This window comes from Callospermophilus lateralis, chromosome 14 (genome assembly GCF_048772815.1).
Source record: "Callospermophilus lateralis isolate mCalLat2 chromosome 14, mCalLat2.hap1, whole genome shotgun sequence".
NCBI lineage: Eukaryota > Metazoa > Chordata > Mammalia > Rodentia > Sciuridae > Callospermophilus > Callospermophilus lateralis.
Window position 1 is genome coordinate 72,032,425 of NC_135318.1, and position 142,662 is coordinate 72,175,086.

The 142,662-nt window shown below is 54.5% G+C and overlaps 1 pseudogene; it reads right to left on the reverse strand.

Moving 5' to 3' along the window:
* Nucleotides 1-39,750: 39,750 nt before the first annotated feature.
* On the reverse strand, nt 39,751-121,403 carry LOC143380024 (cell division cycle 5-like protein pseudogene; annotated as a pseudogene).
* Nucleotides 121,404-142,662: the final 21,259 nt, after the last annotated feature.

The window sequence follows — 142,662 nt, forward strand, 5'->3', positions numbered from 1 at the left end:
GGTGGGACACAGGTGGGCTTAATTGTCACCTTTTGGGATGGGCTATCTCCAAATCTGTTGGGGCTGTTTCCTGGGCTCCATTAACATTTATTTGAGGTGGACTTTGGCCTAGGGCCTTTTCAGGACTTCATTAACATTCCATGAGTTGTCCTGCATTTTCCCTGAGTCATTCCCAGCATGGCCTCCATTTTAGATTTCACTCAATCTTAGACCCAATTTACCTAACTACACTGACTACCTAATTTTAAATCTGGCTTCACTCCTATGACACCCACGTTCAAGGGTTCTTGCCCCTGGAGGGGAGACAACCCTTGATCCTGGGGACTTAGGTATACGAGCTCCCCTGACATCTAGGTTTGAGGGGTCTCCTCCCTGGAGGGAGGACACCACTCGACCCTTGGGGTGATGGTATAGGAGCTCCCCCGACACCCAGGTTCAAGGGATCTCACCCCTGGATAGGGTAGTTCCATGAACCCTGGGAGTGGTGGGAGCTCCTTCCAACACCCAGGTTCAGGGAGTCTCCACCCTCGACGGGGGGGATTTCCCTTTACAAAACGGGCGGTGGGAGCTCCCGCGGAGACTTAGGTTTGAGGGGTCTCCCCTCTGGACAGGGGAGTCTCCTCGCCCCTGGGGCCAGTGGGAGCTCCCTTGACACCCAGGTTCGAGGTGTCTCTCTTCTGGAGAGGGGAGTTTTTTTCAACCCTGGGGGAAGTGGAGGCTTCCCCAACACACATGTTCGAAGGGTCTCCCTCCTAGAAGGGGAAGTCCGCCCGACCCTGGGGGCGGTGGGAGCTCCCCTTGACACCCAGGTTTGAGGGGTCTCTTCCCTGGAGGGGGGAGTCCCCTCGACCCTAAGGGTGGTGGGAGCTCCCACCAACACCCAGGTACAAGGGGTCTGCCCCCTGGATGAGGAAATCATCTCGACCCTGGGTGTTGGTGGAGCTCCAGCCTACACCCAGGTTTGAGGGATCTTGCTCCTGGAGGGGGACTCCCTTCAACCCTGGGGGTGATGATATGAGCTCCCCCCAACACCCAAGTTCAAGGAGTCCACTCAACACTGGGAATGATGATATAGGAGCTCCCTCAGACACCCAGATTTGAGGGGTCTCCCCTCTGGAGGCGGGAGTCCCCTTGACCCTGGGGGCAGTGGCGCTCCCCCAACACCCAGGTTCGAGGGGTCTCCCCCTGGAGGGGGAAATCCCCTCGATGTGGGGGCATTTGGAATTCCTCCCGATACTTAGGTTCAAGGGGTCTCGCCCCTGGAGAAGGGAGTCCCCTTGACCCTGGGTGCGATGGGAGGTCCCCCAACATCCAGGTTCGAGTGGTCTCCCCCTGAAGGAGATCCTTGGGGTGGTTGGAGCTCCCTGGGACACCCAGGTTTGAGGGATCTCCTAGCCTGGAGGGAGGACCCCCCTTGACCCTGGGGCAAAAGTATACAACTTCCAATTGACATGAATTTCAGGGTTCTCCACGCTGAAGGGGGAGTCCCCTCGATCCTGTGGACAGAGGGAGCTCCCTCTGAAACACAGATTTGAGGGGAATTTCCACTGGAGGGGCGACTCCCCTCGACACTGGGGGTGATGGAATACAAGCTCCACCCAACAACCAGGTTCCAGGGGTCTCTCCCCTGAAGGGGGGAGTCCCCTTGACCCCGGGGGCAGTGGGAACTCCCTGCAACACCCATGTCTGAGGGATCATTGCCCTGGAAGGGGGACTCTCCTCGACCCTTGGGGCCATGGTATACATCTCTCCCTGACACCCAGCTTTGAGGTGTCTCCCCTGGATAGGGGAATCCCCTCGACACTGGGGGTGGTGGAAGCTCCCCGCAACACCCAGGTTCTAATGAGAGTCTCCTCGACCCTGGGGGTGGCGAAAGCTCCCACGGACATCCAGGTTGAAGGGGTCTCCCCCCTGGAGGGGGCAGTTTCCTTGATCCTGGGGGCAGTGGGAGCTCCCCACAACACCCAGGTATGAGAGATCTCTCCCGTGGACTGGGGAGTCCTCCTGATCCTGGGGGTGGAGGAACCTGACACGCAGGTTCAAGGGTAGTCTCACCCCTGGAGGAGAGACTACCCTCAAACCTGGGGCTATGGTATACGAGCTCTCCAGACAACCAAGTTCGAGGGTTCTCCACTGTTAAGATCTGTAAACAAGTCAGGATGGCGCCTGGCAAAATGCCAGAGGGAGTGGTTTGTGATGTAACAAAAGCTAGCCATAAAGTGTGGAGATTCCTTATTGGTTGACTGCTGTATCTAGTTTATGCTAATTAAGATAAGCTGTGTGAAATGTATAAATATCTCTCCGGTCCTACAATAAGTGGCTTCCTCTCCTGCTGTATCAACATACACAAGTTGTTTGTCACCCCCCCACCCCGTTATTTTGCTGCAGCCGAACTGCAGAACTGCGGCACTCCGCCTTGGTGGGGGGGACTCACCTTGACCCTGGGGGCGATGGTATACAGCTCCCTTTGACACCCAGGTTTGAGGAGTCTCCCCCTGGAGGGGGGACTCCTCTCGACCGTGGGGACAGTTGGAACTTCTCCTGAAACCCAGCTTCGAGGGGTCTCGCCCCTGGAGAAGGGAGTCCCTTTGACCCTGGGTGGGGTAGTGGGGTGGAAGTTTCCTCCAACACACCATTTGAGGGTTCTCCCGGCTGGAGAGGGGACTCCTCTTGACCCTGGGGGAGGTGGTATACCTGCTCCACCCGACACCCAGGTTCAAGGAGTCTCCCCACTGGAGGGGGAACTCCAATGGACACTGGGTGTAATGGTATAGGAGCTCCCTCTGACACCCAGATTCGAGGGGTTGTCCCCTCGATCCTGGGGGCAGTAGGAGCTTCCCCTGACACCCAGATTCGAGGGGTCTCCCCCTGGATGGGGAACTCCACTCGACCCTGGGGGCGATGGGAGCTCCCCCTGACATCCAGATTCTAGGGATCTCCCCCCTGAAGGGGGGACTCCCCTTGACACTTGGGCTGATGATATACAAGCTCCTCCTGACACTCAGGTTGGAGGAGTCTCACCCCTGGATGAGATAGTCCCATGGAACCTGGGGGTTGTGGGAGCTCCCCCGAAACCCAGGTATGAGGATTCTCCCTTCAGGAGGTGGTGTCCCCTCGACCCTGGGGCTGATGGTATGAGCTCCCTCTGACACCCAGGTTCAAGGGGGTCTCCCCTCTGGACTGGGGAGTCCCCTTGACCTTGGGGGCAGTGGGAGCTCCCCTTGACACCTAGTTTTGAGGTATCTCATCCTGGAGAGGGGACTCCCCTTGACCCGGGGGGCAATGGGAGCTCCCCCCTTCACCCAGGATTGAGGGGTCACCCCCCTGGAGGGGGGACTCCCCTCAACCCTGGTGGCAATGGTATACAAGCTACCCCTGACACCCCGGTTCAAGGATTCTCCCCCCGGAGAGGGAAGTCTCCTGGACCCGGGGGGCAGTGGGAGCTCCCACTGCCCCCAGAGTTGAGGGTATTCCTCCTTCCAGGGAGGAGACCTCTTAAACCTGGTTGTCAGGGGGAGCTCCCTCCGACATCAAGTTTCATAGGGTCTCCCACATAGAGGAGAGAATCTGCTCGACCCTGGAGGCAGTTGGAGATCCCCGAGATACCCAGGTTCGAGGGATCTTCCCCTGAACAGGGGACTCCCATTGACCCTAGAGCGATGGTATACGAACTACCACCCCCTCCCCCGACTCCCAGGTTTGAGGGATCTACTCTGGTGGGAGGAGTCCTCTTGACCCTATGGGCAGTAGGAGCTCCCTCTGACATCCAGGTGCGAGAGGTCTTCCTCTGAGGGGTGAGTTTCTTTGACCCGGGGTGTCAGTGGGAGTTCCCCCTGACACCCAGGTTTGAGGGGTCTCACATCTGGAGGGAGGACTCCCCTCAACTCTGGGGCTGACACCCAGGTTCAAGGGGTCTTTCCCCTGTAGAGAAGTCGCCTTGACTCTGGGGTCAGTGGGAGCTCCCTCTGACACCAAGGTTAGAGGGGTTCCCCCCTGGTATACCTGCTCCCCCTGAGACCCAGGTTCTAGTGGTCTCTCCCCTGGAGGGGGGCATCCCCTCCATCCTGGAGGTGGGGGGATTTCCCTCTGACATCCAGTTTCAAGGGATCATTACTCTCCTGGAGGGGAGAGTAATGATGACTCTAGGGACAGTGGAAGCTCCCCCCGACACCCACGTTGGAGGGGTTTTCCCCCTTGAAGGGGGAGTCCCCACGACTCTAGGAGCAGAAGGATCTAACCCGACACCCAGGTTTGAGTAGTCTCCCCTTTGTAGGTTGGAGTCTCCTGGACCCTGAGAGTGGTGAGGCTCCCCCCAGGTTCGAGGGGTCTCCCCACTGGAGAGGGAGTCCCCCTGACCCCGGATGCAGTGGGAGCTCCTCCGGACACCCTGTTTCGAGGGGTCTGCCCCCTGGAGAGTGGAGTTCCCTCAACCCCAGGTGTGGTGAGAGTTCCCCCTGACACCCAGGTTTAAGGGGTCTCCCCACAGAAGGAGGGATTCCACTCAACCCGGGTGTGATGTGAGCTCCCCCACACACATAGGTTAGAGATGTCTTCCCCCTTGTGAAAGCTCCTCATAACACCCAGGTTTGAAGGGTCGCACCATGGAGAGGGGAGTCCTCTTGACCCCGGTTGTAGTGGGAGCTCCCCTTGACACCTAGGTTCAAGAGGTCTTCCTCCTGGAGGGCAGAGTCCTCTCTACCACAGGTGCCGAGAGAGCTCCCCTCAATACCCAGGTTCAAGAGGTCTCACCTTTGGAGGGAGGAGTCCCCTCGAATCAGGTTTCGGTAGGGGCTCCCCCGACACCCCAGTTCGAGGGATCTCCCTCCTTGGGGGGGAGTCCCCTCAACCCCAGATGTGGTGGGAGCTCCCTCCCAACACAGGTTTGAGGGGTCTACACCCTGGAGGGGTTTTCCCGTCGACCCCAGGTGCGATGGAGCTCCCTCTGACACCCAGGTTAGAGGGGTCTCTCCCCTGGAGTGGTGAGTCCCTTTGACCTGGGGTGTCAGTGGGAGTTCCCCCCGACACTCAAGTTCGAGGGGTCTCGCTCCTGGAGAAGGGACTCCCCTCAAACCTGAGTATAGGTCAGAGCTGTCCCTCGAAACCCAGGTTTGAACGGTCTTGCCTCTGGAGTGGGGAGTCCTCTAGACCCTGGGGGTGGTGGGAGCTCCCTGTAACACCCAGATTCTAGGGGTCTCTTCCCTGTAGGCTGGAGTCCCCTCGACCCTGGGAGCAGTGGGAGTGCTCCTGACAACCACTTTTGAAGGGTCTTGTTCCTAGAGTGGGGTGTCTCTTCAACTCTGGATGAAGTGGGAGCTCCACGGACAACCAGGTTTGAGGGGGTCCCCTCCCTGGAGGGGGGAGTCCCCTCAACCCTGGGGGCAGTGGGAGCTTCCCTGACACCCAGTTTTGATGGTTTTCCTCCTCGAGTGGGGCGTCCCCTTGACCCTGGGAGCTGTTGGAGCTTCCCTGACACCCAGGTTTGAGGGGTCTCCCCCCTGGAGGGTGGAGTCCCCTCGACCCTGGGGGCGGAGGGATCTCCTCCCAACACCCAGGTTCGAGGAGTCCTTCCCCCTGGAGGGGGGATTCTCCTTGATCCTGGGGGCAGTAGTTGCTCCCCCACACGTACCCAGGTTTGTGGGGACTCTCCACTGGAGGAGAGACTCCTCTCGACCCTCGGGACAATGGTATATGAGCTCCCACTGACACCCAGGTTCACGTGGTCTTCCCCCTGGAGAGGGGAGTCCCCTCGACCCTGGAGGTGGGGAAAATTCCCCCACATCCAGGTTCAAGGGGCTCCCCCTGCAGGGGAGAGTAACATCACCCTAGAGCTGGTGGAAGCTCTCCCCAACACCCACGTTTGAGGGGTGTTGGAGCTCCCTGTGACATCCAGGTTCATGTGGTTTCCCCACTGGAGGGGGGAGTTCTCTCGAAATGGGAGTCCCCAGGACTCTGGGGGTGGTGGGATATCATCACGACACCCAGGTTCGAGTGGTCTCCTCCCTGGAGGGTGGAGTCTCCTCGACCCTGGGGACGGTGGGAGCTCCCCCTGACACCCAGGTTTGAGGATCCCCCCTAAAGGGGTGAGTCCACTCGACTCAAGAGGCGGTGGGAGCTCCCCTCCAAACCCTGATTCTAGTGGTCTCCCCCATGGAGCGTGGAGTCCTCTTGACCTTGGGTGCTGTGGGAGCTCACTCTGACACCAGGTTCGAGGGGTCTCCCCCTAGAAGGAGGGATTCCACTCAACCCCGGGTGCGATTTGAGCTCCCCCGACACACAAGTTCGAGATGTCTCCCCCCCTTGTGAAAGCCCCCCATGACACCTAGGTTCTAGGGATGTCTGCACTCCAGGTGCGGTTTAGCTACCTCCAACACCCAGGTTCGAAGTGTTTCCCCTCTGGATGGGGGAGTCCTCTCATTCCCGTTTGTGGTGGAAACTCCCCTTGACACTCAGTTTCCATAGGTCTCCACCCTGGAGGGCGGAGTTCCCTCTCCCCGAGTGCAGAGGTTAGAGGGTTCTCCCCACTGGAAGGGGGACTTTCCTTGATCCTTGGGGCGATGGTATACAAGCTCCACCCAACCCGGGGGTGGGTGGAGCTCCCCCTGACACCCAGGTTCATGTGGTCTCCCCCCTGGAGGGGGGGTCCTCTCGAATCAGATTGCCGTGGGAGCTCCCCCGAACCCCAGTTTGGGGAATCTCCCTCCTTGAGGGGAGAGTCCCCTCGACCTGGGTGCAGTGGGAGCTCCCTCCGACACCCAGGTTCGAGGGGTCTACCCCTGAAAGGGGTTTCCCCTCAACTCTGGTAGCGGTGGAAGCTCCCCGTGACACCCAGGTTGGAGGAGTCTTCCCCCCTGGAGAGGGGTGTCCTCTGACACCAGGTGTGATGGGAGCTCCCCCAGACACCCAGGTTAGAGGGGTCTCCCCACTGGAGGGGGACTTTCCTTGACCCTTGGGGCTATGGTTTACGAGCTCCACCCAACACCCAGGGGCGTGGGTTGGAGCTCCCCCTGACACCCAGGTTCATGTGGTCTCCCCCCTGGATGGGGGAGTCCCCTCGAACATGGGGGCAGTGGGAGCTCCCCCTGACAACTAGGTTCCATGGGTCTCCCTCTGGAGGGGGAAGTTCCCTCGAACCCAGTTTCCAGGGATCTCCCACCTGGAGGGAGGAGTCCCCTCAACCCTGGGGCTTATGTCATATGAGCTCTTCCTGACACTCAGGTTCAAGATGTCTCCCTCCTGGAAGGGGGAGTCCTCTCGACCCCGGTGAGGTGGAAGCTCCCCTGACACCCAGAATCAAGGGGTTTCCCCCCTGGAGGGGAGATTCCCCTCGAATCTGGTTGTGTGGGAGCTTCCCCTGACACCCAGGTTCAAGGAGTCTCCCCCTAGAAGGGTTGTCCCCTTGACATTGGTGCAGTGATAGTTCCCCCTGACACCCAGGTTCAAGAGGTCTCCCCGCTGAAAGGGCAAGTACCCTCCACCCTGGGTGTCAACTGGAGCTCCCGCTGACACCAAGGTTGCGGGATCTTGCCCCTAGATTAGGGACTCCCCTCAACCCTGGGTGTTTGTGGGAGCTCCCCCGACGTCCAGGTTTGAAGGGTCTGGCGTCTGGAATGGGGACTCTCCTCGACCCTGGGGCTGATGGTATATGAGCTCCCATCTACACCCAGGTTCGAGGGGTATCCCTTCTGGAGGGTGAGTCCCCTCGACCTGGGGGCAGTGGGAACTCCCCCAGACTCCCAGTTTCAAGGATTCTCCCCACTGGAGGGAGGACTCTCCTCAACACTTGGGGCGATGGTATACAAGATTCCCCCAACATCCAGGTCAGAGGGGTCTCACACCTGGATTGGGAAGTCCCCTGGACCCTGGAGGCGGTGTGAGTTTCCCCCAGTACCCAGGTTCAAGGAGTCTCCCCCCTGGATAGGAGAGTCCCTTCGACCCTGGGGCCAATGATATATGAGCTCCCCACCACACCCAGGTTTGAGAGGTCTACCCCCTGGAGGTGGGAGTCCCATCGACCCTGGAGGCAGTGGGAGCTTCCCCTTAACCCAGGTTCAAGGGCTCTCCCCCTTGGAGGGTTAGTCCCCTCGACCCTAGGGGTGGTGGGAACTCCCTTCGACATCTAGGTTCAATAGGTCTCCCCCCTGGAGGGGGTAGCCCCATCAACCCAAAGGGTGGTGGGAGCTCCCCCTGACACCCAGGTTCGAGAGGTCTTCCCCCATAGGAGGGAGTCCTACTGACCCTGGGGGCAGTGGAAGCTCTACCCAACATCCAGGTTTGAGGCGTCTTCCCCCTGGAGGAGGGAGTCCTGTTAACCCTGGGGGTGGGGGAGCTCCCCCAGACGTGCATGTTTGAGGGGTCTCCCCCTGGAGAGGGAGTACCATTAACCAGGGGGAGGTGGGAGCTCCCCCGGACACCCAGGTTTGAGAGATCTGTCCCATGGAGGGAGGAGTCCCCTCGACCATGGGGGTGGTGGGAGCTCCCCCCAACACTTAGGTTCGAGGGGTCTCTTCCTAGTGGGGGTAGTCCCCTTGACCCTTGGTCTGGTGGGAGCTCCCCTAGACTACCGGGTTCGAGGGGACTCCCCCCTTGGAGAGGGCAGTCCCCTCGAACCTGGGGTTGGTGGGAGTTCTGCCCTGCACCAAGGTTTGAGGCATCTCCCCCTGGAGGGGGTAGTCAACTTGACCCTGGGGGCAGTGGGAGCTCCCCCAACACCCAGGTTCAAGGGGTCTCCCCCTTGGAGGGGGGGAGTTCCCTCAACCATGTGGGCGTGGAAGCTCCCCCAGACACACTGGTTCGAGGGGTCTCTCACCAGGAAGGGGGAGTCCCCTTGATCTTGGGGGCGGTGGAAGCTCTACCTGACACCCAGGTTCGAGGTGTCTCACCTCTGGAGGAGGGAGTCCTGTTGACCCTGGAGGTGGAAGAGCTCCCCCAGACACTCAGGTTTGAGGGGTCTCCCCCTGTAGAGGGAGTACCGTTGACCAGGGGGAGGTAGGAGCTCCCCTGGACACCCAGGTTCAAGAGGTCTGCCCTATGGAGGGAGGAGTCCCCTCGACCATGGGAGTGGTGGGAACTCCCCCCCACACCTAGGTTCGAGGGGTCTCTTCCTGGTGGAGGTAGTCCCCTTGAGCCTTGGTCTGGTGGGATCTCCCCCAGACTACCAGGCTCAAGGGGTTCCCCCTTGGAGGGGGGAGTTCCCTCAAACCTGGGGTTGGTGGGAGTTCTGCCCGACGCCAAGGTTCGAGGCTTCTGACCCTGGAGGGGAAGTCCACTAAACCCTGGGGGCAGTGGGAGCTCCCCTGATACCCAGGTTCAAGGGGTCTCCCTCCTGCAGGGAGACCATGTGGGCAGTGGAAGCTCCCCCAGACACAGGTTCAAGGGGTCTCTCACCAGGAGGGGGGAGTCCCCTGGACCCTGGGGGCAGTGGGAGTTCCCCCCAACACCCAGGGATGAGGGGTCTACCCGCTGGAGGGCCGATTCCCCTCAACCCTGGGGCGGTGGGAGCTCCCCCTGACACTCAGGGTCAAGGAGTCCCCCCTGAAGGGGGGAATCCCCTGGACCCTGGGGGCAGTGGGAGCTCCCCCCAACACACAGGGTCATGGTGTCTCCCCACTCCAGGGGGAACTCCTCTGGACACTTGGGGCATAAGTATACGAGCTCCCCTGATACCTAGGTTCGAGGGGTTTCCCCCTAGTGGAGGAACTCCCCCCTACACTGGGGGCAATGTTATATGAGTTCTCCCTGAATCCCAGGTTCGAGGGGTCTCCTCTCTGGAGGGGAGTGTCTTCTGGACCATGGGGTTGTTTGTTAAGGTCTATAAACAAGTCAGATTGGCACCTGTTATTTTGCCAGAGAAATGTTAAAGTCTGTAAACAAGTCTGGATGGCACCTGGCCAAATGCCAGAGGGAATGGTTTGTGAAGTAACAAAAGCGAGCCATTAAGTGTGGAGATTCCTTATTGGTTGACTGCTGTATCTATTTTATGCTAATTAGATAAGCTGTGTAAAATGTATAAATATCGCTCAGATCCTACAATAAATGGCTCTCATTCCTGCTGTATCAATGAACACAAGTTATTCGTCACCCCCCGGTTATTTTGCCCAGCCAGCCGGGCTGCGGCAGATGGTGGCCCATACGGGGAGCCCTGGGACACTCGGGGGTAAGTGACGAAAAAAGCTGCCCGTCCATAGATAGGACGGGAGCAATCTGCTCGTCCCTAGGCAGAGAAGGCGAGAGGAAAAATGGCCATTTTGAGAAAATGGAGAAGATTGATGCAGTATGTTTGTGTTTTGTTTTGTCTTGAAATGTTGTATTGTCTTTGTGATGAAAATATGGAAGGGGTGAGAAGTAAATTGATAAGGGAAAAAGGCACCCCAGTGGAACCAAGAATAGTTAGGGCATGTGTTGATAAAAGCCCAGAAACTCTAGTCAGAAAGAAAAAGAAAGTTCAGAAGAAGAAGGATTATCAGAAAAAAAGTTGCAACAAAAGGCTATTACTGAATACTTTTCGATACTGGAGGGTGCGTGAAACGACAAGGCGGCTGCCACCTGCCCAAGCCGATCATGGCACAGCAAGAATTTTCCAAGGAGCAGTTGTGGGCTCTTCCCCGCCCCCCTGCCCCGGGGATCGGATCGCCACTGTGAGCCCAAATCTAGACCTGACCTGGAGGCACAGTCTCGAAGGCTTTTGCTCCCTGTGCCCGGAAGCAGTTTGAGTCTGGGACTCTCCCCAGGGCCATCTGGGGCTGCCCGGGATGCTACAGCTGGCGGAAGACGCTACTGGCATCCCTGAAGTTTGATCATTTCCAAGGCCAGTAACTACATTGGTTCTCCCACACCTGGAAGCTGATGAATAATGAACACTATTAAGGCTTGTTTCAAATGTAAAAAACCTTGAAATAATGTACTAAATTGTTCAGAAGGTTGTTTTCTTAGTGAAATGCTACAGAATTTTCTTTAGCCATCCGGAGTTCCTGCCTTCGTCCCAATGCCAGTGAAAACAAAGGTGAAAGAATTTACAGTGTTGCTGAGAACCAGAGGAAACTTCGGCTGAGAAACGGACGAGACTTCGGAGCTGTTGCTGTTTCTGCTGCTACAACTTAAGCTAGCTGCCTGCAGAACTTACCTGGACTGTGATTTACCTGGACTGTGAGTTAATCTATTGAGACACTGCTTTACCTGGACTGAGACAACAAACTGTAATCTATAACAAATTGTAACTCAATATTTTTGCTAACGGTGTCATTGCTGGTATAATTTTTCCAAGGGCTTCTTTCATGGAGCCATCAATTGGCTTGGTATTGTAACATTTTGTATTATCCCTTTCTGTTTCTAGCAGGTTATTTATGGCATTTCTGTAAAAAACACTATGGTCCTTATTTAAATTAAACAAAAGGGGGAAATGTTAAGGTCTATAAACAAGTCAGATTGGCACCTGTTATTTTGCCAGAGAAATGTTAAAGTCTGTAAACAAGTCTGGATGGCACCTGGCCAAATGCCAGAGGGAGTGGTTTGTGAAGTAACAAAAGCGAGCCATTAAGTGTGGAGATTCCTTATTGGTTGACTGCTGTATCTATTTTATGCTAATTCGATAAGCTGTGTAAAATGTATAAATATTGCTCAGATCCTACAATAAATGGCTCTCATTCCTGCTGTATCAACGAACACAAGTTATTCGTCACCCCCAGGTTATTTTGCTGCAGCCAGCTGGGCTGCGGCAGTTGTTGAGAGCTCCTCTTCAAACTCAGGTTTGAGGGGTCTCCCCGCAAGAGGTGGGAGTCCCCTCAACCCTGGGGCCTATGGTATATGAGCTCCCACCGACACCTCAGTCGAGGGGTCTTTCTCCTGGAGGGGGAAGTCCCCTTGACCCTGGGAGAGGTGGGATCTCCCCCCCTGACACTCAGGTTCGAGGGGTCTCCCCCCTGGAGTGGAGAGTCCCCTCGACCCTGGGATGGTGGAAGTTCCCTTTGACACCCAGATTTGAGGGTTCTCAGTCCTGGAGGGGGGACTCCCCTCCACCCTGTGGGCAGTGGGAACTCTCAGGGACACCCAGACTTGAGGGGTCTGCCCCTGGAGGGGAGACTAGCTTCGATCATAGGGGCGGTGGGAGCTCCTTTTGACACCCAGGTTTGAGGGGTCTCCCCCCTGGAGTGGGGAGTTTCCTCGAAGCTGGGGTTAGAGGCAGCTTCCCCGTAACCCAGTTTTGAGGGGTCTTCATTCTGGAGGGGGGTGTCCCCTCGACTCTAGGGTGGTGGGAACTCTCGACACCCAGGTTTGAGGGGTCTTCCCACTGAAGGGGGGAGTCCCCTCAATCCTGCAATGAATGGCATAGGAGCTCCCCCTGACACCTTGGTTTGAGGGGTCTTTCCCCTGGAGGAGGGAGACTCCTCGACCCCGGGTGCAGTTGGAGCTCCCCCTGACACCCAGGTTCGAGGTGTCATTCCCCTGAAAGGGGGACTCCCCTCGAATTTGGGGCTGATTGAATAGAGCTCCCCCAACACCCAGGTTCAAGATGTTTCCCCCATAAAGGGGGGAGTCCCATCGACGCTGGGTGTGGTGTGTGCTCCCCCAGACACCCAGGTTCAAGGAGTCTTGGCCCTGGAAGGGGAATCCCCTCGACGCTGAGGCAGTGAGAGCTCCCTCCCCAAACCCAGGTTCGAGGGGTCTCCCCGCTGGAGGGGGGAGTCACTATGACTCTTAAAAGTGGGAATCCCTTCACCGCTGGTTGCAGTGTGTGATCCCCTCTGACATCCAAGTTCCAGGAGTCTTGCCCCTGGAGGGGGAGTCCCCCGAAACCTGGGGGCATTGGGAGCTCCACCCAACACCAAAATTTGAGTGGTCTCCCCCTTGGAAGGGGGATTCACCACGGTCCTGGGGGTGGTGGGAACTCACCCTGGCACCCAGGTTCATGGGGTCTCCCCCTAAGGTGGTAGTTTTCTTGACCGTGGGGGCATTGGGAGCTCCCCCGACACCCATGTTCGGGGGTCTCACCCCTGGAGAGGGTAGTCCCCTCTACCCTGGGGGTGGTGGGAGCTCCCCCAACATCCAAGTTCGAGAGTTCTCTCCACTGGAGGGGAGACTCCCCTTGACCCTGGGGACATTGGTATATAAGCTCCCCCCCCCCCCCCCCCCGACACCCAGGTTCCCCTCTAATGGGGAGAGACACCTCAAACCTGGGTGTCTGGGGAAGCTCCCACTGCTCCCAGGGACAAGGGAACTCCCCCCTATAGGGGTGAGATCCCTCGAGCCTGGATGTGGGGGAGGAGCTCCCACCACCTCCATGGATGAGAGGACACCCCACTCCAGGTGGGACACCCCACGAACCTGGGTGTTGTGTGGAGCTCGTATATCATCGCTCCAAGGGTCAAGGAAAGTCCACCCTCTAGGGGGGATATCTCTCGAACCTGGGTATCGGGGGGAGCTCCCACTTCCCCAGGGTCGAAGGGATTCCTCCCTCCAGGGGCGAGACCCCTCGAACTGGGTGTCAGGGGGAGTTTGTATACCATTGGCCCAAGGTTTGAGGGGACTCCCCCCTCCATGGGGAATACCCCTCGAACCTGGGTTTTGGGGAGCTCCCACCGACCCCAGGGTCTAGGGGATCCTCTCCTCCATGGAGGTTCAGGGGATTCCCTCCTCTAACCTGGGTTTTGGGGAGAGACCCCTAAACCCTGGGTGTCAGGGGAAGATCCCACCACCCCCAGGGTCGAGGGGACTTCTCCCTCCAGGAGGAGGCCCCTCGAACCTGGGTGTTGGTAGGAGCTCACACTGCACTCAGGGTCGTCAGTACTCTCTCCTCCAAGGGGGAGTCCCTTCAAACCTGGGTGTCTGGGGAACTCACACCACCCCCAGGGTCACGGGAACTCCCACCTGGAGGGAGGAGACTCCTTGAACTTGTGAGTTGGGGGAGCTTCCACTGCCCCCAGGGTCGAGGGGACTCCCCCATCGAGGGGGATACCCTTGAAACTGGGTGTCAGGGGAGCTCCCTCTATCCCCTGGGTCGAGGGGACTCCACCCTTCAGGGTGGTCCCTGCTAACCCGGATGTGGGGTCTCTCAGGACAACGCGGCACCCTGGGTGGAGGGGACTCTGCTCTCCAGGGGGGAGGTATCCTCTGACCTGGATGTTGGGGGCTCCCGGACATCACCACACCTAGGGGGGAGGGTACTCGGCCCACCAGGGTAGAGATCCACTCTAACTGGGTTGTCGGAGGCGCTCCAGACACCAGCGTACCATGGGGGGAGGGGACTCCCCTCTCCTTGGGAGATGTCCACTGTGACCCGTGTGTCGGGGGGCATCCTGGGAGGAGGTCCCCTCTAACCTGGGTGTAGAGGGGCGCCCTGGACACAGCGGAATCAGGGTGGAGGGGACCCCTCCCTCCAGGGGGGAGGTCCCCTCTAACCTGGGTGTCAGTGGGGCTCTGGATCCCACTGCACTCGGTGTAGGGGGGACTTTCCAGCACCAGGGAGTGGTCCCCTTGACCCGTGGGTCAGGAGGCGCTCTGGACCCCACCGCACAGGGGGGAGGGGACTCTGCCCTCCAGGGTGGAGGTCCTCTAACCAGGTTGTCAGGGGTGCCCCAGACACTGCTGCACCAGGGGTAGAGGGGACTCCACCATCCAGGGGGAGATCCCTCAAAACTGGGTGCCGGGGGGAGCTCCCACCACCCCCAGAGTCCAGGGGACTCCCGCTCCAAGAGGGAGATCCCTAGAAACTGGGTGTTGGAGGAAGTTCATATACCATCACCCCCAGTGTTGAGTGAAGTCCCCCATCCAGGGGGGAGACCCCTCGAATCTCAGCATCAGGGGCAACTCCCAGTGCCCCAGGTTCGAGGGGAATCCCCCTTCCACGACCCCTCGAACCTGGGTGTGGGGGGGAGCTCGTATACCATTGCCCCCGGTGTCGAGGGGAGTTCCCCTTCCAGGGGAAAGATCCTTCAAACCTGGGTGTACTGGGGAGCTGCAATTGCCCCCATGGTCGAGGGGACTCCTCCCTCCAGGGGGGATACCCCTTGAACCTGGGTGTCAGGGGCAGCTCCCACCACCCCCAGGGTGGAGGGGACTTCCCCATCCAGTGGGGAGACCTTCGAATCTGGGTTGGGGGGAGCTCCCAGCGTCCGCAGCATTGAGGGGACTCCACCCACCAGGGGAGAGACCCCTCCAACTGGGTGTCGGTGGAAGTTCGTATACCATCGGTCCCAGGGTGAAGGTGATTCCCCCTTTCAAACGGGAGACCCCTTGAACCTGGTGTCAGGGATAGCCTCCAAGGCCCCCAGGGCCCAGGAGACCCCCCTCAAAGGGGAAGACCCCTCAAACCTGGGTGTTTAGTAGAGCTCCTATATCATCAGCCCAAGTGTCAAGGAGACTTCCCCCTCCTGGGGGAGACCCCTCAAATCTGGGTGTTGGGGGAGCTCCCACCACCACCAGAGTCAAGGGGTGTCCCCTTTTAATGGGGAGACCCCTGAAACCTGAGTTTCAGGGTAAGCTCTCACCGCCTCCTGGCTAAGGGGAGTCCCCCCTCCAGGGGGAGACTCTGCAAACCTGGTTGTCGGGGGAGCTCCTATACCATCACAGCCAGGGTTGAGGGGAATTCCCTCTCCAAGGAGGAGACCCCTGAACCTGGGTGTCAGAAGCAGCTCCCACACCCCCCCAGGGTGGAGGAGAATCCTCCATCCAAGGGAACGGCACCTCGAACCTGGGTGTCAGGAGCGTCCCCAGGTTTGAGGGGTGTCCCCCCTCCAGGGGCGAGAACCTCAAACCTGGGTGTCAGGGGGAGCTTCCATAGCACACAGGGTAGAGGGGACTCTACTATCCAGTGGGGAGACCCCTCAAACCTAGGTTTCGGGGGGAACTCCCACTATTCCCAGAGTCTAGGGGACTCCCCCATTCAGAGATGAGATTCCTGGAACCTGGGTGTCAGGGGAGCTCCCACCACACCCAATGTTGAGGGGACACCCCACCTCCAGGGAGGACCCTTCGAACCTGGGTGTTAGAGGGAGCTCCCTCTGCCCCCAGGGTCTAGGGGACTCCCTTCTTTGGTGGAAGACCCCTCCAACCTGAGTGTCTGGGATATCTCCCACCGCCCTTAGGGTCGAGGGGACTCCCCCTCCAGTGGGGAGATTCTCCAACCTGGGTGTTGAGGGGAGTTCGTATACCATCACTCCCAGGCTAGAGGGGAGTCCCCCCTCAGGGGTGAGACCCCTGAAACCTGGGTGTCGAGGGAGCTTGTATATAATCGAAGCCAGTGTTGAGTGGAGTTTCCCCTCCAGGGGGAGACCCCTCAAACCTGGGTGTCAGGGGCTGCGCCCACCCTCCCAGAGTGAAGGGGACTCCCCCATTCTGGGGAAGGACCCCTCAAACCTGGGTGTCAGGGGCTGCGCCCACCCCCCCAGAGTGAAGGGGACTCCCCCATCCTGGGGAAAGACCCCTCGAACCTGGGTGTGGGGAGGTTATAGTATCGCCTCTAGAGTAAGGGGAGACCCCCTCCAGGGAAGAGAGCCCTCGAACCTTGGGCCCCTCGAACTTGGGTGACTTGGGTGTTGGGGGGAGCTCCCACCACATTCATTGTGGAGGGGACTGCCCTCTCCAGGGGGGAGACCCATGGAACCTGGGTGTCAGGGCGAGCTCCCACTGCCCTAGCGTAGAGGGTATAACCCTCCAATGGGGAGATCCTCAAAGCTGGGTATCTGGGAGACCTCCCACCACCCCCATGGTGGAGGGGACTCCACCCTTCAGAAGAGAGACCTCTCGAACCTGGGTGTTGGGTAGGGGAGCTCCTATACCATGGGCTCCAGTGTTGATGGGAGTCCCCCTTCAGGGGCAAGACCACTTGAACCTGAGTGTTGGGGAAATATCCTACTGGCACCCAGAGTCGAGAGGCCTCCCAGATCCAGGGGGGAGACCCATCAAACTTGGATGTCCGGGTGAACTCATATACCATCACACCCATTGTTGGGGGGAGTTTTCCTCCAAGGGGGAGACCCCTCGAACCTGGATGTCAGGGGGATCACCCACCACTCCCAGGGTGGACTGGACTCCCAGCTCAAGGCGGGAGACCTCTCGAACCTGGGTGTCTGGGGGATCTCCCACCACCCCAAAGGTTGAGGGTTCTCCCACTCCATGCGGGAGACCTCTTGATCTTGGGTGTCAAGGGCAGTGACCGCCCTCCTGGGTCGAGGTGACTTCCTCCTTCAAGGGGGAGACCCCTCGAACCTGAGTGTTGGGGGGAGCTCCAACTGCACCTGAGATTTAGTGACTCCCCCTCAGGGGGGAGACCCCTCAAACAAGGCTGTCGGAGGGAGCTCCCACCACCCCTGGGATTGAGGGGAATCCCCCCTTCAGGGTGGAGACCCCTTGTGTTAGAGTCTGTAAATAAGTCTGGATGGCACCTGGCAAAATGCCAGAGGGAGTGGTTTGTGAAGTAACGCCAACAAGCCATTAAGTGTGGAGATTTCTTATTGGTTGACTGCTGTATCTAGTTTATGTTAATTAGATAAGCTGTGTGGAATGTATAAATACTGCTCCTGTCCTACAATAAAGGACTCCCATTCCTGCTGTGTCAATCTATACAAGTTGCTAGTCACCCCCTGGTTAGTTTGCTGCAGCCGGACTGCGGCAGATGGTGACCCGTTTCGGGGAGCCCCGGGACACTTGGGGGTAAGTAACGAAAAAAAGCTGCCCATCCATAGATAGGACGGGAGCAAATCTGCTCTTCCCTAGGCAGATAGGGCGAGAGGAAAAATGGCCATTTGGAGAAAATGGAGAAGATTGATACAGTATGTTTGTGTTTTGTTTTGTCTCAGTGTATTGTATTGTCTTTGTGATGAAAATATGGAAGGGGTGAGAAGTAAATTATTAAGGGAAGGAGGCACCCCAGTGGAACCAAGAGCAGTTAGGGCATGTGTTGATAAGAGCCCAGGAACTCTAGTCAGAAAGAAAAAGAAAGTTCAGAGGAGGAAGGATTATCAGGAAAAAAGTTGTAGCAAAAGGCTATTACTGAATATTTTTCATTACCGGAGGGTGCCGTGAATAGGAGGTGGCTACCATGTGTGCGAGCTGGTCATGGCGCAGCAAGGATTTTCCAAGTGGCAGTTGCCAGCTCTTCCCCGCCCCCCTGCCTGGGGGAGCGGGATGCCACTGCGAGAGCCCAAATCTAGACCTGACCTGGAGGCACAGTCTTGCAGGCTCTTGCTCCCTGTGCCTGGTGGCAGTTTGAGTCCGGGGCGCTCCCCGTCTGGGGCTGCCCGAGGACGCTGCAGCCTGGTGGAGGATGGAGGACGCACATGGCGCCCCTAAAGTTTGGTCATTTCCAATGTCAATAACTACAATGATTCTCCCACACCTGGGAGCTAATGAGTAATGAGCACTATTAATGCTTATTTCAAATGTAAAAAACCTTGAGATAATGTACTAAATTGTTCAGAAGGTTGTTTTCTTAGTGCCTGCTGGAATACTACAGGATTTTTCTTTAGCCATCTGGAGTTCCTGCCTTCATGCCAGTGCTGGTGAGGACGAGGATGGAAGAATTTCCAGTGTTGCTGAGAACCAGACGAAACTTTGGCTGAGAAACAGACGAGACTTCAGAGCTGTTGCTGTTTCTGCTGCTCCAGCTCAAGCTAGTTGCCTGCAGAACTTACCTGGACTGTGATTTAAGCTAGCTGCCTGCAGAACTTACCTGTACTGTGATCTACCTAGACTGTGAGTTAATCTATTGAGACACTGCTTTACCTGGACTGAAACAACAAACTGTAATCTACAACAAATTGTAACTCAGTATCTTTGCTAACGGTGTCATTGCTGGTATAATTTTTCCAAGGGCTTCTTCATGGACCCATCAAGTGGCTTGGTATTGTGGCATTTTGTATCCTCCCCTTCTACTTGTAGCAGATTGTTTGTGGTGTTTGTGTAAAAACCACTATGGTCATTATTTAAATTAAACAAAAGGGGGAAATGTTAAGGTCTGTAAACAAGTCAGGATGGCGCCTGGCATTTTGCCAGAGAAATGTTAGAGTCTGTAAACAAGTCTGGATGGCGCCTGGAAAAATGCCAGAGGGAGTGGTTTATGAAGTAAGGCCAGTGATCCATTAAGTGTGGAGATTCCTTATTGGTTGACTGCTGTATCTAGTTTATGTTAATTAAGATAAGCTGTGTGGAATGTATAAATACCTCTCCTGTCCTACAATAAACAGCTCCCACTCCTGCTGTATCAATGTACACAAGTTGCTCATCACCCCTGGGTTATTTTGCTGCAGCTGGACTACCGCACCAGGGGGAAGATCCCCTCTGACCCAGGTTTGGGGGTCACTCTGGACATAACCGTACCTGGGGTGGGGGAACTCCCCAATCCAGAAAGGAGGTACCCACAGGTGACCCGGGTATAATATGGGGGCACTCGGGACACCACTGCACCCGTAGTGGAGGGGACTCTGCCCTCAAGGAGGGAGGTCCCCTCTTACCCGGGTGGCAGGGGGAGCTCGCAACACCTCTAGGGTCGAGGGGAATCCCCCTTCGGGGAAAGACCCCTCGAATTTGGCAGTCAGAGGGAGCTCATATACCATCGCCCCCAGTGTCGAGTGGAGTCCCCCCTAGAGATTAGATCCCCTCAAATCCAGTGTCTGGGGGAGCTCAAACGTCCCCAGTGTGAAGGGGACTCCTCACTCCAGGGCGGAGACCCCTCAAATCTGGGTGTTGGGGGGAGCTCCCTCCATCTTCAGGATGGAGGGCATTCCCTTCTCCTGGGAGGAGACCCCTCAAAGCTGGGTGTTGGATAAAGTTCCCACAGCCCCAGGGTGTAGGGGACTCCCTCCTCCAGGGGTGAAACCCCTCAAACCTGGGTGTTGAGGGGAGCTCCCACCACTCTAGAGTTTAGGGGACCCCCCTCCATAAAGGACATCTCTTGAACCTGGGTGTAGGGAGGAGCTCTTATACCATCACCCCCAGGGTTGAGGGGAGTCTCCCCACCAGTAGGGAGACTCCTTAAACTTGGGTGTTGGGGTGAGCTCTCACCACCCCCAGGGTCAAGGGTATTCCCCCCTCCAGGGAGGAGACCCCTCGAACCTTGATGTTGGGGGAGCTTGTAAACCATTGGCCCCAGGGTCGAGGGGAGTCCTCCCTCCAGGGGTGAGACCCCTCGAACCAGGGTTTCCTGGGGAGCTCCCACAACACCCAGGGTCATGGGGATTCCCACCTCCAGATGTGAGACCCCTCAAACTTGGGAGTCGCGGGGAGCTTCCAATGCACCCATAGTCGAGGGGACTCTTCCCTCCAAGGGTGAGAACCCTCGAACCTGGGTATCTGGGGAGCTCCCACTGAACCCAGGGTCATGGGGATCCCCCCTCCAGGGACAAGACCCCTCGAACCTGGGTGTTTGGAAGGTCAAGAGGACTCCCCGTTACAGTGGGGAGACCCCTCAAATCTGACTGTTGGAGGGAGCTCATATACCATGGCCGCCAATGTTGAGTCCCTCTACAGGGGGGAGACCCTACAAAGCTGGGTGTCAGGGAGAGCTCTCACCACTCCCAGGGTTGAGGGGAATCCCCCTCCAGGTGGCAGACCCCTCGAGCCTGGGTGTTGCTTGTATACCATTGCCCCCAAATTCGAGGGGATTGCCCCTCCAGGGGAATGACTCCCATCCCCCACAGGGTCGATGGGAGTCCTGGGTGTTGAGGGGAGCTCCCACCAGCTCCAATGTTGAGGGGACTCCCCACTCCAGGAGGAGAACCATCGAACCTGGGTGTCGAGGGGGGATCCCACCACCCCCTGTGTCAAGGGGGCTCCCCCCTATGGGAGGAGACCCCTCGAACCTGGGTGTGTGTGTGGGAACTCCCACCGCCCCCAGGGTCAAGGGACTCACCCTAATAGGGCAAGACCCCTGGAACCTGGGTGTATGGGGGAGATCCCACCAATTTCAGGGTTGAGGGGACTCCCCCCTACAGGGAGGAGACCCCTCTAACCTGCGTGTCTGAGAGAGCTCCCACTGTTCCCAGAGACAAGGGGACTCACCCCTAAATGGGGAAGACCCCTTGAACCTGGGTGTCAGGGGGAACTCATATACCATTACCCCTAAGGCCCAGGGGACTCCCCCCTACAGGGGGGAGAGCTCTCGAACCAGGGTGTCGGGGGGAGCTCCCACTGGCCCCAGGGTCAAGGGGAGTCCTCTTCTAGGGGAGAGACATCTCCAACTTGGATGTCAGGAAGCTCTCACCACCTCCAGGGTTGAAGGAGATTTCCCCACTCCAGAGGGGAGACCCATCGAAAATAGGTGTCAGTGGGAGATCCCACTGCCCCCAGAGTTGATGCGACTCCCCATTAGAAGGGGGAAACCCCTCAAACCTGGGTGTCGGGGGGGAGCTTCCACTGCCCTCAGGGTTGATGTTACTCACAGCTCCAGGGAGAGACCCCCAAAACATGGGTATGTGTGGGAGCTCCCACCATTCCCAGGTTCGAAGGGACTCCCCCAGGGAGGAAACACCTTGAACCTGGGCATTGGGGGAGCTTGTATACCATTGCCCCTAAATTCAAGGGGAGTCCCGCCTCCAGGGAAATGACCCCTAGAAACTGGGTGTCCTGGAGAGCTCCCATTGCCCCCAGAGTCGAGGGGACTCCCCCCTCCAGGGGCAAGACCCCTCTAACCTGGGTGTTGCAGCGAGCTCCCACCTCACTCAGGGTGGAGGGGACTCCCCCATCCAGAGGCAAGATAACTCGAACCTGGGTGTTGGCAGGAATTCCCACCACATCTAAGGTCCAGGGGACTCCCCCTTCCAGGGGCGAGAACCCTCAGACCTGGGTGTGGGAGTCCAACCTTACACGTGACTGAGTCACACTCCCCTACTGGGTGCTGAGGCGCTCAGTTGCAGAAATGTAACAGAGTTTTCCCCACCCTTCTTGGGTTCGAGAGTCGGTGTCTCCTGCGTGGGTGTGTCTTGCTACAGCCCCGTGGGTGAAGCTATGCTCACCTGTTCCTTTGTAATATAACCCCTTGCCCTGTTTAGGATAGAATCTTCCAAGAAAATGCCTTGTATGTGTCCCCTTCTCTGGGTAGGTGTGGGCTACCCAGGTGCCAGTCAACCTGCTGACAGTGGACAACATGAAGATAGACTCAGCCCCCTGAAACCTGACCTCTTGACTCTTTTGAATAGCTCTCACTCCTTCTCTTCCTGTGGACCCTTAAGGTCAGAGGAGCCATCACAGCGACCCCAAACAAAAAGGTATTTGTGTCTCTTGTGTGGTTATTTCCTGCATCCCAGTTAGCCCAGTTTACCTGGAGTGACCCTGAGCCTTTTAGTCGCTAACCGAAACCTGGCACCTGGGTGTTGGCGGGAGCTTCCACCTCACCCAGAATGAGGGAACTCCCACATCCAGGGGTTAGAACCCTTAAATCTGGGTATGAGGGGGGAGCTCCCACCACCACCAGGGTGGAGGGGACTCCCCCTTTGAGGGGGGAAACCCCTTGAACCTGGGTGTTAGAGGGAGCTTCCACCACCCTGTGTCCTCGTTACTCTCACCTACAGGGTGAGACTCCTCAAACCTGGGTGTTGGGGGAAGATCATATATTATTGCCCCCAGGGTAGAGGGGAGTCCACACTCCAGGGGAAGACCCCACAACCTGGGTGTCAGGGAGAGCTCCCACTGCCCCCAAGGTTGAGGGGACTTCCTCTCCAGTGGGGAGACCCCTCTAACCTGGGTGTTGGGTGAAGCTTGTATTCCATAGCCCCCAAATTCGAGGAGATTGCCCCTCCAAGGGAATGATTCCCATTGCCAAAGGGTGGATGGAAGTCCCCCCTCCAGGAGTGAGAACCCTGGAACCTGGGTGTCAAGGGGAGCTCCCACCTCCTCCAATGTCGAGGAAACTCCCCACTCCAGGTGGGAGAACCTCTGGAACCTGGGTGTCGGGGGGAGATCCCACCACCCCTAGTGTCGAGGTGACTCCCCTCTACTGGGGGGAGACCCCTTGAACCTGGGTGTCCAGGGGAGCTCCCACTGCCTTAAGGATAGAGGGAATTCCCCATTACAGGGAGGAGACCCCTGTAACCTGGGTGTCTGTGAGAGTTCCCACCACTCCCAGGGTTGAGGGGACAACCCCCCTACAGGGGAACCAGGATGTCAGGGGGAGCTCCCACTGACCCCAGAGTCGAAAGGACCCCAGGGTCCTGTGCCAGTGGTATGTGAACTCCCCCGACACTCAGGTTCAAGATGTTTCCCCCTAAAGCGGGGAGTCCCAAGGACGCTGGGTGTGGTGTGTGCTCCCCCTGACACCCAGGTTTGAGGGGTCTCCTTCCTGGAGTGGGGAGTCCACCCTCAACCTGGGGGTGGTGAGAGTTCTCCTGTCACCCATGTTTTAGGAGTCCCCCCTGGAGGGGGGTGTCCCCTCGACCCTGGGGCAGTGGGGAGCTCCCCCTGACCACCATGTTCATGGGGTCTCCCCCCTGAAGGGGGGAATCCCCTCGACCCTGGGTGCTTGGGAGCTCTCACTGACACCCAGGTTCGAGGGGTCTCATCCCTGGAGAGGGGAGTCTCCTTCACCCTGAGTGTCGGTGGGATCTCTCCCACCAGGTTAGAGGCGTCTTGCCCCTGGAGGGGGGATTCCCCTCGACCCTGCATGTCGGTGATAGCTCCCTCAGACACCCAGGTTCGAGGTGTCTCTCCCCTGGAAGGGGGAGTTCCCTTGACCCTGGGTGTTAGTGGGAGCTTCCCCCGACAGCCAGGTTCGCGGGGTCCCTCCCTCTTGACCCTAGGGCCAATGATGTACAAGCCTCCCCCAACACCCATGTTTCAGGAGTCTCCCCCCTGAGGGGGGAGTCCCCTAGGCATCGGAGGCCATGGGAGCTCTCCCCTGACACCCAGGTTAAAGGTGTCTCCCCCCTGGAGGGGGGAGTCGCCTCAGCCCCAGTGATGGTGGGAGCTCCACCCAACACCCAGGTAGGAGCTCCCCCTGACACCCAGATTCAAGAGGTCTCTCCCCTGGAGTGGGAGTTCTTTGACTCAAGTTGCCATGTGAGCTCCCCCTGACATCCAAGTTCGAGGGGTCTCCCCCTGAAGGGAGGAGTCCTTTCGATCCCAGGTGCGGTGGGAGGTCCCCTGACACCCAGATTCAAGGGGTCGCCCCCCGGTACGGGCGAGTACCCTCAACTCTGGGTGTCAGCGGGAGCTCCCCCCAACACCCAAGTTCGAGATGTCTCAACCCTGGAGAAGGGACTGCCCTCAAACCTGGGTGTCGGTGGGATCTCCCCCCGACTCCCAGGTTGGAGGGGAGTCGCCTATGGAGGGCGGACTCCCCTTGACCCTAGGGCCGATGGTATGTAAGCTCCCACCAACACCTAGGTTTGAGGGTCTTTCCCCTGGAGGGGGCAGTCCCCTTGACCCTGGGGTTGGTGGGATCTCTCCCCGACATCCAGGTTAGAGGTGTATCCTTCCTAGAGGGGGGACTTTCTTCAACCATTGGGGTGATGGTGTATGATCTCCACTCAACACCAACACCTAGGTTAGAGGGGTGTCCCCCCTGGAGGGTGGAGTCCCCTCGACCCTGGGGGTGATGGGAGTTCCTCCTGACATCCAGGTTCAAGGAGTCTCTCACCTGAAAGGGGAACTGCCCTCAACCCTGGGGGTGATGGTATATGAGCTCCTCCCAAGGTTTGAGGAGTTTCCCCCCCTGTAGGGGGGATCCTCCTGGATTCTGGGGGCAGTGGAAGCCCTCACTGACATCCAGGTTCCAGAGCTCTTGCTTCTGTAAGGGGGAGTACCCTCAATGCTGGGGGCAGTAAGGGCGCCCCCCAACACCCAGGCTCAAAAGATTTTGCCCCATTAGGGGCAGTCCCCTTTACCCTGGCGTGGTGGGAGCTCCCATCAACACCCAATAGGGGGATTCCCCTCGATGCTGGGGTCAGTGGGATCTTCCCCTGGACACCCAGGTTCCAGGGGTCTCTGCCCTGGAGTTGGAAGTCCCAACGACCTTGAGGGTGGTGGGAGTTCCCCTCAAAACCCAGGTTTGAGGGTTCTTGCTCTTGAAGGGGGGATTCCTCTTGACCCTATGGGTGTTGGGAGCCACCCCCACACCCAGGTTCAAGGGTTAATTCTTCTGGAGCGGGGACTTTCGTTGAATTTGGGGACGATGGTGTACGAGCTTCCCCTAACACCCAGATCGAGGGATCTCCCCCCTGGAGGGGGGAGTCCCCTCCACCGTAGGGGCAGGAGGTCCCCCCATACCCAAGTTTGAGGAGTCTCTACTCTGGATGGGGGAGTCCCCTCCACCTTGGGCGGTGGGAGCTCCCCCCCTACACCATTTTTGAGGGGTTTCCCCTATGAAGGGGGGAGTCCCCTCAACTCTGAGGCTGTAGGAGGTCCCCCTGAAAACCAGGTTCAAGGGGTCTCCCCACTGGAGTGGGGAGTCCCCTCGATCCTGGTGGTGGTGGGCACTCCTCCGACAAATCAGGTTCAAGGGGTCTCCCCTTGGAGGGGGGAGTTCCCATGACCCTGGGTGCAGTTGGAGCTCCCCCGAGGTCTAGGATCAAGGGGTCTCCCCCCTGGATGGGGCCATCCCCTCGACCCTGGGGGCTGTGGGATCTTCCCCTGACACAGGTTTGAGGGGTCTCTCCCCTTTAGGGGAGGGTGTGGTGGGAGCTCCCCCCACACACCCAGGTTCAAGGGGTCTCTCCCATAGAGGGGGGAGTCCCCTCCATGCTTGGTGTGGTGGGAGCTCTTGCTGACACCCATGTTCGAGAGTTCTCGCACCTGAACGGGGAGTCCCCCTACCCTGGGTACAATGGTGAATGGGGCAACCCCCGACACCCGCGGAGGGCGGAGTCACCTCCACCCGGGATGAGGCGGTGTCCGGGGAGCCACGACAACCGGGTTAGAGGGAACCTTCCCCCTGGAGGGCAGAGTCCCCTCCACTCTTGGTGCGAAGGAGTCCAGGGTACCCCTGACACCCCAGTTATAGGGCACCTCCTTCTGGAGGGCAGGGTCAGTGGGGACCTCTGCCCTGGAGGGAGGAGACCCCCCACCGGGGTGCAGTGGTATGCTGTGGTGTACATGGCGCCCCACGAAACCCGGGTCAGAAGGGATCTCCAGGCCGGAGAGCCGAGTCCCCTTGCCCCATGGTGCAGCGGTGTCCAGAGTGCCCACAACACCTGAGTTAGAGGGGACCTCTCCCCTGGTGGGTGGATCCCCTTGTCTTGGGGTGAGGCTGTGTCTAGAGTGACCCTCTGACACCCGGGTCAGAGGGTCCTCCCCCCTGGAGGGCGGAGTCCCCTCCACCCTGGGTGTGGCAGTGTCCAGGGCGCTCCCGACACTCGGGTTAGAGAGGATCTCCCCCCTGGAGGGCAGAGTCCCCTCCACCCCTGTGAGATGTTTTCCAGGGAGGCCTCTGAAACTCCGGTTATAGGGAACCTCCTTCTGGAGTTTGGAGTCCACTCCACGTGGGGTGCAGAGGTGTCCTGTGAGCCCCCAACACCCCAGTTAGAGGGGACCTTCCCCCTTGAGAGCGGAGTCCCCTCTCCTCCTGTTGTGGTGGTGTTTGTGGCGCCACCCAACACCTGGGTCAGAGTGGACATCCCCAATGGAGAGGGGAGTCCACTCCCGCCATGGTGTGGCAGTGCCCAGAGCGCCCCCGACACCCCAGTTAGAGCGGACCTCTCCCCTGGTGGGCGGAGTACCCCCCGCCGCACTGTGTGAGGTTTCCAGAATGTCCCCTGACACCTGGGTTAGAGGGGACCTCCCCCTAGGGAGGAGTCCCCCCTACCTTGGGTGCAGTGGTGAACCGGACAAGCCCCACACCCACGTCAGAGAAGACTTCCACCGGAATGGGGGAGTCCCCCCTACCCTGGGTGTGATGTTGAACGGGGCACCCGCCACACCTGGGAGAGCAGGGACCTCCCCCCTGGAGGGAAGAGTTCCCTCTCCTCAGTGTGTGGCGGTGTCCGGAGCGTTCACCAACACCTGGGTTACAGGGGACTTCCCCACTGGAGGGTGCAGTCCCCTACCCCCTGGCTGTGGCAGAGTCCAGAGCGCTCCTGACACCCTGGTCAGAGGGGCCCTTCCCCCTGGAGGGTGGAGTCACCTCCACCCAGGTGGCGGTGGTGTCTGGAGCGCCTCCAGACACCCGGGACAGAGGGGACCTCCAACCTGGAGGGGAGAGTCCCCTCCACCATGGGTGTGGCGGTATCCAGAGCGCCCACGGACATCCAGTTTAGAGGGGACTCCCGCCTGGAGGGTGGAGTCCCCTCTAACTCGGGTGTGACGGTGTCCAGGGTGCCCCCCAACATCCTGCTTAGAGGGAATATCTTCTTTTTTTTAATATTTATTTTTTAGTTATCGGCGGGCACAACATCTTTGTTTTGTATGTGGCGCTGAGGATCGAACCCGGGCCGCACGCATTCCAGGCGAGCGCGCTACCGCTTGAGCCACATCACCAGCCCCGAGGGAATATCTTCTTGGAAGGCGGAGTAGCCTCCACCCCGGATGCGGCTGTATCTGGGGCGACTCCGACACTGGGGTCACAGGGGACCTCTCCCCTAGAGGGCGGAGTCCCCTTCACCCTTGGTGCTGCAGTGCATGGTGACCCTCAACACCAGGGTTAGAGGGGACCTCCCCTCTGGAGGGGGAGTCTCCCCTACCCTGCATGCAGTAGTGACAGGAGCGCCCCCCGACACCCGGGTTAGAGGAGACCTTTCCCATGGAGACCAGAGTCCCCTCCAACCCGGGTGCAGAGGTATCCAGAGAGCCCCTACATCCGGGTTAGCGGGGACCTCCCTGTAGGGTAGAGTCCGCTGGACCTTGGGGGCAGAGGGAGCTCCCACCAACACCCAGGTTCGAGGTGACCCTCCCTTGTAGGCTTGAGTTCCCTCAACCCTGGTGGTAGTGGGAGCTCCTCTTGACACCCAGGTTTGAGGGGTCTCACCCCTCGAAGGGGGAGTCTTCTCGACCCTGGGGGTGATGGAAGCTCCTTGAAACACAGATTTGAGGGGTCTCCCCCTTCGAAGTGGGAGTTCCCTCAATCCTGGAGGTGGTGTGAGCTCCCCCCGACACTCAGGTTTGAGGGTTCTCCCCACTGGAGGGAGGGAGTCCGGACAACCCCTGAGTGTGGTGGGAGCCCTCTCCCCTGGAGGGAGAAGTCCCCTCGAACCTGGGAGCGGTGGAAGCTCTCCCTGACAACCAGGGTCAAGGGGTCTCTCCCTGACAACCAGGTTTGAGGGGTTTTCCCCCTGGAGGAGGAATCCCTTGGACCCTGGGGGCGGGGGGAGCTCCCCCTACTCCCAGGTTCAAGGGGTTCAACCCCTGGAGGGGAGAGTCCCCTCGACCCTTGGCCAATGGTATACAAGTGCCCCCTGACACCTAGGTAGGAGGGGTCTCGCCCCGGAGGTGTGTCCCCTTGACCTTATGGGCAGTGGGAGCCCCCCCCCCGCCTTCCCCCCCGCCAGACACTCAGGATGGAGGGGTCTTGCTCATGGAGGTGAGTCCCCTTGAACGTAGGGGCGATGAGAGCTGCCCCCTATATCCAAGTTAGAGGAGTCTCTCCCCTAGAGTGGGGAGTCCTCTCCACCTGGGGCCGATGGTATATGAGTCCCCACCAATATTCAGATTCTAGGTCTTTACCCTGGTGGGGGGAGTCCCCTCGACTCTGGGTTCGGCAGGAGCTCCTCCGGACACCCAGTTTAGAGGAGTCTCACCCCTGGAGGGCAGACTTTCCTCGAGCCTTGGGCAATGGTATACAAACTTCACCCAACACCCAGGTTGAAGGGATGTCACCCCCTAAAGTGGGGAGTCCCCTTGAACCTGGAGGCAGTGGGAGCTCCCCTAAATTTCATTCCTAGATTCGAGGGTTTCTACCCTGGAGAGGGGGACTCCTCTCAACTCTGGGGGCAATGGTATATGAACTTCCCCCAACACCCAGGTTCGAGGGGTTTCACCCATGTAAGGGGGAGTTTCCTTGACCCCGGGGGCAGTGGGAGCTCCCCCCCACACACTCAAGTTCGAGGGGTCTCCTCCTTGTAGGGGGGAGACCCCTCAACACCAGGAGTGGAGGGATCTCCCTCTGACACCCAGGTTTGAAGGTCTCCCCCATGGATTGGGGAGTCCCCTCGACCCTGGGGGCAATAGGAACTCCCCTTGACACCCAAGTTCAATGGTTCTCACTCCCTAAGGGGGACTTCCCTCAACCCTGTGGCGGTGGGAGCTATCCCCCAACACCCAGATTCAAGGAGTCTCCATCCTGGAGTGGGGACTCCCCTTGACCCTGGGGGCAGTGGGAGTTCACCCTGAACCCAGGTTTGAGGGGTCTCCCCCCTGGAGTGGGGAGTCCCCTGGACCCTGGGGTAAGTGGGGGCTCCCTATGACACCCAGGTTTGAGGGCTCTTCCCCCTGGAGGAGGGACTCCCCTTGACCCTGGGGGTGGTGGGTACTCCCCCAGACACCAAGGTTTGAGGGGGTCTCTCCCCTGATGGGGAGTTATCTCAACCCTGGGGGCAGTGGGGGCTCCCCTGTCACCCAGGTTTGAGGGGTCTCCCTTTTGGAGGGGTATGGCCCCTGGACAATGGGGCGGTGGGAGCCCCCCAGACACCCTGGTTCGAGGACTCTTCCCTGGAGGAGGGAATCCCCTTGATCCTGTGGACGAGGGTATAGGAACTCCCCTCAACACCCAGGTTAGAGATGTTTCCCCCCTAAAGAGGGGAGTCAATTCTGGGTGTGGTGTGTGCTCCCCCCAACACTTAGGTTCCAGGAATCTCGCCCCTGCAGGGGGGAGTCCCCACGACCAGGGATGTCGGCGGGAGCTACCCCCAACATCTAAGTTCCAGGGGTCTCAACCCTGGAGGGGGTCTCTGCTTGTCCCTGGGTGTGGTGGGAACCAGGGTTCCAGGGATCTCGCTCTTGAATGGGGAGTCCCTTCGACCATGCGAGGTTGAAGGGGTCTCTTCTCTGGAGGGGGGAACTCGACCCAGGGGGCAGTGAGAGCTCCCCACCACCACAATTTAGAGGTGTCTCTCCCCTGAAGGTGGAGTCCTCTCGACCCTGGGGGTGGTGGGAGATACACCCGACACCCAGGCTCTAGGGGTCTCTCTCCTGAAAGTGGGACTCCTCTTTGACCCTGGGGCATTGGTATACGAGCTCCCCCCCGACATCCAACTTCTGGGAGTCTCCCCACTGGAGGGGAAAGTTCCCTTGACCTTGGGGGCTGTGGGAGCTCCCACCGACACCCAGATTGGAGGGGTCTATTCCTTGGAGGGGGGAGTAACATAAACCCTGCGGGTGGTGAGAGCTCCCCCCGACACCCAGGTTCAAGGAGTCTCCCACCTGGCGGGGAGACTCCTCTTTACCCAGGGTGCAATGGAAGCTCCCGCTGACACCCAGGTTAAAGGAGTCTCGCCCTTGAAGAGGGGAGTCCCCTCGACCCTGGGACTGATGTTATACAAGCTCCCCCCCACATCCAGGTTAGAAGGGTCTCCCCATTGGAGTGGGGAACCCCCTCAATCCTGGATGCGGTGGGAACACCCCCCAACACTCAGATTCGAGGGGTCTCGCACCTGGAGGTGGGAGGCTTCTTGACCCTGGGTGTTGGTGGGAGCTCCGTCCCCATCCCCAGGTTAGAGGAGTCTCACTCCTGGAGGTGGGAGTCCCCAAGATCCTGGGTGTCGGTGGGAGCTCAACTCCACACCTACATTCGAGGAGTCTCTCCCCTGGAGGGGGAACTCCCCTGTACCCTGAGTGTCGATTGGAGCTCAAACCAACACCCAGGTTAGAGGGGTCTCGCCCCTGGAGCGGTGACTCCCCTTACCCTGGGAACTATGGTATATGAGCTCTCCCTGACACCCAGTTTCAAGGTGTCTCCCCAATGGAGGCGGGACTCCTCTCGACCCTGGGGGGGCGGTGGGAGCTCCTGCAGACACTGAGGTTGGAGGGTCTCTTCCCTGGAGGGGCGAATGTTGACCCAGGGGTCGGTGAGAGCTCCCCCGCCGAACACCCAGTTTCGCGGGGTCTTCCCCCTGGAGGGAAAAGTCCCAACGACCCTGGGGGCGTTATAAGCTCCTACTCACACCAGATTTGAGGGGTCTCCACCCGGTATGGGGGAGTCCTTTCAACCCTGGGGGCAGTAGAAATTCCCCCAACACCCATGATTGAGGGGACTCCCCCCCTGTAAGGGTGGAGTCCCCTCGACTCTGGGGGCAGTGGGAGCTCCCCTCGACATTCAGGTTCTAGGGGTTTTGCCCCTGGAGGAGGGAGTCCCCTCGACTCTGTGTTGGTGGGAGCTCCCCCCCCCCCCCCCCCCCCCGCCCAGGTTAGAGGCATCTTGCTCCTGGAGTGGGGAATCCACTTGATCCTGGGTGTTGGGGGGAGCTATAACCGATACCCAGGTTCAAGGAGTCTTCCCCCATGAGGGGGACTCCCCTTGACCCTGGGGCAGTGGGAGTTCCCTCCAACACCCAGGTTCGAGGGGTCATTCCCCTGGAGAGGGGACTCCCCTCGAATTTGTGGGCAATGGCATAGAGCTCTCCCAAACACCCAGGTTCTAGGGGTCTCCCCCATGAAGGGGGGAGTCCCTTCACCTCTGGGGGCTGTGGGAGCTTCCCCTGACATGCAGGTTTGTGGGGTCTGTCCCCTGGAGCGGGGTCTCACCTCGACACTGGGGGCAATGATAAACAAACTGCCCCGACACCCAGGTTCAAGGGGTCTCCTCCCTGGAAGTGGGAGTTCCCTCGACTCTGGAGGTGGGGGAGTTCCTCCTGACACCCAGGTGCAGGGGTCTCCCCGTGGAAGGGAGAGTAACATCAACCCTGGGGGCAGTGGAATCTCCCCCTGACACCCAGGCTTGAGGGGTTTTCCTCCTCGAAGGGGCAGTCGCCTCGACCCTGGTAGTGGTGGGAGCTTCACCCTACACCCAGGTTTGAGAGGTCATCCCCCTAAAGTGGGGAGTCCACTTGACCACAGGGGCGGTGGAGCTCCCCCCAATACCCAGGAGGGGGGAGTCCCCCTGACCCCGGGTGTGGTGGGAGCTCCCCCTGACACCCAGGTTCAAGATGGCTCCCCCCATAAGGAGGGAGTCCACTCGACCTTGTGTTTGGTGTGAACTCTCCCCAGCTCACAGGTTCGAGATGTCTCCCCCCTGGTGGGAGCACCCCACGACACACAGGTTCGAGGGGTCTCCCCCCTGTAGAGTGGAGTCCCCTCGACCCTGGAGGCAGTGGGAGTTCTTTCCGACATCCAAGATCGAGGAGTCTCCCCCCTGTAGGGTGTAGTCCCCTAGACCCTTGGGGCAGTGTGAGCTGCCCCAAACATCCAGTCGAGTGGTCTCCCCTTGGCAGGGAGAGTCCCACAGACCCTGGGTAGGGTAGGAGCTCCCACTGACACCCAGGTTAGAGGAGTCTTGCCCCTGAAGCGGGGAGTCCCCTCGACCTTGGGGCCGATGGTATAGCAGCTCCTCCCGACTCCCAGGTTAGAAGGGTCTCCCCCCTGGATGGTGGAGTTCCCTCGACCCTGGCTGTGTTGGGAGCTCCCCCTTACATCTAGGTTTGATGGGTCTCACCACTGGAGGTGGGAGTCCCCAGGACTGTAGGTGTCGGTGGGAGCTCACTCCCACACCTAATTTGAAGGGATCCCACCTCTGGAGGGGGGACTCCCCTCTTCCCTGGGTGTTGGTGGGAGCTTCCCCTGACACGAGGGTAGAAGGGTCTTGCCCCTGGAGAGGGGAATCCCCTTACCCTGGGACCGACGGTATAGGAGCTCCCCCAGACACCCAGGTTTGAGAGGTCTCCCCCCTGGGTGGGGGAGTCCCCTCGAACCTGGGTGCTGTGGGAGCTCCTGATGACACTGAGGTTAGAGGGGTCTCTCTTCTGGAAGGGGAGTCCCCTTGACCATGGGTGTCGGTGGGAGCATCCCCCCGCCCTCAGGTTAGAGGCATCTCATCCCTGGAGGGGAGAGACCCCACGACCCAGGGTGTTGGTGGGAGCTCCCCACGACACATAGGTTCGAGGGGACTCACCTCTGGAGGGGGGGACTCCCCTCGACCCTGGGTGCGGTGGGAAGATCCCACCTACACCCAGGTTCGAGGGGTCTTGCCCCTGAGGCGGGAGTTCCCTGGACCATGAGTGTAGGTGGGAGCTCCCCCCTACCTCCAGGTTAAAGGGGTCTTCCCACTGGAGGGGGGGAGTCCCATCGACCCTGAGGGCAGTGGGAGCTGACCCACCAACCAGGTTCAAGGGGTCTCCCCGCTGGAGGAAAGACTCTCCTCAACCTTGGGGTGATTTATATAAGCTACACTCCACCCCGAAGAGGGGAGTCCCCTCGACCCTGGGGGCAGTGGGAGCTCCCCCCAACACCCAGCTTTGAGGGGTCATTCCCTTGGAGTGGGGACTCCCTTCCAGTTTGGGGGTGATGCTATACAAGCTCCCCCAACACCCAGGTTGGAGGGGTATTTCCCTGGAAGGGGAACTTTCCTCGACCATTGGGGCGATGGTATATGAGCTCCACACAATGCCCAGGTTCTAGGGGTATCCCTCTTGGAACAGGAAGTCCGATCAATCCTGGGGGGTAGTGGGAGCTCCCCTCAACACTCAGGTTCGAGGGGTCTCCTCCCTGGAGGGGGGAGTCCCCTCGACCCTAAGGATGGTGGGAGCTCCCACTGACACCCAGGTATGAGGGGTCTGCCCCTCGGAGGGGGAAGTCACCTTGACTCTGGGGGTGGTGGGAGCTCTGACTGACATGCAGGTTTGAGGGATCTCACACCTGGATGAAGGATTCCCCTTGATCCTGGGAGCTGTGGGAGCTCAAGCCGACTACCAGGTTTGAGGGTATTGCTCTGGAGAAGGGAGTCCCCTTGGCCCTGGGTGTTGGCAGGAGCTCCCTTCAACACTGAGGTTTGAGAGATCTTGCCCCTGGAGGGGGAGTCCACTTGAACCTGGGTGTCGGTGGAAGTTCCCCCCAATACCCAGGTTTGATGGGTCTTGCCCTTGGAGGGGGGATCCCCTCGACCCTGGTTGTCTTGAGATCTCCCCCCAACACCCATGTTCGAGGGGTCTTGCACCTGGAGGGGGGACTCGCTTGACCTTGGGGGCGATGGTATATGAGCTCCCCCCAACACCCAGGTTTGAGGAGTCTCCCCCCTGGAACAGAGACTTCACTTGACACTGGGGGCGATGGTATAGGAGCTCCCTCTGACACCAAGATTTAAGGGGTCTCTCCCCTGGAGGGGGCATCCCCTTGACCCTGGGGGCATTGGAAGCTCCTCCCGACACCAAGGTTCAAGGAGTCTCCACCTGGAGGCGGGAATCACCTAGACGCTGGGGGAAGTTGGAGTTCCCCCTGACACCCAGGTTCGAGGGGTTTCCCCCCTGGAAGGGGTAGTCTCCTCGACCCTTGGGATGGTTGGAACTCCCTGGGACACCCAGGTTTGAGGGATCTCCCTCCCTGGAGGGGGGACTCCTCTTGACTCTGGGGCTATGGTATACAAGCTCCAACCCACACGAATTTCGAGGGTTCACCCCACTGAAGGGGGAGTTCCCTCGACCCCGTGGGCAGTGGGAGCTCCCTCCCACACCCAGATTTGAGGGGAATTCCCACTGGAGAGGAGACTCCCCTTGACTCTGGGGGCGATGGAATACAAGCCCCACCTGACACCCAGGTTCGAGGGGTCTCTCTCCTGGAGGGGGGCATCCCCTCAACCCTGGGGGCAGTGGGAGCTCCCCTCAACACCCAGGTTTGAGGGGAATTCCCACTGAAGGGGGGACACACTTCAACCCTGAGGGCAATGGAATGAGCTCCACCTGACACCCAGGTTCAAGGGGTATCTCCCCTGGAGGGGGGAGTCCCCTCGACCCTGGGGATGGTGGAGGTCATACCCATGCCCAGGTTCAAGAGGAATTCCCACTGGAGTGGGGACACCCCTGACCTGGGGGCGGTGGAATACTAGCTCCACCCGACATCCATGTTTGATGGGTCTCCCATGGAGGGGGGAGTCCCCTTGACCCTGGGGGCAGTTGGAGCTCTTCGTGACATGCATGTTCGAGGGGTCATCTCCCTGGAGGGGGGACTCCCCTCGACCCTGGGGGTGATGGTATACCAGATCCCCCTGACATCAAGGTTCGAGGTGTCTCCCCTGGATGGGGGAGTTCCCTTACCCCTGCGGGTGGTGGGAGAGCCCCCCGACACCCAGGTTTGAGTGGCCTCTCCCCTGGAGGGGGGACTCCCCTGGACCCTGGGGGCAATGATATACAATCTCTCCCCAACTTCCAGGTAAGGGGTCTTTCCCCTGGAGGTGGTTGGAGATACTCGGAAACGCCAGATTTGAGGGGACTTCGGACTACCCTCTACCCTGAGGGCAATGGTATACGAGCGCCCCCCGATATCCAGTTTTGAGGGGTCTCTCCCCTGGACAGGGGAGTCCTTTTGACCTTAGGGGAGGTCGGAGGTTGCCCTGACATCCAGGTTCAAGGGGTCTCCCACTAGGAGGGGGGAGTCTCCTTGACTCTGGGGATGGTTGGAGCTTCCAGGGACACCCAGATTCGTGGGATCTTCCCCCTGGAAGGGGGACTCCCCTCGACCTTGGGTGCGATAGTATACGAGCTCCTCCCGACACCAGGTTCTAGCTGTCTCACCACTGGAGAAGGGAGTCCCCTCGACCCTGGCTGCGGTGGGAGGTCGCCCCAACACCCAGGTTCTAGGGGTCTTCCCCCTGGAAGCGGTAGTCTCCTCGATCCTGGGGGTGGTTGGAGTTCCTGGGACAGCCAGGTTTAGGGATCTCCCCCCTGGACGGGGACTTCCCTCGACCTTGGGGGTGATAGTATACAAGCTCCCCCCACACGCATTTTGAGTGTTCTCCCCCCTGAATATGGGAGTCCCCTTGACCTGTAAGCAGTGGGAGCTACCTTGAACACCCAGGTATAAGGGGTGTCCCCCCTGGAGGAGGTACTCCCCTCAACACTGGGGGCAATGGTATGGGAGCTCTCCCCGATACTCAGGTTCTAATGAGAGTCTCATCCACCCTGGGAGTAGTGAGAGCTCCCACCAGCATCCAGGTTTGAGTGGTCACCCCCTGGGAGGGGGGAGTTTCCTCGACCCTAGGGGTGGTGGGAGCTCCCCCCAACACCCAGGTTCGAGAAATATTCCCCCCCTTGGAGCGGGGAGTCCCCTCGATCCTGGGAGTGAGGGAGCTCCCCCTGACATGCAGGTTTGGGGGTTCTCATCCCTGGAGGGGAGACTACCATCAAACCTGGGGACAATGGTATACCTTCTCCTCCGGACAACTATGTTCGAAGGTTCTCCCCCCCAGCGGGGGGAGTCCCCTTGACCCTGGGGGTGGTGGGAGCTCCCTATGACACCAAGGTTCGAGGGGAATCCCTGCTGGAGGGGTGACTCCCCTCAACCCTGGATGCAATGGAATAGGAGCTTCACCAGACATCCAGGTTCAAGGGGTCTCCCCCCTGGATGGGGGAGTCCCCTCAAACCTGGGGGTGGTGGGATCTTCCCCTGACACCCAGGTTTGAGGGGACACCCCCCTGGAGGGTGGACTTCCCTTGACTCTGGGGACATTGGTATAGGAGATAGCCTTGACACCCAGGTACGAGGGGTCTCCCCACTGAAGGGGGCAGTCCCCTCAACCCAGGGGGTGGTTGGAGCTCCCCCTGACATCCAGGTCTGCCGCAGTCTGGCTGCAGCAAAATAACCAGGGGGTTTCTAGCAACTTGTGTACATTGATACAGCAGGAGTGGGAGCGTTTATTGTAGAACAGGAGGGGTATATATACATTCTACACAGCTTATCTTGATTAACATAAACTAGATACAGCAGTCAACCAATAAGGAATCTCCACACTTAATGGCTCCCTGGCGTTACTTCACAAACCACTCCCTCTGCAAAAAGCCAGGCGCCATCTTGACTTGTTTACAGACTCTAACACAGGTCCAGGGGTCTCTCCGCTGGAGGAGGGACTCCCCTTGACCGTGGTGGTGATGTATATGAGCTTCCCCTGCCACCCATGTTCGAGGGTCTTCCCCCTGGAGAAGGGAGTCCTCTTGACCCTGGGGGCCGTGGGAGCTCCCTCTGACACCGATGTTCGAGAGGTCACCCACCTGGAGCGGGTACTTCCCTTGACCCTGGGATTGATGGTATACGAGTTTCTTCCGACACCCAAGTTCGAGGTGTCTCCCCCCTGGATGGGGGAGTCCCCTCGATCCTGGGGGAGGTGGGAGCTCCCCCGATACTCAGGTTCGAATGTTCTCTCCCCTGGAGAGGGGACTCCCCTGGACCCTGGGGGCGATGATATATGAGCTCCCCCTGACACCCAGGTTCAAGGGGTCTTTCCTCTGGAGGAAGGATTCTCCTCGACCTTGGGGACGTTGGAGCTACCCAGAAAACCCAGAATTGAAGGCTCTTCCCCCTCAAGGGGGGACTACCTTTGACCCTGATGGCGATGGTATATGAGCGCCCGCCGACACCCAGGTTCGATGTGTCTTCCCCCTGGATGGGGGAGTCCTTTCTACCCTAGGGGTGGTAGGACCTTCCCCAGACTTCCAGGTTCGATGGGTCTCCCCCCTGGAGCAGGAACTCCCCTCGTCACTGGGGGCATGGTATACGAGCTCTTCCCAACACCCAGGTTCGAGGGGTCACCCCCATGAAGTGGGGATTCCTCTCAACCCTGGGTGCAGGGGGAGCTCCCCCTGATACTCAGGTTTGAGGGATCCCCCTGGATGGGGAACTCCCCTCGATCCTGGGGGTGATGGGAACTCCCGCTGACACTTGGGTAAGAGGGGACCTCCATCCTGGAGGTGGGAGTCCCCCCTATTCTGGGTGTGGTGGTGAATGGGGCACCCACTGACACCCGGGTCAGAGGGAACCTCCTCCCTGGGGGGGGGGGAGTTCAGAACGCCCTCTGATTGCCGTGTAAGAGGGTCCTCCCCCCTGGAGCACGGAGTCCCACCATCCGGGTGCGGTGGTTTCCAGAGAACCCCCCCCCCCCCACACCTGGGTAAAGGGGACCTTCCCCCTGGATGGTGGATTCCCCTCCACCCCAGGTGTGGTGTTGTCTTGAGTGCCCCCCAACACCGTGGTTAGAGGGGACCTCCCTGCTGGAGGACAGAGTCCGCTCCACTGCGAGCGTGGCAGTGTCTGGAGCGCCCCCTAACACCTATGTAAGAGGGGACCTATGCCCTGGTGTACAGAGTCTCCTCCACCCCGGGCACCCCCTGACACCCGGGTTAGAGGGCTCCTACTCCCTTGAGGGTGGATTCTCCTCTACCCGGGTGTGGAGGTGTTCGGTGCAAACCTGACACTCGGGTTATAGAGGACCTCCCCCTTGGAGGGCGGAGTCACCTCCCTCTTGGGTGCGGTGGTTTCTGGGGCAACCCCCAACACTGGATTACAGGTGACCTCGCCCCTGGAGGGTGGAGTCCCCTTTCCCCCGTGTGCCGCAGTGTCAGGAGTGCTCTCTGACACCCGGTTAGAGGGGACCTCCCCCGGGAGGGCTGAGTTTTCTTTACCCTGGGTGCGGCTGTGTCCGGGGTGCCTCCTGACAGAGGTTTAGAGGGGACCTCCCCCTGGAGGGCAGAGTCCCTCCACCCTGGGTGCAGCGGTGTCAGGGGCACACCTGACACAGGGGCTAGAGGGCACCTCCCCCCTGGAGGTTGGAGTCTCCTCTACACCGGGTGCAGTGGTGTCCCGGGTGCCCCTGACACCCTGGTTAAAGGGGACCTTGACCTTTGACGGTGAATTCCCTTCACCCTTGGTGCGGTGGCGTCCATCTGGGGCACCCCCTGACACCCGGGTTAGAGGGGATCTCCCACCTGGAGGGTGGAGTCCCCTTCCCCTAGTGCAGCAGTGACCAGGGTGCCCCCAGATATCCGGCTCAGAAGGGACCTCCTCCCTGGAGGGGGGAGTCCCACCTACACTGGATGTGGTGGTGACGAGGCACCCCCAACTCCCGAGTCAGAGGGGACCTTCTCTGGAGGGGGGAGTCCCCCCTATCTGGGTGTGATGGTGTTCAGAGCGCCCCCCATACCCGGGTTAGAGGCGACCTCCCCACTGGAAGGCAGAGTTCCCTGCACCCCGGGGGTGCTGGTTTCTGGAGTGCCTCCCAGCAAGCATTTCGTTTTCAAGCATGCTGCAGTCACATCTGATTCTCTACATCTTTATCAAAAACCAAGAACAGTATTCACCAAGAGTCTTTAAAAATTGTAATAACTGGGTCCTTCTGACCTGCTTTCCCTTATGATTAATTATTTTCTCTAAAATGGTCAAATACATGTCTTTATTGGTAGAAGTTGAATTTCCCATTATTAATTTTCTTAATGTCTCTTAGCTCCAAAAACTGCCTGGTACCTCCGTGACCCTACAAATTGTCATAATTTTCTAAATTTCTACAGTGTGGTTCCCCAATCGACCTAGAGAATTTAACTCACTTGCCCCACGTTGGGCGCAAAATTTAGCCTGCAGCCAGCACAGATTTCTTTATTTTTTTCTTTTTAAAAAATATTTTATTTTTATTCAAGGGTTTACTCACAGGCAGCAATTTAGAGTCAGGCTTTTTAAATTAAAAGGCCAAAACTAAAAATTCTTGGGAACATGACACTGCTAAAAGAATCATCATCTTAATAATTTAAACCCTTATTCATCCTGGTGCATTAAAAGTCCTTAACATAGAATGTAAGATCGATATTATTTAAAATAAACAACCAAAAAACCACAGATGGTGGGTAAATTTGTCAATGAAGATAAACATCAGTTTCAGCTTTGCAGAGTATGAAAACCAGCAATTAATTTGTCCTATGACAGAATATAAACTATGCTTCAGAATTTTGACTGTAAAGTCTCCTTCTTCAGCAGTAAATCAGCACATATATGCTGCAGCTCTTTCTCTCTGTCCTGTTGTCATGCACATCTTCTTTTAGGCACTCTAGCCTCTGGGGAATAGCAGAATCTTCATGTTTTTTGAGTTGTTCAAAAGTGCTTAACTCTAAGTGAGCCTGCCCAATTTGATACCACAAGTCATTTAACTATTTCATGAGCCCCATAGCATGAGATTGGTAACCTCAAAGCAAAATTTTCATCTTCTTTTCAATTTTTGCAGCTCTCTTAGCTTTGTTGTCATGTGACCCCTATTTATCTCAAGCCTCTTTTCAAGTGATTCAATTCTATTCTTTTTGTTAGCTAGATTAGCCCATGTATAGCGGCTCTGCCCAGGAAGATACAAAACTTGACTGTAGCATTTTTCCCATACCTGGTTATAAGCTTCACTGGAGAGTTCTCCATGGCTCATTCCTTGTTTTACCACTTCCATCTCCTGCACCAGACCATCTTGGGCCTTTTTCAGCTCTTTTTTGGAGAACTTTTCATAAGGGTTATGTTACAGATAAGCAATGTACACAGAATTGTTAGTACCAAATACAACAGTTTTTCCTTTTTTATTTCCAGATGGCTCATAGGGATGATGTAGAAGGTTATAATGAAGCATTGTAATCATTTCTTTTTTGATTATTTCTTCACTTTTCTTAAATCTGTTAGAGGTGGTTCTACATTTAAGGGTTTTAGAATAGTTTCATTTACTTCAGATGGTCTTGGCAAATCTTTCTGGACAGCTTTGTGTATTCGTTTCATTTCCTTTACCTGCTCTGCATTTCTTATGGCCTGCTTTCGAGCATCCACGTCAGCAGCATCTTCAATGTAAGTATCATCCACTTTCCAGTCTTTGAGCTCCTTCTCAGCATTTTCAGGTAAAACAATTTCAAAATCATTCTTAGGGGCGGGAAGTCCCAACAACCCTAATCAGAGATGTTCACGAGATTCTCTTTCCATCTGTTTCACATAAGAGGGATCACTATAGTCTGCCATTCCATCTTCTGGATTAATGTTTAATTTGTCTCTGAGTTCTACCTGGGGTAGAATTAGTAACTGGTTTAGGGGTTGTTACACTCCCGGGAGTCAGTCCTTCAGTTCCATTAGAAGGAGTCCTGAATGGAGTAGAAAGAACTGTGTTTGGAGTCTGTACAACTTGCCACTGTGGAGTCATGCCTGAGAAGTCACTCTCATGCAATGGGGTATTAAGTCAACCTTTTAATAGGGTGTCCACATTGGTCAAGGCCATGAGGTTCTGGGCTTCCTGCAGAATTCTGTCCTGGGAAGCTTGTGCTCGGGGTGTTCTAAGAGCAATGCTATTGTTGGTGACATTGTACTCAGACAAAAGAGTACTGGAAACAGAGTTTGTTATGCCAGATTCCTCAGCAGTCTGAAGTGCAATTTTACTTGCTTGGCCTACTTTTACAACTTCCTGAAGTTCTGCATCTGAAATCTGAGGAGCAGGAAGAACTAGTTTGCTTCTCTTTTTAGTAAATTCAGAAACACCACTAGTTTGAAGAATAGCTGATGGCAAATCAGATTCTTTTTTCCTTTTCAAATGCTGTTTTTTTTTTCCTATCTCTTCCTTCTTTTTCAGATCTTAGCTCCCCATCAAAATCCTGTTTTCTTAATTTCCTAAAATCTGCATCAAGGGACTGGTAGTTTTCCTCAGAAGTATCATAAAGACCAAGAGCAGGTTTTTTTTTTTTTCAAATGGGAATTCAGCATTATAATCAACTCCTCTCTTCTTTTTTCTTTTCTTCTGAATTTCTATGCCAGTTGCTTGAAGTTCTCTTCTTTTTTGAAGGGCGCTTCAATCAAGACGTCTTGATTCTTCCAATCGTTTCCCTCTTGCTTTCCTCTTGGCCTTCTTTCCCTGAGTATTAGCCAGCCAGGTGGGTTCTATCTTCAGAAAGCATCTCAAGTTCATCCTCATTCATATCAATTGGATCAGGCCGTGCTGTTTTTTTTTTTTTTCTAGATTTGGATCTATTTCTCCAGGTTTATGTTTTCATGGATCATCTGTTGTTTCCTCTTCATTGTCTCTTCGGGCAGTTTTGTCCAAGAGAAATTCATAGTGTTCCAAGCACTGGGCTGCTGTTCTTCCAATTATTGGAGCAATAATCCTCCACTGAGTTGGCATCAACTTAGCCAAGTGCAAGAGTTTTTCCTCTTCTTCTCTGGACCATTCTGTTTTTTTAATGCTTGGATCCAGCCATTCATACCTCGGAGTTCCTCCACAAGCCCCCTTTGATCATAATTCGTGGCATCTTGGCAGCAGAGTGTCCCAGCAAGCGGCCGAGGGGAGCTTCTGAAAAGTAGTAAAGGCGACTGGGTCACCAGACCCAAAGCCGCCACTTCCTCCAAACGCAACCTTCTGCTTTGAAGATAACTGCACAGGCCCCAGCACAGATTTCTTAAATGAAGATTCAGTACCTGAGAAATCTCTAGGAAGTTTTGAATTAAAAAGTCAGACTCTAATTACCTTTAAACCAGCTCCAGGATGGTTTCTCCTACCTGCAGCCTCAAGCTACCTAGTAGGGTAGTGAGGTTTACTGAAGAGGCGAGAGAGAGAGAGAGGGAGAGAGAGAGAGAGAGAGAGAGAGAGAGAGAGAGAGAGAGAGAGAGAGAGAGGAGAGGAGAGGAGAGAGAGAGAGAAACACGCCAGGGAGTGGACTTTTATTGGGAAACAAAAAATTCTGGGGAAAATCCCATCCAATAAAGATTAAGGGGGGCAATGTCTCAAGATCAGGGGTGACGATTGGGTCTTGGGGCAGTGGCCAGTCACACCTCCACATGGAAAAACCCTCCGAACTTAGAACGGTGGGGAAAACTTTGGACACAAGATGTGTCTAACTGCCTCTCGCCCAGCCAGGGACGTAATTCAAATCAAGTGTGAGGATGGCCTCCCATAGTTGTGGTGGTGACCAGGGCGCCCCCGACACCTGGGTCAGAGGGGACATCCATCCTGGAGGGGGGAGTTCCCCCTACCCTGGGTGCAATAGTGAATCAGGTGCCCCCAGATACCCGGGTCAGAGGGAACCTGCACCCTGGAGAGGGGAGTCCCCTCCCGCCCTGGTGCGGCAGTGTCCTGAGTGCCCCCCCACCCAATACCCGGATTAGAGGTGACCTCCCCCCTGGTAGGTGGAGTCCCCCCTTGGCCAGGGTGGCTGTGTCAGTGCACCCCGACACCCAGGTTAGAGGGGACCTCCCCCCTGGATGATTGAGTCCCCTCCCACCCGGGAGTGGCAGTGTGGGAGCACCCCGACACCTGGGATAGAGGGTGGGAGTTCCCCCTACCTAGGTGGGAGTTCCCCCTACCCTGGATGCGGTGGTGAATGGAGCAACCCCCACACCCATGTCAGAGGAGACCTTCCACCTGGAGAGGGGAGTCCCCCCAACCCTGGGTGCAGTGCCGTGTGAACAGGGCAACCCCTGACACCAGGGTCAGTGGAGACCTCCCACCTGCAGGGCTGATTCCCTTCCTCCCATGTGGGGCAGTGTCTGAAGCATTCCCTAACTCCCAGGTTGGAGGGACCTGGCCCCTGGAGGGCAGAATCCCCTATCCCAATGGGTGCAGCATTGTCCATGGAGACCCCGACACCCAGGTTAGAGGGAACCTTCCTATCCTGCATATGGTGGTGTCCAGAGCACCCTCCAACCCCTGGGTCAGAGAGGACCTCTCCCCTGGAGCTGGGAAGTCCACACTACCCCAGGTGCAAAGGTGTTCGGAGCGCCCCCCGACAACCGGGTTAGTGGGGACATCCCCATGGAGGGCTGAGTCCCCTCCACCTCAGGTGCAACAGTGTCCTGGGCACCCCTCCACACTGGTGCTGTGGTGTCCCAGATGCCCCTGACACCCTGGTTAGAGGAGTCCCCCTGGAGGGTGGAATCCCTCCCTCCTGGGTGTGGTGGGGTCGCACTGCCCCTTGAGACCCTGAGTGCCCCCCGGGTCCCCTTTGACCCTTAGTTTGGTGGTGAACAGGGTGATCCCCACACCCGGGTCAGAGGGCACCTCCTCTCTGGAGGGAGGAGTCCCTTCTATGCTGGGTGTGGTGATGAATCGGCACCCCCCAACACCCAGGTAAGAGGGACCTCCTCCCTGGGGGGGAGTCCCCCCTTCCCTGAGTGTGGTAGTGTACGGGCACCCCCTGATACCAGGGCCAGAGGGTACCTGCCCCCATAGTGCGGAGTCCGCTCCCCCCCATTGCAGTGGTGTTGGGGCACCCAAACACCCAGGTCACAGGGGATGTCCACCCTGGAGCGGGGAGTCTCCCCTACCCTGGTGAGATGGTGTCCAGAGCACCGCTATGACACCTGGGTCAGAGGGGACCTCCCACCTGGAGCAGGGTGTCCCCCCTACCCCGGGTGTGGTGGTGTCTGGAGCACCCCCCATACGCTAGTCAGGGGGGACTTCCCCCCTGGAGGGGGGAGTGCCCTCGAACCTGGGTGCTGTGGGAGCTCCCTCTGACACCCAAGTTCAAGGAGTCTCCCCCTGGAGGGGTTGTCCCCTCGACCCAAGGTGCGGTTGGAGCTCCCCACACACCTAGGTTCAAGGAGTCTCCCCCCTGGAGGGGGTAGTCCCCTCTACCCTGGGTGTTGTGGGAACTTCCCCTGATACCCAGATTTGAGGGGACTCCCCCCAGAAGGAGGGAGTCCACTCGACCCCTGGTGCAGTGTGAGCTCCCTCAGACATCCTGTATTGGGGTGTCTCCCCCTTGGAGGGTGGAGTCCCCTCGACCTGGGGGTAGTGAGAACTCCCCTGACACCCAGGTTTGAGAGGTCTCTCACCTGTGTGGAGTCCCATTGACCCTGGGGTTGGTAGGAGCTCACCCTGACACCAGGTTCAAGGGGTCTCCCCCCTGTAGGTGGGAGTCCCCTTGAACCTGGGGGTGGTGGGAACTCTCTCTGACACCCAGGGTAGTGGGGTCTCCCACCTAGAGGGTCCCCTCAATACTGGGAGTGGTGGGAGCTCCCTCCAACACACAGGGATTAGGGGTCTCCCCCCTGGAGGGGGAACTCCCCTCAACACTGTGGGTGAGGGTTTACCAGCTCCCGCCTACACCCAGGTTCACCCATGGTGGTGGAACTCCCCTCGACACTGAGGGCAATGATATACAAGCTCTCCTTGACACCCAGGTTTGAGGGCTCTCCCCCTGGAGGGGAGAGTCCTTTTGACCTTGGGTGTGGTGAGATCTCCCCCCAACACCCAGGTTCCATGGGTCTCCCCCAGGTAGAGTGGAGTCCCCTAGACCCTGGGGGTGGTGAGAACTCCCCCAACACTCGGGTTCGAGGGGTCTCCCCCCTGTAGGAAGGAGTCCCTTCAACCCTGGGGCAGTGGTAGCTCCCATTGAACCCAGGTTTGAGAGGTCTTGCCCCCTTTAGGGTGGAGTCCCTTTGACCCTGGGGGTGGTGGGAACTTTCCCCGACACCCATGTTCCAAGGGTCTCCCCCCTCAAAGGGGAATCACCTCAACCCTGGGGCTGGTGGGAGCTCCTCGCGACAACCAGGTTCAAGAAGGATCCCCCCTGGATGACGGAATCCCCCGACCCCGAGGTGGTGGAAGCTCCCCTTCATACCCAGGTTCAAGGTTTCTCCCCCCTAAAGGGGGAAGTCCTCTCAATTCCAGAGGCGGGTGAGCTCCCCCTAACATCCAGGTTGGAGGGGTCTCCCCCATGGAGGGCAGAATCCCCTCTACCTCAGGTGCGGTGGGAGCGTTCCCTGACACCCACGTTTGAGAGTTCTCGCTCCTGAAGGAAGGAGTCCCCTTGACTCAGGTTGTGGTGGGAGCCTCCCCCTAACACCCCGGTTCAAGGGATCTCCCCCCTTGAGGGGGGGAGTCCACTAGACCCCAGGTGCTGTGGGAGCTCCCTCAACACCCAGGTTCAAGGAGTCTCCCCTCTGGAGGGGGTGTCCTCTCAACCCCAGGTGAGATGGGAACTCCCCGCAACACCCAGGTTCCAGTGGTCTCTGCCCTGGAGGGGTGAGTCCCCTTGACACTGGGTGTCAGTGGGAGCTTCCCCGACACCCATGTTCGAGAGGTCTTGCCCCTGGAGAAGGGACATCTTCAAACCTGGGTGTCGTTTGGAGCACCCACCGACACCCATATTCGAGGAGTCTTGCCTGTGGAGGGGGGACTCCCCTGGACCCTGGGGCTGATGGTATACGAGCTCCCACTGATACCCAGGGTCCAGGGGTCATTCCCCTGGAGGGGGGAGTCCCAATGACCCTGGGGTTGGTCGTAGCTCCCCCTGGCATCCAGGATTGAGGGGTCTCCCCCTGGAGGGGGGACTTTCCTCGACCCTTGAGGCATGTATATGAGCTCCACCCAACACCCAGGTTAGTGGGGTCTCCCTCTGGAGGGGGGATTTTTCTATACTGGGGCGGTAAGAGCTTTCCCCAATATTCAAGTTCAAGGGGTCTGGCCTGAAGGGGTAATCCCCTCGATTCTGGGAATGTGGGAAGTCCCCTGACACCTTGAGGGCGGTGGGAGCTCCCCCCTACACCCAGGTTAGAAGGTTATCTCCCCCGGATGGGGGAGTCACCTCGACCCTGGGTACATGGGACTCCAGCCGACACCCAGGTTCGAAGGTTCTTGCCTCTGGAGAGGGGAGTCCTCTTGACCATGAGTGTGGTGGGAGTTTCCGCTGACACCCAGTTACGAGGGTTCTTGCCCCTGGAGAGTGAGTTGGGAACTCCTGCCAACACTCAGGTTTGAAGTGACTCACCCCTAGAGTGGAGAGTCACATTGACCATGGGTGTCGTTGGGAGCTCCCCGCCACTCCCCAGTTTAGCAGCATCTAGCACCTGGAGGAGGGAGTCCAGTTGACCCTGGATGTCAGGGGGAGCTCCCACCTACATCCAGGTTCAGGGAGTCTTGCCTCTGGAGGGGGGACTCCCCTAGACCCCAGGGGTAATGGTATATGAGCTCCTCCCAACACCCAAAACCCAGGGGTCTCCCCCACTGTAGAGGGGAGTCTCCTCGACCCTGAGGGCAGTGGGATCTCCCCCCAATACCCAGGTTCGAGGGGTCTCTCCCTGGAGTGGGGAGTCCCCTTGACCCTGGGGGTGGTGGGAACTCCCCTCGACACTGAGGTTCCAGGGTTCTTGCCCTGGAAAAGGGACTCTCCTCGACCCTCTGGGCAATGGGAGCTTCCCTCGAGACTCAGGTTTGAGGGGTCTCCTCCCAGGAATTGGGACTCCCCTTGACCCTGAGGCAGTGGGAGCTCCACCAATACCCAGGTTTGAGGGGTCTCCTTCCTGAGGTGGGGAGTCACCTAGACCCTGGAGGCGGTGGGGGCTTCCCCCATCACCCAGGTTTGAAGGGTCTCCCTTCTGGAGTGGGGTGTCCCCTTGACCCTGGGAGTAGGGGGGGCTCCCTCTGACACCCAGGTTTGAGGTGGCTCCCCCATGGAAGGGGGAGTCCCTTTTATCCTAGGAGTGGTGGGAGCTCCCCAGATACCCAGGTTCGAGGGGTCACCCACCTTAAAGGTGGAGTCCCCTAACCATGGGTGCCATGGGAGCTCCTCCCAACATTCAGATTTGAGGGATCTCCTCCATGGAGGGGGGAGTCCCTTCGTACATGTGGCCAATGATATAGGAATACTCCCAGACACCCAGGTTAGAGATGTTTCCCCCCTAAAGGGTGGAGTCCCCTTTTCACTGGGTGCAGTGTGTGCTCCCCCCAACACGCAGATTCTAGGAGTCTCGTACCTGGAGGGGGAGTCCCCTGGTACCTGGGAGTGGTGGGAGCTCCCGCTTGCCCCCAGGTTTGAGGGGTCTCCCCCCTGGATGGGGAGTCTCCTCGAACCTGGGGGCAAGCGGGAGTTTGCCCAGAGATCAGGTTGGAGGGATCTATCCCCTACAGGGTGGAGTCACCTCGACCTTGGGGGTGGTGTGAGCTCTCCCCAACACCCAGGTTCCAGGGTACATGTGGCTTACACTCTCAAGTAGGATGTAGTTACCTCAACCCTGGGGGCGGTGGGAGTCCCACAACACCCAGGTTCAAGGGGTCTCCCACCTCAAGGGGAGTGTCCCCTTGACCCTCGAGGCGGTGGGAGCTCCTCGGAACACCCAGGTGCGAAGGGTCTCCCCCGGTAGGAGGGAATCCCCTGGACCCTGGGGGAGGTGGGATTCCGCCCCCACACACCCATGTTACAGGGGTCTTCCTCATGGAGAAGTGAGTCCCCTCAACCCTGGGGGTGGTGGGAGCTCCCTCCAAAATCAGGTTCGAGGGTTCTTGCCCCTGAAGAGGGAGCTTCCCCCCACACCCAGGTTCGAGAGTTCTCGCTCCTGGATGGGGGAGTCACCTGAACCTGGGTGTGATGGGAGCACCCACAGACACCCAGGTTTGAGGGTTCTCGCCCCTGGAGTGGGGAGTCCCCTCGACCCTGGGTGTCAGTGGGAGCTTCCACTCACCCCAGTTTAGAGGCATCCCACCCCATTGGAGGGAGGATTCCCCTCTACCCCTGGTGCAGTGGGCTCCCCAGACATCCAGGTTAGAGAGGTCTCACCCCTGGAGGGGGTAGTCCCCTCGAATTAGGTTGTGGTGGGAGCTACCCCCCGACACCCTCATTTGAGGAATCTTCCCATTTAGGGGGTAGTCCCCTCGACCCTGGGAGCTGTGGAAGCTCCCTCCAACACACAGGCTCAAGGGGTCTCCCTCCTGCCCTGGGGGGGGTGTTACCCTCGACCCCGGTTGTGTTGTGTTCTCCTGACACCCAGGTTCGAGGTGTCTCCCTCGTGGAGGGGAAGGTCACCTTGAACCCGGGTGCTTTGGGAGCTCCCCACAAAACCCAGATTCCAGGGGAGTTTCCCTGGAGGTGTGAGCCCCCTCTACCCTGGGTGTCAGAGCTCCCCCCGAACACCCATGTTTGAGGGTTCTGGTCCCTGGAAAAGGGACTACCCTCAAACCTGGGTGATGGTGTGAGTTCTCCCCGACAACCAGCTTCAAGGGGTCTCACCTCTGGTGGGGGGACTCCCCATGACCCTATGGCCAGTGGTATACGAGCTCCCACAGACACCCAGGTTCCAGGGGTCTCCCCCCCTGGAGCAGGGACTTTCCTCGATCCTTGGGGCGATGTTATAGGAGCTTTACTCAACACCCAGGTTTGAGAGGTGTCCCCGCTGGAGGGGGGGTCTCATGACCCGGGGCGTGAGAGCTCCCCCTGACACCCAGGTTCGAGGGGTCTCCCCTAGATTGGGGAATCCCCTCGACCCTGGGGACCATGAGAGCTCCTCTCCACACCCACACACTGAAGGGGGTTTCCTCTAGACCCTGTGGACAGTGGCAGCTCTCCCGACACCCAGGATTGAGGGGTCTCCTTCCTGGAAGGGAGTCTCCCCTCAACCCTGGGGGCCGTGGGAGCTCCCCTCAACACCCAGGTTCGAGGGGTCTCTTTTCTGGAATGGGGATTCCCTTCTACCCTGAGGGCAGTGGGAACTCTCCCGACACCCAAGTTCAAGGGGTATCCCCCCTGATGTGGGGAGTCCTCTCGACCCTGGGAGCGGTCTGGCCTCCCCCTGTCACCCAGATTTGGAGGGTCTCCCTTCTGGAGTGGGGAGTTCTGTCGACCCTGGGGGCAGTGGGGGCTCCACTAGACACCCAGGTTCAAGGGGTCTCCCCCCTGGAGGGGGGAATCCCCTCAACCTTTAGATGGTGGGACTCTCTCCAACACCCAGGTTCGAGGGGTCTCCACCCTGTAGAGGAGAGTCCCCACGGCCCTGGGGGCGATGGGACCTCCCTCTGACACCCAGGTTCGAGGGGTCTTCCTCCTGCAGGGGGGAGTCCCCTTGATCTTGCGGCTGACTGTATATGAGCCCCTGTGACACCCAGGTTCAGGATGTTTTCCCCCTAAAGGGTGGAGTTCCCTCTATGCTGGGTAGCATATGTGCTTCCCCCAAAACCCAGGTTCTAGGAGTCTCGCACCTGAACCCAGATTCGAGGAGTCTTGCACCTGGAGGGGGCATCCACTCGACCCTGGGAGCGGTGTGAGCTCCCCGCTACATGCAGGTTAGAGGGGTCTTGCCATCTCAGGGGGCATCCTCTCACCCTGGGTGTGATGGGAGCTCCCGCCAACACCCAGGTTCTAGGGGTCTCCCCTGTAAGGTGGAGTACACTCGAACCTGGGAGCAGTATGTGCTCCCCTCAACACCCAGGTTTGAGAGGTCTATACCCTGTAGGGTGGAGTCCCCTTGAATCGGGGGGTGGTGGGAGCTCCCCCGACACTCAGGTTCCAGATGTCTCCCCCCCTGGTGGAAGCTCCTCACACCACCCAGATTCAAGGGGTCTTCCTTCTGGAGGAGGGAGTCTGCTTGACCCCGGGTGTAGTTGGAGCTCATCCTGACACCCTGGTTCGAGGTGTTTCCCCACTGTAGGCAGAGTTCCCTCTACACCGGATGTGGTGAGATCTCCCACAGACACCCAAGTTCAAGGGTTCTCACTCCTGGAGAGGGGACTGCTCTCAACCCTGTGGGCGGTGGGAGCTCCCCCAGACACCCAGGTTGAAGGGGTATGTCCCATGGAGGGAAGCCTCCTCTTGACCCTGAGGTCAGTGGTATCTCCCCGCAACACCCTAGAGGGGTCTCCCTCCTATATGGAGGAGTTCCCTCGACCCTGGGGGTGGTGGGATCTGACCCCGACACCCAGTTTCCAGAGGTTTCCCCCTGGAGGGCGAGTCCCCTGGATCCTGCGGGGGATGATATTTGAGCTCCCCGCGACACCCAGGGTCGAGATGTTTTTCACCTAAAGGGGGTGTCCCATCAATGATGGGTGTGGTGTGTGTTCCTCCCGACACCCAGGTTCCAGGGGTCTTCCCCTTGTAGGGAGGAGTCCCTTTGATGCTGGTGGCAGTGGGAGCTTTCCCCCACACTAGGTTCGTGGGCTTTCCCTACTGGAGAAGGGAGTAAAGTCGACCCTGGAAGTAGTGGGAACTCTCCCTGACATCCAGATTTGAGGGGTTTCAGCCCTGGATGGGAGACTCTCCTCAACCCTGGGGTCAATATTTTATGAGCTACCCACAAAACCCTGGTTCAAATGGTCTCCGTCCTGGAGTGGAAAGTACCCTCCACCCTGTGGGCAATGGGAGCTGCCGGCTGAACACAAGTTCGAGGGGTCATTCCACTGGAGGGGGTACTCCCCTCCACCTGGGGGTGATAGTATAAGAGCTCCCCTCACCCCAGGTTTCGAGGGGAGAGAAACGTCGACCCTGGGGGTGGTGGGAGCTCGCCCGGACACCCAGGTTCTAGGAGTCTTCCCCCTGTAGGGGGAGTCCCGTCGACACTGGGGGCAGTTAGTTTTCCCCCACACCCATGTTCAAGGGCTCTCCCCCCTGGAGAAGGGAGTCATGGACCCTGGAGGTGGTGGGATCTCCCATCCATACCCAGGTTCAAGGGGTCCCTCTCCTGTAGAGTGGAGTCCCCTCGACCCTGGGGTACTGTGGGAGCTTCTGCCTACACCCAGGATAGAGGGTTCTCACTCCTGCAGGGGAGAGCCTCCTTTACCCTGGAGCCGATGGTATATGAGCTAACCCCATACCCAGGTTAGAGGGGTCTCGCCCTTGGAGGGGAGAGTCCCCTCGACTCTGGAGGCCATGGTATATGAGCTACCCCTGACACCCAGGTTGAGGGGTTTCACCCTTGGAGGGGGGAGTTCCCTCCACCCTAGTTGTGGTGGGAGCTCCCCCGACTCCCAGGTTCAAGGTGCTTTGCCCCTGGAGGGGAGACTCTCCTCCACCCTGGGGGCTATATTATAGATCTACCCCCAAACCCTGGTTCGAGGGGTCTCTGCCTTGGTGTGGGGAGTCCCCTAGACCCTGGGGGCAATGGGAGCTCCCTATGACAGCCAGGTTTGAAGAGTCATTCCACTGGAGTTGGGATCCCCTTGAATTTGGTGTCGATGGTATACCAGCTCCTACCAACACCCAGGTTTGAGGGGTCTCCCCCGTGGGTGGGGGTCCCCTCGAACCTGGGGACAGTGGGTGAACCCCCAACACCCCGGTTTGTGTGCTCTCTCCCCTGGAGGGGGGACTCCCCTTTAACCTGGGGGAGATAGGATATGAGCTCCCCTGACACCCAGATTCAAGGGATATTTCCCCTGGAGGGGGAGTTCCCTCAAAACTGGAGGTAGGGAAAGTTAACTCTGACACTCAGGTTCGAGGGGTCTCCCCCCTGGAGGGTGGAATCTTCTCGCCCTGAAGATGGTGAGAGCTCCCGTTGACACTCAGGATCAAGGGGTATCCCCCCAGGAGGGAGAAATCCCCTCGACCCTGGGGCAGTGGGAGCTGCCCCCGATACCCAGGTTTGAGGAATCTCCCCCTGATGGGGAACTCCCCTGGACCATGGGGGCAATTGTATACGAGCTCTCCCAGACACTCAGGTTTGAGGGGTCTCCCTCCTGAAGAAGGGAGTCACCTCAACCTTGGCGTCGGTGGGACCTCCCCCCACCACCCAAGATCGAGGGGTCTCCCCGCTGGAGGGGGAGTCCCCTCAACCTTGGGGTGGTTTGAACTCTCCCTGACAAACAGGTTCAAGGGGTGTTCCTCCTGGAGGGGGGAATCCCCATGACTCTGGGGGTGGTGGGAACTTCCCTGACACCCAGCTCCAACCTTTCCCAGGGGGGAGTCCTCTTGACCCTGGGAAAGGTTGGAGCTCCCCACAACACCCAGGTTCGAGGGGTCTTGCACCTGGAGGGTGGAGTCCTCTCCACCCTGGTGGCAGTGGGAGCTCCCCAGAAACCCAGGTTTCAGGGGTCTTCCCCCTGGTGGGGAGAGTCCCTCGACCCTGGGGGCGGTGGGTGCTTCCCCCTGCTCCCAGGTTTGAAGGGTCTATTCCCTGTAGTAGGGAGTCCCGTCGACCCTGGAGGCAGTGAGAGCTCCCTCTGACACCCAGTTAGAGGGGTCACCCCCCTCGAAGAAGAAGTCCCCTCAACCCTGGGGGTGATGGAGCTCCCTCGACACCCAGGTTGGAGGGGTTGCCCACCGAGGGGGGTGTTGACGAACCTGGGGGCGGTGGGAGATCCCCCTAACACCCAGATTCCAGCGCTGTTTCCCCTGTAGTGGAGAGTCCTGTCAACCCTGGGGGTGGTGGAAGCTCCCCCCGACACCCAGGTTCGAGGGCTCTCCCCTGTGGTGGGTGGAGTCTCCTTGACCCGTGTGCGGTGGGAGCTACCCCTGACACCCTGGTTCGAGGGGTTTTTTCCCCAGGCGGAGGAAATCCACAAGACCCTGGGTGCTGTGTGAACTCCTCCTTACACACAGGTTCAAGATATCTCCCCCCTTGTGGGAGCTCCCCACGACATCCAGGTTCAAGAGATCTCCCCTCAGAAGGAGGGATGCAACTTGACCTCGGGTGCAGTGTGAGCTCCCTCTGACATCCAGGTTCCATATATCTCCTCCCTGGTGTGAGTTCCACATGACACCCATGTTGGAGGGGTTTCCCCCCTGAAGGGAGGAGTCCCCTTGAACCAGGTGCGGTGAGAGCTCCCCCTGACATCCAGGTTCGAAAATTTTTGCCCTGGAGAGGTGTATCCCCTCAACCCTGGTTGTGGTGGGAGCTCCTGCCTACACTTACGATTGAGGGTTCTTGCCCCTGAAGGAGGGAGTCACCTCGACCCTGAGTGTGGTGGGAGCTCCCACTGACACCCAGGTTCGAGGTGTCTCATCCCTAAATGGGGAGTCCCCTCGACCCTGGGTGTTGATGGGAGCTCCCCTCCACCTCCAGGTTAGAGGCATCTTGCCCCTGGAGAGGAGAGTCCCCTCGATCCTGGGTGTTGGGGGGAGCTCCCACGGACACCGAGGTTGGAGGGATCTCTCCCTTGGAGGGGGGACACCCCTTGACCCTGGGTGTCAGTCTGAACCCTCCCTGACACCCAGGTTCGAGGGGTCTTGCCTCTAGAGGGTTGACTCCCCTCGATCCTGGGGCTGATGGTTTATAGCTCCCCCCAATGCTCAGGTTCGAGGGGTCTCCCCGCTGGAGGAAAGATGCCTCGACACTGGGGGTGATATTACACGAGCTACCCTCAAAACCTTGGTTCGAGGGTTCTCACCCCTGGAGGGGTGAGTCCCCTCGACCCTGGGGACAGTGGGAGCTCCCCGAGACCCTCAGGGTCGAGATGATATTCCCCTGGAGGGGGCACTCCCCTCAAATTTTGGGGTGATGGTATAGGAGCTGCCCCCTAGACACAGGTTCAAGGGGTCTCCGCCCTGGATGGGGGAGTCCCCTCGACCCTGGGGGTAGTGGGAGCTCCCCCCAACAACCAGCCCGAGGGGTCTCCTACCTGGAAGTGGGAGTCCCTAAAAGCCTGGGGGCAGTGGGAGCTCCCCCTACACCCAGGTTCAAGAGGTCTCCCCCTTGGAGAGGGACTCCACTCAATACTGGCAACCATGGTATATGAGCTCCATTGGACACTCAGATTCGTGGGATCTCCCCACTGTACTGGGGAGTCTCTTCCACCCTTTGGGTGGTGGGAGCTCATCCAGACAGAGAGAGGTGGTGGGAACTTTCCCCGACACCTAGTTTCATGGGGTCTCCCCCCTGCAGAGGGGAGTCTCCTCCACCCTGAAGGTGGTGGGAGCTCCCCCAGCACCCAGGTTCAAGGGGTCTCCACCCTGGAGGAGGGAGTCCCCTCCACACTGGGGGAATTTGGGGCCCAGGTTTGAGGGTTCTCCCCCGTGGAGGGGGGACTCCACTCGACACTGGGGGCAAAGGTATAGGAGCTACCTAGGACTCCCGAATTGGAATGGTCTTTCCCCTGATGGGGGATTCCCTTTGACCCCAGGGGGCTTTTGGAGCTCCCCCTGACACCCCATTAAGAGGGGACCTACACCCTTGAGGGCAGAGACCCCTCCACCCCGGTTGTGGTGGTATCCGGAGTGCCCCCCATATATGGGTCAGTGGGTACCTCCCTTCTGGCTTGGGGAGTCCCCCCTACCCTGGGTGCTGTAGTCTCTGTAGTGATCCCTGACACCCCGGTCAGAGTGTATCTCCTCCTGGAGGGGGGAGTCCCCATTATCCCTGGTGCGATGGTGAACAGCATGCCCCTGACACCCAGGTCAGAGGGGACGTCCGCCCTGGAGGGGGTGTCTCCCCAACCCTGGGTATGGTGGTGAATGGGGTGCCACCTGACACTAAGGTTAGAGGGGACCTCCTGCCTGGATGGGTGTTCCCCCTAACCTGGGTGCAGTGGTGAACAGGGACTCTGCCCTCCAGGGGGAGGTCTCCTCTAACCCAGCACCCGGGTTAGAGGAGACCTCCCCCCTAGGTGTTCCCCACTACCCTTGTTGTGGTGGTGAAGGGGGCACCCCCTGACACCAGGGTCAGAGGGGAACTTTCCCTAGAGCGAGGAGTCCCCCCTACCCTGGGTGCAGTGGTGAAAGAAGTGTTACCCAACATGTGGGTTAGAGGGCGCCTCCCCCTGGAAGGCAGAGTCCCCAACACCCTGGGTGCAGTGGTGAATGGTGCACAACCCAACCCCCAATTCAGAGGGGACCTGCCGCCTGGAGTGAGGAGTCCCCCTTATCCTGGGTGTGGTGAAAAACGAGATGCCCCGCGAAACCTGGATTAGAGGGTATCTCTCCCCTTGAGGGTGAGTCCCCCCTATCTTGGGTGCAGTGGTGAACAGGGTGCCCCCCGACACCTGGGTTAGATTGAACCTCCCCCCTGTATGGTGGAGACCCCTCCACTCTGGGAGCTATGGTGTTCTGTGTGCCTCCTGACAACCGGGTCAGAGGAGACTTCCCCCCTGGAGCGAGGAGTCCACCCTATCCCAGATGTGCTGGTGTCCAGAGCATCCCCCAACACTCGGGTCAGATGGGACCTTTTGCCTGGAGCTTAAAAGTCCCTCCTTTCCCAGGTGCAGTGGGTTCAGAGTGTGACCTCCCCTGACACCCGGGTCAAAGGAGACCTCCCACTGGAGGGTGGAGTCCCCTCCAACCCGGGTGTGGCAGTGTCCAGAGCGCTCCCCAACACTGGATTAGAAGGGACCTCCCCCCTGGAGAACGGATTCCCCCCCAACCTGGTGCTGTGGTGTCCGGAGCACCCCCACACACAGGGGATGGGGGGACCACTCCCCTGGAGGGTGGAGTCCCCTCACTCAGGTGTTGTGGTGTCCAGACACCCCCAGACACCCAGGTCAGAGCGGACCTCCTACCTGGAGCGGGAGTCCCCCCTACCCCGGGTGTGGTGGTGTCTGGAGCGCCCACCCAAACCCAGGTCTGAGGGGACTTTCCCCTGGAGAGGGGAGTCCACCCTACCTCGGATGCAGTAATGTCCAGGGCGACTCCCCACATCCCGGTCAGAGGGGACCTCACCCCTGGAGGGGGGTGTCTCCCTACCTGGGTGCAGTGAACTGGTCACCCCCCCACATACCCTGGTCAGAAGGGACATCATCCCTGGAGCGGGGAGTCCCCCGTACCATGGGTGTGGTGGTGAACGGGGCGTCCCCTCCACACCCAGGACAGAGGGGACCTCCTCCTTGGAGGACTACCTGGGTGTGGTAGTGTATGGTGTGCCCCCCTGGCACCAGGGTCAGAGGGAAAATCCCCCCTGGAGGGCAGAGTACCCTCCTCCCTGGGTGTGGTGGTGTCAGGAGCATCCCCTGGCATCTGAGTTAGAGAGGCACTACCCCCTGGAGTGGGGAGTTCCTCCCGAAGTGAACGGGCGCCCTCAAACACCTGGATCAGAGGAGACCTCCCACCTGGAGCCTGGAGTTCCCTTTACCCTGGGTGCAGTGATTTATGGGGTGGCCTCCAACACCCAGATCAGAGAGGACCTCCCCACTGGAGGGCAATGTCCCCTCCTCCCCGCCATGTTTGGCAGTGTCCAGAGTGTTCTCTGACACCTGGGTTAGAAGGACCCTCCCCTCTGGAGGGTGGAGTTCCCTCCACCCCGGGTGCAGGGTGTCCGTGGTGCCCCCCAACACTCGGGTTAGAGGGGACAATCCCTTTGATGGTGGAGCCCCTCCCCCCATTTGCGACCTTGTCCTGGTGCACCCTGATACCTGGGTTAGAGTGACCTCCCAACTGGAGGGCAGAGTCCTTTCCACTCAGGGTGCAGCGGTGTCCCAGGCGACTCGAAACCTGGGTTAGAGGGGACCTCCCCCATGGAGGGGGAACTTCCCCCTACCCTCGGTGCAGTGGTTTTAGGGGCAACCCCCGACACCCGGGTCAGAGGGGACCTCCCCCCAGGAAGGTGGAGACCCATCCCTGCGGGTGGAGCAGTGTTCAGAGAGCCCCCCAACACCAGGGTTAGAGGGCACCTTGCCCCTGGAGGGAGGAGTCTCCTTCAACCCTGGTGTGGCGGTCTCTGGAGTGCCCCTGACACCCGTATTAGCGGGGACCTTCTCCCTATAGGGTGGAGTCCCCTCCAACCCGTGTGCGTTGGTGTCTGGGATGCTCCTAGACACCCGGGTCAGAAGGAACCTCGCCCCTAGTGGGGAGTCCCCCTTATAATGGGTGTGGTGGTGAATTGAGCACCCCCACACACATGCGGATCAGAGGGGATTTTCCACCTGGAGGGCGGAGTCCCCTCCACCTGGGGTGCTATGGTGTCTGGAGCTCTCCCCAACACCTGGGTTAGAGGGGATCTCCCCCCTGGAGGGCAGTTTCCCCTTCAAACTGGATGTGGTGGTGATCAGAGCACCCCCTGACACCCTGGCTAGAGGCCACCTCCCCCTTGGTGGGCGAGTTCCCTCCACCCTGAGAGCAGTGGTGTCCGGGGTGTCCCCCGACACCTGGGTTAGAGGGGACCTCTCTCCTTGAGAGCGGAGTCCCATCCACCACGGATGTGGTGGTGTCCGGGCGCCCCCCAATACCTGGGTTAGAGGGGACCTCTCTCCTGGAGGGTGGAGTCTCGTTCACCCAGGGTGCAGCAGTGTCCAGGGAGCCCACGAACACCCTGGTCAGAGAGTACCTCCCCCCTGGAGTGGGGAGTCTTCTTACCCTGGTTGCAGTGGTGAATGGGTCACCCTCTGTAACCCAGGTCAGGGGGACCTCCCCACTAGTGGGGAGAGTTTCCCACACCCTTGGTGCAGAGAACAGGCTGCCCCCCAACACCTTGGTCAGAGAAGACCTCCTCCCTGGAGGGAGGAGTCCCCCCTACCCTGGTTGTGGTGGTGTATGGGGCACCCCCCCCTACCACCCAGGTCAGAGGGAACCTACCACTTGGAAGATGGAGTCCCCTCCACCCTGGGTGAGGTGGTGTCTGGAGTGCCCCCAGACACCAGGGTTAGAGGGAACCTACCCCCTTGAGGGCAGAGTCCTCTCCACCATGGGTGCAGTGGTGTCTGGAGCGCACCCTGACACCTGGGTTAGTGGGGACCTCCACCCTGGAGGCCAGAGTCCCCTCCACCCTGGATGCGGCGGTATCCAGAGAGAACCCTGATACCCAGGTTAGAGGGGACCTCCTCCCTGGAAACCAGAGTCCCCAACACACCAGGTGCAGCAGTGACCAGAGTGCCCCCCGACACCATGTGCCACAGTCCGGCTTCAGCAAACTAACCGGGGGGTGACGAGCAACTTGTGTACATTGATACAGCAGGAGTGGGAGCCATTTATTGTAGGACAGGAGAGGTATATATACATTCCACACAGCTTATCTTAATTAACATAAACTAGATACAGCAGTCAACCAATAAGGAATCTCCACACTTAGTGGCTCGCTGGCATTACTTCATAAACCACTCCCTCTGGCAAAATGCCAGGTGCCATCTTGACTTGTTTACAGACCCTAACATTTCCCCCTTTTGTTTAATTTAAATAATGACCATAGTGGTTTTTACACAAACACCTCAAACAATCTGCTACAAGCAGAAGGGGAGGATACAAAATGCCACAATACCAATCCAATTGATGGCTCCATGCAAGAAGCCCTTGGAAAAATTATACCAGCAATGACACCGTTAGCAAAGATACCGAGTTACAATTTGTTGTAGATTACAGTTTGTTGTCTCAGTCCAGGTAAAGCAGTGTCTCAATAGATTAACTCACAGTCCAGGTAAATCACAGTCCAGGTAAGTTCTGCAGGCAGTTAGCTTAAATCACAGTCCAGGTAAGTTTTGCAGGCAGCTAGCTTGATCCAAAGTCTCATCCGGTTCTCAGCAACACTGGAAATTCTTCCATCCTCATCCTCACTGGCACTGGGACGAAGGCAGGAACTCCAGCAATGCCGCTAAAGAAAATCCTGTAGTATTTCAGCAGGCACTAAGAAAACAACCTTCTGAACAATTTAGTACATTATCTCAAAGTTTTTTACATTTGAAATAAGCCTTAATAGTGCTCATTACTCATTAGCTTCCAGGTGTGGGAGAACCATTGTAGTTACTGACCTTGGAAATGATTGGAGTCTTCCGCCCCCGCAGCCTCCTGGGCAGCCCCAGATGGCCCCAGGAAGAGTCCGGGAGTGTTCCAGATGCCAATGGGCACAGGGAGCAAGAGCCTGTGAGACTGTGCCTCCAGGTCAGGTGTGGATTTGAGCTCTCGCAGTGGTGTCCTGCTCCCCAGGCGGGAGCTAGGAAGAGCCCCCTGCCACTGCTTGGAAAGTCCTTGCTGCACTATGACCAGCTCACACACGTGGCAGCCGCTGTGCTGATTCACGCACCCTCCTATAACAAAAAGTATTTAGTAATAGCCTTTTGCTGCAACTTTTTTTCTGATAATCCTTCTTCTTCTGAACTTTCTTTTTCTTTCTGACTAGAGTTCCTGGGCTTTTATCAATACATGCCCTAACTTGCTCTTGGTTCCACTGGGGTGCCTCCTTCCCTTAGTAATTTACTTCTCACCCCTTCCATATTCTCATCACAAAGACAATACATTTCAAGACAAAACAAGACACAAACATACTGTATCAATCTTCTCCATTTTCTCAAAATGGCCATTTTTCCTCTCGCCCTATCTACCTAGGGACGAGCAGATTTGCTTCTGTCCTATCTAGGGACGGGAAGCTTTTTTTTTCGTCACTTATCTCCGAGTGTGTGTGGAGGGGTGTTTCCCCATACGGGCCACCATCTGCCGCAGTCCGGCTGCAGCAAACTAACCAGGGGGTGACGAGCAACTTGTGTACATTGATACAGCAAGAGTGGGAGCCCTTTATTGTAGGACAGGAGAGGTATACATACATTCCACACAGCTTATCTTAATTAACATAAACTAGATACAGAAGTCAACCAATAAGGAATCTCCACACTTAATGGCTTGCTGGCATTACTTCAGAAACCACTCCCTCTGGCAAAATGCCAGGCGCCATCTTGACTTTTTACAGACCCTAACAACCATGGTTAGAGATCACCTTCCACTTGGTGGGCTGAGTCCCCTCCACCCCAGGTGCAGTGGTGTCCAAGGTGCTTCCCGACATCTGGGTTAGAGGAGGCCTCCCTCATTGAGAACTGAGTCCCCTCCAACCTAGGTGTGGCGGTGTCTGGGGAACCCCCTGGCACCTGGGTCAGATGGGACCTCCCCCCTGGAGGTGAGAGTCCCCTTGATCTGGAGGCGGGAGGAGTTCACCCGACACCCAGGTTCCAGGGGTCTCTCCCTGGAGGAAAGTGTAACGTCAATCCTAGATGCAGTGGAAGTGCCCCCTGACACCAAGGTTCAAGTGGTTTCCACCCTCCAAGTGGGAGTCCCCTTGACTCTGGGGGCTGTGAGAGCTCTCTTTGACAGGCAGGTTCGAGATGTCTTTCCCCTGGAGAGGGGTATCCCCCCAACCCTGGGTGCAGTTGGAGCTCCTCCGAACACCCTTTTTGAGGGGTCTCTCCCTTGGAGGGAGAGTCCCCTCGACCATGGGTGTGGTGGGAGCTCCCCTTGACACCCTGATTCGAGGGGTCTCTTCAGAGAATGAGGGAGTCACTTGACTCTGGTTGTAGAGTGAGCTGCCCCCAACACCGAGGTTCGAGATATCTCCCCCCTGGTGGGAGCTGCCCATGAAACCCAGATTCTAGGGGGTCTCCCCTCTGGAAGGGGGATTTCCCAGACCCTGGGTGCAGTGGGAGCTCCCTGAACACCCAGGTTCTACAGGACTCCCCCTTGGGGGGGAGGTCCCTCAACCCTGGGTGCGGTGGGAGCTCCTCCAGACACCCAGGTTTGAGGGTTCTCTCCCCTGAGAGAAGAGTCCTCTTGACTCCGGGTGTGGTAGGAGCTTTTTCAGACACCCAGGTTGGAGGGGTCTCCCCCCTGGAGGGCGGAGTCCCTTCTAACCTGGGTGTGGTGGGAGCTCCCTCTGACACCCACCTTGAGGGTTCTCCCCACTGGCATGGGTGTCCTCTCAACCCCAGGTGACGTGGGATCTTCCCCCAACACAAGGAGTCTCACCCCTGGATGGGGAGTCCCCTCGACCCTGGGGGTGGAGGCAGGTCCGCTAGACACCCAGGTTCAAGGGGTCGTGCTCCTTTAGGAGGTCTTCCCTAGACCCTGTGGGTGGTTGGAGCTTCCCCCAACAACTAAGATGGAAGGGTCTCTTCCATGAAGTGGGGACTATCCTCGACCCTGGGGTTGGTGGGAGCTCCCCTTGACACCCAGGTTTGAGGGGTCTAGCTTCTAGAGGGAAAAGTCCTCTCGCCCCTGGGGGTGGTTGGAGCTCCACCAGACACCCAGGTTCTAGGGGTCTCATCCCTGAAGAAGGGAGTCTCCTAGACTCTGGTGGCGGTGGGAGCTCCCCACACACCCAGGGTCGAGGGATCTTGCCCTTGGAGGGGAGTCTCCTCGACCCTTGGTACGGTGGGAGCTCCCACCAATATCCAGGTTCGAGCGATCGCCCTTGGAGGGGGGAGTCCCCTCGACCCTGGGTGCAGTGGGAGCTCCCACCAACACACAGGTTCAAGGGTTCTCACCTCTGGATGGGGGAGTCCCCTCGACCCTGGGTGTGGTGGTTGCTCCCGCCAACCCCCAGATTCGAGGTGTCTTGCCCCTGGAGGGAAAGTCCTCTTTACCCTGGGTATGGTGAAAGCTCTCCCGGACACCCAGGTTCATGTGGTTTTGACCCTGGAGGGTGGAGTCCCCTCGAGTCTGGGTGTCAGTGGGAGCTTGCCCCGACACTCAGGTTCGAGGATCTCCCCCCTGGAGTGGGGAGTCACCACGACCCGTGTGCAGTGGGAGCTCACCTTGAAACCCAGGTTTGAGGGGTCTCGCCCCTGGAGGTGGGAGTCCCCTCAACCCTGGGGGCGGTTGGAGCTCCCCCTGACACCCAGGTTCGAGGGTTCTCCTCTCTGGAGGGGAAAGTCCCCTCGACCCTGGAAGGTGGGAGCTTCCCCGAACCCAGGTTCTAGGGTTCTCACCCCTGGAGGGGAACGTCCCCTCAACCCTGAGGATGGTGAGAGCTCTCCCCAACACCCAGGATCGAGGTGTCTCCCCGATCGAGGTGTCTCCCCGACACCCATGTTAGAGGCATCTCGCCCCTGAAGGGGGAAGTTCCCTCAACCCTAGGTGTCGGTGGGAGCTCCCCAGACACCCAGTTCGAGGGGTCTCTCCACTGGAGTGGGGATTCCTCTTGATACTTGGGCCAATGTCATACATACTCCCCCTGACATCCAGGTTCGAGGCGTCTACCCTCTGGAAGGCAGAGTCCCCTCGACAGGTGAGAGCTCCTGCCAACACCAAGGTTCAATGGGTCTACCTCCTGGAGGGGGGAGTACCCTCGACCCTGTTTGCGATGGTAGCTCTCCCGACACTGATGCTTGAGGAGTCTCGCTCCTGAAGTGGAGAATCTCCTCAACCCTGGGTGCAGTGGAAGCTCCCCCCGACACCTAGGTTTGAGGGGTCTCACTCCTGGATTGGGGAGTCCCCTCAACCCTGGGGCCGGTTGGAGCTCCATGGAACACCCAAGTTTGAGGGGTTTCCCCCGTGGAGGGGGAACTCCTCTCCTCCCTAGGTGCAATGGTATAGGAGTTCCCCCTGGCACCCAAATTCGAGGGGTCTCCCACCTGGTGGGGGTCGTCTCCTCAACCCTGGGGGCAATGGTATATGAGCTCCCCCCAACACCCAGGTTTGAGGTGTCCCGCCCATCGATTGTAGAGTCCCCTCGACCCTGAGTGTGGTGGCAGCTCTCACTGAAACCGAGGGGTCTGGTCCCTGGAGGGGGAGTTCCCTCAACTCTGGGTGCTGTGGGAGCTCCCCTCAAATCCCAGGTTAGAGGGACCTCACTCCTGGAGGGTGATTCCTCTTGACTCTGGGGGCGGTTGGAGCTCCTTGGGACACCCAGGTTCGAGGGGTCCCCCCTATGGAGGGGGGACTCTTCTTGACCCTGGAGGCAAGGGTATATGAGCTCCCCTCAACACCCAAGTTCGAGGGGACTTTCTCCTGGAGGGGTGTCCCCTTGACTGAGGGTGGTGTGAGCTCCCTGAGACACCGAGGTTTGAGGGGTCTCCCTCCTTGAGGAGGGACTCCACTTGACTCCTGGGGCAATGGTGTACAAGCTCCCTCTGACACCCAGGTTCGAAGGGTCTCTCCCCTGGAAAGGGAACACCCCTCGACCCAGGGGGTGATGGTATATGAGCTCCCCCAGGCACCCAGGTTGGAGGGTCTCCCCCGTGGAGGAGGGAGTCCCCTCGACCCTGGGTGTGGTTGTAGCTCACCGGTACACCCAGGTTTGAGGGATGTCCCCCCTGGAGGGGGGACTCTTCTCAACCCTGGGGGCTTTGGAATATGCGATCCCCGCAACACCCAGGTTTGAGCAGTCTCCCCACTGAAGGAGAAACTCCCTTCTTCAATGGGGGCGATGGTATATGAGCTCCCCCAATACCCAGGTTCTAGGGGTCTCCCCCCTCGAGGGGAAACTCCCCTAGACCCTGGGGGCAGTGGGAGCTTTCCCTGAAACCCAGGTTTGAGGGGTCTCCTCCTGGAGGGGGGAATCCCATCGACCATGGTGGTGGTGGATGCTTCCCCTGACACCCAGGTTTGAGGGGTCTCCCCCATGGAGGGGGGACCCCCTTCCATACTAGGGCTGATTGTATATGAACTCTCCCCGACACCCAGGTTCATGTGGTCTCCTCACTTGAGGTGAGGTCCCCAGGACCCTGGGGGTGGTGGGAGTTCTTGCTGATACCCAGGTTCGAGGGGTCTAACTTTTGGAAGTGGGAGTCCCCTCGACCCTGGGACCGATGGTATACAAACTCACTCCAACACCCAGGTTTGAAGGGTCTCCACCCTGGAGTGGGCAAGCCCCTCAACCCTGGTGGTGATGGGAGCTCCCCCTGACATCTGGGTTAGAGAGGTGTTCCCCTAAAGATGGGAGGTCCCTCGACCCTGAAGCTGGTGGGACCTGCCCCCGACACCCAGGTTCGAGAGGTCTCCCCCCTAGAGAAACCTAAGGGCGGTGGAAGGTCCCACTGACACCTAGGTCCGAGGGGTCTCCCACTGGAGGGGAAGTCCCGTCAATCCTGGGAGCGGTGGAGCTCCTCCGACACCCAGGTTTGAGAGGTCTCCCCCCTGAAGGGGGGAGCTCCCTTGATCCTGGGGGTGGTGGGAGCTTCTCCGGAAACCTAGGTTCGAGGGGTCTCCACCCTGGAGGGGGGAGTGCCATCGACCCTGGGGCTGTGTGAGCTCCTGACACACCCAAGTTAGAGGGATCTTCCCTATGGAGGGGGGAGTCCCCTCGACCCTGGGGGCTGTGGGAAGTTTCCTCAATACCCAGATTCAAGGGGTCTCCTCCCTGGAGGGGGGAGTCCCTTTGACCCCTGGGTGGTGGGAGGTCCCTTCGACACCCAGGTTTGAGGGGTCTTACCCCTGGAGGGGGAACTCCCAATAGACACTGGCAGCAATGGTATATGAGCTCCCCCCGACACCAAGGTTGGAGGGGACTCACCTCTGGAAAGCGGACTCCCCTCAACTCTGGGTGTGGTGGGAGCTCCTGCCAACACCAAGGTTCAAGGGTTCTCTCCCCTGGAGTGGGGAGTACCCTCGACCCTGGGTGGGATGGGAGCTCTCTCCAACACTTATGTTGGAGAGGTCTTGACCCTGGAGTGGGGAGTCTTCTTGACCCTAGGTATTGTAGGAGTTCCCCCTGACACCCAGATTCAAGGGGTTTCACTACTGGAGTTGGGAGTCCTCTTGACCCTGGAGGTGGTAGGATCTCCCTGGGATACTCAGGTTCAAGGGGTTTCCCCCTGGGAGGGGGAACTATCCTCATCCCTGGGCACAATGGTATTTGAGATCCTCCTGATACCCAAGTTTGAGTGGTCTCACCCCTGAAGGGGGGATTCCCCTCAACCCTGGGGGCAATGGTATACGAGCTCACTGCAACACCTAGGTTCGAGGGATCTCCCCCCTGGAAGGTGGAGTCCCCTTGATCCTGGGGTGGTGGGAACTCCCACTGACACCCAGGTTTGAGGGGTCTCACCCCTTTAGTGTGGAGTCCCCCCGACCCTGGGTGCAGTGGCAGCTCTCACTAACACCCAGGTTGGAGGTGTCTCAACCCTGGAAGGGGGAGTTCCATCCAACCTGGGTGTGGTGGGAGCTCCCCCCAACATCCAGGTTTGAGAGGTCTCCTCCCTGGAGGAGGGACTCCCCTAGATCCTGGGGGTAATGTGAGCTTTCCCTGAAACCCAGGTTTGAGGGCTCTCCCCCTGGACGGGGGGGACTCCCCTCGACCCTGTTGGCTGTGGGACCTCCCCATGACACCCAGGTTGAGGGGTCTCCCCTCTGGAGGGGGGACTACCCTTGACACTTGGGCCGATGGTATAGGAGCTCTCCCAGACACACAGGTTCCAAGGGTTGGCCCCCTTGAGGGGTGTACCCTGGGCCCTGTGGGCAGTGGGAGCTGTTGCTGATACCTAGGTTTGAGGGGTCTAACCTTTAGAAGGGGAAGTCCTCTCGATCCTGGGGCTGATGGTATATGAACTCCCCCTGACACCCAAGTTGGAGGGGTCTCCTCCCTGGAGGGGGGAGTCCCCTCGACCCTGGGGATGGTGGGAGCTCTCCCTGACATCCAGATTTGAGAGGTTTTCCCCTAAAGAAGGGAGTCCCCTTGACCCTGGGGGTGGTGGGAGCACCCTCAGAGGCCCAGGTTCCAGGGGTCTCTCCCCTGGATGGGGGAGTCCCATTGACCCTGGGGGCGGTGGGATCTTCCTTCTACTCCCAGGTTCGAAGGGTCTTCCCCCAGAGGGTGAGTCCCCTCGACCATGAATGTGGTGGGAGCTCCCCCCTACACCAAGGTCTGAGAGGTCTCCCCCATGGAGAGGGAAGTCCCATCGACCCTAAGGGCAGTGGGAGGTCCCACGGACACCCAGGTTCGAGAGGTCTCCCATCTGGAGGGCAAATCCGTTGGACTCTGGGGGCGATGGGAACCTAACCCGACAGCCAGGTTCTAGGGGTCTCCACCCTTGAGGTGGGAGTCCCCTTGATCCTGGCGGTGGTGGGAGCTCCTCACGACACCTAGGTTCGAGGTGTCTCCCCCTGGAGGGATGAGTGCCATTGACCCTGGGGGCAGTGCGTGTTCTCCCCAACACCCAGGTTAGAGGGGTCTCCCCCTTGGAGAATGGAGTCCTGTTGACCAGGAGGGTGGTGGGAGCTCCCACTGACACCCAGGTTCGAGGGTTCACCCCTGGAAGGGGGAGTCCTTTCAACACTGCCGGCATTGGGAGCTCTCCTGGACACCCAGGTTCGAGGGGTCTTCCCCTGGAGCGGGGGTGTCCCCTCAACCCTTTGGGCACTGGGAGGTGCCTCCAACACCCAGATTGTAAGGATCTTCCCACTCAATGGGGGAGTCCCCTCAAACCTGGGGGCAGTTGGTGATCCCCTCAAAACCCAGTTTTGAGGGGTCTCCCTCAACCTCAGGGCAGTAGAAGGTCCCCCCACCACTCAGGTTCTAGGGGTATTCCTCCTGGAAGGGGGCGTCCTCTTACCTTGGGGGTGGTGGGAGCTCCCCCCCTACATCCTGGTTCAAGGGGTCTCCCCCATGGAAGGGGGAGTCCCCTCAACCTTAAGGGCAGTGGGAGCTCAAACCGACACCCAGGTTTGAGGGATCTCATCCCTGGAGGGGGATCCCCTAGACTCTGGGTGTGGTGGGAGCTCTCATCAACACCAAAGTTCGAGTGGTCTCTCACCTGGAGGTGGAGTCTTCTCGACCCTGGGTTCAGTGGAAGCTCCCCCAACACCCAGGTTCAAGGGGTCTGGCTCCTGGATAGGGAGCCCCCTCAACTCTGCAGGCATTGGAGCTCCCTGGGACACCAGTTTCGAGGGGTTTCCTCCTTGGAGGGAAAACTTCCCTCAACACTGGGTGCAATGGTATACAAGCTCCCCCTGACACCCAAGTTCGAGGTGACTCCACCCTGGAGGGGAGAGTCCCCTCGACCCTGGGGGTGGTGGGAGCTCCCCCTGAAACCCAGTGTAGAGGGATCTCCCTCCTGGAGGAAGAACTTTCCTCAAAAATGGGGGCGACGGTGTATGAGCTCCCCTGATACCCAGGTTCGAGGGGTCTTTACCCTCAACGGGGGGAATCCCTTGACCCTAGGGGTGGGGAGGCTCCACCCAACACCTAGGTTTGAGGATCTCCTCCAGGAGGGGGGAATCCACTCGACCCTGGGGGTGGTGGAAGCTCCTCCAGACACCCAGGTTATAGGGATCTTGCCCTTGGAGGGGGTCCCTTTGACTCTGGGTGTGGTGGGATCTCCCACAGATATCAAAGTTTGAGGGGTCTCCCCACTTGTGGGGAGTCTCCCTCAACCCTGGGGTCAATGGTATATAAGCTCTCCCCAACATCCATGTTCGAGGGGTCTACCCACTGTAAGGGGGAGTCCCCTCGATCCTGGGGGTTGTGGGTGCTCCCTGCAACACCCAGGTTTGAGGGGTCTCTCCGCTGAAGGGGGGACTCCCCTTGACCTCAGGAGCAATGATATTGGAGCTCCCCCAGACACCCAGGTAGAAGGGGTCCCCCCCCTGGAGGGGGGAGTCCCCTAAACCCTGGGGGCAGTTGGAGCTCCCTAGGACACCCAGATTCCAGGGGCCTCACTCCTGGAGTGGGGACTCCCCTCGACACTGGGGGCAACCATATATGAGCTCCCCCACACCAAGTTTTGTGGGGTCTCCTCCCTGGAGGAGGGACTCCCCTCAACCCTGGGGGCAGTGGGAGGTCCCCCCCCGCCCCAAACATTCAGGTTTGAGGGGTCTCCCCTCTGGATGGAGGAGTTCCCTTGACCCTGGAGGAGGTTGGAAGATCTTTGACACCCAGGTTTGTGGGGTCTTCCCCCCGGAGGGGGAAGTCCCCTCAACCCTGGGGGAGGTGAGAGGTTTCCCCTACAACCAGGTGCGAGAGGTCTCTCCCCTGGAAGAGGGAGTCCCCTCGACCTTGGGGGTGATGGGAAGTCCCCTTGACACCCAGTTTTGAGGGGTCTTCCCCCTGGAGGGGAACTGCCCTAGACACTGGTAGCAATGGTACACGAGCTCCCCCCGACACCAAGGCTCAAGGGAACTCGCCCATGGAGGGGGAAGTCCCCTCGACCCTGGGTGCAGTGGAAGCCCCTGCCAACACCAAGCTTCAAGAGGTCTACCACCTGGAGGGGGTGTCCCCTCGACCCTGGGAGCGATGGTATAGGAGCTCACCCCTAAAGCCAGGGTTGAGGGGTGTCCTCCCTGGAGGGCAGAGTGCACTTGACCCTGGGTGCAGTGGCAGCTCTCACTGACACCCAGATTCGAGGGGTCTTGCCCCTGGAAGGGGAAGTTCCCTTGTCTCTGGGTGCTGTGGGAGCTCCCCCTGACACCCAGGTTCCAGGGTTCTCCTCGCAGGAGGGGGGAGTCCCCTAGATCCTGTGTGCTGTGGGATCTCCCCCTGACACCTAGGTTCAAAGGTGAACATGGGGGCAATGGTATACAAGCCCCCCCCCCACACACACACACTCGGGTTCAAGGGGTCTTTCCCCAGGATGAGGGATTCCCTTCCACCCTGGCGGGGGGGATGGCAGCTACCCCTGAAAACCAGGTTTGAGGGTTCTCTCCCTTGGAGGGGGGACTCCCCTCGACCCTGGGGGCAGTGGGAGCTAGCCCCCAGTCACCCAGGTTCGAGGGGTCTCCCTTCTGGAGGGGGGACACTTCTTGCCACTAGGGCAAATGGTATAGGAGCTCCCCCGATATCTAGGTTTGAGCGGTTTCCACCCTGGAGCGGGGAGTCCCCTGTACCCTGGGGTGGTGGGAAATCCCCCCACACCCCGTTCGAGGGGTCTGTCCCCTGGAAGGGGGAGTCCCTTTGACCCTGGGGTCAATGTTATACCAACCTCCCCCAGGTTCGAGGGGTCTCCCATCTGTTGGGGGGAGTCTCCTGATCCCTGAGGTGGTGGGAGCTCCCCGGGTTAAGGGGATCTAATTCTTTGAGAGAGGAATCCACTCAACCCAGGTGTGGTGGTGTCAAGGGGTGTCCCAGGATACCTGGGATAGAGGGGACCTCCCCCCTGGAGGACGGAGTCCCCTCTCCACCTGTTTTGGTGGTGTCCATGGTGCCCCTGGACACCCAGGTCAGAGGGTCCTCCCCCCTGGAGCAGGGAGTCTCCCCTACTACAGGTGCAATGGTGTCCGGAGTGCCCCCTGACACCCAGGTCAGACGGGACCTCCCCCATAGAGTGAGGAATCCCCATTATACCAGGTGCGGTGGTGTCTGGAGGGACCCCTGACACCCAGGTCAGAGGGCACCTTCCCTCTGGAGAGGGGAGTCCCCTAACCGCCCTGGTGCAGTGGTGCCTGGAGCGCCCCACGACACCGGAGTTAGAAGGGACCTCCTCTGGTGGGCGGAGTCCCATCCCTACTGGAAGAGGCTCTGTCCAGAGTGCCCACGACACCTGGGTTAGAGGGGACCTCCAACCGGAGGGTGGAGTCCTCTCCTGAGTGCGTTGGTGTCCGGGGCACCCCTGACACCCCGGTTAGAGGAGACCTATCCCCTTGATGGCAGAGTCCCCTCCACCCTGGAGGCGGTCATGTCTGGGAAGCCCCCTGACACATGTGTCATAGGGGACCTATCCCCTGGAGTGGGAAGTCCCCCCTACCCAAGGTGCGGTGGTGTCTGGAGCATCCCCCGACACCTGGGTTAGAGGGGACCTCCCCCCTGGAGGGCAGAGTCCCCTCCATACTGGGTTCAGTGGTGTTCCACTCCATCCAGACAACCGGGTTAGAGGGAACCTCCCCAGGGGAAGTCCCCTTTACAATGGGTGTGGTGGTGAACCAGGCAAACCCACACCCAATTCAGAGGGGACCTCCCACCTGAAGGGGGGAATCCCCCCTGCCCTGGGACTGTGGTGAGTGGGCACCCCTCAACACCTGGGTCAGCAGAGACCACCACCCTGGAGGGTGGATTCCTGTCTGCTGCCCCATGTGCAGGGATGTCCAGAGAGTTCCCTGACACCCGTGTTACAGGGGACCTCCCCCCTGGAGGGCAGAGTCACTTCCCCTCTAGGTGCAGGGGTGTCCACAGCCACCTCTGCACCCAGGTTAGAGGGGCCTCTCCCCTTGAAAGGGGAGTCCCCCCAACCTTGGGTGCAGTGGTGACTGGAGCACCCTGACACCTGGGTGAAAGGGGACCTCCCCGCTGGAGGGCAGAATCCCCTCCACCATGGGTACAGCGGTGTCTGCAGCACCCTGCAACACCCAGGTTAGAGAGAACCTCCCGCCTGGAGGGCAGAGTCCCCTCCACACTGGGTTCCGTGGTGTCTGGGGCACCCCTCGACACCCAGGATAGAGGGGACCTCCCCCTGTAGGGCAGAGTCCACTCTACCCCAGGTGTGGAGGTGTCCAGGTGTCCAGGTAAAACCCACGACACCCAGGTCAGAGGGGACCTCCTCCTTGAGAAGGGGAATCTCTCCACCTCTAGTGCGGCAGTGTCCTAAGCACCCCCTGACACCTGGGTTAGAGGGGACCTACCCCCTGGAGGGCAGAGTCCCCTCCAACCCTGGTACGGCATTGTCAGGATGCCCCCTGACACACGAGTAAGAGGGTGTAGCGGTGTCTTCGACGCCCCCTGACACACAAGTAAGAGGAAACCTCCAACCTGGAATGGGGTAATGGGGGCTCCCCCTGACACCCAGATTCAAGGAGTCTTGCCCCTGGAGTGGAAGTCCCCTCGACCCTGGGTGGTGGGAGCTCCCGTCAACACCCAAATTTGAGGGGTCTTGCACCTGGAGGTGGGAGTTCCCTCGACCCTGGGGCTGATGGTATACGAGCTCCTATGGAAACCAAGGTTAGAGGGGTCTCCCCCAGCCAGGGTTGTTTCCTCAACCCTGGATGTAGTGGGAGCTCCCCTGACACCCTTATTCGAGGGGTTTTGCCCCTGAAGGAGGGATTCCTTTGATCCTGGGTGTCGGTGGGAGCTCCCCCCAACCCCCAGGTTAGAGGGGTCTGGCCCCTGTAGAGGGGAGTCCACTCAATCCTGGGTATCGGAGTAGCTCCTACCAACACGAAGATTTGAGGGTTCTTGCCCCTGGAGGGGGAACTCCCCTTGACCCTGGGTGTTGGTGGGAGCTCCCCCCGACACCCAGGTTTGAGGGTTCTCACACCTGGAGAGGGGGGACCCCCCTTCATCCTGGGGCCAATGGTGTACGTGCTCCCTCCAACACCCAGGGTCTAGGGGTCTCCCCCCTGGATGGGGGAGTCCTCTCGACCCTGGGGGCAGTGGGAGCTGTCCCCAAAACCCAGGTTCGAAGGGTCTCTGCCCTGGAAGGTGGAGCCCCATCAACCCTGGAGGCAATGGGAGCTCCCCACAACACCCAGGATCAGGGGGTCATTACCCTGGAGGATGGACTCCCCTCAAATTTGTAGGCAATGGTATAGAGCTCCCACAAACACCAGGTTTGAGGGGTCATCCCCCTAGAGAGGGGAGTCCCCTCAACCCTGGTGTCGGTGGGAGATCCCCTGATATCCAGGTTTGTGGTGTCTCCCCTCGACACTGGGGACGATGGTATATGAGCTCCCCCTGACACCCAGGTTCGAGGGGTCTCCCCCTTGAAGGGGGAAGTCCCCTTGACACTGGAGATGGGAGGAGTTCTCCCGACTCCCATGTTGGAGGGGACTCCCCCTGGAGGGAAGAGTAATGTCAACCCTGGGGACAGTGGAAGCTCCCCAACACCCAGGTTCGAGAGGTTTCCCCCCTCGAAAGGGGAGTCACCTCGACTCTGGGTGCAGTAAGATCTCCTCCTGACACCCAGGTTCCAGGGGTCTCCCCCCGCCCAACAACCAGGTTCGCGGGGTCTCACCACTGGAGGGGGGAGTACCCTCAACCGTGGGGGGTGGTGGGAGCTCCCATCCACACCCAGGTTGGAGGGGTCTCTTCCCTGGAGGGGTGGGAGCTTCTTCAGACACCCAGTTTTGAGGGGTCTTCCCACTAGAGGGAAAGTCCAGTTCACCCTGGGGCAGTGTGAGCTCCCACCACATCCAGGTTCGAGGGTTCTCCCCCTGTTAGGAGGGAGTACCCTTGATCCTGGGGGTGGTGTGAGCTCCCCCCAACACCCAGGTTCTCGCCCCTGAAGGGGGGGACTCAGCTTGATCATGGGTAGGATGGGATCTCCCTCTGACACCCAGATTCTAAGGTTCTCACTCCTGGAGGGAGGAGTCCCCTTGACCCTGGGTGTGGTGGTAGCTCCCACAGACACCCAGATTCGAGAGTTCTCTTCCCTGAACGGGGGAGTCCCCTATACCCTAGGTGTGGTGGAAGCTCCAGCTGACACCAAGGCTCGAGGTGTCTCGCGCCTAGAGGGGGAGTCCCCTCGACCCTGGGTGCAATGGGAGCTCCCATGGACACCCAGTTTGAGGGGTCTCATCCTTGGAGGGGGGAGTATATTTGACCCTGGGACCAATGGTATACAAGCTCCCACTGACACCAAGATTAGAGAGGTATCCCCCCTGGAGGGGGTAGTTTCCTTGACCCTGGGTGCTGTGAGGCTCCTACTGAAACCCAGGTTCGAGGAGTCTTGGCCCTGGTGGGCCAACTCCCCTAAACCCTGGGTGCTGGTGAGAGCTCCCCCAACTCCCTAGTTTGAGGGTTCTTGCCCCTGGAGGGGGTACTCCCCTCAATTCTGGGGCTGATGGTATACATGTTCCCCTGACACCCAGGGTATAGGGGTCTCCTCCCTGGAGGGGGGAGTCCCCTTGACCCTGGGGGGGATGGGAGCTTCCCCCAACATCGAGGTTCAAGGGTCTCCCCACTTGAGGGGAGACTCTCCTCGACCCTGGAGACAATATTATACGAGCTACCCCCAACACCCTGGTTCTGGGGGTCTCTGTCCTGGAGGGGGGAGTCCCGTAAACCCTGGTGTCAGTGGGCTCTCCCCATGACACCCAGGTTCAAGGTGTCATTCCTCTGGAGGAGGGACTCCCCTCGAATTTGTTGGCAATGGTATACTTACTCCCTTAAAGACCCAGGTTTGAAGGGTCTCCCCCCTGGAGAGAGGAGTCTCTTCAACACTCCAGGTGGTGGGAGCTTCCCCCAACATCCAGGTTTATGGGGTCCCTCCACTGGAGTGGGAACAGCCCTTTACCCTGGGGATGATAGTATAGGAGCTCCCCCAACACCCAGGTTTGAGGGGTCTCCCTACTAGAGGGGGGAGAACCCTCAAGCCTGGAAGTGGGGGAAGCTCCCCCCGACACCCTGGTTGGAGGGGTCTCCCCCTGTAGGGGAGAGTAACGTCAACTCTGGGGGCAGTGGGAGTTCCCCCCAACACCCAGTTTTGAGGGTTTCCCTCCTTTAAGGGGGAGTCACGTAGACTCTGGGGGTGATGGGATCTCCTCCCAACACCCAGGTTAGAGGGGTCTCCTGCCTGGATGGTGGAGTCTTCTCGACCCTGGGGGCAGTGGGAGCTCCCCCCGACACCCAGGTTCGAGGGGTAACCCCCAAATGGGGGAATTCTCTCGACCCCATAGGCATTGGGAGCTCCCCCCGACACACAGCTTCAAGGGATCTTCCACCTGGATGGTGGAGACCACCGACCCCGGATGCGTGGGAGCTACCCCTGACACCTAGGTTCAAGGAAGCTCCCCCCCAGAAGGAGGGAGACCACTCGATCCTGGGTTCCATGTTAACTCCTCTGACACACAGGTTAGAGATGTCTCCCCCTGGTGGGAGCTCACCAGGACACCCAGTTTGGATGGATCTTTCCCCTATAGAGTGGAGTCTCCTCGACCCTAGGGGTGGTGGGAGCTCCCTCTGACCCTCAGGTTCAAAGGGGTCTCCCCTCTGTAGGGTGGAGTCCCTTCGACTGTGGGGGTGGTGGGAGCTCTCCACAATACCCAGGATTGAGGGATCTCCCCGCCAAGGGTGGAGTCCCCTAGAACCTGGGAGCAGTGTGAGCTCCCCTCAATACCCAGGTCAAGGGGTCTCACCCCTCGAAAGGGGAGTTTTCTCGAACCTGGAGGAGGTGAGAGCTCCCCCCAACACCCAGGTCTAGGGGTCTCCCCCATGGCTGGTCAAGTCCCCTCGAACCTGGGTGTGATGGGAACTCCTGCTGACACCCAGGTTAAAGGGGTCTTGCACCTGAAGAGGGGGGTGTCCCCATGATCCTGGCTGTGTTGGGAGCTTCCCCCAACATGCAGGTTTGAGGGGTCCTGAGCCTGGAGGTGGTAGTCCCCTCGACCCAGGGGGTCAGTGGGATCTCCCCCTCACCCCCAGGTTAGAGGAGTCTTGCTCCTGGAGGTGGGAGTCACCACAACCCTGGGTGTTGGGTGGAGCTTCCCCCTACACCTAGGTTTGAGGGGTCTCACCCCTGGAGGGGGGCTCCCCTCTACCATGGGTGTGGGTGGGAGGTCCCCCTGACACCCAGGATCAAAGGGTCTCACCCCTGGAGGGCAGACTCCACTTACCCTGGAACCGATGGTATAAGAGCTCCCCTCGACACCCATGTTCGAGAGGCCTCTCCCCTGGATGGGGGAGTCCCCTTGACCCTAGGTGTGGTGGGAACACACGCCGACACCCAGGTTTGAGGGGTCTTACCCCTGGTGGGGGGTGTCCCCTCGACCCAGGGTGTGGTGGGAGCTCTCACCAACACCCAGGTTAGAGGGGTCTCTCCTCTGGAGTGGGGAGTCCCCTGGACCCTGAGGCTGATGGTATACGAGCTTTCCCTGACACCAGGTTAGAGAGGTTTCCCACCTGGAGTGGGAACTCCTCCTGACACCCAGGTAGGAGAGGACTTCCCGCAGAAGGAGGGAGTCCACTCAATCCCGGGTGCGGTGTGAACTCTGCCCGACACACAGGTTCAAGATGTCTCCCCCCTGGTGGGAGCTCTCCATGACACCAGGTTTGGGGGGTCTCATCCCTGTGGAGTGGAGTCCCCTTGACCCTGGGGGTGGTGGGAGCTCCCCCCAACACCTAGGTCGAAGGGTCTCCCCCCTCAAAGGGGGAGTCTTCTTGAACCTGGGGGTGGTGAGAGTTCCCCCTGACACCCACGTTGGAGGGAGCTCCCCCAAGAAGGAGGGAGTCCACTGGACCCCGGGTGCAGTGTGAACTCCCCTCGACACATAGGTTCAAGATGTCTCCCCCTTGGTGAGAGCTTCCCACAACACCCAGGTTTGAGGGTTCTTCCCACTGTAGAGTGGAGTCCCCTCAACCCTGGGTGTGGTGGGAGCTCCCTCCAACCCTCAGGTTCAAGGGGTCTCCCCCCTGTAGAGTGGAGTCCCCTCCACCCTTGTGGTGGTGGGAGCTCTCCCTGATACCCCAAATCGAGGGGTCTCCCCGCTTTAGGGTGGAGTCCCCTAGACCCTGGGGGCAGTATGAGCTCCCCATGACACCCAGGTCGAGGGGTCTCCCCACTCAAAGGAGTCTTCTCAAACTTGGGGGTGGTGAGAGCTCCCACCAACACACAGGTTCGAGGGGCCTCCCTCCTGGCCAGTAGAGTCCCCCCGATCCTGATTGTGGTGGGAACTCTCATGGACACCCAGGTTAGTGGGGTCTCAGCCCTGAAAGCGGGAGGCCCCTCGACCCTGGGTCTGATGGTATAAGAGCTCCCTCCCCCTGACACCCAGGTTAGTAGGGTCTCTCCCCTGAAGGGTGGAGTGCCTCAACCCTGGCTGCATTGGGAGCTCCTCCAACACGCAGGTTTGAGGGGTCTTGATTCTGGAGGTGGGGGTCTCCTCGACCCTGGGTGTTGGTGGGAGCTCCCCCTCACCCCCAGGTTAGAGGAGTCTTGCTCCTGGAGGGGAAAGTCCACTTACCCTGGGACTGAAGGTATACAAGCTCCCCTGACACCCAGTTTTGAGGGTGATAGGGGCGTCCCATCCACCCTGAGTGCTGTGGGAGTTCACGCTGACTCCCAGGTTTGAGGGGTCTCGCCCAGTCGAGTACCGACTACCCTTGGTGCGGTAGGAGCTCATGCCTACACCCAAGTTAGAGGGGACTTGCCTCTGGAGTGGGGAGTGCCCTGGACCCTGAGGCCGATGGTATATGAGCTCTCCCTGACACCCAGGTTAGAGGGGTCTCCCAAGAGGACAGGGGAGTCCCCTGGACTCCAGGTCTGGGGGAGCTCTCCCTGACACCCAGGTTTGAAGGGGCTTCCCCCAGAAGGAGGGAGTCCACTCAACCCCGGGTGTGGTGTGAACTCCCCCGACACACAGGTTCCAGATGTCTCCCCTCTGGTGGGAGCTCCCCACGACACCCAGGTTTGAGAAGTTTCCACCCTGTAGAGTGGAGACCCCTCCACCCTGGAGGTGGTGGGAGCTCCCTCCAACCCCCAGGATCAAGGGGTCTTGTTCCTGTAGGGTGGAGTCCCCTAGACCCTGGGGGCGGTGTCAGCTCCCACTGACACCCAGGTCGAGGGGTCTCCCCACTCAAAGGGGGAGTCTTCTCAAACCTGGGGGGGGTTAGAGCTCCTCCCGACACACAGGTTCAAGGGGTCTTCCCCTTTGCCTGTAGAGTTCCCTCGACCCTGGGTGCAGTGAGAAATCCCGCCGACACCCAGGTTAGAGGGGTCTCGCCCCTGAAGAGGGGAGTCCCCTCGACCCTGGCTGTATTGGGAGCTCCCCCCTACATGCAGGTTCGAGGGGTCTCACCCTTGTAGGTGGGAATCCCGAATACCCTGGGTGTTGGTGGGAGCTCCCCCTCACCCCCAGTTTAGAGGAGTCTCGCTTCTGGAGGAGGGAGTCCCCACAACCCTGGTTGTCAGTTGGAGCTCCCTCCAACACCTAGGTTCGACGGGTCTCACCCCTGGAGGGGGCTCCCGTCTACCTTGGGTGTCTTTGGGAACTCCCCTGACACCCAGATTCAAGGGATCGACCCTGGAGGGGGCACTTAACTTATCCTGGGACCCATAGTATACAAGCTCCCCCCTTCACCCAGGTTCGAGGGTTCTCCCCCCTGGATGGGGGAGTCCCCTTGACCCTGGGTGCAGTGGGAGCTCATGCTGACACCCAAGTTTGAGGGGTTTTACTCCTGGAGTGGGGACTCCCCTGGACCCTGGGGCCAATGGTATATGAGCTCTTCCTGACACCCAGGTTTTGAGGGGTCTACCACTTGGAAGGGGGAGTCCCCCAACCCTGGGTGTGGTGGGAGCTCCCCATGACACCCAAGTTTGAGAGGGGTCCCCCCAGAAAGAGGGAGTCCACTCAACCCTGGGTGTGGTGTGAAGTCCCCTCGACATACTGGTTCCAGATTTCTCCCCCCTGATGGAAGCTCCCCATGACACCCAGGTTTGAGGGGTCTCCCCCCTGTAGAGTGTATTTCCCTTGACCCTTGGGGTGGTGGGAGCTCCCTCCGAACCCCAGGATCCAGAGGTCTTCCCCCTGTAGGTGTGGAGTCTCCTAGTCCCTGGGGGCAATGCAACTCCCTCCGACACCCAGGTGGAGGGGTCTCCCCAATCGAAGGGGGAGTCTTCTCGAACCTGGGGGCGGTGAGAATTCCCCCCAACACCCATGTTTGAGGGGTCTCCCCACTGTCCGGTAGAGTCCCCTCAACCCTGGGTCTGGTGAGAATTCTCAACGACACCCTGGTTAGAGGGTTCTCACTCCTGAAGGGGGGAGTCCCCCCGACCCTGGGTCCGATGTTATATGAGCTCCCCACAACACCCAGGTTAGAAGGGTCTCTCCCCTGAAGGGGGGAGTCCCCTCGACCCTGGCTGCATTGGGAACTCCCACCTACATGAAGGTTCGAGGAGTCTCGCCCCTGGAGGTGGGAGTTCTCTTGACCCTGGGTGTCGGTGGGAGCTCCCGCCCACACCCAGGTTAGAGGAGTCTCGTCCCTGGAGGTGGGAGTCCCCACACCCTTGGTGTCAGTGGGAGCTCCCCCCTACACCTAGGTACCTGGAGCGGGGACTCCAGTTACCCTGGGACCAATGGGTAACACCCACGTTCTAGGGGTTTCCCCACTGTAGGGGCAAGTTTCCTCGACCCTGGAGGTGGCGGGAGCTCCCGGTTGGAGGGCTCTACCCTTTGCGGGGGTGCACCCTCCACCGGGAGTATGGTGGGAGCTCCCCCTGACTCCAGGTTGGAGGGCTTTTGATTGTCTGGGGGGAAATCCCCTGGACCAGGGAGGGGTGAGGTGGGTGCTCTCACTGACACCCCAGTTGGAGAGGTCTGGTCCCCTCGATGGGGGAGTCCCCTTGACCCTGGGTGCGTTGGGAGCCTCTCCTGACACCCCAGAGGAGGGCTCTCCTCCCTCCAGAGGAAATCTCCTCGATCCAGGGTGCCTTGGGTGCTCCCCATGACACAAGAGTTGGAGGGCTCTACCTTCTCAGGGGAAGGATCCTCTCAATGCAGGGTGCTGTTGGTGTTCCCACCGACACTCCCGTTGGAGAGCTCTGGTGCCATGGGATTAGAGCTCCTTAGACCCGGGGTGCAGTGGGAGCTCCCCACACACCCCAATTGGAGGGGTCTCACCCCTCAGGGAGGAGTCCCCTCAACCGGGGTGAGTGGGTGCTCTGGCAACACCCTGGCTAGAGGGGTCTTGCCCCCTGGGGGGGGTCACCTCTACCCGTGGTGCATTGTGATCTCCCTTGACACCCCATTGGAGGAGTCTTGCCACTCTAGGGGTTTTTTCCGTCAAACCTGGGTGCGTTGGGAGCTCCCCATGACACCCTGGTTGAAAGAGTCTCACCCCTCGAGGAGGGAGTGTTCTCTATCAGGGGTGCTGTGGGAGCCCCTCACCACACCCCGGTAGGAGGGGTCTCGCCCCTCGGGGGGGGAAGTCCCTTCAATCTGGTTGAAATGGGAGCTCTCCTTGAAACCCCGTTTGAGGGGTCTTGCCCTTTGAGGGGGGAGTCCTCTCGACCCAGGGTGCCTTTTGAGCTCCCTTGACATCACGGTTGGAGGCGTCTCGCCCCTTGAAGGGGGAGCCACTCGACCCAGCCTCGGTTGGAGCTCCCCTCGACACTCCAGTTAGAAGGCTTTCTTTTTAAGTGGGATTGCGCTAGACCCGGGGTGCAGTGGGAGCTTCCACCAACATCCCAATTGGAGGGCCCTCGCCCCTCGATGGGTGAGTCCCCTCGATCCAGGGTGCGGTGGGAGCTCCCCCCAACACCCCGGTTGAAGGCATCTTATCCCTTGGAGGTGAAGTCTCCCCAACCCTGATAAGGTGGATGATCCCCCAGACACCCTGGTTGGTGAGGTCTTGCTCCTAGGTGGGGGAGTCCCCTCGACCTGGAATGTGTTGGGAGCTCCCCTCAACACCCCGATTGGAGTGGTCTCATAGCATGAGGGTGAGTCACCTCAACCTGGCGAGCGTTGGGAGCTCCCCTCGACATCCCAAGTGGAGGGGTCTCACCCCTCCAGGGGGGAGTGTCCTCGACCCGCGTGCATTGGGAGCTCCCCTGACACCCTGGTTGGAGGTATCTTGCCCTTTGAGGGGGTAGACTTCTCCTCCAGGGGTGCATTGAGAGCTCCCCCTAAAACCCTGTTTGGAGGGGTCTTGTCCCTTGAGTTGGGAATCTCCTCAACCCAGGGTGAATTGGGACCTTCCCCCGAGACCCTGGTTGGAGGGCTCTCATGCCTATGTGGGGGACCCCCTAGACCCGGGTGCAGTGGGAGCTCCCCCTAACACCCCATTGGAGGGGTCTTGCCCCTCGAGTGGGGAGTTGCCTCAAATGAGGTGCAATGGGAGCTCCTCCTGACACCCTGGTTGGAAGGCTCTCCCCCTTGGACGGGTTGACCCTTGTCCTGATGTCAGTGGGAACTCCTCCTGACACCCCACTTGGAGGGTCTTGCCCCTGAGGGGGCGAGTACCCTCGACCCAGGGTGCATTGGGAGCTCCCCACAATACCCCTGATGGAGGGCTCTTGATTTTTTGGGGGATCTTCCTTGATCCAGGGTGCAGTGGGAGTTCCACCAACACCCTGTTTGGAGGGCTCTTGTCCCTCGAGTGGTGAGTCCCCTCGACCGCGAATGCGGTGGGAGCTCCCCCCAAAACCCCGGTTGGAGGGCTCTAGCCCCTCGGAAGGAGAGTCCCCTTGATCATGATTATGGTGGTTGCTCCCGCCAACACCCTGGTTGGCGAAGTCTCGTTCCTTGGAGTGGGGGATCCCCTCAACCTGGAGTGCGTTGGGAGCTCCCCTGACATCCAGAATGGAGCTGTCTCGCCCCTCATGTGGGGAGTCCCCTCAACCCACGATGCGTTGGGAGTTTCCACTGACACTCTGGTTGGAAAAGGTCTTGCCACTTGATGGGGGAGGCTCCTCCACCTGGGTTGGGAGCTCCCCCCATACCCAATTTGGAGGACTTTCCCCCCTCAAGAGGGGAGTCCCCTCAACCAGTGGTTCAATTGGTGCTCCCCCTAACACCCATGTTGGAGGGTCTCGCCCCTCGTGAGAAAGTCCCCTCCACCCGGGGTGCATTGGGAGCTCCCTTGACATCCATGTTGGAGGTGTTTCACCCCTTGGGTGGGGTGTCCCCTCTACCTGGGTTGCGTTGGGAGCTCCCCCAACACACTGGTTAGAGAGGTCTTGCCACCCGAGGGGCATGCCCGCCGACCCTGGGTGCCTAGGGAGCTCCCCCTGACACCCCAATTGGAGGGGCCGCCCCTCGAAAGGGGAGTCCCCTCTACTTGGGGTGCTTGCCAGCTCCTCCTGACATCCCAGATGGAGGGATCTCGCCCCTCAAGGGGGAGTCCCCTAGACCCAGGGTGCGTTGGGAGCTCCCCCGACACCCCGGTTGGAGGGGTCTCTCCTCTCGAGTGGGGTGTCCCCTCAACCTGGGATGTGGCAGGAGCTCCCCCATCCCCCGTTGGAGGGTTCTCTCCACTCTGGCTGGGATTACCCTCGACCCAGGGTTCGGTGGGAGCTCTCCCCGGTTGAAGGGGTCTTGCCACTTGCCCTGGGAATCCCTTCAACCCTGGTTGCGGTTGGTGATCATCCTGACACCCAGGTTGGAGGGGTCTTGCTCCTTGGGATGTAGTCCCCTTCACCAGGGGTGCATTGGGAGCTCCTCACAACACCCTGGTTGGAGGGGTCTCACCTCTCAAGGGGGGAGTCCCCTCGACATGGGGTGTGTAGAGAGCTCCCCCCTACATGCTGGTTGGAGGGAACTCCCCTTTGGGAGGGGAGTCCCCTCGACCCAGGGTATCGTGGGAGCTCCCCCCAATGCCATGGTTGGAGGGCTCTCACCCCTTGAGTGGGGAATTCCCTACACTCGGGCAGCAGTAGGAGCTTCCCCTGACACCCCATTGGAGGGCTCTTGCCCCTTGTGTGGGGGGGAGTCTTCTTGAGTGGTGCCTCCCCATGACACCCCGGTTGGAGGGGTCTCAATCCTCAGGGAAGGAGTCCCCTGACCTGGGGTATGGTTTGTTCTCCCCCAACACCCCTGTTGAAGGGGTCTTGCCCCTCTGTGGGGGAGTTCCCTGGACTCAGGGCGTGTTGGGACCTCCCCCACACCCTGGTTGGAAGGGTCTCACCCCTCCAGGGGGGTGGCCTCTCCACCCGGGGTCAGTTGGTAGCTCCTCCCAACACCATGGTTGGAGGGTCTTGCCCCTTGAGGAGGGAGTCTACTCAACCTTGGGCGCGTTGGGAGCTCCCCATGAAACCCGGGTTGAAGGGGTCTTGCCCTTAGAGGGGGGAGTTCCCTCGACCAGGGGTTCATTGAGAGCTCCCCATGACACCCCAATTGTAGGGGTCTCGCACCTCGATGGGGGAGTGTTCACGACCCTGGGTGCGTTGGGTGTCCCCCCTGACACCTTGGTTCAAAGAGTCTTGCCCTTCAAGCGTGGATTCCCCTCAACCAGGGTTGCATTGGGAGCTCCCCCTGAAACCCTGATTGGAGGGGTCTCACCCCTAGAAGCGGGAGTCCTCTCAAGCTGGGTTGCATTGCCAGCTTCCCCCAACACCCCTGCTAATTGGTTCTCCCCCTTGAGGGGAGAATCCCCTCTACCTGAGGTGTAGTCGGAGTTCCCTGACACCACGGTTTTAGGGTTCTCCCCCCTTGTAAAGGGATTTTCCTTGACCCAGGGTGTGGTGGGAGCTCCCCCCAATACCCTGGTTGGAGGGCTCTGCCCCCTCTGGAGGGGAGTCCCCATCGACTTGGGGTGTTTTTGGAGCTCCCCTGACATCCAGGTTGGAGAGCTCTCCCCGCCCCCCCCCCATGTAATCCCCTCGACCAGGGGTTCGATGGGTACTCCAACTGACACCCATGTTGGAGGGATCTCGCCCCTCGTGGTGAAATCCCCTCTACCTGGGGTGCATTGGGAGCTCCCTCCACACCCAGGTTGGAATGGTCTCGCCCCTTGCATGGGGAGTCCCTTCTACCTGGGTTGTGTTGGGAGTTCCCTCTGACACCCCAGTTGGAGGGGTCTCACCATTGGAGGGGGAATTCCCCTTGACTCTGGGTGCATTGGAAGCTCCCCCCAACACCCAGATTGGAGGGGTCGTCCCTCTAAGGGGTAGTCCTCTGACCCTGGGTACATGGGAGCTCCCCCCCCTCCCCGCCCAATTGGAGGGGTCGCCCCTTGAAGGAGGAGTCCCCTCGACCCAAGGTGCATTGCGAGCTCCTACTGAAACCTTGGTTGGAGGGGTCTTACCCCTCGAAGGGGGAGTCCCCTTGACACGAGTGCATTTGGAGCTCCCCTTGACACCCCGGTTGGAGGGCTCTTCTTCCCTTGGGGTGGGAGTCCCCCTCTACCCAGTGTGCATTGAGAACTAACCAGGACACCCTGGTTAGAGATCTCTGCCCCCTTGTGGAGGAAGTCCCCTCGCTCCGGGTATGGTTGGAGCTCCTTCCGATTCCCCATTTGGAGGTGGGGAGTTGCCTACACCCTGGGTGTGGTGGGAGCTTTACCTGACACCCCGGTTGTAGTGGCCTAGCCCCTCAGGGAGGGAGTCCCCTTGAACTGGGGTTCATTGAGAGCTACTCTCAACACCCAGGTTGGAGCATTCTTGCCCCTCAGGGATGAGTCACCTCCACCTGGGGTGTGGTGGGTGCTCCTCCCCACTCATCGGTTAGAGGGGTCTTTCCCCTGGGGAAGGGAGTCCCCTTGACCAGAGGTTTTCTGTGAACTCCCCCCCATACCCCGATTGAAGGGGTCATGTCTCTAAGGGGTGTCCCCTCGACCCTGGGTGCTTTGGGAGCTCCCCCTCGACACCCTGATTGGAGGGGTGGCCCCTCAAATGGGGAGTCCCCTTGACACAGGGTGCATTTGGAGCTCCTTTTGACACCCCAGTTGGAGGGCTTTCTTCCCTCGGGGTGAGAGTCTCCCTTGACACAATATGCATTGGGAACTAACCTCTACACCCCGGTTAGAGATCTCTGCCCCCTTGTGGGGGAAGTCCCCTCAACCTGGGGTGCCGTTTAGCTCCCTGTGATTCCCCATTTGGAGGTGGGGAGTTGCCTACACCCTGGTTGTGGTGGGAGCTTTCCCTGACACCCCGGTTGCAGGGGTCTAGCCTCTCAAGAGGGGAGTCCCCTCGAACTGGATTCATCAAGAGCTCCCCCTGACACCCAGGTTGGAGTGGTCTCGCCCTTCAGGGATGAGTCACCTCGACCGGGAGTGCAGTGGGTGCTCCCCCTGACACCCCAGTTGGAGGGGTCTTTCCCCTTGGGAAGGGGGTACCCTCGATCCAGGGTTTGTTGGGAGCTCCCCCTGACACCCCAGTTGGAGGGGTCTCGTCCCTGGAGGGAGAAATCGCCTCCACTCAGGATGCGTTGAGTGCTCCCCCCCACCATCCCAGTTGGAGGGCTCTCCTCCCACGCAGGGGTAGTTCCCTCGACCCAGGGTGAGTTGGGAGCTCCCCTGACACGTGGTTGGAGGGCTCTTTCCCCTTGAGGGGGAGTTCCCAACACCCAGTGTGCAGTGGGAGCTCCCTCCAACACCCCAGTTGGAGGGCTTTCGCCCCTCAGGAGAGGAGTCTTTTTGACCAGGGGTGCAGTGGGACCTTACCACAAAACCCCGGTTGGAGGGATCTCATCCCTCAGGGAGGGAGTCCCCTGGAACCAGGGTGCAGTGGGTTCTCCCCACGACACCCTTGTTGGAGGGGTCTTGTTCCTCTGTGGGGGAGTCCCCTGGACCAAGGGTGCATTGGGAACTCCCCGACACCTCAGTTAGAAGGGTCCTGCCCCTCCAGGGGGGTGGCCCCTCCACCCCTTGTGAGTTGGTAGCTCCTCCCGACACCACGATTGGAGGATCTTGCCACTTGAGATGGGAGTCTACCCGTCCCTGCATGCGATGGGAGCTTCCCCCGACACCCGGATTGTAAGGGTCTCACCCTTACAATGGGAGACTCTTCAAGACTCTGGGTGCATTGGGAGCTCCCCCGACACCCGGATGGAGGGGAGTCCCTTCAAACAGGGTTGCGTTGCCAGCTCTCCCCAACCCCTGATGGTGGGGTCTCTCCCCTTGATGGGTGAATCCCCTCTACCTGGGGTGCACTGAGAGCTCCCTCCTACACCCTGGTTTTAGGGTTCTCCCCCCTCGCAAAGGAAGTCCCCTCGACCCGGGGTGCAGAGGGAGCTCCCCCTGACACTCCGGTTGGAGGGCTCTCCCTCCTCGGGTGGGTAGTCCTCTCAACCTGGGGTGCATTGGGAGATCCCTTGATACCTAGGTTAGAGGTGTCTTGCCCCTCAGGTGAGGAGTCCCCTCTACACGTGTTGTGTTGGGAGCTCCCCTGGCACCCCAGTTAGAGGGGTCTCGCCACTCGAGAGGGGTGTCCCCTAGACCCAGGGTGCTTTGGGAGCTCCCCCGGCACCCCAATTCGAGGGGTCACCCCTCAAAGGGGGAGTCCCCTCGACCCTGGGTGCGTTGGGAGCTCCCCACGATATCACGATTCGAGGGGTTGCCCCTTGAACGGGGAGTCCCCTCGACCCAGGGTGCGGTCACCCCAGTTGGATGGCTCTCCCCCCTCAGGTGGGTAGTCCCCTTAACTGGGGGTGTGTTGGGAGCTCCCATGACACCCCGGTTGGAGGGGTCTTGGCCCTCTAGGGTGGAGTCCCCTTGACCTGGGGTGCATTGGGAGCTCACCCGACACCCTAGTTGGAGGGTTCCCCCCCTTGCGGGGGAGTCTTTTTGACCTGGGGTGCATTGAGAGCTCCCCCACATCCCGGTTGGAGGAGTTTCTCCCCTCGAGGAGTATTGTCCCCTTTACCTGAGGTCTGGTGGGAGCTTTCCCCCACACCCCAGTTGGAGGGGTCTCACCACTCAGGCTGGGAGTAAGATCCACACCGTGTGTTATGGGAGCTCCCCACGACATCCTGGTTTTAGGGCTCTCCCCTCTTGCTAAGGGAGTCCCCTCGTCCTGGGGTGCAGTGGGAACTCCCCCTGACACCCCAGTTGGAGGGTTCTCCCCCCTCTGGTGGGTAGTCCCCTCAACCCCGGGGTGTATTGGGAGCTCCCTTGACACCTAGGTTGGAGTAGTCTCATCCCTCAGATGGGGAGTCCCTTCTACCCGGGTTGTGTTAGAAGCTCCCCAGACACTCCAGTTGGAGGGGTCTAGCCACTCGAGGGGGGCATGTTCCCTCAACCCTGGGTGTGTTGGGAGCTCCCCCGACACCCCAATTGGAGGAGTTACCCCTAGAAGAGGGAGTCCCCTCAACCCAAGGTTCCTTGTGAGCTCCTCCTGACACCCCAGTTGGAGGGGTCTCATCCCTCTAGCGGGGGAGTCCCCTTGACCCAGGGTGCATTGGGAGCTAAACCCAGGTTGGACAGGTCTCCCCCCTTGGGGTGTGTCTCCTCGGCCAGGGTGCATTGGGAGCTCCCCCACACCCCAGTTGGAGGGGTCTTGCCCCTGGAGGAGGGGTCTCGCCCCTTGAGGAGGGTTGTCCCCTCGACCTGGGGTCCGGTGGTAGCTTTCCCTGTCACCCCGGTTGCGGGGTCTTACCCTTCAAGGTGGGAGTTAGATTGACCCAGTGTGTGGTGGGAGCTCCCACTACACACCCGGGTGGAGAGGTCTCTCCCCTCAGGACTCCCCTCCACCTGGGGTGCGGTGTGTGCTCTGCCCGACACCCCAGTTGGAGGGGTCTCTCCCATCAAAGGTAGAATCCCCTCGACAAGGGGTGCATTGGGAACTAACCCCAACATCCTGGTTGGAGGTCTCACCCCTTCCTGGGGGGAGTCTGCTTGATCCGGGGTGCGGTTGGAACTCCCCCCCCCACACTCTGGTTGGAGGGCTCTAGTGTCCTGGTTTTAGGGTTCTCCCCTCTTGTGAAGGGAGCACCCTAGACCTGGGGTGTGGTGGGGGGCACTCACCCCTTCACCCAAGTTGGAGGGCACTTGCCCCTGGGGGGGGACTACCCTCGACCCAGGGCATGTTGGGAGGTCCTCCCGACACCTCCTTGGATGGGTCTTGCCCCTCGAGGGGGCAGTCTTCTCGACCCGGTGTGTGTTGGGAGCTCCCCCAACACCACGTTATCAGGGGTCTTCACTCTCAAGGGAGGAGTCCCCTTGATCAGGGGTGCAGTAGAGCTTCCAGACACCCTGGTTGCAGGCTCTCGGCCCTGGGGGAGGAGTCTTCTTGACCAGGGGTGTAGTGGGAGCTTTCCACGACACCCAGCTTGGAGGGGACTCACCCCTCAGGAAGGGAGTACCCTTGACTGGTGGTGCATTGGGAGCTCCCCCGACACCATGTTACGAGGGCTCTCCACCATCAAGGGGGGAATCCCCTTGAGCAGGGGTGCGGTGAGAGCTCCCCACAATACCCTGGTTGGAGGTCTCTTTCCCCTTGGGGGAGGAGTCTTCTTGACCTGGGGTGCAGTGGGAGCTTCCCATGACACCCAGCTTGGAGGGGACTCATCACTCAGGAAGGGAGTCCCATCAACTGGATGTGGTGGCAGCTCCCCCGGACACCCCAATTGGAGGGGACTCGCCCCTTGTGGGGGGAATCCCCTTGACCCATGTTGCCATGGGAGTTCCCCCCAAACCCCTTTTGGAGGGTTCTCCACCATAGAGGGGGGAGTCCCCTCCTCCCGTGGTGCAATGAGACCTCACCCCGACACCCTGTTTGGATGGCTCTCCACCCTCGAGTGGGGAGTCCCCTTGACCCAGGGTGCAAAGGTATAAGAGCTTCCACTGAAACCCAGGTTAGAGGGTTCTCCCCCTCGAGGGGGAGTCCCCTTGACCTCAGGTGATGTGGAGGCTCCCCCCTGACAACCTGGTTGTAGGGGTCTCCCCCCTTGATGGGGGAGTCCATTCAACCAGGGTTGTGGTGGAAGCTCCCTCCGACACTCTGTTTGGAGGGCTCTCTGCCTTCAGGGGGGAGTCCCCTTAACCCAGGTTGCTGTGGAAGCTCCCCCGACACTCTAGTTGTAGGGTTCTTGCCCCTCGAGGGGGGAGACCCCTCAACTCAGGGTGCTTTGTGAGTTCACCAGACACCCCAGTTGGAGGGCTCTCCCTCTGTGGGGGAGTCCCCTCGACCTGGGATGCATTGGTAGCTCCCTCAGACACCATAGTGGGAGGGTTCTCCCCTCTCATGGCGAGAGGTGCCTCGACCTGGGCTGTGGTGTGAGCTCTCCCTGACACCCCAGTTGGAGGGCTCTCCGCCCTCGAAGGGGGAGTCACTTGGACCTGGGGTACAGTGGGAGCTTCCCCCAACACCCTGGTTGGAGGGGTCTCACACTTAAAAGAGGAGTCCCTTGAACCCTGGGTGAGATGGGAGCTCCCCCCGTCACCCAGGTTGGAGGCGTCTGTTTCCTCCAGTGGGGAGTCCCCTCCACCTGGGTTTCTGTGGTATACGAGCTCCTCTTGACACCGGTTTGTGGGGTCTACACTGTAGAGTGGGAGTCCCCTCGACCCGGGATGCTGTGGGAGCTCTCCCCGGTACCCCAGTTGGAGGGGTCTCTCCCCTCGAGGTTGGAGTTGTCTTGACCCTGGGTGTGGTGGGAGCTCCACGTGGCAGCCTGGTTTGAGGGGTCTCTCCCCTTGAGGGGGAGTCCCCTCAACACGGGGTGTGGTGAGACCTCCTCCTGGCACCCCGGTTGGAAGGATTTCTCCCCTCAAAGGGGGAAGTCCCCTCGACATGGTGTGTGATGGAACTACCCCTGATTGCCGTGGTCCTGCCCTAGCGGGGTCCAGGCAGTCCTGAAGGATGTGTGGCATTGGTGAAAAGATGAGACAGGAGTTGTTCCGTTGGAGCAATCTCCAGAGAGAGCGCTCTAATGCAGCTTCTCTGGATCATCTTTTATTACAATTTTTCTCATCATTAGAAATTCAGAATACATCATTGATTATACAATTTAAAACTTTGCCAAGACATGACATTTCCTTAACCATAATTAGGGGTACAAAAAATGTAACATTAATTTACATTTTCCCAGGATATGACCTTTAGTTATTTAATTACTAAGAATATAGAATCATTAATAAAATATGCCATTAATTTACATTTTTCAGATTTTCCCAAGATTTACTATTTTCCCCAAGATATGCTATTTTCTTATTAACTAATGCCAAACTACATAACCAGACTCTAAGTCTCCTAACTTATCATTAACCTTTAAGTTTAAAGTACACCTTTACTTTATTTCTAATCTAAAATTCCCATCTAAAAAGGTCCCCTTAAGTTTTTTTTTTTTTTTGAGAGAGAGAGAGAGAGAGAGAGAGAGAGAGAGAGAGAGAGAGAGAATTTTAATATTTACTTTTTAGTTATTGGTGGACACAGCATCATTGTTTGTATGTGGTGCTGAGGATCGAACCCAGCCGCCCACATTCCAGGCAAGTGCGCTACCGCTTGAGCCACATCCCCAGCCCAAACCCCTTAAATCTTATACTTAAAATATCCTAAAGTTTATAAATCATTCTTAAGACATGTCAGAAACACATACAACTAAAAACTTAAGAATTTCTAAACCCAAAATCTAAATACGATAATATTTCTAACATTATTCTAAAAATATATCTTATAAAGCTACTTTAATTAATTCTTTAATTTATTCTCATAAAACTGGTTGAGCTGCTTTCTCAAAGAATTTTTTTGTTTCTCAGTCAAGGTGCATTAGTTCTCATATCTTTATAATCTTTCTCAATAGAAAGTAAGTTCTAAACATCAGTCCACTTTCTGCCAATATTAACTATGCTCATCATAAATCCCTATGTAAAGTAAAAAAGGGTTTATAAAAAGAGAAGAATATATCTTTATATGTTTTAACTTTCCTAAGTGTATAATATAACTTTCCTCAATCAAAAATGAGACTACATATGGTGGGCTTTGTAAAATAAGCATAATGATTAGGTTTTCTAAGAGGCCAGAAATATGAGCTTGGGTTCTAGTTGATATAATCGATGTGATGCCTAAAATTCTCATGACCTGTCAGAAAATGGTTGTTGTCCATTATCAGATTTGTCCTCAATGTACTGAAATAGAAGAACAGCCTTTTACTTTCTCCTTGATATGCTGAGGGGTAGTAGAACAGCCTTCAAGGCATGAACTACCTGTTATGTTCTAGCCATCTGAAATTTAATTTGTTTGGCATTTAACATACTCATGCCTCCTGTCAGGAACATAAGCATGAAAATGAAAAGTCCCAGTTACATAAAAATGGGTCTCATGGTTTCAGTTTCCCACAAATCAGCGTGGCTTTTGCCAGCATTCATCATCACTGTGACGCTGTCAAGACAGTGGGAGAGTGGCTTTGCCAGCACTTATTCTCACTGTGACCCTGTCAAGACAGTGAGTGGGGGATCGCCTTCACCACCTGATACCCCAGTTGGAGGGCTCTCCCTCCTCAAGGGGGGAGTTCCCTGGACCAGGGATGTGGTGGGATCTCACCCTGACACCCTGGTTGTAGGTTTCTCCACCCATGAGCGGGGGAGTCCTCTCAAACTTGGGTGCAATGGTATAGGAGATCCCTCTGACACCCCAGTTAGAGGGGTCTCCTCCCTCAAGGGGGGAGTCCACTCGACCCCTGGTGCCGTGGGAGCTCACTCCAAAACCTCGGTTGCAGGGGTCACCTTCCTGGAGTGGGGAATCTAATTGTTGCAGTGTGCAGTTGAGCTCCCCCAGACACCCCAGTTGGAAGGGTTTCCCCCCTTGAGAGGCAAGACCCTATCCCATGGTGCAGTGGGAGCTCCCCCCGACACCACTGTTGGAGGGGTCTCCCACCTCAAGGGGCAGTCCCCTCTATCCAGGGTGCCATTGGAGCTCCCCCTGACCCCGGGTTGGAGCGCGAAGTTCTCTCCACCCAGAGTGTGGTGTGAGCTCCCCCTGACATCCCTGTTAGAGGGCTCGCCACCCTCGAGAGGGAGTCCCCTAGACTTGGGGTTTGGTTGAAGCTCTCCCTGACACCCCGGGTGGAGGGCTCTCCCCTCTGAAGAGGGGAGTCCCTAGACCCGGGATTCAGTGAGAACTCCATCCGACACCCTGGTTGCAGGTGTCTTTCCCTTCAAGGAGCGAGTTTCCTCGAGCCTGGGTGCGATGGGAGCTCCCCCCCACATTCCGGTTGGAGAGTTCACCCCAATAGAGGGGTGAGTTCTTCAACCCATGTTGCGGTGGGATATCCCCCCGACACCTGATGTTGAGGGATCTCCCCCCTTGATTGTGGAGTCCCATTTACTCGGGGTTCAGTGGGAGCTCCCCCAAGACATTCCATTTGGAGGGGTCTCCTTCCTCATGGGGCAAGTCCCCTCGATCCAGAGTGAGGTGGACACTGGCCACAACACCCTGGTTGGAAAGGTCTTTCCCCTCGAGGGGGAAGTTCCCTTGACCCTGGGGTGTGAAGGGTGTTCCCGCCAACACCCCAGTTGCAGTCTCTCCCCTCAGGGGGTAGTTCCCTAGACCCGGGGGTGGGTGGGAGCTCCCCCAGACACCCCAACATGTGTGGTGGGTGCTCCCTCAGATACACATGTTGGAGGAATAGCCCCCCTCAGGGTGGTCCCCTTGATCTCCAACACCCGGGTTGGAGGTGTCTCGCCCCTGAGGGGGGAGTCTTCTTGACATGGTTGCAGTGGGAGCTCCCCCGGACACCCTGGTTGGAGGGCTCTTGACCCTTGGAGGGGTGTCCCCTGTTCCTGGGGTGCAGTTGCAGCTCCCTCGGACACCCAGTTGGAGGGGTCTCATCCCTGGGGGGAGTCCCCTTGACCGAGGGTTCTTTAGGAGCTCTCCCCGACACCCCGGTTGGAGGGATTTCACCCATCGGGTGCATTGGGTGCATCCCCAAGACCCTGGTTGGAGGGTTCTCACACCTCGAGGGCAGGAGACCTGGGGTGCATTGGGTCCATCTCCAAGACCCTGGTTGGAGGGTTCTTGCACCTCGAGGCGGGGAGACTTTTGGGAGCTCCTCCCAACACCCCGTTGGAGGGGTATTGCCTCTCAAGACTTTTCGACCCTGGGTATGTTGAGAACTCCCCCAACACCCCAGTTGGAGGTGTCTCGCCCCTCGTCGGGGGAAGCCCCTTGACCCGGGGTTCCTTGGGTGCTCCTTCCAACACCCTAGTTGAAGTGTTGTACCCCCTCGGGAGGCGAGTTCCCTCAACCAGGGGTGCGTTCTGAGCTCCCATGGACAACCATTTGGAGGGCTCTCCCTCCTGGGGCGGGAGTGCCCTTAACCCAGGATGAAGTGGGAGCTCCCCTGGACACCCCGTTGGAGGGGTCTTGCCTCACAGGAGGGGATGTAATGTCAGCTCCTCACAACACCTTGGTTGGAGGGGTTTTGACCCTGGGGGGAAGTCCCTTCAACCCGGGGAGCATTGGGAGCTCCCCCGACACCCTGGTTGGAAGGGTCTCATCCCTTAAGGGGGAGTCTGCTCGACCTGGGGTGCATTTGGAGCTCCCCCAAATACCCCAATTGGAGGGTTCTTGCAACTCGAGGAGGAAGTCCCCTCGACTCGGGATGCGTTGGGAGTTCCCCATGACACCCTGGTTGGAGGGACTCGCCCCTCCAGGGGGGAGTCCTCTAGACCCGTGTGCGATGGGAGCTTCCCCTGACACCCCAGTTGGAGGGGTCTTGTCTCTGGGGGGGAGTCCCCTTGACCCAGGGTGCATTTGGAGCTCCATTGACTACCTCGTGGGAGTCCCCTCAACACATGGTGCGGTTGGAGCTCCCCCTGACACCCAGGTTGGAAGAATCTCGTGTCTTGGAGGGGACCCTCCTAGACCTGGGGTACATTGGGAGCTTTTTCCGACTCCCTGGTTGAAGGGGTCTCGCCCCTGGGGGGGGAATTATCTCGACCTGGGGTGCAGTGAGTGCTCCCTTATACCCCAGTTGAAGGGGTTTGCAACTCAGGGGGGGAGTCCCCTCAACCTGCTGTGTGGTGGGTTCTCCCCTCGAGACTCCGGTTGGAGGGGTCTTTCAAATCAGGGTGGGAGTCCTCTCAACCCGGGGTGAGTTTGGAGCTCCACAGACACCCTGATTTTAGGGGTCTCTCCCCTGGAATGTAGTGTCCCCTCGACCCAGGGTGTGGTGGAAGCTCCCCCAAACATTCTGGTTAGAGGGGTCTCACCCTTGAAGGGGGAGTCTTTTCTACCCTGGATGCGTTGGGAGCTCCCACCGACACCCCAGTTCAAGGGGTCTCGCCCCTCGAGAGGGGAGTCCCCTCAAACAGGGGTGCATTGTGAGCTCCCCCATACCCCAGTTGGAGGGTTCTCGCCCCTCTGGGGGGGGAGTTCCCTTGACCTGGTATGTGGTGGGAGCTCCCCCGATACCCCGGCTGAAAGGCTCTTCTCAATCAAGGGGGGAGTCCCCTCAACCTGGAGTGTGTTGGGAACTCCACTGACACCCCATTTGGATAGCTCTCCCCACTTTGGCAGGAGGTCCCTTCGACCTGGGGTGTGGTGGGTGCTCCCCTGAAACAACGGTTAGAGGACTCTCTCCCCTTGTGGGGGGAGTCCCCTCCACCCATGGTGCAATAGGAGCTCCCCCCATACCCCAGTGCGCTGAGGGCTCTCGCCTCTCAGCGGGGAGTCTCCTTGATTGGGGTGTGATGGGAGCTCCCCAAACACCCTAGTTGGAGGTGTCTCGCCCCTTGAGGGGGGAGTCCCCTTGACCCGGGGTGCATTGGGATCTCCCCCTGACACCCTGGTTGGAGGGCTTTCCCCAATCAGGGTAGGAGTCCCCTCGACCCAGGGGGTGGTGGAAGTTCTTCCTGATACCCCGGTTGGTGGGCTCTCCCCTCTAGGGGCTGTAGTCCCCATGACCAGGGGTGCATTGGGCACTCCTCCGACACCTGGTTTTGATAGCTCTCCCCACTTGGGCAGGGAGTCCCCTCGACCCTAGGTGCGGTGGGTGCTCCCCCTGAAACCCTGGTTAGAGGGCTCTTACCCCTTGTGGGGGGAGTCCCCTTGATCCAGGGTACAGTGGGAGCTATCTCTGAAACCTCGGTTGGAGGTGCTCGCCTTCTGGAGGGAAGTCTCCTCAACCAGGGGTGCAGTAGGTGCTTTCCCCCCATGAGTGGGGAGTCCCCTCTACCTGGGGTGCATTGAGAGCTCCTCTGGACACCCTGGTTGGAGGTGTCTCAGCCCTCGAGGGGGTATCCCTTTGACCCAGGGTGCATTGAGAGCACCACCGAACACCTTGGTTGGCGGTTTCTCACCCTTCAAGGGGGGAGTCTCCTCAACCCGGGATGTGTTGGGAGCTTCCCCCAAGACCCTGGGTGGAGGGCTCTCCCCCCTCAGGGGGGGGAGTACCCCCAATCACGGGTGTGGTGGATGCTCCCCCCAACACCTCAGTTAGAGGGCTCTCACCCCTCAGGGCGGGAGTTTCCTCGACCCAGAGTGTGGTGGGAGCTCCCCCTAACACTCCAGTTTTAGGGATCTCGCACCTCAAAGCGGGAGTCACCTTGACCTGAGGTGCACTGGGAGTTCCCCTGACACCCCAGTAGGAGGGATCTCACCCCTGGACGGTGGAGTCCCCTCGATCTGGGGTGTGTTGGGAGCTCTACCTGACACCCTGGTTGGAGGGGTCTCGATCCTCTCAGGAGGAGTCCCCTCAACACGAGTGAGTTGGGTGCTCCTTCCGACACCCGGTTGGTGGGCCCTTCCCCCTCTAGGGGGGAGTCTCCTTGACACGGGATGTGGTGGGAGCTCCCCCGACATCCTGGTTGGAGAGCTCTCCCCCCTCGATGGGGTGTCCCCTCATCCTGGTGTGTGGTGGGAGCTTCCCCTGACACCACGGTTGGAGTGGTCTCCCTTCTCAAATGGCAAGTCCCCTCACCTGGGGAGCATTGGGAGCATCCCCTGACACCCCAGCTGGAGGGCTCTCCTCCATCAGGGGGGTGTCCCCTCTATCTGGAGTGTGGTTGAGCTCCCACCAACACCGTGGTTGAAGGGATCTCAGCCCTCGGGGTGGAGTCTTCTCGACCCTGGGTGACAAGGGAGCTCCTCACAACCCCTGGTTCCCTCCACTGGGGAGTCCCCTTGACTAGGGATGCATTGTGAGCTACCCCTGACACCCTGGTTGGAGGGTACTCATTCCTCAGGGTGGAGTACCCTCGACCAGAGGTGCTTGGCATCTTCCCCCAAAACCCGGGTTGGAGGGGTCTCACCCCTTGAGGGGGAAATCCCCTGGACCAGGGTCTGTTGGGAGCTCCCCCTGACACCCTGATTGGAGGGGACTCACCCCTTTAGGGGGGAGTTCCCTAGACACTGTGTGCATTGGGAGCTAGCTCCAACACCCCGGTTGGATGGGTGTCACCCTTGCAGGGGGGTGTCCCCTGGACCCGGGTAAGGTGGGCCTCCCCCCAACACCCCGGTTGGAGGGCTCTCACCCTCGCGGGTGTCTCCTCTACACCGGGGGTTCATTGGGAGCTTTCCCCTTACACCTTGGTTGTAGGGGCTGTGCCCCTCCGGGGGTATCCTTCCACCCAATGTGTGGTGGGTGCTCCCCCGGACACCCCGGTTGGAAGGGTCTTGCCCATGGGGGAGTAGTTCCCTCGACCTGGCATTAGTTGAGAGCTCCTCCCGAGAAGTTTCACCCCTCTAGGGGGGAGTCTTCTTGACCTTGGGTACTTTGGGAACTCTCCCGACACCCCGGTTGTAAGGGTCTCACCCCTCAAGAGGGGAGTCCCCTCGACCAGGGGTGAATTGTGATCTCCCCCGTCACCCCAGTTGAAGTGGTCTTCCCTAGGCGGAGGTAGTACCCTCGACCAGGCGAGCTGAGTGAGCTCCCCATGACACCCCGGTTCGAGGGCTCTCTCCCCCAAAGGGGTGACCCCTCTACTCGGAGTGTATTGAGCTCCTCCCGACACCCTGATTAGAAGTGTCTTGCCCCTTGAGGGTGTGTCCTCTCAACCTGAGGTGCTTTGGGAGCTCTCCCCGACCCCAGGTGGAGGGATCTCCCCCCATGAGGTGGGGGGGTACTCTCTACCAGGGATGCATTGAGAGCTCCTCCTGATACCCTGGTTGGAGGTGTCTCACCTCCCGAGGGGGTTCTCCTCGACCAGGGGTGCATTGGGAACTCCCCCCGGCACCACAGGTGGAGCACTCTCCCTTCTCGGGAGGGAGTTCCTGTGACCAGGGATGTGGTGTGTGCTCCCCTCGACACTCTATTTAGAGGGCTCTAACCTCTCGGGGCGGGAGTCCCATGGACCCCGAGTGTGGTTTGAGCTCCATCGCCACCCCGGTTTTAGGGGTCTCACACCTTGAGGGGGGAGTTCCATGAACACGCGTGGTGGGAGCTCCCCCCGACACCCCGGTTGGAGGGCTCTCCCCGCTAGATAGGGTGTGCCTTCATCCTGGTGTGTGGTTGGAGCTCCCTCAATACCCTGGTTGGAGGGCTCTCCCTTCTCCAACGGCAAGTCCCCTCACCAGGGGTGCATTGGAAGCTCCTCCCTAAACCCCAATTTGAGGGCTGACCTCCCTCGATGGGGTGTCCTCTCTATCTGGAGTGCGGTGGGAGCTCCCACTAACACCCCAGTTGGAGGAGTCTCGCCCCTCGGGGTGGAGTATCTTGACCAGGGGTATGTTCGCAGCTCCCCCCCACCACTCAAGCTGGAGGGGTCTCGCCACTTGCGGGGGGGGATTCTCTCGACTCAGGGTGCCATGGATGCTCCACCTGTGCAGGGCTAATACTGTAGGTCAGGAAGCACAGACCTCATGGTGAGTCAGAGTTTGAGGGTGGGGAAGAGGCTTGGGAGGATCCCTGGTCTGCTAACCCCTCTCTCTCTCTTAAAGTATTTACATCTAGTAACTTTAAAGCACGAACATATGCAGGGAAAGTGAGTCACAGAGTTGCCCATTTTTCTAAAACCAGGGATTAATTTGGCATTGGATCCAGATCTACTTCTTGATCTTGCTGCCTTCCCTTCTTGTCACTGAGAATAAGATGAATAATCAACAGAGGGCTTGGAGCAGAGGACTCATAGGGCCTGCTCTATGCTAAAGGACATCATTCAGTGTGCTCTCTTGAGCAGAAGAGGCTGGGAGTTCTTAGAGGCCTGAAGGGGAAGAAGTAAGAGGCTGGGAGAGATGGAGCTGAGATCCAGTGGGAACAGTGGAGGAAAGCTTGGGGTGGGCTTCTTATGTTCCAGAGATGGGGTTGATTTTTCAGATGGACTTCTTAAAGTGAGGTGACAAATGTGACTCCCAGATAGGTCCTGAGAACTGGAACCATGATCTTGCCATTGACTGAGATGTTCCAGGAGCAGCAGGTTTAGAGGGAGGTTGTCTCCATCATTGCTAGAACCAAATGCCATAGACCAAGTAGCTTATGCATGACAGAAAGTCATTCCTCAGCATCCTGGAGGCTGGACAGTCAGAGATAAAGATGCCAGCAGATTTCATGTCTTGTGCTTTCTGGCTCATAGCGAGGCCTTCTGCTTGCATCCTTACAGGTGAATGAGCTCCTGGGCCTCTTTGATGAGGATGCTAATTTCACTCATAAAGACATATCCACATGACCTAATCCCCTCCCAGAGGCCCCTCCTGATACTTTTGGGGTCAGAATTCAGCCTTTGGTGTGGGGGCAACCAGCATTAAGGCTACAGTGAAGGCATGAAGATTTTCACTTGGACAGGTTGCATTTTGATTTATCTGGGCAGTTGAGGGATGAGTCAGAGTTCAAGAGAGTTTCATGCCAGAGATAACAATGTGGGGGCACCTGGGAGGTGTTGAAAATCTCTAGCTTCAGAGGATGTCCCAAGAGAGAACGCAAATCTTCTCAAATATGGGGGCCCCTGTACCATCCCGGGTAAGCCATGCCACCGGTTGAGCCTTTTTCTTGACTGTAAAGATGTGAATTAAAGCAGTTTTTCTCCAACTTCCTGTCCTGCTCAGAGTTTCTGCAGTAGAATGTCTTCAAAACAAAAAAGATTGATCCAGACTGACCAAATGGGTGCTGTCCACACTTCAGTGCTGATCTCCTCTAGGTGACGATCTGGGTTACTTGGGTTATCATGGGACTGACACTGCGGGTGCTCCTGGAGTGAGATCTGGGATGGCTCCCAGTTCTTCATCCTGCTCAGCAGGAGCAGTTATCTCTAGGAAGTCAGAACTACTCAAAAAACCAGTCCACTGGGACCAGTAACCTCTGAAGTCATATCGCCAAAACCTGTTTGCAATCTGTTTTCCTGCCAGCCGTTAAGCCGAGGACTACAGAAATAACCAGAGTCTTCCTGTCCAATATCCTCTCCTGCTGCAGGGCATTGACATTCCTATTGCAATCATTGAAGGAGACAGACATTACAAGATGACCTTACTCTGTTTTATCACAGGCTGATGCATTAGAAGTAGGGCCCTGGAAAATGAGGAGATTGGTCTTTGCAGGTCAGGTGGGCTATTCCAAGGAACAGAGAATAACATGGCCACTAGAACAGAGTGAAGAGGTTTATGGGATGGACTGGAAACTCCCAGCAGCTGCATGGTTAAGGTCAGTAGGGTGCCAAGCAGGCTGTGCTGAGACCCACAAGAGAACTTGCACACATAGCCCTCCATGCAAAAGTAGATGGGGTGGCCTGGAGCCAGAACACTGGGAATGTCGCTGCAATTTGAGGCCAGAGATCTGACCCTGGGCACCCAGCAAATCAGGTCCAGGCACTCATTCCAAAACCAAACTGGAAGTAATGGAGAAAACAAGGAAGGAGCTTTCCTTACCATGGCCATGTCAGGAAAGACAAGTGAGCTACAGAGTCTTGGTCCTGTCCATGGGCTGCTCTCATGAGCTTTCAGGTTAAATATAGGAGGGATTGAGACAGAGCAAGAGGGCTGAACAAGGATGCAGCCCGGGGCAAACTAATCTGGTCATCATCATCTCCCTGATGCTCCTAGGAGGGGCTTCTTGTCTATTGGTCTGTAGGTCCAGAAGGGGGCAATTTGGTTCCAACTGGACATGTGCACCTGCTTGATGGGGCCAGCCTTGTCACCAGGTGATCTCTGCTGTAAGGTTCTGCTGTTCCTCAGAGGTGTATGGCAATGACTGGATACTTCTAGGCCACTCCAGGGCTGTGGAACAGGACGATGTAAAAGCTGACACTGAATGTCCCTGAAAACGTTGGAAATCCCTTAGTCCTCATCTCATCATTGTGTCCCTGTTGAAGACTAGGTAAATCAGGGCTAATAAACCTTGTGTTACCAGGTTTTAGAAGAACACTCCTTAAAGGAGAACACACCTTTATGCAGAGCTGAGCAGGAGTCTGAAGACAAATAAAAAAGGAAGGCAGAGATGCCAGGCTTCCTCCTGTTTGGTGCCAACATAATTAGCAGCTTGTAATTCTTTGATGGGGACCTGCACACTCCCTCAGCTAGAATCCTGCTTCTGTCATTTTCTATCATCTTGGTTGAGTGAGTTCTCCATGTTTAGAAGTTTGATATGAAAAACGGATGCAAAACTGTGCCATTTCATTAGATCACGCTGAGGACCCAAGGAACGTTATGCCTCAGAGCAACACTTGGAGCAAGGTGAGTGTACTTAAGACTTGTTCTTCCCCAGGACTGAATGATTCTGTAGCCAAATCCCATATTCTCCATACTCTGAAAGATTGCCAGGAGCACATCTGGGTTCAGAAGTGTCTCAGTACCTCAGAGGAAGACCTCAGTTGATGGTTCTTCCCACTCCATGAGCTCTCTCATCAGATGACAACAGTGATTGACTGTGGTCTGGGCAACTCGGAACCTTTAGATGGAGATGTGAAGCCAAGACACAAGCATGTCACTGATACACAGAAAGAGGCACCAAGAGACATTCAAGATCATGATGAGGATGTGTCAAAGGGCAGTACACGACAAATGGTTGGATGCTTGATGAGACAGAAATGATAGGGATGTGAACATAGAATCAGCAGATCATTAGTGTACTCAGAAGGCCCCAGAGAATCAGTTACAAGTGTCAGATCTTATAATTGTGTGCAGAAGCCCACAAGTATGCTGGGGCTCAGTCTGTCAGTAAAACAGCCATATGAACAAGAGCACAGTAAAGGAACCCTAGGAGTTTAAGGCAGGACTTTTAGGAAGAGTTCACTCCACTAGACTTTCTGTTAATTCTAGAATGAATACAAAGATGACAGGAGTCTTGTGTGTTAAGCATAGTGTGCTTGAGCCTGGTATCCTGTCACATGGAGGCTGAGGCAGTAGTTCAAAGCCAGCTTCACACATGCAGATTTTGAAGATAAAGCTGGGATCAAGTGGAGTTCTGCTATCTGATGGAGTAGCAGATCTAAAGAGGCAAACTTGTAGTTGTGGACAAACTGGCCCAGAGTCATTTAGGCATTGAGGGGTTCTTATGGATAGTTGGAGGGAATTTAGGGATCTCACAAAGTGGGCTAGGCACTGCTACTCGTGTTGGTGGAACCCTTACTTTTCTGTATTTTATTAAAATTGTGCAGTAGGACACACATCCAGAAAGAGCACATGCCTTTATGATCATTAACAGGCAGTTGAAATGAACAATCAGGTGCCATATTAAGTTGCAGGCATTTCTGGAAGGCTTCTGTCCACTTGCCCAACCACAGCCTCTGAAGTCATCACTTGATGACACAGGCAGTGACTTCCTGTGTTCCTCTGTTTCCACACTGCCCAATGCTGCTGAATAATGTCACATCTGAGTTTTACTTGATTCAGACATCATGTTCATTCTTCTGATTCTTCTGATTCATGTCTGATTGTGCAGGATGTAGCTTCATTCTGTCAGTCATGGTGGATAATGTGCCTTCAGATGGGCATGCTCAGGTGCTTACCTGTCTGCTGCAAAGAGGTTGCTTGGGTCATCTCCAGGCCCAGGGACTATTCCCTATGCCACAGTACTGTAGTGGAGACTGTGAACATGTGTCCCATGGCATTTCTGCTGAGGACACACCAAAAGTGTTGAGACCCGGAATCTCCATAACTTCAATTCTATTAGACAAACTGCTTTTCACAGGGCAGGAAGCACCCATATGCTCCATGGACATGGTGGGTTCCCGTCACTTCATGTCCTCACCAATGCTTTTCAGGAGCTTCTGTGCTCACTCAGATCCCTGCCCTTGGCCACAGGCTTCCCTATATCCATGGAGGCCAGGACTCAGGATGAGCCTCTTCAGGCAGCAGTGGGGACAGTGTGTCCTGTCTACTCAGAAGGCCAGTCCTCAGAATGTCTTAGAAACCCATCCCTGGAACTCCCATCTTAGCTGCTCCTCTTGCTAACTGTGTAATCACGGGTGATTTAATTAACCTCCCTGTGCCTCTATGTCCTGGGGTGTGGAGCATGGGTGAGAACATATGCCTCCCTGGGCCATCTTGATAATTAACAAGTGAAGGCTACTGAACATTTGGAAGGAGGCAAGTATGCTCTAGGGGATCCATATCTGTGAGCCAGAACTGGAGCCTTCCTAGGACACAGTGATCACTATGTTCTACAGATGGCTTAGAAGACAGATATGGGGTTTATTCCACAACACTGGTAGAGCTCTCTGTGTCTAGGTGTGTCACCTCTCAGGGAGGGATAGGCATCAGCCTTTCCAAGTTGAGTCCATATGAGGGTGTTAGCTGTTTCCAAGGACCAGTGTTTATGTGTTGTTCATCACAGTGACCAAAATGCCCCACAATAACAATTTACATGAGGAAAATCTTATTTGGGCTCATGGGGTCACAGGTCTCAGTCCATGGTTGGCCCAACTCCATTGCTTTGGGCCTAAGAGGGAGGCAGAATATCATGCAGCAGAATTTAGCACAGGAAAGTTGTTCAGCTCATGGCTGAGGGAGGAACTTGGGGGACAAAATATAATCCCCAAGGGCATGCCCACAGTGACCTATTTCCTCAAGCCATGCCCCATCTGGGTATGGTTACCACCTAGTACAGTAGTCTTCAAATCCATCAAGTGGATTAATCCACTGATTAGGGTCATGGTTCTTGTATTGTAATAATTTCAGCTCTAAACACTGCTACCTTGTGTATCATGAGCTTTTAGGAGGACACCTTACATCCAAACCATAACAGGGCTGGTCATGTTGTAGGAAAATATTTTCTCTTTCAAGAGCAAGAGTGCTTCTGCTTCATGAGATGTTCAGAGGGCAGCAGCACAGTGGATAGCAACAGGCTCGGAAAAGAGCACATGGGCTTCTGGTCCATGCTTACCTTGCCTTCTGACTAGAAGATGGCCATGGTGGCTAGTGCTGGTCCTTCCCTTTGGCAGAATGCACAGATGAAATAGTTTCAGAGTTTCATGCAGCTGAGGATGTGATGGTACTCAAGATGAGTAGAGGGTTCCAGGACCCACCAATGGGCAAGGCCGCAGCCCATCCAGCACTGGTTCCAATAAAATTCATTTTAAATCTTCTGATCACATTAGGAGGAACTTTCAGGGTAGTCGTGGGAGTCCTGAGCCACTAACATGTGTGTATTTTCCTTTGGGAAAAAGGAGAAAACTGACCTGCCCAGAGCCACCAGAGCCCATGTCTGCGCAGAATGTACCATCAGTGTTTGTCTTCATTGGCTAGGATTCTCTTCTTCCTGGCCAGCATCTGAGAGCTCTAGCTGGGTGTTATCCATGAGGCATTAGTCTGTGCAGCTACTCTAAGGTAAAATCCAATGGAGTCACATCAGCCCTTGAAAACCCATAAGGAGCTTGGCGAACAAGAGTCTGCATACCTAACCCTGGGCAACTGACCCAGTGATGCTCAGCATATGACAAAGTACATGTGTGCAAACTCAGATGATGGTACATTTTTAGATACTTGGTTTCTTTCAAGTTAGCCCACACATCATTAAATCCACCCTTGTAAATCAATCCTCTCTCCCACCTCAGGGTATGCATCCTGTGCACAGCCCCAGAGGTATTAGCCATTACCACCATCTGGTTTGACTACTAAGTCACTGATTTTCAAACATTGTGCTGTGATCTCTGGTCAGGAGAGGTACTTCCTAGTTTGAGAAGGAGGAGGCTGTGAGATTTATCCCACTACCTGCTCTTACTCTTCTCTGCCTTCACAGTTCCTTTTGATTTGCTTTCATGCATTGGGGTTCTTTGCAAATTTTAGGTTTGAAAATCCATGGTTTGAAATTTTTAGGAAAAAGCTTAAAAAGTTCTGGCTTAGGCAGTTCAATTGTTATGAGGTTGCTTCATAATATTAACATTCCCTGATTATCTATATCCATTTTCTTACCTGCATGATAACATACATCCTGCCTGATAAGCCCTCATAACATCTCTGAGATCTCTTGTAATCCCAAAATTCCAGGCCCAGGACTGGGCAAATCAGAGGGTTTCATGAATGTCTACCAGATCAGTGAGTGAGCTCTCGGTTAACTGCTGCCAGTGTGCAAGATAGGCGGGGGACAGAGAAAGACTTTCAGTATGTTGTAATAGGTCATAAATGACATTACACTGAACATGTTGTATCCTACACTGAGCCTTGCATCTTAGCAAACTTTTTTTTTTCTTTAAAACAATAAGCAAACAAATAATCAAGGGTGCCCTCAGTGCTCGTGGTCATGACAACAAGAGACAAAAATGCCTTTTATGCCTTAGGGTTGTGAGCCAGGCCAGCTGGTTCCATTAGCTCCTCCTCTGTTTTCCCAAGTGCTATCCTTTTCATGTCTCTTCAGGCTTTTGCCACCTGGTCTGGACCCCTTCCATCACTGGACCCTGCTCTTGCAATCTCAGTTTCTCAGGCCTATGCCTCAGCAATGTGCCCTCCACTGTTTGCACTCCGTGAGATACTGGGCCAAAAGGTTCTTGTTCTCTGCTGTGATTCAGTTCTGGTCACTTGTTGAAGTTAAAATGGTATATCACCATTGCTCTGAAAAGAGGACCATTGTCTGAGGTCTGAGGAGTCTTTTACCTAGACAGACATTTCAACGATGTAGTGCACCCTGCAAATGCTGTCATGGAGAGTGGGCTGTTGATGTAAAGCTACTAGCAGGTAGTGGAGGACAGTTGGTGAGAAGCAGAAAGTGCCAGAGTGATTCAGTGTCTTGTTTCCTACTTGTATGTTTCCTCTTCACTAGAGAGATGCGCACAGAGGCATGGTTGATTGTTCTCATCAACTGAGTGGAGCACATCCCCATGACTGCATTTAATGGCGCTGAACAGGCTTGCCTCTTCTCCACAGTGTTGAAATCATGGCAGAGGCACCACACTGGAGGCCAAAAGACTGGGGTGGAATTCATGTGGTATCTGGTATCTGTCATCTTTTGTAGAACTTCTGTTCTTCCTGTAGAGATGCCAATAGCCAGCATTTGTGTCTCATTTAATCTATCTTGCCTCTCTATATTGTGTATTTCTGTCTGGATTAAAATGGAGACCCTTACTGAGGCCCTACCTGTGTTTCACAGGTCAGGGCATGTATAATCTGCTCCTTTTTCTAAGCAAATTATACAACCAGCCTGGCTCTCAGCAAGCCACTTCTGTATCCCGCACAATAAATCAGTTGTGTTGCAACAAAGAAATGCATGCATTAATGTTGCTTTGATTCCTTAAAAAATTATATATATATATATATATATATATATATATATATATATATATTTAGAAAATTGCGAGAAACTATATACTCTATTATTAAATTAGTATATATATTTTTTTGGATTTAAATTGATGAAACATTACAGATCCAAATACCTCCTATTAATTGTAACTGTTGATTTTAAGATACATCTAAAAATATGTATTTTAAGATACATATTTAGAAATTTAAATGTGAAAAACTTTGTCTTGCAAGGATGGACATATATCTTTTGAGTACCTTGCCTTTTTTCATATAACTCTCTTAGGAGGTAAAAAAGCATTGCTCTAAAACACACCTAATTGAGCTATGTAATATGAGATTAGAAGAAACTAAATTTACATTGGTAATATGAGAACTTCTGGGGCAATTTTGTTGTTTCATTAGCTAAATAATAGCACATTGCATTTGATAACTTAATTTTTTTTTTACTTTTCATTATGCTGACCCCTTTGTCATCATGCATTTGAGGAAACACAATACAAACAAAACTGGAATCCATTTATATTAAAATAAAACGATTATGAAAGAATTCAAGATATACACTCCAAAGTCAAAATACCTTATTAATTTCTCCCTTTAGTTTATCTATTTAACAGTTAGTTGAAAAGTACAATATAGGAGCCAGGAAGGTGGCCCATACCTGTAATCCCAGCAGCTAGGGAGGCTGAGACAAGAGGATCCTGAGTTCAAAGCCAGCCTCAGCAATGGTGGGGCACTAAGCTACTCAGTGAGACCTTGTCTCTGAGTCAAACACAAAATAGGGCTGGGATGTGGCTCAGCAGTTGAGTACCCCTGAGTTCAATTCCCAGTCTAAAATATAAATCATTTTTTGCTAACTTGTATTTTTAAACATTAAGACTTCAGTTTAAGTAAAGGAGCTTTGATTTGTTTTTAGGAAGTTTCTGAATGTAGCATGGGTGTGTGCATGTGAAGTAGTGAAAACTCTTCCTTAAATTTCTTTTTTCCAGATTAAAACTAACTTCAGCAAAAGTGCAGTGAAAATCATATCTAAAGTTGTGAATTATAGAATTCTATTTATAACCTTTTTTAAGAGGAAAATATTTAAATATTTGACTAAAATCACACTTAGCATACATCTTTTTTGATTTGCAATCCTGTGATTTTCTGGAATATCTGAACAATCTTCCAAATGGGATATCCCATTATACAAATATTACTTAAGTATTTAAGCATGTATTAATGAGACAGGGCACCTACAGTCTTTATATTTTGGCTGTAAGTTTCTGAGGGTCCAGGAGCAATCCAACCCTTTGTAGCCAACTCTTGATAAGCTGTGTGGTTGAGTGTAATGGTAGTGCACAGTTATTATGGAATCATACTGTGGGCCACCCACCCAGCCTGTGTGGAATTCAGGTGGAGACAAAATTAGATGCAGATGTGGCAAAGGTTTCCTAGAGAGATATTGCTTCAGTTCAGCACTACTGTTTCAGAATCTTCAACTGGGTGAAGAGGGTCTTTATGGAGCATGTGGAATGGTAAAAGAATAATGATTTTTGTGATCATGGATTTGAAATGGGTCATTGGGGGAAGGGAAGGCAAGTAGCAATTTTGGTGGCAAAAAGGTCATATAGGTATATATATTTGTAGTTGTTGGTTTGTTTTATTTTATTTGTAGTTGGACACACTACCTTTATTTAATTTTTATGTGGTACTGAGGATTGAACCCAGCACCATGCATGTGTTAGGTGAGTGCTCTACCACTGAGGCACAACCCCAGCCCCTTACTTATATAATATTAATGGAATAATCAGGTGAGTAATGACACTTCGCAGATCAAGAGAAAAAGAGAAAACTGTGTTTGCACACTTAGTGTTGCACACATAAAGATGGATGATCATGATTTTTCTCATTAGCAATTCCAGTCTCAGAAAGTTGGAATTATCATCTCATTGTATAACCATTCCATTACCAAGCATTCTTAATTTTTTCTCCTGAAATCTAATTTTACTCCTTCTTTCCAATCCAGCCTGAACCCTCATTATTTAGTATCTGATGTCATTCTTAGGATTTCCTGACTGGTCCCCCTGTCTCTGAATTTGCTGTGTAACTGCACACTCATTCCGTCATCCCTCCAGCAAGGGTGCTCCTTCTTTTTTAAATATTTATTTTTTAGTTGTAGTTGGACAAAATACCTTTATTTATTTATATGTGGTGCTGAGGATCGAACCCAGGGCCTCATATGTGCTAGGTGAGTATTCTACCACTGAGCCACAACCCCAGCCCTAGGGGTGCTTCTTCTTGCTTACACCATACACTCTCCATGACTATATCTTCTCACAGCCCCATGTATATGGCCTCAGCACTTCTATGCATTTTACACGTTTTTAAAAAATTATTTTTAACGTCTTTATTTCATTTATTTATTTATTTATTTTGTGGTGCTGACATGCTAGGCAAGCGCCCTACTGCTGAGCCACAACCCAAGCCCTGCATTTTACACTTTTTACATCATAAATCGAGTGATGGGTACTACCATTTTGGTTATTATGAACATTTCATTTGGTCTTAACTGTTTAAAGGAAAGCCTTCAATGCCATTATACATTATCCCACTGGGCAGAAAACATCCATGGTGTACCATCATTTAAATGTCAAAATCATTTGGGAACCAAAAGCAAATATGCAAGTGTTCATAAAACTGAGCATGTGGCCTCCTTCTTCCTGTCCTGCAGTATTGTTTTGGAAGAGGTGAATAATGCAGGTGACATACTACCATTACCTTTGGGAACTTTTTACCCAATTCATATGAGAGCCTGGATTAGAGAGAAGTTTCAAATGCACAGTGAAAGTGAACCATGGAAGAATAATCTTAGTCTTTTTGTCTTTCTACCCATATGTACTGAGAGATGATTTTAAAATTAAATAAATCTGTTTTAGAGTAGTGTGTCTTAGGGGTCATGAATTTGAACTTTTCTCCTATTTTGAAACCCCTTCTGTAGTACCCTACTAAATATCAACTGACTTTTCCTTTCCCATTTCCATTCATGGTCATACACTTGGTTCTTCATCATATTAATTATTATTCCCATCCTATGATATTAGTAAAAAATGGTTCTCAAGTTGTTATGTTTTATGTTGTGCTTCTTGTCTTCATCATCATCATCATCTTATTATTATTATGTTTGTTGTTCAGGAAAAACCTGTTTCCCTTGCCAAGATTTCAACATTCTGTGTTAAAAGTCAGAGGTTAGAACAGCAGATTCTGTTATTTTACAACATCTGTATCACTGGCTGTTCATTTCCTACCTCTTTTTTTCTTTCCCAAATCAAAATTATCAACTAAAATAAGGAATAAAAAACAATATTTATGTACCCAACATGCTCAGTCCCTATGTAGAATTTTGCAGTACCTGGGAGGCCACTCTCATCAATTTTTATTACATTGTTATTTACCTATTGGTGGTCAGGATATTTGCTGAGTTTAGTGAAATCTTTCAGTATTAATGTCTTATTTACTTAAGCGACTTTAAGTTTCATTTTAAAATGGCACCTTGTGAGCACTGAGTCATCCTGTGTAGAGTTTTCACATTTGGTTTTTGCTTTTCCAAATGTTTCTACCATTATGGTTTTAATATTTGTAGGGTAATTCTCTATAAATAGAGAGCAAAAATTTTGTGCCCTCTGAGGACCAGCACAAGCCCCACGCAGGAGAGGAGAGAAGCTCTAATTACAGACCCTAAATAAACAAACAAGCCAACAACAACAAAAGCCTGGAGTATGGCTCAGTTGAGTGTATCACCCCAAACATCAAGTTTTTAGTAATAAAAACAAAACAAAACAAAACAAAAAAACTCACAAGATATGAAGAAGCATGTCTTAGCTCAGCCTGCTATAAGAAATTATGACAGACAGGGTAATTTCAGACACATTTTTTTCTAATAGTTCTGGAGGGTAATAAGCTGGATGCCATAGTGCTGACAGATTTGGGGGCTGCAGAGCTAAAAAGAGCCTTCCTTGCCTGCACAGCCCTGCCTTCCCACTGTGCACACACCGTCTTTGCAGGGCTGGGCCTCAGTGCATGCGGAGGGAGGAGAGAATCTGTCATCTTCCTTTGATGGAGGACATGAGCCCCATCATAAGGGTTCTGTCTTTATGACCTCATCTACACCTAATGATACCTCAGAGGCCCACCTCCAAATATCATCACATTGGAGGTTAGGGCTTCAACACATGGATTTGATGGAAGGACACAACAGAGTCCACAGTAAACAGAAAAGGGTTACCCATCCACAGGGGGGGAAATGCAGGTTCCAGAAACTTCCTATGAGAACTCAGATGTTAATCTTAGGAAAGATTTGAAAATATGTAAAATATATTATATAATATGTAAACATATCATATATATTACATGTTATAATAATACATATAGAACTATAAATTTTTAAATAATAAAAGTATAGTAATTTGATGAAGTCTTAATAGTTAAATGGACATAAAATAACTAATGAACATTTTCTGAAAACATTAGAAAGCAAAATTATTTTTTAGAAAAAAAAATCCTGAGATTAAAAAAAGGACAAAATTTGAAATAAAAAAAAATAGAGAAGATCAAAAGTATAGATGAGGTGGACAGAAAGAAGAAGCCAAGCTGAGAGATTGATAGAGATTATACAACCCAAAGAACAAAGGAAAAGACAATGATAAAAGTGAACAGAGCATTAGAGAAATGTGGGCCACCGAGCTCATCAATAGACATGTACCAGGAATTCTAGAAGGAGGGAAAGAAGAAGGAGCAGAAAAGTGTTTAAGATATAATGACTAAAACCATTCCAGACTTGATGAAACCATTACAGGTCCAAGAAGTCCATAACAAGTAGGATAAACACTGAGACTCTCACATTTGTACACATCACAGTAAGAATTTTGAAAGACAAAGAGAATATAATACAAACATCAAAAGAAAAGTTATTCATCACATTCAAGAGAAACTCAAATTAACACCTGACTTCTCAGACATAATGGAACCAGAAGGTTAGAGAATACCATCCAAAAGTTTCAAAAGGGATTGTCAATCAAGAGTCATATAGGCAGCAAAATTATATTTCAAAAATAAAGGCAAAATAAATGTATTTCTGAAAGTTCTTCAAGCTTAGAGAAAGTTATCTATACAATGCTCTTAACCCACATTAAAAATCCTATTAAAAGTAATTGCCTAGATATAAAAGTATAAATGCATACTTGTTTTTCTTTCTTAAACTGATATTAAAAGCAATTATCTTTAGCAGTATGTATGTAATTGTACTGAAGAAACGCAATATATTGAACAATACCAGGAAAAAGAAGGTAGATGGGAGCAAAGCTGCATGGAGTGGGAGTTTGACACCAAAGACTGGAGCCACAGAAACAAACCAAATGAGCAAGCCAGGATGGTAAGTAAGAAAGTTAACTTAAAAATTATGTAATTGTGGACCTAATCTCCTGCTATAAGCTTCATAAAATTACATGGTTATAATAATGAATTGTTATACTGTGACATATTTAATATGCACAATAATAATATCACAAAGATGGATATGAGTTATATGGAAGTAATCCTTCTGTATCTCTTGAATAGCTAGATTATAGGAGTGAGCCACAGTGTCAGGCCTCCTTCTGTATTTCACAGGAATTATTTCTTACAAAAACCTAAGTTGATATGGTAAGATGTGTATAAAAACCCTGTAGCAACTACTAAAAAATTTACCACAAAATAGTAAAAAATCATTAAAAGAATTAAAATACTACACTAGAAAATAATCATCTAGTGCAAAAGAAATTGATAAAAGTGAAAGAAAACCAAAACAACAGGAAAATAGGATATGAAATGTGTATGGAAGATGTAATCAATATATCAATAGAACATTCCTGTGAGTTGGCTTGACAGTCCAACAGAGAGAGAGATCATCAGACATGACAAAAACAGGTCCCATGATGCCTGCAGGAGAGGCACTTTATGTTCAGAGATACACTAGGTTGGGAGGAAAAGAAAGAAGCTCTGTTCACATCACTCTATAAAAGCTACACAGCTATCAACAGGATGAAAGTTTGATTCTGATAAGAATGGACATTTTGAGGCTGGGGATGTAGCTCAAGTGGTAGCATGCTCTCCTGGCATGTGTGTGGCCCGGGTTCGATCCTCAGCACCACATACAAACAAAGATGTTGTGTCCGCCAAAAACTGAAAAATAAATATTGAAATTCTCTCTCACTCTCTCTCTCTCTTTTTTTTTTTAAAAAAAAAAGAATGGACATTTTTATTAGTAATATTGTCAAGGTATTAGGAATAATTAGCAATTATAAACATTAGATCAGAATTAATGAAATTGATCATAAAAATATAGAGAAAATATACACAGAAAAGAATTGGTACATTAAAAATAACAAAACAGACAAGTAGGTGGGCTTGGCTTATGGCTCAGTGATATACAGTGCATGGCTAGCATGTGTGAGGCCCTGGATTCACTTCTCAGCATCACATATAAATAAATAAAAATAAAGGTCCATTGACAACTAAAAAATAGAAAGAAAAAAAAGATGAAAGAAAGAAAGAAAGAAAGAAAGAAAGAAAGAAAGAAAGAAAGAAAGAAAGAAAGCTATTTTGTTAGACTGACAAAGGGAAAACGAAAGACCACCCAAATAACTAAAACCAAGAATGAAAGAGGGGACATAATTACTAAATTTAAAGAAAGAAAAATGACTACAATTGAACACTATGAATGGTTGTGTGCTAACGAATCAGAAAACCTAGAGAAAATAGATAAGTTTTTGAAAAGACAAAAAATGACTCCAGTTGGCTCAGGGAGGAAACTAAAACCTGAACAGACCTGTAACAAGCTCAGGTGACATTGGTAATCACACGAAGAAAAGCCCATGCCCAGGTGGCATCACAGCTAACCCACCAAATATTTAAAGAACTGACAGCAAACTTTGACAAACTCTTTCAAATAATACAAGAGGATAAAATTCTTTCTGATTCACCTCTTTTAGGAAGGAACCTAGTGATAAAATCAGAGGCAAACACCTCATTAGCCAGAAACCAAGTTCAGGTAGGAGTGTCCTCAGAACAAGGCATTCATTTTGCTATGGATTCCTAATTATGGAACAGCCAAACCTTTACAGAAAACCTTTATGTAAAAGGAGAGGGAAAGAGCCTGCCATTGAATACCAGACACTGAAGGGTCTTTGATCATTAAAGTTGGAGCTAGGCTGTGCCCTGCTTTGGTTCTTCTGTGACTTACAAAATCCTTTCACAAGTAAATACACAAAAGACTGGGGTTTGCTTTAGGGGTTCTAAACCCCAAATTTGGATCCATCTTACAACCAGTAGCCTAGTTTTTGAACAATTAGATCCCAGTGGCCCAGGGGTGGCTGGCTTGTTTAAGACCAGGGCTACAACTGCTTTGCTCTTAATGATGCCCCCAAATTAACCTTGGAACAACAGAGGCTCAGATACCCAAAAGTCTAGACAGCCTTAGGAGTCAAGGTCACAACCCCAGATCACATGGAAGATGGACAGATCTATCAGGCTTTCTTATGGCTGCTCCTGTCACATGCTGCAGGTTTGTCAGACTTTAAATATGGTTACTCTTCTCTCAACCACAGCCTCTGTGGAACATCAATGTCAAGAGACTGCTGAGCAAACTCACATTGGTGAGGCAGGCCTAAGAGCTGTGCCTCCTGACAGATCAAAGCACATCTCTACAGAACATCAAAGTGACCTTCCAGTCCCTGACACCTGCCCCAAACCCTGCAAGCATCAGGCTCTGCACAGAGAACTCCCTGCACTGCCTGAACCACAGTGCTGGCCCTTCCCATATCCGGCACCAGCCTACACCTCCAGTGGCAGAGGCAGGTGGTGTTTTCAGTTCAAGCTTCTCTCATGCCACATCATGGTGGTTTGATCTCCTTCTCCAGGATCCCATTCCCAGCAGCAGATTATCCCAGGGAAAAATGAGGGTGAACAATAACACACACACAAAAAGAAACTGAGTCCCTGGAGTCTCTCTGCCTCCTCCATAGCCAGGTTCCCAAGTAACACTGTCAGCATCTCCATGCTCACTTGTCGTTACTCAGCCAGACACTCATTAATCACACCTTCACCAGCCACATCCCTCCCTATCATGGTCATGGCAAAGTTCCCGCAAACCTTCTCACTGAAAACCCAGGAGGGGGCTTTGGTCCACAGTTTATTCAGGAAGTTGGATGCTTTCAACCATCCCCTTCTTGCCTTGGATTTCCATTATTTCTGTGATGTTGCTCTCTGCTCCCTTTGTTTGAACTTCCTAAAGAAGGTGATATAGTGCTAGGAGCCTGGGGAAAAGATGCTGTGGTCGTGGCCCTTAAGGACTAAGTCTGGGGCAAATTTCTGGAGATTTTCTGACTTCTTCAAGTTGCTTTGTTGCCTCTTAAAGACAATGAACTCAGAAAGGAGGAGGCTCCATAGACCTGGCCTTGAGGACAACCTGGAAGGCAAAGGAAGATGAAGGTCTCCTACCCCATCCTGGAGCTCCTGGGGAAGAAGAGCCAGGGTGTAGAGTGGGCAGCTATAGATGGAGCAGTCAGAAAAGGAAGGCTCATGGGAATCAAGAGCAGCTTTGGAGCAGAACTCACAGAACACTCCACAAGCTCCTTGACCTCAAAACCAAAGTCTCCACCATTGAGCCAAGCCCCAGCCTGCCACCACCCTGTTGTAAACCCTCAACAGTTATTGCTTTCAAGGTCTCTGTAAGACTCCTCCCATAAGACACCTCTTGGAAGAAAGCACCTGCCATGTTTATGTGTGGGCTTCACCCTGTGACTGTGGGACAGGGATGCTCCTTAAAGGGTCAAGCCACATCCCAGTAAGTTAAGGTAGCTGGATGGCATTAGCCTAGATTTTATGTTCACAAGAAACCTGGTGTGTTCATGGTTAAAGATGTCTGCTCAGTAGGCAGAACAGGATGGACCCTGCAGTGACCTCTTTCCCTGGGACTTCATTTGAAATGATGCAGTGTTTACTGTTTCAAGGAGCCAGAACTACCCTGGAACTAGGTGGCTGACTGCTGGCTTCCCTGGGGTTGTCCCTTTGTACTCAGTAAGCATTTCTTAAATTGATGTTCATTTGACCCATGCTAAGGGGCAGCAAATAGAGGAGTTTTGTCTATACTTGGGACAAAGGTTGAAAAGAGAGGAATTCTAACCTCTGAGGCAAGGGCAGTGCAGGCAGTGGAAGAGGCCTCAGAAGAGAGCTGATGTGAAATCTTTGGATCCTGCTCCTGGAGGATGCTCTCTTTACAGTAACCCCGAGACACTGGGTTCCTCTGATTGCAGAGTGGCCCAGCCTTGCACTCCCTCACCTGGTCTCTCCTCCATCCTGATTGATGACAGTCTCTGCTACCCCTCACTCTTGCAGTGGTTGCTTGTGCTCGAGTTCACCTGCTCTTCCAGATTCACAATCACACACCTGTATACTGTGGAGGCCTCCAGCCCTGTCCAAGGAGGTTAATCCACAGACAGGACAAGCAACCTGGTAACATAACTCAGGGGCCCTTTCTGATCATTCTAGGGCCCATGCCCTTCCCAGGCAGACATTTGCATTGCCATCTTCATCCCCTTTGGATCAGGTGATGAGATGTTTTTGTGACAATATCCCCATGTTAGCAAGAAGGTGTAGAACATGAGACCTTCACTTTTTCTCTGCAAGAATGTAGAGAACAAACTGTCCACATCAGGGACAGAGGGAAAATGCACTCCTGGGCCTGGGCTCAAGGTCTTATGGCAACCCATGGAGGCCTGGTGCCAGCTACCCAACCAACATCAGCCCTCAATGGCTGAGCCAGGTGCCCCATGATGTTCTCTCCAGCAGTTGCTGGAACTGACCTTGGTACAAGGAAAAGTGGTGGGGTGAAGTGCCACTGAGCCCATAGACACCCACCCCTCAAGTGACCAGGAAAACCAGCTCCTTTCTTTGGATGAGAAGATCACCATGGGGGTGTGTGTCTCTGATTTCCACTGTTCCTTTGGATTTCCCTAAAGGTACTTGCCATGCCAGTTCTTGGAGGGCAACCATGGAATGATGAGAAGGCAAGGTGGACTCATGCCATATGAAAAAGGTACATGCAACAGATCTACTCATGTACAAAACTGGTGGTTTTTCTCTTCAATAGAATTCTCTAAAGGGAGGAGTAATAGTGAGATGACTGCCCCCACAGTGTCTGAAAAATCCATGGAGGACCATTTCAGGACCCCAGAAAACAGCCCACATTAACATCTGCATTATGAGCTTCTACCAGCATTAAACACAGAGCAGCCACCAGTTCAGGGAAAAAAAAAATTCCTCTAGTCCCCCTCCCCACTGCACCCTCCCTCCCTTGAGGCTCCCCACCACAATCTCCTTTGCTCCCTTCCTCCCCAGACAAATGCTGGGTCACAGGGGAAGCCACCATCATGTGTGGCAGATGTTGGTAGCTGTTCATCTGACAACCAGTCTCCATTTATGTCCTTGCAGGAAAACCCTGATGTGGTGGGAGGGGCCTAGCAGCATGCCCAGCCACTCATAGGCAGCCCTTTGTAGCCAAGGTTTCCATGCCAGCAATTCAACCCTCTGAGGATCAAAACTACAGGATATAGCTGCACCTGTCCTGTACCTGCAGTTGTCCTCCTCATTATGCCTGAATGATACAGTGTGGCAACTCTGCCCAGAGTCTGTGGGCTTTACCAGATATTATGAGTGACCAGAGAGGACTGAAGTCCACAGGAGGTGGTATATGGGCCCCATGCAAACTCTGACATCCTACAGAAGGGTCTTGAGCATTGTGCGATTTTGGTATCCTAGGAACATCTTTGGACCCAGCTCCCCACAGACACCTACTGATGGCTGACACCACATTCTCCACTTTCCCAGGGGCAGGCCTGGGAACAAGAGCAGCGATGTCATTGGGCAACAGTCATAGATGTTGGTTGACATTTCTGGAAGTGTGCCTTAAGGGAAGCAGACTTCAATGCACAAGGGTGTTTGCCCCGTCTCTCCATTCTTCCTTCTGAGTGAAGTATAAATCTGTTCCCATGACTGTAGCAGCCAGAATTTGTAAAATTCTAGATGCTCAGACATACTGAATCCACCAGACTAACACCTACTTGTGGAGATTCTGGCTTTAAATATACCCCTGTCTTGGTATTGTCAGTGTTTTCTGGGGTTCCTACTACATGCATCTGACCTTGATCCTTACAAAAATTTACCCTCAGATCACTTATGCTCAAGTCCCTCCAATCCAGCTTTTTTTCCAGAGTCCATCAAAACACTTTATCCAAGTCACTGATGGTGTCCCTGGGCAACAGACCTGGGACAGCTTATGCCTTTGCCTGCTCTCTTTGCAGCATGCAGCCTGCTACCTCCTAGCCTAGGTCTCCTTCTCCTGGCTGTGTGGGGTCATGCTTTCCTGGTTCTCCTGCTACAGCTCTGCCATGGTTTTCAGGACTGATCATTCATCAACCTGTTCAATGCAGGAGTCCTTCAGGCCTGGTTCATAAGACATCTTTTCTTCTCATAATTTTTACTGAAAAAATATCATTTTATACATGGCTTCAGTTATTATTATCAAACCTCCAGTTGCACCCAGAAGTCTATATCTCTAGGCAAGAAATGAAATAGTGTGCAGAAAAGTGTATGAAGTACTGAATACATGGCATACTTTAAGGGCATCTGAGAGGCAGGCCACTTACCCCATAGACACAGCCCTGGGTATGAGGCCATGTGTTGCAGTCCCTGAGCTTGCTCTATGTCCCACTCCTTGATTGGTCACTGCAAGAGCAGTTAGCAGAAATTGCATTGGTGGCTGCCTGTATTCTGTTTAGCTATTACCTCAGTATATATACATGGTAACTGCAAAGTAAAATCAGACCTGTTTCCTGCTTGGTCTCCAGAGGTCTTGAATAGGGACTCCATAGACACACTCTACTCTTTTTTGTGGACCTCCTCACTGAATGAGAGTGACCATATGCAGGAGGCGAAGATTCTAAAAGTCAGCCCTCAAGATTCGTGTCAGGGGCACAGCAATAACAAACCAGCAAGAAGCAGCCACCACGGCTATCACAAGTGAGCACTGATGCAGGGGAGACCCCTCCCCATGCCTGCATATGTTCAGTCCATTATGGCACAACCTGAGAGAAAGAAACCATCAGCTCACCTTATACAGAGGAACCTAAGGCATGCAGAGCTGAATGACCTCACCTGAGCTATGGCAGAGCCATGGGAGCCAGGCTCAGGCCCTGGGAACTGGCCTCTCACACACAGAGATGCTAAAATATGTCCAAGTCAAGGACATGGCCTGCAGTGCCATTCAAAGGGCCAGTGGAAAATGGGAGGAAACCTCATTCCCACCACCAAGGACAAGGAGACAGCTCACTCCATAGGGTGGCAGCAGCTGAGGGTGGGAACAATCTTCAGGGAGGTGCCCGAGGCTCAGACAGAGGCAGGATGATGAATCTACACACAGCAGCACCAAGCATGAGGTGAACACCAGCCGCCAGTGGGTTGTCTGTAGGAGGGTGCTGGCAGGAGCGCACGCTCTGTCTGTGCTGCACTCTAGTTTTTCTTTTTTGAAGATAACATTCACTCTATCACTTTTATATAATGTTAACTTTAAAAGTCATTGGCAAATAAGCTGATGACAAACAGAGGATTCATGTGATGTGATCCCCAACATGAGTTACCAGAGACAGTGTGAACCACAGAGTGGGAGAGTCACAGGGGGTGGCTGGGGGGAAAGAGGAGGTGGCAAGTTTCCCACCGGAGCAGGTATGTTTCCTATACATGAGAAGGATGGCCCCTGGAGGCCACTGGACTGTGTAGAGAAGGACATACCCTGGAGGCCTCTGAACAGCATAGGGAAGCATGACCCCTGGAGGCCACTGGACAGAGTTTGGAAGGATGGCCCCTGGAGGCCACTAGACAGAGTGGGGAAGGGTGGCCTCTGAAAGCCACTGCACAGCATGGGGAAGGATTGCCCTTGGAGGCCACTGGACAGTGTGGCACATCATAAACACTGCCCTTCTCTGCCCTGCACATGTGTTGGGAAGCAGCTGGCCCAGTGTGATGTTGCCACAGTGAGGAGCATCATCTGGGACATAAGTGACTCTTCTCAGAGCTTCTTTTTTCAGATCATCACTCCAAATATGTAAAATGAAATCACTGGACTAGACTCCAGGGAGCACAGGGTGGGCACTGTGGGGAAAGGTGGAGGGCAGTGCAGCAGGAGGCAGCAGGGGCCTGAGCCCCTTCTAGCCCAGATGCATTGCCCTGAGCAAGGCACAAGGTGGTCCTGCAACTGCTGCCAGGCCCATGGCAGTGCAGAAGACAAGAGCCAGGCATCCACATGTGGCACCTCTACCCTCCACTCTGCCAAGGGCATGGAACTACTGGGAGCAGAGAGCAATGGGGGGGTTTCCGCATTTGCAGAATAGATGTGGACACAATCACCCTAGCCTGCTCCAGGGGGAGCGAGGGTTAAAGCGATAACAAACCAAGTGTGGGGCTTGACACAGCCTGGGTGTCCCCAAGTTATCAACCACTGCCATGATCTAGGTATACTCAAAGCCATCATCTCAGAGAGCACCATTAGTATAGATGGAAGTCCCCCTTCACACATAGCACCCTCAAACTTCCAAAGCCAGCATGCCCCTCACAACCTCCAGGCAGCACACAGACCCAACACATCTGGCAGGGCAAACAAGGTGGGCATCGTGAGCACTGCTCAGAAACACTGGGTCATATGCAGCGGGTGTGCTGCACAGTTCCATCTGTCTGGGGAACAGTCACCTGTCTTCCTTTCTATACTCTCTTGAAACCCAAGCTCTGAGCTCTAGGCTTGATCTAGGTTCCAACAGTGCAGGTCCCAAAGCATCTGTAACTAGGCACAGTTTTCTTAAGGAAAACCTGTGTTTTATCTGGGAAAAAGATGAATAAAGCCTGGAATTCTGGTGCCACTTGAGGAACAATCATCAAACAGGTGGCTATTTTTTTTTTCATTTTTCACAATAGCGAAGATATGGAATGTGCATAGGTGGAAAAAGAAAATGTGGTGGCTATACATGATGGAATATTATTCAGCCATAAAATATAACAAAAATCTATCATTTGTAGCAACATAGATGACCTCAAGGACCTTAGTTTAAATGTCATGAGCCAGGCAAGTAAGACAAATATAGCATATTCTCATCTACACATGGCACCTAAACAGTAGATTTTCATAGAAGCAGAGCTGGGAGGGAAGAGGACACTGATGGGTGCCAGGTGCTATTGGAGAGTATGAGGAACTTTTAATGTTCTACAGAGTGCAATGGGTGATTGACCACTGTATATTTCAAAAGAGCTGATAGGAAGGATTTTGAATGTTCTCAATACAAAGAATAAATGTTTGAGGTGGTGGATTGACCAGTTGCCATCTCTTGATTGCATATAACATGAATGTGTTGAAATAAATTGTCCTCATTTACAGGTGAGGAAACCATGCTACAGAGAAAAAGTAGCTTTTGTGAGTTACACAACCTATTTGTGGCAGCACCAGGATTTGACCCTGTGCTTCAGAGTCCATGTCTTAACCACTGGGATCCACTCCCTATAGCTTGAAAGATCAGTCCAGCAATTTCTCTGTATGAATCAAGGAAATCATGTTTCACAAACCAGGATAAAGTTCCCCAGGTTCTCTCTTGGTCCAGGAGATACTGCATTTGGGGAGAGAAGATCACAACATTTCAAACTCTCTTGGTGTTTCACAAAGACAGACCCTGTCTCCAGCCTCATGCAGCCCCCAGCCCTATCTGCTTCCACATTGTGCCCACAGGACACTGCTGACAGGCTGTTGGATTTTCAAGGCCTGGTGAGACCTAGATACCCCTGTTTCCAAACACTACCTCAGGGCTGGAGAAGAACCCAGGTCACTTCTATTCACCCTGGCCCTGTGTAGCAATCAGTCAGAAATGCAACAGGAGGCATGAGCACACCCGCTGTGGTCCCCTGCCTGATATCCACAGCATTGAGAGGAGACCTCAGCAAATCCCGTGCACAGCCAGTCTTGTTTCTGGGCCTCGCTGGAGCCCAATGCAGTGTGTCACATCCCATTACAAAAGACATGGTTCAGACAGACAATCACCTAGATTGGAAGATCAAGGCTTTCCTGGGCCTGGAAATACTGAGAGAGGAGGCATACAACAGGGACAACAGCCATGCGTCACATGCCAATGGAATAACCAATCACCATGCAGAGCTCTGTCCAGGACTGAACCTTGGCACCTCTGGCAATCAGCCAAGTGGCCAGAATATGGGCAGAGCTCCAAGCCCCCTCCCCTGCTTTGTACTTCTGCTCCCACTGCCCCAGACAGGGGAAGCCATAGGTGCTTCCCAAGCCCATCATGAAAGCTGCCACTTCCCCTGACCTGCCTCCACCTCCCAGCCCCAAGTCTTCATCTGGGCACATGGGTCTGCCTTCCTCTTCTGTCCCATATGAGCTCCCCACTCTTCTGCCTCCTTGGAGTCTCTGCCAAGAACAGAGATGATGGAAACTTTCCACCATGGCCAGCTCTGAAGAGAGCCTTGCTTGATTCATTTATTTCCAGCAGCTCAATGACGTTTTTTTTCTGGCTGTTACATAAAACAAAATAAATCATTGAGGTGCTTTCATGGTGCAGCACAGACCCTTCCAGAGGAGTCCACCAAGAGTGTAAAACAAGGCCTCTTGACTGGCACACGTAGGCCCAGATCCCAGCCTCGCCCTCCTCCTGGGGTGTGACCTTGGTCAGAAAATCAACCTCCCAGCCTTGGTTTCCACACCCATAGATTGAACAGGAGTGACACCTTGCTGGTGGCTGTGATCTCACAGAGAGATTCAGGTGAAGGCCCAACCCAGGACTGGGCACAGGACAAACAGCAGCTTAAAGAACACAGAGCACAAAGGCCTGGCCACCCGAGAACATGCACTGAACACAGTGAGAGCCAGGCTTGTTGGGGGACTTTGTGTGAATCAGCCAACCCAGGCCTGAGTCCACTCCTTCACTGCTCCCAGTCACAACTCCCCTCCCCACACACATTGATTGGAGGTGCTGTCCTTGTGGGCCAGCACCTAGACCTCCTTCCAGTGCTCCACCCCTTTATTCCAACCTGTGTCGGGGCTTCCATATCCAATGACCCACAGGAGCCAGGCTGGTAGTATGGGACATGAGGGAGGGACAAGAACTGTGTTCAATCAGAGCCAAAGATGCCCAGCTGCCAGGTCTTCATACCTGCAGAGGAAAGAGCATGTGCCCCCTTCTTGCTGGTGGAGGTGGCAGCTCACTCACAGCTCTCCAGAGACACTATGGGGGCTGAAGAGAGCTAATCCAGGTTTAGCCCTCCACAGGCATTTGTAAATGAAGGTTTATTGAGGCTAGTGGCATTTACTCACTGTGGCTTCTTTCACACTGTACCAACAGACCCAAGAGGCGCCCAGGTTTGGGGTGGCCCACAGTGCCACCTCCCAGCCAACCCATTCCAGAAGCTCACTGCCTGGTCTGTCTCCTGGATCTCTCCTCTTCCTGAGGGGATCACTACATGCCCATGGAGAACTGCAGAGTTCTTACCCCAGGACAGTTAAGCACACACACAGCAGTAGCAGACCCCATGGGTTTCTGAATGGCTTCCAGAAGGCCTGGTCTGGCCAGGAGGGTCTGCTTGCTTGTTTAGTCAAGCACATGTGGTGACTGGACCATGAATACTACTTCTTGGAGCATTTTCTAACGAGGGCCTGCAACAGTATGCCACTGACAACTCAGATCAAGGCATAAGAATCCCTTAAAAACAGAACCATCAGAAAGGACAAGCTGTCTTCTAAACTCCAAGGGAGGACAGACCACTAACTTAGATCACAGCTAGTGAAGGCAGACAGAGGTGGCACTGGGTCCATGACACCAACCCTTGGTGCTGGGTCACCTCTCTGTCTCCCAACTCCCACACTTCCCCCCCTCATGCTCCCTTACCAATGCCCAGCCCACCTCTGCACACATGTGAGGGCATCAGCTCCCTCCCTCTGGATAAAACCTGTCTTGGCCACTTTAATGCCTGGCCATGTTTATCTTTGACAACCCCCAGACAATGACCAACACCATCTCTCAGCCCATAACTCTGGGTTTCTAAGAACTGACTGCCACTCCACCAGACCAGGCAAAGTCTCTTTCTAGAGAGTGAAGTGGTCTGTCCTTTTGCTGCTGGTCAGGGAGACCTGAAAGGTGGTTGTATTCCTTTCACGTCTGAGGTTCAGCAGGACAGGGAGGATGATGTTCTCGTCCAGGCTCAACAGAAACCACAGCAGGTTGTCATAGGTTGGGTAGACCTCCACACTGTGAATGCTCTCCCGGGCAGAGGGTGCCTGCGTGAGAATGTCCTGGCCCAAGTGAATCTTGTCCTCCCACTTGTCCTCCTCCTCCAGGAGATGCTGGCCCACCTCATCAGCCAGATGGAAGCTGAAGAAGAGCTCCATGGCCGTGCCCCCCAACCAGCAGGGCCAGGATTTCCTTGGGCTCCAGGTCCAGGTTGGAGCTGAACCATTCATGAAGCAGCTCCAGCTTGGCCATGCACAGCTGGGGGACCACCTGCAGCTGGCAGGTGGTCACCACCTCCTTGGCCTCAGGAAAGGCGAACAACTTGATGCAGAGTAGATCCTTGACAGGGTCAGTGTCATCCCAGACATTCCTGTGACATAAAACTACACTTTGGATCTGTTGGAGTAGATGGAGCTGTGGAGGATGTGGGACTTTAGCTTCCAGTTGAAGGGAAACTTCTCTAAGTTACCAAAGAGAATGAGCATCAGCAGGAGCTTTATGGAGAATGGGCCATAGCTGGTGCTGACTGAAGACAGGCTGCAGATATTGTGGATAAAGAACTCCACACAGGTCTGCAGGCTGCTGTTGCATGTGAGGTCCTGCTTGGCTTCCTCAGGAAGGAGGACACCTCAGCATTGGCAATGTGAAAGCTAGAGAGGAAAAAGCCAGGCAGCAAGGAGAACCTCTGCAGGCCATTCATGGTGACTTGACCCTCAACCACTATGAGGAGGACAGTAAACTAAGAGTGAGACTCTGTTCTGTTCTGTGAGGAAATGACCCAATCGAGTCCCTTCCCACCACTAGTGCCAGCCACAGGGAAAGTCCTATAATTCCACAAAATGTGTTTTCCAGGACTATCCCCAAAACTGTGTGGAGTGGGAAGGAGCCCAGATGGCCCCTAATCCCATGGCCCTTAGGCACACAACTGCCTCCCCAAAGGGCAAACATTACTCCTCCAGATCTCGATCTCACAGACAGAGCCCCATACCCAAGCATGGGGTCATCTTCATGGCCAATTACCCTACAAAGCACTGACAGCACCCACCAAGCCCACCAACCACATGAGGCCCACCCAGTTTTAGGATGTGGCAGCTCATGCTTCTCTCCCTTCAGTGGGTGACACAACTCAGATACTGAAATACATGCAGAATCATTGCAAGGAGGGCAAATCTTTGGCTTGACACTTCCACTATTAGAAATCGCTCCTTTTGAATATCAGGTTGGGATTGGGTGTGTAGAGATCCCTCTACAAGGCCATTTGCTGCCTTGGCTAGAACTGAGCAAACTACAGTGTTTTCTGGAGCCCATGCTGGGACTTGAACCCCAAGCTCAACCATATCCTGACTGAGAAACCTGCCAAAGGAACTGAAACTCTCTGTGCCTCAGATGTCCTGACATAAAGTAGAATATAAATGTAGTTCTTACCTCCCTGGATGCAGTAAGGATCTATGAGTTAATAAATATGAAGCAATGAGAAGAGTACTGGCCTACATAAATGATCCATCAATATGTACCCGCTATTATCACCATACATCACTGTACCCAGACAAAAGCCCAATCAATAGGAGGCCTGATATTGTTACAGGGGCATAGAGAGATCCATGGGTGCAGGAAGTAGTAATGTGAATATATTTAAATATAAAACACTAATACTCATGAGGTATGTCCACAATGTGTCATGAAATATAAAAAACAAGTTATAACTGGTCATCATGATAGCTCGAGTGTGTCCCTCAGAAGTACATATGAGGAGCCTTACCTCCCCCACAAGGGAGCGTTTGGCAGTGGAGCCTTGTGGGATTTACTTAGGTTGTGGGGGAGCCTCATAAATAATGCCTGCCTTTCCTAAGGGAAGAGGGAGCTGAGTGTCATTTTCTCCTCTGGGTGAACCTGCTTGCCCTTCCGTGGTCTGCAATGAATTACAGCTGCAGGAGCCCTGCACCAGAAGACAAGCAGGTGTCAGCACCATGCTATGCTCTCAGAACTGTGGGCCAAAATAATGTCCATTCTTTATAAATCACCCAGTCTCAGGTACTCCACTATAGTAACAGAAAAAAGACTAAGACAATCACATATAATCTTACTTGGGGAAAGTTTTAATTAATGTGTATGTGTATGTATTTAAATGCATATGTACTTACATTAGGGTATCTATGAAACCAAAAAGGGAAAGATTTTTTTCTATTGATAATACATGTTTCTCCTTTCAATGTGTAACAACATCATCTTCAGCCCACCAGTGCTGGATGTGAGGTTCCCATTTTACCTTCTCAAAAACTTAAGTGGGGGGCCTGGGGTTGTGGCTCAGTGGTAGAGCACTTGTTTTGCATGTGTGAGGCACTGGGTTCAATCCTCAGCACCACATAAAAATAAACAAAGATATTGTGTCCATCTACAACAATAAAACATTTAAAAAAACTTAATAAAAGCCCAAAGTCAGACTTAAACTCTGAATTACTTACAGATGTGGGAAAGAAATAAAAATAACTGCGAACCTCACCATGTTCTGTTTTCCTCAGGGACTGGCTTCTTTCTTTATATTCTACGTAGGAGTTTGACACCTCTTGAAAATTGATTTACAAGAAGTTTAATACTGCACTTTCTCTCTTTACTGTTGCCCAAACCAACATTTCACTTGCAATAACAGGCTGGGTTTATGTTGCCGTTCCCCTATATCTCAAGCTAAAGGCAACAAAAATTGCATCTGAAAACATCTATGGAAAGCCATAAATGATGGCTGTAGGGGCTTTGTTTTGTCCTCAAGCTAAGATGTAGTAGAACATGATACCTTAATTCAGGACCTTTGATAATTCCCTGAGCCTGTCCTGAGACAGGCTCAACCCTCAGCCTGAGATGCTAATGCCCCCACTAATCCCCACGTGTAATCTAGAAGCACATCCTCCTTCCTGTTTGAGGCACACCCCATGGCCTATTCGCAGAGTGAAGTGAGGCATCAGCTGACCCCTAGGATCTGTCCACACTGATGGAGGGTGGGGGGCCAGGATCCTGGAGGAAGGAAGGAAATGAAGCCCTACCAGAAATGACTATCAATGCTGCCCTCAGGTCGCTGGAGGCAGAGTGGGAATCAGGTCCAGAGATCCTGTGAAAGCCCAGGCAGAGACTCTGCAGGTCGACAGAGCTGACTCAGAACAGCAGTGAGAGATGGCAACAGGGAGCTCCAGAGAGCACACAGGGTGGAAAGGGACCTGGTGAACCCCAGTGAGTGGACTGTTGTCACTGGGCAAACGGAACACTCCCCTGGGTCAGGAATGGGGGAAGAGCAGGCCTCAACCCAAGATAGCACACAATGGACCTGCTACAACCCTTGGACTTGGAGCTCAGTCCCTTAAACTGGTATCACCAACCCCAACTGGAAATGAATTCACCAGTCCTGAGGCCATGGTAGCCACCCAAGGGAAGGGCACCTGCAGCTGAGATTCTTTCTCCAATTCACAAAACTTGGACCCAGAGAACCAGGCAAAGAGGCACCCTCCATAAGGTCAGAAGGTAGGTCTTTGAAGACTGTTGATCTGTCCAAAGGTGGCCCTGACTAGCTGCTATCAATGCATTGCCACTTATGGAACCCAGGTACACCTGCAACCCTCAGTGGCTCAGGGTCAGGAGGCTCAGGTCTGGAAGAAAATATCAGCAGGTGATACAGAAAATGCTGGGGTGAAGGCCTGGACTAGAAAATCCCCACACTCATCAAACCTGGGTCCCCCCTTCTCCACATCCCACACAGCACTGTCATCTCACCCTTCTCCCATCCTCTGCCTTTGCTGGGAAGCTCATCCCCACACAGAGCAGAGCAGACTTCTTCCTCAGCCAGGAGGCATGGACTGTAGTCCTCCTCTGAGCTTCTCTACTCTGCAGGGAACTGACAACCCAATTTCCCACTCTGTAGTATACGTCTAGCCAAAGGGAGAAACACAAGCTGGACAGAGAGAAGGCTGGACCACATCACAGACCATCATGGGGCACCAGTGCCTGCAGCTGAAAGGAAGGGTGATGCCTGCCTTCATCCCAAGACCAACCTTCTTGGCTCTCAGGCTTGGCAGCTTGTGAAACAGCTGGGGCTTAATAGAAACAAGAAGAGGAGGAGAGAGGAGTAGCTAGGATGGAAGCAAACAGGACTAGACAGGAAGTAATCAGGAAGAAAAAGGGAGGAACACATCCCTGCTCCCAGCTCACAGTATCCTGTGTCCTCTGGCAGGGCTTACATGGGAACAGCTGGTCACAGCAAAGGTGGTTCAGAGTCCTGGACCCAGCATCACACATCAGAGATAAGAGGGCATGTTTAGAGCTAAGAGCCAAAACTTAATAACACACACATGGTAGCCAACAGAAGAGTAAACTGGGCCCATTTTCCTCTTCTGTTGGCTACCATGTGTGTGTTATTAAGTCCAGGTCTTCACCCCAGCATTTCCTGTACCACCTGTTGATACTTTCTTCCAGACCTAAGGAAGGCTTAAGTCACATGACTAATGAATCATGGTTTCAGGGCAGGGATCCTGCAGATTCTAGAAGAGACAGGAGGTTGCTAAGGGGCGTTTGAGGCACAACCTGCAGAGCCAGACTTCTGAGATCAGAAGCAGGAACTCAGAGTGCCAGGGCCCATCAGAGGCTGCACATGGCATCTGGCATCCTGGAAGACCCTTGGGTGTGCATCGATGGAGCTGCAGACATAGCAGAGGAGACCAGAAGTTGCAGAAGCTCCGGGGGGGGGGTGTGAGGGAGAGGAGGGGTTTTGTTTGCTCCTAGTCAAGTTCAGCAGACACAGATGGGAGGACAACTAGAATCAGTGACTATGCAATAGAATGGACTCCCACAGGTTCTCCCACAGAGGAAAGCCCCAGAGGAAGAGGACACTTCACAGCTGCCTCCACCCCTCACTACAGGATGAGTTATGCATTAGACTCAGAGTCAGAGTCTACTCATGTGGTCTGGGTGGGTCCCGAGTGTTCCTATGGGCCTCAGATGGTGTGAATGAACAAGAGCAGGAAGACCACCTCGGACCCTACTGGGCACATAGTAAGCACTTTGTATATGTTCATAGAAGTGAATATCATGGCAAGGGAAGTCTATCCTGGCCACAGGTCTTGGACTGTGCAGCAGCAGGTTCACTGAGGGCTAAAGATGACTGTGTGCCACAGCAACAAAAACTAAGCAGCAAATAGAAATGTTAGGGTGAAGAGCAAACAAGAATAGAACCTTCATCATCATCGACTCAGTATTGGTCTGAGCATTTTATAGGCACTAAAATCAGGATCATGATTATACTCATTATTTGTATAATCCTTATTACATACCAAACGTATTATGAGCACTTTTCAGGCATTAATGCTTTCAATATCAACAGTCTTTCAGTTGTGAGGATTTGATTAGCATTCCTATTGATAAATCAAAAGACAGAGGCACAGAGACGTTAAGTGACTAGCCTGATGACACCTCAATCTTGAACTTCCAGCCTCCAAACTCTGAGGAACAAATTTCTGTAGTAGAAGTCCCCAGCCTGTGGCCTTGGGGACAGCAGCCTTAGCAGGCTAACAGAGGGACTGCTCTTCTTTACCACAGGCTGGGCTAGCCTGTTTTCTGTCTTCCAAGTTAACTTTAGAATCACATATCCAGTTGCCCAAGCCAAAACCCAAATCACACTCCTGAAGGTGAGGCCTGCACACTGGGTTAGTGGTGCCCCTAAACCCCCTGCTACAGGCTCCCCCATCAAGTATCTTTGAGTTTCCTGGAAGGAGTAGGTATTGCTGGTTCCATCCAGAGACATAACGACACTTCTCCTCTATAAAGAAAGACCTGGAGCTCAATATGAGCTGCAGGCTGACCACAGGGGTTCCCCTGAAAGAACAAAGACACAGCAAAGGAGAGACCCTGAAGCAAAAGTTTGGAGGAAGGGCTTTGCCCCTTCAGTATTTCAACAAACATATGCAAGAGAGGAAGCAAGTGGGTGCATGTTGGGGGGAAGGAAGCAGAGGCCACCTCAAGCTGAAACATGGGATGTGCTGCAGAGTCTAGAGGCTGCTCTGCCACTGGCCTCCAGAGGGGCTCCTAACTCACTATGGCAAAATACAATTACAGGAGGTGTGGGACTTGGTGCTGACAGCAATGGCACTAGGTACACCCTGTAGATGAGAACCCCCTCTCCAGGCAGACCCCCTCCCAATGCCCACATGGTAAGCAAAAGGCAATATAGTTGATATTTATCCCCAGTAGCCTTTCCAAAAAAAGTAATAATAAATTATTCCCTAAGGACACTTGAAATAACCCACTAAAAATATGAGGTGTTCAAGTGTGCATGTTTGTGCTCCATCCTGAGAGAGATGAAATAAAGCAGCCATAGTGTGACCATGAGTACCAGAATTACATGCTAAGAACACAATGCAGGAAGTCAGAGGAGCTAGCCACAGCATAAGACAAAATTTAAAAAAAAAAAAAATCCTGCTTGGCTGAGCTAATGTGGCCAAAGTTTCTGTTACTTATAGATAAATACTACCTGAAAAAAAATTTAAAAAAACAAAAGGCAGGTAAATCAGCTAATCCTTATCTTCATTTTTAACTTATAGCTACATTTTTAACTCAAATGCTTGATGTAGGGGTGTAGCACATATTGCTCTAGAAGTAATCACAGAAAACTGAAGGCTTTGGGCAGGGAGGACTAGGCCATGGTGCAATGGAAGGCTATCATCTGTCTTTGAACATGTTCCTGCACCACAATATCCAGGTTTGGCTGAGGGTGAGTAGTAGGTGGTGTCTGCATGAACCCCAAGGCTCAAACAGTCTTGTATAGAATACTGGAAACTGAGTGTAGAACAAGGAGAGTGAGGTGTCACATTGGTGAGGGAGATGGCCACGTGTCAGGATTTAAAAACACACAACCCCCACCCTGCAGAGCACTACCCACAGCTCCTCAGGCAGGGACCTTTCCAGCCTCTCCTGTTCCAAAGTGTGTCCATGGGATTACTTCTGGCCAATGGACTATGAGTCCAATTGTCACACATCACCTGAAATCCAGAATCAATAGCTGCCATCTGCCACTGGGGACAAACAGCAGATATGGAGGCCCTAGAGTATGGCAGAGCCATCAGTGGGAAGCAGCCTGGGTCCCTGATCCCCACGTGGAGGACCCTTGCCTGCGAGACATGCACACCCACCCCTCTTAGGTGGTGCTGAGCCACAGGTGGTGCAGTCACAGCCACCAGTGAGAACCCACCGCATGCCATCACAGGGTCTGGTCACATGTTGACACTCATCATAAGGCCCCTACTAAAAAGACTAAAGCCCCCGCACACTTCCTTCTCAATATAAACTGCTTTGTTAGCAAGGAGGAAATAAAGACAGAAAAACAACAGTGAAGAACTGCTGAGCCTACGTGAAGGATTTCCGGGGCACCCCACATGTAGAATGTGCACTATTAAATGGATCATATGGACCTCTTAGTGACAGTAATTATGAGCTCCTATAGGCACTGTCAAGCTGTTAAACAGCAGGAAATTTTGATTACCTTGTACTAATTTCCATTTATATTTATTCTAAATTGGACACCTTGGAGATTGTTTAAATAAGAGGGGGAAATTCACTAAGTAATCCTAACAGCTCTACTGCGATCTGATGGGGAGGCAGCTGAGCTCAGGAGAGGCAGAGAGACAACCAGGCTGCAGCCAGGCTGTCACTTTATGCCTCAATATGACTCACTTCATCTATCTGAGAATCAGTTTTTCTGTGTGTCAAGTGGGTTTTCACTTCTTACCACCTGCTAAGGCCACTCCATGAGGCAACCCAGCCTTTGGCTCATTGCTGTACAACTTCATGTACAGGAATGTCATTCAGGCAGCCCCTTGTCATTGGACCTCTCACTAATTTAGACAAGACTTCCTTCATCAGTTCATTACTGAAATAATAATACAAAAATTCCTTCAATGCGCAGAACACTCAAACCATGTAAGTTTACACAAAGTTGGAATTGAAGGGCAGTAATATTGTTAGTGAGTTTAGAAGTTGGCTAAGCTTCCAGTCTGGCTGGGTTCAGCATTTAAACAAGATTCATGTTCACAAATGTCCTTCAGTGGATATATGCAAAAGCAACTGTGTACATCCATGGAGTGGGTTATCTGGTAATAAAGTGGAGCAAATGATGGCAACTATGATGATTAAATACATTGTGCTGAGTAGAAGAGAGCAACCTTAAAAAACTGCCTAATTTATATTCCCCTTATGAATTGCTCTTGAAAAATTAAAACTGCTTGGTTGAAGAATGTTGTGGCTGTTGCAGGAGAGCAGGGCTGGGGAGGCTCTGGCTACAAAAAGTTAGAGCACAAAACAGGGGTGTGGTAATGGAGCTTCTCTATGTCCTGATAGAACTATACACCAGAAAGTAGATTTAGTGAAGAATAAAGTGATTTTTAAGATGCATTGTCATCTATCACACTTCACTATCATCCATGAAGCTGACTTTATTCTCAACTTCCACATCAGGGTGAAATCAGCAACTCTAGGCCTCACATTGTGCTTCCTTGAAATCTAACTGGAAGTCAAGGGAAAACTTTCTGTTTCCCGAAATCTCAGGGGAAACAACTATCAGGACTTCTCATGGGCTCTCAGGACCATGGGCCCAATCCCTGGTCCAATCCCTATGGTCAGGAAATGATTTCTTCTGATTGGCTCAATCTAGATCATCTGCCCATCTTTGAACCCATCACTATGGCCAATGAATGGCCTCTTCTTATTGGCTCAGTCTTAGTCATGTGCCCATCCCTCAGTCAATTGCTTTGCTCAAATTATTGTCTATTCAGTTTGGCTCAACTGCAGTCATGGTCCATCCCCATTAGCCAGGAGGTGGAGTCACCCTTAGCTGATACATAGGGATGGGCTCCCAAAGCATCACCAAGGTACTATTTTGACAATAAGAACAAGAAGGTTTAAGGTACAGAACAACACAAAGTCCACCATCTCCAGCAGCTCTATTCATACTAAGTCCAGGCCTGTTTTTCCAGCCAGTGCTGCTCTCAACACCACTGGGGCTGCGAAGAGAAATGAGAAGAATTTCTGGGGCCACAAATCATTTTATCAGCTACCTTGTGGGAAAGTGGTGCCTTTGCATTTTGACATGTCATATTTGAAAGACAAGTTGGAAATTTGGAACATAGGATCCAAAGCAAGCCAACCCCCACTGAAGGACTCCTGTGATGCTTCAAGAGCCATCTCAGGGGCAGTAACAACAGCAGCTCTGTGCCTGTGACCTGAGCATTCCCACAAGGCTTCCTGCCCAGAAGGGACAGTACTGGGCCTAAACTTTGCTCCTAGGCTTACCACCTCTGAATTCTGAAGACTTTGACCTTTGAAAATTCTCCTTTGGAGTGACATCTGGTAGGACAATAGTGCATGCCCACTAGCAGAAGAGCAGTGGCCACAATCTTGCTGGCTGGTCTCAAAGTGAGTACAAGGAAATGTGCTGCAACTACAGTGAGCAAGTGGGGAACCCACTGCTCTGAGAAGCCCTGCTATCCATTCAAACCAGAGCTTGCTCCCCAGGCAGAGGAAAGGCAAAGATGTTCTATAAAATTGCAAAAACCAAGGAACTCATTCCATCCTTTACCACCCGTGTTTCTTCCTGCATCAGCCAACCACTTTTGATGAACATGGTCACATTCAAGGAGAACAGAAGCAGGGAAATCCAGAGCCCTTGGCTCCCCCTCCATCCCAACTCATTGGCCAGCTTTGGAGAAGAGGCTGGTAGGATGTGAAACTTTCAAGGAGTCAAATAAAATTGCTGAATCGGTTCAGGGCAGCACTTCTGTTGCTCCAATGGGAACAAAATACCTGCACAGGCATGAGCTTCAGAGCAGGAGCAGTGTAAATCTGAGGCATATGCAAGACAGTTAATGGCTCTGACATTTGGATTGAAAGCTGATATTTCACACTTAAAATGAATGGTAAAATTTATTCTATGATTTCAAGTTTTAATTTTTTTTTCAGAATATCATTAAAGAGCAAATAGAAATTCTATAACAGTTGAGAGAGACCCAAAAGGAAGGGAAAGGATTTATATTCACTCCTTTTAAAGACACTTTTTTGTCATTGTTATACAGAAGACTGCATTTTCCTTGGGCTCTGAGTATATGGGAATGACACCAAGAATACAGGCAGGCCACCATCCCCACTTTTCTCTGGACACATTTTCCAGAAGTTTAAAAGAGCAGTCTCTGGGGACTCCATTTGAGTCACATAGTTTTAACTGCACAGTGGTTTTCTAAAAATGATATTGGTCACACCATATTTATATTTCTGACTTTTTTGTAAAAATAAAATAAGCTTTGAGCAAGCTAAATTAGTGCCCTGACCAGCAGCCACAGCTCAACAGCCGTGGTCAGTGCCCTTTAGCTAGCACCTGCACCATGAAGCTTGCCACAGGCCCCATGACTCCCTGCCATTCACCCAAGCTCTCTCACTCACATGTGTCCCATGTCTTTCCTTCCTGCCCAGTGCCTAAGGATGAGAACAGCAGACTTAAACATGGAGGCAGAGGCCCAGGACCTGCATGAGTTGTGGCCTGGACTCAGACATCTGTGGTTCACAAGGGGCATTAACTTGATTTTCCTCATGCAGTGGGGGGAAACATATCCCTGTCTCATCTGGTGTGTGCTGCTTTAGCAAAATACCTGAGGGTGGGTGACTTATAAAGAAGAGAGATTTATTTCTTATGGTTCTGGAGGCTGGAAATCCACAGTGAATATGCTGGTAAATGGCAAGGACCTACTTGCTCTATCCCTCATGGGGAAGGTGGAAGGGCAAGAGTGTATTGCCATGCATGGGGGCATGGGGATCAGGCCAAACTCTTCCTTTCATCAAGAGCCCACCCCAGTGAGACCACATGAATCCATTCCTCAGGGAATAGCCCCCATGACCACCCAAACCCAAAGATTGCTTTCCTCAACAGAGTCACACTAGGGATCAAATTTCCAATCCAGTAATTCTGGGAATACATTCAAGCCCCAGCAGTCCCTAGAAAAGTTGTTTCCAAATCCCAACCCCAGTTCCTACAAATGCAACCTGATTTGGAAATAGGGTTTTGCAAATGTGATGATGTTAAGGATCTTGAGAGGAGTCAACCTAATGCTGATGACAGTGTGCTCATGAGAGAAGAGACAGGATGTCTGAGACACACAGAGAAAGAAGAGAGCCCCAAGTGAAGATGGAGAGATCCAGAGGTACAACAAGGGCTGCTGGTGGCACCAGAGCCTGTCCCAGGCCTCTCCCTGGGCCTTGAAGGGAGCCTATCCACCAACACCATGATTCCAGATTTAAGTCCTCCAGAATATGTGAAAACCAGTTTCTGTTGTCTAAAGACACCAGCTTTTTAAGGATTTGTCACAAGAGCCAGCCAACAGGAGACTAAGACACACTCTTCAGCTGGAAGAGCAGCCCTGCCTCAGCTTCCTGAGCACCAAGGTCCCAGGTGTGGGCTTCTGGCTTCCTCAGACATTCTGCTAAGTCCACCCTGCCTGGTTCCAGCAGCCTGAGAAATCCTGGCCAGCAGGCTGCTTCCTGTGCCTTGCTCCATCAGTTCATGGGTGAGCCTGGTGCTACACTCTGCAAAGTGCACACTTGTGACTTGCAGGATTCACCCTGCACCCAGAGCACAACAGGAGACAGACCCTGCTAGGTGACAAAAAGGAACATAAGTGGCCCCAAAACAGCTTCACTCCTGGGCCCTGACTGTACCAGCACAGCGAGGGGATCCTGGGCTGCTCTCACCATGAGCAGTGCCCCACCTTATGGGGTCCAGCTCTCTAGCAGCAAAGGGAAGGTGGGCAAGGTTCAAAGGGGTGAGGCTACACCATCACCCCATGTGAGTAAAGGGCCCCAAGCCATGCCATCTGGGCAGGGGAGGTCAGCTGGAGGTTGAAATGAACCCTAAGCTCCTAATGGGTCTGAGTGACCCTGTGACCAAGGAGGACAGCTGTGCACATGGCCAGGACAGGAGAAGGCTCTGCGCCTGTGTGCTTCAAGACCAGCTGGTCCTTGTGGTCTTGAACTTGAGATGGCGGGCACCTTGGTGTAGAGCCCTAGGAGTCACCAAAGCAGGGCCTCTCTTGAAGGACCATGTCCTTGTTATTCCACCTCTTCCTGCACTCTACCCGAACACTTACTGTGCTGCTCTCAGCAGCCTTTGATGTATGGCACATACCCTGAATCAAAGCTGAACTCACTTCATGCACCATCGTCTCCAAGAACCCTCATGCCAGCCCTGGAGGATCAGTGACTAAATTCTCCCCCATTTCACAGTGGAGGAAACTGACACTCAAGGGGACATGGCTCTTTGTCTGAAACCATCAGGACCCAAACAGGACTTGAGCCTCTTCTGACCAATTCCCTTACCACAGTACCACCTGGCCAACCTGAAACTAGGGTCACCCTGATGGCCTCTGAGGACAACCAAGACGTCCTAGAGGTTCAGCTCCATCTAGAATTCTACAGCATCCAGCCAAGTGACTTACAGGCCTATTTTTTAGCTATGCAAATTTTCATTCAAACAAAACATTTAAAAATATATTACACAATCCCGAAGATTTATAAGAGTTGGCAGGACACAATGGTGACAGAAGTTCCAAATACTGACCTGGAAAATCGTCCTCATAAATGTGCTCCCTGCTGACCCCAGAGGACTTCTACATTAATTTTTGTTGCATAGTAATGTCTCCTTATGTTTTCAAATATTCATAATTTTTGTTACATAGTAATGTCTCCTTATATTGCCAAATGTTCCTTTCTAGACTTTTGTGCTTCATATAAACAGCATTACCCTGTGGCTATCTGAGATGACACTTTGTGCTCAACATTGTGTCTGTCAAATCACATCTGTGGAGCCATTGCCGGACCTGCCCACTCCCTGCCTCACACTGCCCCACTGGTGGGAATGTGGGAGAGGGCTGTCCTCCTGCATGGTACTCAAGTTGTTCCAAGTTTAAGTGACTGTCTGTGCCTCAGGAAGCAATCCTCTTAGACCCTAACCTTGCTCACATCTGTGTTGCCACTTTCCCTGGACACAGAGGGGTCCATTCCTGGAAGCCATACTTATCCCCTTCCTGGTGGCCACTGGGACCAGTGGTGGAAGAGCCCAGCAGGGAAACACTTGCCAAAGGCCACCAGCACAGAGATGGAAGGACCAGATCCAAAGCCTCACTCCCAGGCCATGGAAAGGCATATGGACAAGGGGTGGGACAGAATGCATCCCCATTCCCAAGCATGCTTGTTGCTGCTGCCTGTCTGGCAAGTGCAGTAAATACAGGTGCCCTGTGTTACTTTTACATGCCCACGTCCAGCAGGGAGCTGCCTGCTCTGGATTCCCCAGTTGTGAAATGCTCCAGATTCCACCCCATTCACATGACACACTCTGCCACAGCCCTGTTTAGGTACCGGACCCAAGGAATCCTCCCAACAACCACAGGTACTACTACTCACTCCACTTGATGTAGAAACTGAGGCTCAGAGAGGGTAAGCAACCTGCAGAGTCACACAGCTGGGTGGAATGGGGCCTGGACTTGAGCCCAGGCAGTCTGGCAGAAGCCTGGTCCTTCCACTACACTCCACTGGACCCTGTGTTGTGGTTTCCAACCACCCTGGGGGCTCACACTGGAAGTAGAAACTCGGAGTTGCTGGGCAGCAGGTATCAGAGACACAGCTGAGGGCATCAGGAGGATGGATGCAGGGCCCAAGAGAGTCAGGCAGCCTTGGAGCTGTGCCTCTCTGTACAAAACACAACCACCTGCCTGGGCCAATGGGACTGGCTGACACTGCTCCATCCCTTCAATAGATTTTCAAAGTCATAAATCTAGCTTTTCATGTGAAATCTTTTGCCATTAATTTGATTTTCTCAAATATTGTCCTGGGTGGGGATTCTGGCTCTGATCTCTGATGAGGAGCCTGCTCTGCTGCTCCTTCTGAACAGTTCCCATGTCACCAGCCCTCCTCCAGTCACACCAGAAACAAGGAGGAAGCCACAAGTCCTTTGCACTGCCTGCTCCCTCCTGGGTCTCTACATACAGTAGTTAGCTCCTTCTCATCACTGGACTCCCAGCTGAAGTGCCACCTCCTCAAGGTGACCTTGTTCACCTCCATTTAGGAAGCAGCCTCATGGGAGCAAGGGAAGGTGTACTCTGTACTCTTTCTGTGATTTCTTTTCACATCAAAAATGGGTTCAAAATAAGTGGGTTTTAAGAGGAAGAGAGCCCTTATTCTGGTGCAGTGAGGAAAAGCAGGAAGGCTGGGGTGATCAGGCTGGAAAGAGAAGCTCAGAATCAGGCAGGAGGGAGCATACTGTGTCTGCCCAAAAAAGAAGTCTGAGGTTTGATTTCTTCTCAAGGGGTCTCCAGCAGGAGCTTCAAGGATCATGGGTGTTTATCTACAGGACTGTCACCAGGAGGAGAACCTAGGTGTCCTCAGAATAAAGGCAGTATTCAGGGAGGACTGGAGAGGCAAGTTCCTCAAAGACAGAGCTGAGAAGTCCCCAGAGCCCAGCAGAGGGATGGTAGGGGGTCCTTCTGGAGATGGCAGTCTGGGAATTCTGGACCCAGAATAAACTAATGTTCCAAGACCATCTGTGCTCCCCAAGGGTTGCCCCACTCAGAACATTCTAGCTTGGTTAAAATCAGAGTATTTTACATTTTAAGAACCCAGACTCCTGGCTTCTCCTAAGACATTAGCTCTAGTGGCCAGAACTGCCCTTCATCCCAGTGTGTGCACAACTGCTGGAAGGAAGATTCCCATGTCACCCCAGTCCCTACCACCCACAAAAAAAAAAAAAAAAAAACCCAAGAGGCATGTGACCCCAAACCAGTGCTCAAGTCCTACTTCTGTTGCTTCCTGGCTGGGTGACCTCCATCTGCCTGCACCTATTTCCTATGTTCACTCGAGCCCTGTGAGGCTGCATGCATGAGTTCAGCACACACCAGTGCTCAAAGCATCAGCTGATGAATAGCAACTAGTGGCTTGTTCCTGAGCTCCCTTCCAGGTGAACAAATCAGCAGCTGGTTTTGTAGGATGGCCATTTTCCAGGCCCCCAAGCTTTGTCCTGCCTGTCATCTGCCAGGCAACTGTGAAGGGCAGAGCTTTCAGCCCAGGAGGACCCTCTTGAGCCCATCCGGGGGACAGAAGAGAGAAGAACACAGAACAGAGCACCAAAGACATCCAGCCCACAAGGGCTGCCAGGCAGGTCCTTCCAATCCCCGCTCCATCCCACCATGTTGTCTCCCCTAAGGGGCCAATATCTAGAAGGCAGTCAAGCCACCAGAGCCACTGGAAGCAAATGTGACACTGCTCGGCTAAACTTTAGTCCAATCTCTGAAAGAATAGACCAGGAAACCCAGATAGTAATTATCACCAAAGAAAGAAAGCTCTCAGCCTCACCTTGTGATGGCAGCAGCTTCTGGCATCCTCACTAATTTGAGCTGGAAAAAAAGACCTTTGTGCCTCCCTGGCTGGGTTCACCATCAGGAGCAGGTTTCAGGCATCTCAGGGTGCTCTGTGCTAGTTCTGCTGGCTCGGCCTCCTGCAGGAAGGTGCCAAGAGTCCCTGTGGAGCCTGCACAAGGGGTGCCTACTCCCTGCACAGCAAGGTGCTGTGGATCTGGGGATCCCGGTGTCACGGGTCCCTCACCCTCAGGCAGACGGCAGCTCCAACTCTGGAACCAAACTTGTGAGCCAGGAGAACAGACAGATCGCTGCCACAGCTCCAGCAAGGAGCTCCAATTACTGCCACAGACATCGCTGCTGATTCCTGTCAAAATATACAGGTCCTGTGAAGCAAGACTGGGTTAATGTCTCCAGAGGGCCCCACGGGACATCAAAGCTCACTGTGTATGGGTGCACCTCGCCTCATCCTCTGCCCACAGCCATGCACACTGTATACCACCCAGCAGTGGCCGGATGAGAACAGATGCAGAAGGGGATGCCCTGGTTCCAGGGGATATTAATCCCATTCAACTGGTATTAACTGAAAGCCACCATATGCTTTGACACAGAGACATGAGAAGATGCTCAACAGAGAGGACCATTTTGGTGGCACAAGGACCTCCTGCCAAATGACAATATCTTTGGTCAAAAATTGTTAAGAATTAATAAAATGAATAAAATAAAACATGTCCTAGTTTCCTTTACACATTTTGACTGCACTGAATTCAAATTAAAATGAATAAAAAAGAAAAAGGGCTTTTAAGAGTGAGTTTACTCTCTTTCAGTTTTCTGCCAAATGATGACACAATTATTGGGACAGACTTTTCCCACTTCTGACCTACAGAACTATGGGAAGTAATTTTCTATTCTTTATGAATCACAGAATTTTCACCAATAGAAATTAAAATTAACAAACTGAAATAGTTACACGCTAATTACCTAACATATAACAATACCTTTGAAACCAGAGTTTGAAGATGAAAATTCACAGGCTTCTGCTGGCAAGTAGGGGTCTGCACAGGACAGGGGGTGGGGAGAGGCCTCTGCAGCTGAGAAGAGGCTAGCTTCTAACAAGTGGCCATTCCATCCAGGATTGCAGCACACCCCAGGAAATCATCAATATTTCTTCTTCTTTCTGCAGTCTCTCCTCTCTGAAGTGGAAGAATCATCTGTCCAGGATTCAGGAACTAATCCGATGGAACTCTGGCACAGCAATCCTGATGTCCATGGCAAGCTTCTTCCTCAGAACAGGCTCCAAGGGGTTTACATAGCACTTGGTCCACTGCTATTAGTCCAAAGTTATGCTAATTAGGATTTGAAAGAAGTACGAATGTTAATTGGGTTTGACACATACAAGTGCAATTTATCAGTCTTCTTCTTTTTTTAATATTCATAGTAGATTCATTCACAACAGCAGCCCCTAATTCCCACACTGAGAATGAATGAATGGGCTGGGAAGCAGCTCAATGGTAAAGCAGCAAAGCGCTTGCTTCACATTCCCAAAGGTGTGGGTTCCACCCCTGTTCTGAAAAGAAAAAAAAAAAAAAGACAGATAAATGAACGCCAGCAAAAATAAATTGAAAAAAAGAAAATAAACAAACTTTTTCAATATGTAAATTCTTATTCAAATATATACCTGCTCTGCGTTCTGCAGCATCTCTGTCAAGTGACCCCTTATCCTTTACCCTTTACCTCATCAAAACAACTTTTCCCAAAAGTTGAGAGTCAGGGAACATGCCTTAGTCCTTAGTCATCTCTCTTCTGCAGGCATGCCAGAGGTGAGGTAAATGTGTGGGGTATAATCCGGATGAGAATCAAGGTCTAAATTGGGGCCAACTTGGGAAGCATTACAGGTAACATCACATAATAATACTTGGTAAAATTCAAATGCATGCATGAAAAAATGATATAGAACAAAAATATGTTAAGATTAAAGTCAAGAGGAAGCAAATGGCGCTGGGGTTGTGGCTCAGTGGTAGAGATTTTGCCTTGCATGTGTGAGGCACTAGCTTGGATTCACAGGACTGCATACAAATAAATGAATAAAATCAAGGTCCAGAGACAGCAGCCCCATCTCAGGACCATCTCAGATCCTCCCTACCGACATGCTCAGGAGCCAGGGCCCAGGTAGCCTGGTTTAATTCCTCCACCAGAGGGATGCTCAGGCCCTGCCCTGGACATTTCCACTCACTGCCTGAGCTCATGTGCAATCCAGATCCACCTGGCCAACTTGTGCAGGAGCCCAGACACAAGGTAGGCCCACGTGCATTGCTCAATCAGAAAACACCTGAGCTCAGGTCCCACTGAGGACTGCCTCTGCACAACAGCAGACACCGGCTGGACCTCAGGCTCTGCCAAGATCAGCTTCGCCAACCTGCAAAGAAAAAAAAGGCCTACCGGGAAAGGGTAGGCCCAGGTCCATCTCACCATCTGCTGACACTTGGTGGAGCTGAGACTCGGGCCAGGACTGCCTCTGCCCACCAGCAGACCACTGCAGGAGTTCAGTTCCAGTCCAGATCCACCAAAAAGACATGCACGGGAGCCGAGTCCCAGGAGAGCCCGAGTCCATTCAGTCACCATGAGACTGGCACTGGAGCTCAGGATAGGCCAAAGACTGACTCTGCCCACCAGCAACTCCTGCCTGAGCTCAGGTTTGGCCCAGTACTCACTCTGCCAAACAACAGACACGCGGCAGTGTCCAGCCCTGTCCCAGATCAGCCTCAACAACCTGAGAGGGAGCCAGAGCCCAGGGTAGGCGAAGTTCCATTCTGACAAGAGCTGACTCCCTCCAGAGCTCAGGATTGCCCTGGACAACCTCCACCCAAAGGCAGGCACCCACTGGAACTCATACATGTCCCAGATTCACCTGCTTCTTCCTCCACCTGCAGACCCAGGCTGAGTTCAGGCTCCACCTAGATCCACCTTGCAGACTTGAAGGGGGACCCCTGGCACAAGTTAGGCCTGATTCATCCAGCCACCATGATACCCTGGCTGGAGCTTAGCAATGGCCCAGGATTCCCTCTGCTCTCAGTCAGACACTTTCCAGAGCTCATATACAACCCATATCTGCCTTGCCACCTATGCAGGAGCCAGAGCCAAGGGTAGGCCCAGGGCCATCCTACCACCTGCAGACCTCCTTTGGAGCTATTGCTCCTCTAAGATTCACCTTGCTCACATGCATGGGAGCCTGTGCACAGGGTAGCCCTGGATCATCCTGCCACTGACAGACCCCCGTCTGAGCTCAAGCCTGGCCAAAATCTTCCTAGCTGACTTCCGAGGCTGCTGGGGCCCAGAATATTTAGGAATCCATCCCACCACTGGGAATCTCCCCAGGAGCTCAACAAGAAACAAATAGCCAAGAAAGAAAGAAAGAAAGAAAGAAAGAAAGAAAGAAAGAAAGAAAGAAAGAAAGAGAAAGAAAGAAAGAAAGAAAGAAAGAAAGAAAGAAAGAAAGAAAGAAAGAAAGAAAGAAGTAAAACTATCTTATTCGTCTTCCTGATTTTATTTGCATTTTCTTTCAGTAGGGCTTCATGGATGGACTCTATTCATGAATTCAAGACACTTATAAAGTACCTAAATCTGATTTGGGTCACCAAATGTTATCCATGTAAAAATAAAACATGATTGTAAAATATTGAAAATATCTTCTCTGATTTCTCACCAGTATCAACCATATTCACCAGAATATCATATCTGAAAAAATTGACTTCATGTTGGAAATTTAGAAGTAGAACCAGAATTCCAAAGCTGGCAAAGGGCTCTCTACATAAGGCAAAACTGTTGACAATTGCTTGATGTTCCTGTGGGTGTCTGCACAGCTCAACAGAGGTTAATCATTTACCTAGCTTTTACAATTAAAAAAAAAAAAGAAACAAACAGCCCAATAAAAATGGGAAATGCCAAATACAAGCCTTTTATAAAAGATGACATACCAAAGAGTTGAGATGACATTCCATGTCAGTATATTAATCCAAAGAAAATATAAAGTATGTGTGTGTGTGCCTATCAAATACAAAGAATAAAGGGAATGAGAAAACCTAACATTGACAGTGTTGGAAATTAAAATTTTTATGCTCTGATAATTACAATGCAAAATTGTCAAATCCTCTACAGAGAAGTTTCAGAACATATACAAAATTTAAAGTACATGCTTACCTTAGCCCAAGAATTCCAATTTAAATGAGATGTTATTGTCACTGTGATAAATTTTTAAATTTTACCATGAAATGGATCATTGTAGTCAAGGTCCCCAGCAGCTGGGGATCAGACTCAGGTCCCTGGGGAAAGTCACTGGGCATCATTTCTCTGATCACAACCATGACTTTCCTGGGGGGCTTCTTAGGCTCAAAAAAACACAGGTTTCCTTGCTGAAATGGCTTTCCCAGTCCTTAGCCCTTGGTTTCATTGGATTATTAACTTGCTTTAAACTCTAAGACATTCTTAAATACATATTGGAAATTAACAGTTTGCAAGTATTTCCACCTATCTGCAGGTTATTTAATGCCCTGATTTGTTTGACCCCTTCTGCAGTGTGAGTTGATGGTGTCCACTATCTATTCTGCTTTTGTTTTCCATGCTATTGATGTTGTGTCAAAAGAAAAAAAAGAAAGAAAGATAAAGGGGGAAAAAAGAAAAAATTGCCAACACTAATATGAATGAGTGGACAATGAAGGATTTTTTTCTCCTGTTTTTTTTCTTTTTCTAGGAAGTTTGTAGCCATAGGTCTCACATTTAAGTCTTCCACCCACTTTGAAGTGATTTGCATGTGGCATAAGATAAGCATCTTCTTTTATTTTTTGGCATTTGGGTGTCCAGTTTCTCAGCACCTTGTGTATTCTTAGCCCCATTGTTGAACATCAGCTGCCCATACATGCATGGATTCTCTGCTGGGCTCTCTAGGTCTGTTTTATGCCAATACCATGGCATTTTAATTACCGTAGATTTGTGATCAGAAAATGTGATTCCTCTATTTCTGTCCCTTTCCCCAAGGTTTTTTGTTTATTTTATTGTTTTAGCTGTTTGAGTTATTTTGAGGTTTTGTATGAATTTTGGAATAATTCATTTCTATTTCTGTAAAAGATAGTGCCATTGGGACTTTGATAGAAATTTTATCAAATCCGTAGATGGCTGTGTTAGTGGGGGTATTTCAACATGAGATCTAATCTATGAACATGAGATGCTTTTGCATATGTAACTTTTAAAAATCACCCAATCGATATTTTGTAGTTTTCAATGTGCAGAACTTTCACTTACTTAGTTAAGTTTTTTCCTGATTATTTTGTTATATCTGATGCTATTGTCAATAGTTGATTTTTAAATTTTCTTTTCAGACAGTTTGTTAATAAATGTATAGAAATGTAAGAAAATTTTATAAGTTGATTATGTATTCTGCAACTGAGTTCAGTTATTATGTCGTGCTGATTTTTTTTTTATGGAGTTGTTACAGTTTTGTGTCTATAAGATCATCATCCCACATTTTTTACTGCTTCTTTTCTGATTGGGTGTATTTTCTTTCCCTTTTTCTTTCCTAGCTGCTCTGGTTAAGGCTTTTAGTACTCTGCTGAACAGAATTGTTGTGCTTGGGCCTCCTTCTCTTATTCCTGATAATACAAGAACAGCTCCCCCCTCACCACTGAGTATGATATTAGCTATAAGATTTTCATATGTGGCCTTTATGGTGCTGAGTTAATTTCTAGATATCTAGATTATTGAGTGTTTTTGTTGTGAAGATTTTGAATTTGACAATCATGTGATCTTCATCCTTGATTCAGTTGACTTGGTGTGTGAGAGATGGCTGTTATAAGGTGCTCAGGGAAATGAAAATCAGAACCTCAATGAGACATCATAGCACATGCTACAGCTCCTTGTGTCCTTATCAAAAACCACCAAAAGACATTAAGTGCTAGTGGGGACTCAGAGGACTGGAAGCCCTCTGTTGCTGAGAATGCAAAATGTGTGG